We start from the raw sequence: 144,179 nt of genomic DNA, 5'->3' as shown, positions 1-144,179 counted from the left end.
GTTGATCATTTGAATCAGCTGTGTTGGAGCAGGGAGAGATCTAAAATATGCAGCCTCCAGAACAGGTTTGGGAAATGCTGCAGTAGATGATACTTAATGTAATAATAACAGTAATAACAATAACAGCAGCAGGTCTGCAGCAAAGGACTAAGGTTGGGACAAACGCATCAATCCAACACCAGTACATCACCTATTAAAAAAATATCCATGCACAAAGTATGTCAACATAACACACTGTCGCTGTCTTCTCCATAGAAAACTCTACAGTTGCTCACCAGCACATGATCCCCGCAAGCCCTGCAATTGATCTGTGAATCATTCAGCTATCTCAGTATTAATGCAGTGCACAGAAAAAAATACAGCATTATTTAGTGCTATATATCAAGTGTTTTGGTAAGATGCACTTATTCATCCTGTTTGAACACAAATTTAAAATCCAGAGGCCAGTAGAGATGGCTGGGACAGTAAATGGTGCTTGAATTTTAACAAGGATTTTAAAGTCTGTAGAGTTTACTGAGGCACGACAGTCCCCCGCTCACTTGCCAACATTGCACCAGCAAGGGAGCAATTTCCATTTAATGTCTGTACGTGGAACTGGAAGGGAAACAGCGATGCTTGGAAAGGACTGAATGTCACCTTCAGAGCAGGTTCTTCCATTTTATGATCCCACCGCTGCACCTAAAGCATCCAAGCTTAACCGCTGCATAGGTTCGTAGCTGTGCATCCATGAAGTAATATTTTGGCCTTGTAGACTCAAGACTTGCAGCGTGTGTTGACATCTGGTGTTGACAAGCACAGGCCTATTACACCCCTGTGCCACTCCCCTATCCTCAACCCCTCTACCAATCAAAAAGTATGCGCCTGCGAAGAAATTAACAAAGAGCATCGGAGGATTCCTACTGTAGTGAATGTTTTGTGTAGTGAATGTGAATGTTTCAAAATGCTGTAAAATGCATTCCTTTGCTTTAAGAGAAGATCGACAATCCCGCCTGGAAAAAATAAGCAGACCAACAAAAGCACCAGCAGACATGCATCTGCAGTGCCACGGTGGCTTTTGTGACCGGGCCACCGGGGAACAGGAAGCTTCGATTTCTCTCTTTAATTGAAGGTTGTGTTACACAGCACAGCACATGTTGGCCTATTCACTTACTGAATCTAATTATTTCATGAAAGGGCTTGAAATAAAACCTCCTGATGAAGGCAGGCAGACATATAATGGAAAGAAGGTGAAAGGCAGGTGAAACTTGCAAAACAACAGATGTTCTCAGGGAGTGGGCGATTTCCAGGCACTGCTTCCATCCGAGGAGTTAATATGAGTTTACTAAAATTGAGTCCAAAATATCTGCAATCTCTTTGTCCGTGAGGAACAGAGTGGCCCACCATTAGACACAGTCCCTGCTTTTTCAGGTATAACATCCAAAGGTTTGTTGAGTGGCACATAACTTCAGCTCCCTGGTAAGCACTAACCTTAGGACTGAATACCAACCAACACAGGAGCGAGGTCCCCTCACGTGTGTTAATGTAGTTCTGACTGGATGAGGCCAAGACCCCGCCCTGTGATGAGCAGGCTGACCTCCACTCCTCTGAGGCGGAGAGGCAAGGGGGAAGACTCACCATGAGTAGGCGGCGGACGGCCTCACGAAGCTGGAGTCGCAGGGGCGAAGCGTTCTGTTCCTCTCGGCTGGGCCGCAGCCCCCAGTCCCATTCCTGAGCGTTAATTCCAGCAGCTATCTGCGGAGAGCAGAGACACAAAGAAGGCCCTAAGCAAAGGCTGTGCAGGCAGGCCGGCAAACAGCAGGGAGACTGAGGACACGCACCCAGGCCCCTCGCAGCACTGCACGGGGGTCGGAGAGAGGGGGGATGGGAAGAGAACCCTCTGCCAAGGCTGAGCCACAAAAACATCCCATAAAGAGAGTAACTCGGGATAAGCAGGAGCCATCTGTCAAGGTAATTTTCTCTGCTCCCACTCAGTTTTAAGGAATGGTTCTTTTTCTGTGGTACTGCCGTTTTTTTTGTTTTGTTTTGTTTTTCTCCTGACACACCTTGACCCGAACAGTGTTGGATCACGGCCAAGTGTTCCGAACCGGAGGGAGCTGTGGGCCTGGCTTCACCTCTGACTCCCCGAGTACAGTGTTCGGCTGCCCCCCTGAGCATGAAACCCAATCCCCTCCGCCATGGCCACGCCACGCAACGGACGATAACCTAAACACACGGTAGAACAGACCTGGCGGCAAACCAGGTCGAAGGATTTCTTGTAAATGACAGCAGAGTTTGCTTCACTGCAAGAATGTTGATGCATTGCCTGTTTCCCTGGCATACCCCAGGGTGTCTTTGAGGCCCCCTGATCTCATGCTAGACTGGATTACACCATAAGGCTAGACATGTTACACCGTCAACCTGGAGGAATTAAAAAATGTGCAGGAGAGAGAGACAGAAGATAAACCTGTGAGGCCAACATAATGTTCTTAAGAGCAATGAAAGTCATGTTGCGTTGATGACTGGCAGCCAGCTGTATTGTCTTTCATAGGCCCTCATGCCAAAAAGGCTGAAAGCCTATTGTTTTGGCCTTGTTTTCCTCCTCCTTCCTCCTCCCTACTAGTTCTAGTTCCTCACATAACTCTGGACAGCAATGTCACATTTTCCAGTTTGTCAGTCCATAGATATGCGTAACATATGTCCTTTTGCTTTAGGTCCAGGGCCACATAGAAAAAGTGAACAAATGCATTTCACATATTAATGACTTTTTTTTTTACAGCATTGCCTTACTCACCTCACATTTGGCACGCATATCAAACACAGACTGTTAACTTGCATGAACTGCCTGTCTGTGACTGCTCTTAGACCCTGATCATGTACAACCACACCTAATATGGTCACAAAACATGATTTTAGTGTCTTTTCCACATTTAGTGCTCACAGCTCATGGATGTGTTTAAAACATTTGATTGCCATAGGTCAGCAGCCTCCAACCAGGGAAAAAGGCTGCCAAACATGTTTTTCACACATGTGCAGGACTTCTCATAGAATTCACCAATTCCTCTCAATTTTAGCACACATACCAGGGACTGCTTCTGGAACTCTCTTCCTTAGCTCTGTACTTATGTCATGTCCAAGATGGCCATCACTGCACACAAACCTTTACCAGCATTCATGCCTTCATCTCACATTCATCAAATGTCCTTAACAGCACTTAAAGATATACAGTACCGTGGTCTCGACCAGTCCCCCGACATTCAGCCTGAAAACCTTGTGGTCTCCTTACACTCCCTACAAAACTTACCTACTGCAGTTTTGTTTTTGTCTGTAATCTCTCTGGGACGTGTTAGAAGATTTAGCAGCTTATTTAAATTATTATATTGTGCTTTATACTGCAATTTTTTTTCTGAAACATCATACTTAAAATTAGATATGTGTAACACTTGTTTTATACTGGACAAAAGGTGCTACAGCTAAATAACTACTGGATCTTTGTGCAGCCTACCAGGAATGTCCACAAATAGGAGAGAGAGGCATCTCTTCATCTTTTAAAGGAAAAAAAAATCCTTCCAAACGCGCTTAGCTTCTCCCTTGCCCACACAGAAATCATCCCCGAGATTCTGCTCTGAAACACATTCCAGTTAGTCTATGATATCTTAAGCGCGATGCAGCAGAGCAAAGCAATGGCACAAGTACTAACAGTACAAAGAGAAAGCAATAGGGAGGCATGTGAGGAAATCGTGAGTACAGTGAAATGACCCAAAGCTGCACTAAACCAAAGTCCTCCATCTTGTCATCATACAATCTCACCAAAACCCATATGGCAGGATTTACCATTAAGGCTGTACTCCAGAACACACTGAAGTTCAACTTTGCCAGCTCAGTCATCAACATATATTAACAAGAACCCCTGCTATTCCCCACTGGGCATACTGGTGCGAGTAAAATTCACACTCGCCCTGCTCTAGGACAGCCTCTCAACACAGTGTCGAGGAAGTGTGCAAAATAAAAAATTCAGCCCATTCCATCTATAGACTAAGTAGATATCCTACCCCTTATAACCATGCTTATCACAGAAACTGTCTCCTAATGTTTAGGTGCTGTAGCACTTGTTAAATGCTTTGTCCATGCAGAAAAAGATCTTCATAGTTATCAGCACTACAGAGGCCCTGCGTTGAGTTAAAAAAAAAGAGAGATAAAAACACAGTCCCTGAGTTTAACATTGATGATCTGAGGGCCCCTTCTAAGGACACCTGAAGGTGGAAATTCTTCTTGTGGCAATGACAGACATCCCAAAGAAAAAGAATTCATGGTTCTATGAGGGTTTAAAACAAAGCTTTTAAAATGAGGTCCAGACGGTATGCTAACTTGCAGATGTTCCATGGTCCCACAAGACTCCCTCAGTTGGAGGCAAAGAACAATCCACTTGGAAAGAATTCAGTTAATTTATACATTAAATTTTAATTTCCTTTATTTGATTCATAAGAAAATTGCACGGTCGCATATAAATGTTCGACTGTTAACTTTTATTAAATCTTACTGCAGACTGAGCCAGAGGGGGAGGAAAAAGAAAAATTGGAAATAAAAGATGGAACCAAAAGGAAATAAACCTCTAATCAGGAAGTCAAATTAACCAAAGATGGTCTTGCCTGAGGGCGTTTAATCTAAGACACATTCAAATAGCAGTGAAGCTGGGAAAAAAAAATGTTCCCAGGTTAGTTCAGGCCTTGCTAGTTACAAAGAATCCACCTGATTCATTTTGTTGAGCCTCTCATGTCTTTTTGTCCAGGTATCTAAAATCAAGCCTTTATTAGTAGAGATATCAAATGCACACAGAAAAAACAAAAGGTTTTCACTTGTGATTTTTAACCATTTAAACATATACATAAGAGTATTCAACTAAACATTAAACATTTGCTCATATTCATGTTGCTTGGCTTGTAGCTTGGCTATCTTATTAAAATCGTAGAACTTATGCACTACCAAACAAAATCTGTCATCAGAAATCCACATTAATTAAAACAGAACAAAAAAAAGTAGTAGTGAATATTTATACTGAATAAGACAAAGAACAAGACAAATAATAGCAACAAAGCAAAACTGTAACACTGCACTGAATTTAAACAGTGAGGACTAATTTTTTGAAATGAAACACATTCATGCTTACATATAGACCTGTATCAAAATGTGCTGGATCTTTGTGTAGCCAACTGGGAATGTTCACAGAAGAGAGAGACAGCTGTTCATCTTTTAAAGGGTCAAAATCCTTCGAAATATGCTGAGCTTCTTCGTACTTCACCTAGAAATCATACCTGTGATTTTGCACCAAAATGCATTCAAGCCACTAAAATCACATGAAGAGGCACAGATCAAACGAAAGAGGAGAGAATTTTAAATCGGATCACCATAAATAAATTTGTGCCTACAGGCATCTTTTGCAACTTCAAGTGGTTGTTATGTACACCTTTAAGTGATAGAGACAATAATAAACATCTCTATATCCCAAAAGGGTCTCAGAGAGCTGGCCTCGGCGGCGCAGGAGACCTGCAGTTTCCTGTGCAAAGCACTGAGCGGAATCCACTTACTAACGGCCTTATTCTTGGCCCTCACCTCTCCCGCATGCCGAGTCCTTCGAGCTTTGAGACCTCTGATCTGAGGCGGAGGGAATTCGTGCGTGTGGCACACAGAGCAGAGCGGCAGCAAGAGCGAAAGGTGGGAAACGGCGACACCGGCGGGCAGAGGCAGAGCAGGGGACACTAACGCTCACGCGTCTCTGTGCTCAGTGCGCTGCAGGGCCCGCCGTTTTATTGGATGAAAAACAGCACGGTGCAGGACTAGAGTGGCCATGCGCACCGCCAACTGGTGTGGAGAAGAGGTGGCCTCTTCTCTCCGCTGTGTAACCCATTTTCACATTTACTCCCATCCTTGTCGGGGGGGGGGGGGGGGGGGATACGACAGCCTACTACGAGCTTTACCTGCTAGTTGGTACCTCGCCTGGCCAACCTTTGGAACTTTGTCATGCAGTACTTATAATATTGTCAACTCTGTATGGTTTTTCGCTTATGTTGTATTGTACCACACCTGTAAGTTGCTTTGGATAAAAGTGTCTACCAAATGAATAAATGTAAATGTAAATGTAATTGTACTGCACAATGAACGCTGCAGCATCGTGACTACCTCACGCAACCACGCCCTGAACGACATCATGATACTGCGCCGCCCACCAGCCCCCCCCCCCAAACCAGTCACTAGCCTGGCGTGTGGAACACACAAAACCCTGATGATTCAGCACCAATGTACCAGACGAGAAAAGGCCCAGAGTAATTGTGTCGCGGTAATTTCCCACTCACACGTCACAATGACCGGACTCAGCATGAACGATCCACTTGTCCTAATTCAATGAAACAGGCGCTACTCTGAGCGGCGTGGAACTGCTGAGAGAGTTTGTGCTTCTCCACAGGCAGCTCTGCATGCTGACGGGAAGTGGCCCTCTCGGGGGGGGGGGGGGGTGGAGTAAAATATGGGGTCTGTCATAAATGTAAATCTGTACCGAGTCACAGAGAACTGCAAACAAACCTGCCTTTATTTGGCTGCATGAGAGAAAGAGACTGAGAGAAGAGTCAAAGGAAGAGAGAGAGAAAGGGAGAGAGAGAGAGAGTCAGTGAGAAAATGACAGAGGAATCGTGAGTGAGAGAGCATGCCTCTGAACAAAGGAATAACAGGGAGATTGTGTGTCGTGCGACACATCACCGATTGGTGCTCTCCCTCCTCTCACTCATCTTTCCCATTATAGTGTCAAAGTCACTGATATGGTTACCTGGCACAGTTCCAGTAGCAGTGATACTGACATGCGCTGCAAACACAAAAAGACAGGGATACCCTCATAAAAAGCCGTAAGGGAGGACAAATCAAGCAGCACAAAAGCCGTCATCTGAGCGCTCTACAGTCATGTGTGTTGATGGGCCTACAAGCTAGAGGAAAAAAAATATATAAGGGTAAGTTCTTATGCAGCCACAACCAGGTGGTATTAAACCATTCATTTACATGGACAATTAAAAATAGCGGGCAGAAAAAAAAACACACTTCCATTCTAAAGAAGACGCACACGTGGCAGAGCTGGAACAGTAGTACCGGGGTAAGTAGGCCAGTGTCTGGCGAATCCAATAACACGCTGTGCAATACACCGTGGAGGGCTTCGGCACATGCTGCCGGGGATTTTGCCGCTGAACGTAGCTGTAGGTCCTGCTTCGCTATGCAGGGGATTAGGTGAATGCTGCCGCGCGACGCGCCAGGACTTCCACCTTCAAAAGCCGTGAGGTGTTTGTTTTTCCCCTCCCCCACCCCCACCCCCCATCCCATCGACAAGACTCCAGAACAGAACAAGGCCGAAGAGCGTCTTGACTGCCTCCGTGATTGTTAAGGTGTCAACTTCGCTCCCCCTCTCAGTTAAGTGCTTTCCTGGCTTTCTCTTTCTTTTTTTTTTTTAAAAAAAAGAACAAATAAGAGGAAAGAGTGTGCATAGGGACAGCATGCCACTCGTTTTTTAAGATCCGTGTTGACAGCGACTTGGAATCCGTGCTGTTAGAGGTAACAGTTAGGTTTCTCGCTCTTCAGAGAGTCACATGTTTTCATGCTGTCTGGAGCCAAACATAAATGTTGGGGTTAATAAAATTAATCATGACCAAGAAGCGCATTCCTCTCTTCAATTGTGTTAGTTCAGGATTTTCTATTTATCCAACTGGTCTGGCTGTCTTTGTGCACGTCAGCTTTCAAGAGACGGTGAAAATGCCACAAATGCATTTCTTTCATGACTAACGGGGTAAGAATTTACTGTTTAAGATCTGCATAAGCAGCTGACAATGCTGCCTTATGAGTGAGACTTTAAAAAGGAAAGCTTTATTGTAATGCTTTGAGATACAGTTTATATCAAATGTAATGAAGTGAAGCACACTGCATGAAGTAAAGTGACTTGCGGCATGCAATGCTGACATGTATGCGGTTCCATTACAGCTGTCTGAGTGTGAAAATTTCCTGTGTTTTTTCTGATGATCTGATGCAATCTTTTGTCATCAGATGTTGGATAACCTGTGTATTCAGTCTCCATAGTCTCTCTAGCAGTAGGCCTTGCCCTTAATTAGAATCAGGGTCTGGGGTCAGAATAAGCAGCAGCTGTCCTGCCCCTCTTAACCCTTGTCAACTGTTTTCCTCATTAAGGAAGGCTAAAACTGTGTCTTGCGTCGCTCAAATAGTCCTGGCATCACCTTTCTCTATCTCAAGAGTTTGGACACGGGTCGTCCCTCTCTCCGTTTGTGACACTTACATTAAAAAGTATGAAATATGATAAAAGACAAGGTTAGAACACAAGGTTAGAAGAACTGACATTTTAAACATCTAAAGTGGAGAAATTACAAGTACAGTAAAACTGGTAAAAATTAGCAAAGGCTAACATGGAAAAATATACATTACAGTTAGTGTTTACAGCGCGCTGAAGTGTGACCCCCCCAGCTCCGCCACCACAGCAGCTCGTGGAGGCAGGGTCACTGAACAGTCATCAGAACCCTTCCCCATCATCTGCACAGGAATGCCAAAATCACTCACACCCCACATGAGAGAGGCACACATGTTAGCACTCTCCCATCATCCACACAGGAATGCCAAAATCGCTCACACCCCATGAAGCACAAGTGCGAACCCTCCCCATCACCCGCACAGGGACTGACACGTTCCCACTCAGACCTGACACCACTCGGACGGGCTAAGCCACCAGCATGTTCCTTTTTTGATTTCATTTGCCCTGATAGCTTCAGCTGGAGCAAAGTTTCCCCTTCTAAATGAATCTGTGTCCAGTTCTTGTCAGGCTACAGCAGTCAGGCCCATGGTGGCAGCCCTAGTCCTGGTTACAGGCAGGCAGAAAAAGCAAAAGCAAAATTAGGGCATCATTCCCCTTCTCACTGCCCATTCGCTACCCACCTGGGCTGGGAGACAGCGTCCGCGTGAGCGGCTTGATCAGCCTTCCTCTGCAGTCTGCCGGCAGAACCAAAGATGTGGGCAGCGGGGCAGGACAGCTGAGGAGCTGGGATCAGAGACCACTGCAGCCCCAAGAGCTGGAGGGCGCTGGCCTTAACCCCAGCCAGGCCATCAAGTCTGCCAGAGCCAATTTAATCTGCATCTTCCCCAGGAAGGGGGCTTATGCTTTGTTTATCTGTTTGGTTCCGCAATTAACAACCACAGCATTCTCTCTCCCTCTAACAATTCATTCCTGCACCATAATTTTGCATAATTTAAAGTGTCACCCAGTGTGACTTTGCTAATTCATCAACTGACGATGTGCGATGTCAAACACAGACCAACGGCCACTCGGGGGCAGTTATTTATTCAATCTCTTACACACACGCAGTTGCAAATGAGGTCCCATGCTACTATATTGCTTACACACATCTCAAACTGTGTTCTCAGTTATCTCTTATGTATTTATCTAATTCAAAATGGCATGTAGTGTAAGATCTGTTCACAGTTCACAGACTATTTTATCCGTAATAAATGTTTACATCCCATGTCATGCAATGAGGCATTTAAAAATCAAAACTGGTACACCAGTTACAAAGTAAGCTCTTTTTCCACTGAGTGCAGTATTCTACAAGAACTATATTCAACTGACAAGACTCCTAAACCCGAGAGTCTTCTTTCCTTTGAGAACATGTTGGACAAGTGTTAACAGACCCTCGTTATGCTCAAACTCTGGTACTGTTAATCCACACAAAATACATGTGTGTTCAAAATAAAGGACCACCCAGGGAAGATTGGCAGTATGCTCTCACTTCCCAGCAACAGAATAAACTATTACCAACAAGCCAGCTAAAACAGTGTGTACTGTTAACTAAAATTAATGAAAAGGTACTAGACTGTGCTGATCTGCCAGCGCAGACGCAACACCACCTGTCACATGTCAATACTGAAATCACGCAAACAGAGCACATGCTGACAGTAACATAGTAACTGTAGTCTGGATGAGGGTGACCAGCCAACTGCACACAAAAACAATTACTGCTATTCTGCGCACCTCTCATTCACAACATCAAGAGTGGAAAACAGGCCCGTTTCCTCAGTATCTGCACTCGTTTCAGCTATATTCTCCTGAAAATACAGAAAATATTTATGTTCCTGCTTGAAATTTTTCCTGGAACAGAAGTTGCTGAGGTGGCCTGCACTGACAGTTAGCCCAAATGGCTACAGAGCACTCGTTTCATAACCTAACACTCTCATTAATGGTAGCTAGTTAAGGCGCTGGGCTATGCTACTGAAAGCAGGCCGCCATCCTAATAACATTTTGTGAGACATACCATGCACTCCATCCAGTTCGTACAGTAGCCTGACTGCGCGCTGCTAATCCCATTAGTTTAGTGAGGGACATTTAATGCTGCCGCATATCAGCACATGCACTCCACACCTCCTCATGCTGGTGGGTTTTCCCCAAACGTCTGCCCCAGTAAGGGCACAGGTTGCCAGGTCAGGTTAGAGAAGACGTGTGCAGGTGTGCTGGCGGATAGGTGGCTTGCTGGGGGCCTTGTTAGGGTCTTACGTGGTGTGGATCCTTCACGAGTTTACATGAACTCAATCTACAATAACACCGCAAACAGAACACAACTTGTCAGGCAGGACAGGTAGCAATTTCTCCCTCTTTATCAGCTAGTCAAAAACAACCACTGCGCCCTGTCAGCTTTGAATTAATATCTGACAGTGTTTAGCTAAGTGATACCCCAAGCCAAAGGATGCAATAAAAATCCAAGTTTCTGAGATCTATGACCTTGCAGAGATGGTATCATTTAAAAAAACTGCTGTTGGTCATGCAATGGCATGGAAATGCGTTTTAACTAGCACCAGAATGTGCAAGGAGCTCATAAATTGGGGTGAATTTGAGGGTTGGGGGCTAGAGTGAGTAAAGTCGGCCCTGGCAGGAGGAACAGAAAAGCAACTGTTTAAAACTACCCCCCCCAAACACCCCCTACCCCTGCGTACCCTTGTATTAAATCAGCCACACATCATGGTACCCGAAAGGAGAAGGGCAAATCCACAGTGAGCCCCTGAGCAGCGAACGTGGGGCTGTGAGAGGTCAAGGGTGAGAGAGGTCGCTGTGCGTCCATCAAAGAGTGGGGCACACTAAAGAGACCAAGCCGTGGGCTTAGAACTCAGCCACATGGAGATGCAGGAAGTGTGGTGGGAAGAAAGTATGTTTTGAGAAAAGAAATATACCTACATCTGAACAGCTAATACGCTGAGAAAATCTCTGCAGGACATTTCAGCTCAAATCAAATACAGACACTGCATATTATCATACATGGTGAAAACACCCTAACAATCTTCAGTGTTCAGGTCATTGGCAAATAATTACCTATTTTACCTAATAATGATCTATTTATGCTAATGATTCTGGTGTCACTTCAAAAACTATGAATCAAAAGTTTTAGCAACAAGTCAGTCTCTTTCAGAAAAGGATTATTTTGAATAGCCTATGTGCCACGGAAGTGTTCCCACCGTGAATGCCTTACCTGTACATTCAGTCTTTGGTAAACCTGAGAAACTGGAGAGCTATGAAAGAAAAAAGAAAAACTCTTATTCAAGCAAATCCTCTCGCTGGAGCAGAAATCCATTATCCTGGAGGCAACGACGAGCAGGTAGTGGAACGTGTCGCTTCCTGTACATTGCCTGGTTGTGCCTCCCTTATTTGCCAGCTCCGTTGTTAGAAACAGAGGTTACGGAGCAATCATTTTGGCAGCCATCACAGCTGAGCTCGCAGGCGTGAAGACCTGCTGTGCAGCACTTGCTGGATGGAGGCAACACCTTGTTGTTTACCAACACCGTTGTTATTTTATTATGTTTTACTTCCCTCAAAAAATGCTCATCACACCAACTAAATCGCAATCAAGGTCCCACAGACTCCCAGATTACACTACATTACATTATTTGCATTTAGCAGAAACTCCTATCTAGAGTGACTTAGATAGGTTACAATTTTTTACATGTTACCCACTTATATAGCTGGATATTTACTGAGGCACATCTGGGTTAAGTACCTTTCCTAAGGGTACAACAGTGGTGCCCCAGCAGGTTCTCAAACCAGCAACTTTTCAGTAAGTTCTGCTCCTTACGACATCTGCACCCTCCCACTTATAATAGATGTAGGTAGGAATGATGCTACATTTGTGTTGTTTTTGGTCTTTTCTCTACAACATTAGAAGACAAGCAGCACTGTCATCTATAGCAGTAACCAGAAGGGCAACTACAAGCTCAACAGAGTCTGACACACGGTCTCTCATTAGCTGCAAAGGGGATAAAACCAATTACGTCCCTCATTCCACAAGGGGAAACTGATCTTGCGCTCATGAATGCGCAAATGACCTGCACACTTTGGAAAAAAACCCGACTATAAAAAACAGGGCGTTAAATGAATCTTCCCACCAGCTTTGTGCAACTCTCCCACTCACTCCCACCTCAGTTCTTTTCACAAAATGTGATTTACGACCTTGAGGTGTGCTAACCTGATCACTGAAACAGAGAGATGTTTCTCACCAAGACGTATGTTCCAGCTCAGTGCACATTTCTGTTCCATATGCAGAAATATACTGGAAAACAGTATATTTGGAGGCCAAGGTGCAACAACCGGGCCCAAAACAGGTGATCTTAGTACTATGTCTGACATTCACATGCGCATGGAAATAAGACTGAGATAAGACCAAGATATGCCAGACACATCTAATGCAGATTCACCAAAATATGTAACACACTCTGCTCTACATCAGTGGTAGCGTCAACGTAACCGTGTGTGTGTGGGGCAGGGCGCCAGTCAGCACACACAGACACACTCAGATCTGACCTTGACGCTCTGCATCCGCTCCTGGTCAAAGGCTTTACACCTGCCACACACACACGCCTCCACGCCAGCTCTGCGGAGCGTGTCCGGGTCATTAGCACAGACAGACAGGAGAGAGGGGACAGGAGGAGAGAGATGGAGGGAGGCTGCACCCCGCAGCTGCGTGTCCGACCCTGCCCCGCCCCATCAGCTTCTTAAACGGGAACGCTACGCCGGAAATTCCAGAGGGGAGCCCCACGCTCCAACATGTGGTCGCACCACGTAGGATACGTGATTATTTCTGCGCTGATCCACTTTTAATCTGTTTTAGCGAGGGCTGGAGCATTTCACATTTTCCTGGCAGCGGAATGGTTGGTAACGCAGAATCTTGCCAGCAGTTACACATGTCATTGTGGATTTATAGGATTATGGCCGTATGTAATGAAAGAACAGATAAGATTCTGACCGAAACAGATGGAAAGTTTCCTAAAAGCAGGAAATGGAAGAGGAGGAATTAATGTTCAATGGTGTCCTGTTGGGAAAAACGCTCAATAACCATGATTAGACAGCGGCAGAGTCAAGATGAGAACTACAAAGAAAACATGCTTCCTTCTTTATCCCATCATCTATATTTACCTTGCAATGTGGCGCTAGCCGAGTCGTTTAACTGCCTCTGATTTTCACTAGACGGATACGGACCTTCTGGCTCCTTCAGCACGGGACACTTACTAACTATTAGGTGGCTAGAAATTGCAGACGAAAATCAGTGGAGCATATCTGTTCCGTGCGCTCCACATATGTTCAAAGCAACCCTCCAGGCTTCTCTGGGCTAAAGATAGTGGGGGCTGGATGGGAACGATTCCCCCACAATTCAGGATGTCCCTCTGGACACCAATTAAGAGCTCATTAGGCGTGCATTAGCAACGGCCCTCAAGGCCCCCCTTCGCTGTGACAGTGTCGGACTCTGTGACTCACTGACCCTGACCCGAGGTGGAGAGGCTCCTCTTCTGAGAGGCACTCGTGGGGGGGCACTGACATTCATTCAGACTAACATTCATGTAAAGGGGGTATAAAATGTGGGTGAGGGATATCTCCACTGTATGAGGAGATGTGTGATGGGTTATAGAAAATGAACTCCAAGCCACGGCAGCGTCTAGTGAAAAAGATTAGTGCTAATGTAAAAAGATAACTTGACAAACTAAGGACGCAGTTCAAAGAGAGAGAGAGTCGGTTCTGTAAACCACCTGCCCTCCACTGCTGATAAGAGCTTCTAGCGGTAATAGAGAGCATCTCTTTCCTGTCCCTGAGAAGCCCAGAACATGAAGCGTTCCGTCGTTATTCGGGGTTTGGATGTGTATTTTGGGCCAGAGGTTGCAGGGTATTTTTAGACTGAGCTGCACACTGGAACAGCAGGGGCTGAACAAGGACGAAATTCAGAAGCTGGGAAGCAGAGCACCGAAGCACTCACAGCCACTCTGTGCTCTCTGTGACAAAGAGCTGGGCCCAGGCAGGCTGGGGAGGCTGGGACATGTCTCCAGAGCGCCCGCCATAAGCCTCTCTTTCCACCGTTACAGTGTGTGTTCTAATCTCCCCTCCATCATTATTTGATTCTATTTTATCTTGTTTGAATAGTCACGGTGCATTTTTAATTCGCCCTCGCGCTGCAGGTGTAGATTATTTTCCTTCCTTAATCTCTCTGATTTGTCAGAGAGCACTCTGACGCCTACGCCTCTGGTGCCTCCAGAGCTGGATGCGTGAGGCGGCAGTGAGAACGTCTAAAAATGGAGAATAACTCCAAAAGCCGTGCCCGCGTGCCACGCCTGCGTAATCTCAGCACATCCCCCCTCCCCCCCCCCCCCTTTGAGCTCAGCACGTTTGTGACCTTCATGTAAGATGAAACTGTGGGCCAAGTACTTCTGTACCTTGAAATCAGAGGAAGGGGAAGCCAGCATAAAAGACAATTATCCCCAGGCACACTCACAAATTGAACATGGAACAATATGGTAGGAGAGAACACACAGACATAGATGTGGTAGCAAAGGCGTTAAGCATTTGGCTTTTCCTGGGCTTCCACTGGAATAGGTTTCCTCCTCCTATCTCACTAGCGAGCTAACTGCTCTCAGAGGGTGTTTTAGAAGGACTTCAGAACAAATGTCAACTGCTTCCCAAGATCCCAAGTCCAGGGAGCAATTCCAAACACTGATGAAGAGACCTCATTATCACTTTCTGTGTTGCTGCTTTTTTGTACACTATCCCCAAGTGACGAGAGAGCTGCTCCAATCCCTTGTGATTAAAAACAGAGGCTGTGCGGAATCTCAGATAGAATTCTGTGCATTCATCCCACCCCTCTCGTACTGGATCAAGACCAAACACAGATAACCATTGTGTTTAGGGGCTCTATACAGAAGTGTGATGCTTGTACCAAGAGGTCTATGCATGTGCACCATTACTTGGACAAAATTCTTGTGCCATGCTGTCGTGCCCTGCTGTCCCTTAGCTTTACTGTGGCAGGACAGTAACAATGGTAATTCTCCACCATTTCCCTTACATGCAAACCCAGCCAGGCCTCCACCAGAGCCACTTCCAGACAGGATTAAACAGTAACACTCCCAAAGAGAAGCTCTTTGAGCGGCTTCAGATGCCATTACCATAAGGCTAATGCATGCAGGCATGCTTCTGACTTATTTTCATTTTCCAGTGCGTTTGCTCACGTGGGGCTAAGCTTACGGTGTTGGTATATAAGAACAGTGGGTTAGCAAGTGGTGAAAATGTCCTTTCCATGCAACCCGCCCGCCAACCACCACCACCACTACTGCCACTGCAATCTCGTCTCCAAAAAACCCACACCGTTCTCAGCCTCCGAGTGACATTTACATCACAAGAGGCCCATTAAAAAGGACAGACAAAAACACACAGACCAAATCATTATAGCAGTGCACCACTCCCGCTCTCTGCCGCTCTACATTACAGCGATGCCTCAGACTCTTTGACTCTCTTTATTAAAACACGGCATTATCTCTGTCAAAGCCGCGGCGCTCACGAATTGACTGCTTCTCTCCATCTCTCCGGGCCTGCAGTTAATTCATCCTCGGATACTGTAGGGTTGGATCTGCTATGTGCAATTCACTCTGTAGCCTTTTCAGGTTCTGGCACAAAGACCAAAAGCCCTGACACCGTGCAGGCAGCTCCTGCGTACAATATGGCCGCTGACAGCGGTCCTGTCTCTGTCGCTCCTGTCAGAGGAGTAGCGAGTCACACCGCCAGCCGGGATCTGCTCCGTTCGATGACACACACAGCGGTGGTCGGCGGAACACACACGGGTTTGATCCTAATCACAAAGGCGTTGGGCACCTTAGTGCCCGTTAATTTCACTTCCCCAACTAAAGTTGTAGGTATCACAGGCTAGAAGATACTGGCGTCTAATGTTGTCTTCAAATAAGACTGACTTTCAAAAAAAGCTTCAAGTGAAGTTTACATTTTCTCAGATTTGGATTTGATATTTAAGACCTGTGAGTCAGTAAGGTCTTTTAAGTCATTTCAGTGTTTCTGAAGAAATGCACTTTTAAATTAGTTTTTTAATGTGTAGATGTAATACTTGATACACAATTCTGGAAATTCCTTTTATTTTACTGTTCTTTCCTAACTTGTACTTAAGTCTTTTATTTTTAATCTTCTTGTTAATGTGTTATATAGCTTTGTTTAATTTATATTAACTCTCTTGGCTCAGTTATCAAATCGCATGGTTTCTCCTATCACTGCTATGCTGACGACATCCAACTCTTTTTCTCTTTCCCTCCCTCTACCCCCCAGGTCAACGAAAGAATCTCTGCATGCCTGGCTGACATCTCCAAATGGATGACATCCCACCACCTGAAGCTGAACCTCAGTAAAACGGATCTCCTCTTCATCCCAGCCGGCCCTTCCCCCCTGCATGACCTTTCCATCACCTTCGATGGCACCACAATACCATCCTCTCGGACAGCAAAGAGCTTGGGCGTCACCCTCGACAGCAACCTGGACTTCAAGGAGTACATTGCTCGCACGTCACGGACCTGCCGATTCCTCCTCCACAACATCAGGAGGATTCGCCCGTTCCTAACCACATACGCGACGCAGCTCCTTATCCAGGCCACAGTTCTCCCCCGACTGGACTACTGCAACGCTCTCCTTGCAGGCCTCCCAGCATGCACCACCCACCCTCTCCAGCTCATCCAGAATGCAGCTGCCCGACTGATCTTCAACCTCCCCAAATTCTCCCATGTTACTCCCCTGCTGAAATCCCTCCACTGGCTTCCTGTCGCTGCCAGGATCAGATTCAAGACCCTGACCCTCGCCTTTTCTGCAGTCAACAGGACAGCCCCTGCCTACCTCCAAGAACTCATCCAGCCCTACACACCAGCCCGACCCCTACGCTCAGCAGCAACTGGACGCCTTGCTCCCTGCATGGTCAAGGCAGGAGGTGCTCGTTCTGCCAGACATCGGCGTTTCGCCTACATCGCTCCCCAGTGGTGGAACGAACTCCCGGTCTCGCTACGGACAGCTCCTTCTCCCCAGTCCTTCAGACGGGGCCTGAAGACGCACCTCTTCAGACTCTACCTGGACTGACCCAGCACACAATTGCTGCCCCCCCCCCCCCGCCCATCAGTGCTGTAAATTGCTGTGCTTTTTTAAAAATTGCTGTGCTTTTTAAATTGTGCTTTTAAATTTTGTCTCTTGTTGCCGCCTTAACCCTGACGCTCATTGTGCCGTTTGAAGTTGTTGAAGTTTGCCGTTCGAAAGTATATCGTACTAGTTGCCCTTTAGGCTGTAATTGTAAATATCTGATAGTACTGCGTCCTCAAACAGACCTTGCTCTCAGCTGAGAACTGTCTCATTGTGGAACTGTACACATCCTGTCCCCGTACTGTCGCTGTACCTACTGTATGCACTTTTGTAAGTCGCTTTGGATAAAAGCGTCTGCTAAATAAATAAATGTAAATGTAAATGTTTAAGGCAGTGTTTTCAATTTTGTTCAACTTGGGTGTATTTAGAAGTGTATGTGCTGTGCAAATACATTATTAATAATATTATACAACAAAGGTTCATTTAAATATGTTTTCAGCTGAAAATAAGCATTAATTAAAAGGGGAACTGCACAGTGGTCTTCTTTATGGTTGCTATAAGTTTCACTGCCACAGACTTCAGTGCACTACCCACCCGCTGTGGCCTCCTCTGCAGGCTGAGGTCAGAGGTGCTCTTCCCCACTTCCCCCTCCTTACTCATCAGCGGCAGGCGCCTGGCCCTCACTGCCACCTGTCCTCACCATTAAACTTCAGTTCCTGCTATTTCCCATTACTGTCAGCACAGCGTTTAGCGAGATTCCTGAGACTGGTGTTGGTGTAACGTCACCACAATTTATCCCCCTGGCTGGAGCGCGGGGGCCTTTTTTCGGTAGGTTGTGAGTAATCCGTCTGTGTGTCTGCGGTTTGTGCGCCGCGCCAAAGCGGAAAGGAGGAATTTCGTGCAATACTGCTGAGTGCTGGTCTCTGGGAACAGGGCTGCTGGTCCAAAACCATGTTCATCGTCGCAGGAGATCCAGGGAGCGACAGCTTCTCTGCTGCATTCACATTCAGAAAGGCTTCTTTACTCTCAGCTTGACAAGCCATCACCAGGGAGCAGGGTCACATAAAAAAACAAAACACATTCTACTGGATGTCAAGAGGCCATGGGTGCTTACAGTTGATCAAAACATGGACATTCCAGTGCACAGTCCACAGAATACTACAAGAATAGGTCTGGATCTCAAGGTAAAAAGGGGCGGATTTTGGTCTTGCTTAATGTTGGCCCCCCACTGCACATACGTTATATACACTCGTGCATCTCACATAAAGGTATCTCTCTCTTAAAGTCAAAGGGCCAGGCCAACAGCTTAGATCTTAGACAAAGGTGATGGCTTTAATCTCAGACTTGGTGTAAGCTCCATTACTAGCCTGGACAAAATCAGGCCTAAGACTGCCTCTCTACATGAGATGTTGCTCACTATACGTTCTGTTCCACTCAGTACTGTCACAAACCCTAGATGATCCCATAGTGACAAACCTGGTATTGACGAAGATCAGAGCTGATAGAGCAAATTAAGTCATGGCCATCTTTCCCAGCTGTCTATGTGGCTTCTTTTTTAAACTCTTCCAAGACCTTGTGTGTCAGATCTGTTCAGATGTCAGCAGCTCTTTCAATTACAATTCTTCCTGTGGCTAAGGATGTCAACAAAGAAATAAAAGAAACACTACCCTAATTGTGTCTTTCAGGGTCATGTGAGGGGCTTCAACAAATCCCTTTCAGAACCATGCAGATTGTGCCTTTGAATTGACAACGAGTTCAAGGATTATCTAACCCCGTGTTTCCCAACCCTGCTCCTGGAGGCACACTGTCCTGCATATCTTCTATGTATCCTTCCTGCTTGACTAAATCAGGTGTGCTCAGCTAATCAAAAGTGCCACTGATGAGTTCAGTCAGGTAGGTAGAGCAGGGATAGATAGAAGATATGCAGGACGGTGTGCCTTCAGGAGCAGGGTTGGGAAACGCTGATCTAACCCATACGTGTTTGAAAACATTGTTCAAATAAGAAAAGTGCTCTTCAGCTACAGAATACAGACACGGTGAACCTCTAGGCAGGCTGTGCCCACACTACCCCCTCAACAACTAGCCAGGTGTTATAGAAAGGCCTCCCTCTTATGCAAACACAGCAAATGCATTTGGCCTACACTCTGCCTGAAGCCTTTTGGTCTAATTTGCATGTTTCAAAGAGAGATTAAGTTATAATGGGGTATCTAGTATCAAGTTACTAACCAGGCATCATAATCTTGAAAGAATCAGGTATAGCGATAACCATACTCTCTGCATTTCTCTCTCTGGCTGTGTGGCTGCTGTAATAACGGGCTGAGGACCCTCACCCCCCACCACTCCTGCCCTTTTCCTGGTAAACTCTCATTAATTACACAGCATGGTTCCATAGGGTCAACCCAGGGTGGTCAGCTCTACTGCACGACCACCTGTGGGGAGCTTATATATACACATACACACCAGAGAGGGAGGCAATATGAGACCTTTGGCATGCACCTAATTATTCAGCTATTACAAGGAGCCGTACTAAGTGTATAAAACATAATCTTAGAAACCAAGTGATAAAATGTTTACAGCTAGGCAAGTCCCTCACTATCCTCACCATCCAACAAAAAGATTTCATTTCTTTTCATTAATTTATAAAAAAGTCTTTTCAAAAGTCTTTGAATTTTGGTCTGTCGTCTCTCTTAAAATTGAATCAACCAATTGGAGAAAGGAAATACATTTTATTTGCAGAGTGTACCCCTTTCACCTCATTGGATAAATGCATTATTATGGACAGAATTCATGTATTAATAATGTGAAGTGGCTCACGGCTAATCCAATCAACGATTGTCTGGAGCATAAGTTCAATCATTTCCACTCCTTTTCATTCTTGCATGCTTGCTTCATTGATTCAAGTCATCCCCATTTCCTCTCCTGACAAAATGAAGAGTTGAAGGTAGACCTGACTGTGGTGTGAACAGTCCTCACCTTCTGCCAGACTGTGGCCAGGACAGCCAAACATGCTGGGCATCAAGGACAGCCAATCATGCTTGGTTGGATATGGTTAAGAAACACAGTCAGTGATGACTCACGACATGCTCAGTCCTAAGGAACGAACAGGCAAACATGACCGGAGGGCCTCGGCAATGACAGGGGTATTAAAGGGAGGCCGGCGGAGGGCTCCGTGGCCTCAAAGGGTCTGACCCGAGCCCCGGCCCTCACCGCCCCGCCTCTTAGAGCAAGCGCACGAGCTTCTATCACGCCACACCTCCCCTGACAACACTGCGGTGCGCATCACAAAATCTGCCCTCGGGCAACGCAGACACAAACATAGCATAGAGAGAAAAGAGAACATCTGGCAAAAAATGAAAGAAGAAAACAGCTCATTTGATATTCATAGGGCTGCAGTGTAGCTATCTGAAAAAAAGAGAGATCCAGCGCTCTCTTCTTTTTTTTCTCTGCTTGATTTGTAACAGGTGGACAGAATACAGTAAGGGACTGTTTAGCCCTGCTTCTAAGGCAGCACATGGAGCAATTATTTTCCACGTCCCAATTTTGGGCAATAAGCCTGTAAACAGGGCTGCTCAGGGCTATCACATTATGAGAGGGGAGGGTGACCAATCTGACAGTGTATTTTTGCAAGGCCTAGATCTGTTAGCCTAATTCAAAAAGGGATTTGATAGCTTTTAGCTGTAAAACAGACTTCCATTATAGCCAACCTCTGCCTACTGTGTGAGCCTAGACATAGGAGCATCCATCTTGTCTTAAAAGAACACTAAATCAAATATAAAACTACTCAAATTATATTAAGACAATGGAGCAGCTGTCTGTTTTGGCTCATACGAGTCTCAGATAGAGACACAGAGACAAAGGCAACAGATGTGAATGAATAAGAGCTGGCAAAGACTGTCAATAAGGTTGTCTGCTCCATAAAAAGGAAAGAAAAAAGTATCAGTGCGTTGGAGGCAGCAAGTAAAACCTGACCCCTTTCAGCGTAAATTAAAACCTGCTGTGCCAGGGTTAAAGGTCGCGAGTCGCTGTTTTTGTCTTGCAGTCCTTACCACAGAAAGTGAGTCTTCTGTGGCTTCTTGCTCGACACAGCGCAGCACTACAGCACGACCAGTGTGCCGATTAACACACGCGCATTAGGCTGCCATCAGCATCTGGGTAATCGGCTAACGGGCAGCCCAGAGGAGCTGGTGAATGGCAGTCTGACTGGAGACGGTCACTTATCTCTTCCTTCTGCCTCATTAGGAAACATCCAGTTTTCCTTTAAATTTACTGTGGACACACACATGCACACACACACATATGCGGACATGTACATGACTTTGCAGTCTGCTTTTTCTGTGAATGGATGAAGAAGAAACTGATCCAGATTCAAAACTAGGACTGCCTATGCTCGGCAAAACAAACAATGGCGAAACAGCTTTGGCAGTTTAACCCACGTTTCCCCAAGCTGCGTGGCCTCTAAGTTCTTACTGATGTACCTTATCTTCGGTACCTTGTCCTGGGTGTACATGCACTTGTGCACTACAAACAACAAAAACAAGCATACAGCTCTCTCAGTGATTTTAAGAGCCTGAAGATTCAGAAACCAGCCTCAGCTCAAGCAGGGTCCCCTTCCCAACAGCACAACCTCCAATTTTCTACAGGTAAATGTCACAGGTGGCTGATTAGGTTGCTGGAAACAACTCATTCTATTATCAGATGCAACACACAAGGAAGTTCCCAGACCCACAGACTAACTGCGCTCACACACCGGCAGCGACCACGAGCAACAAAGCGACCGGAACTCATTCATTTCCAGTGGTCGCTGGGCTACACTGAGCGACGTGGCGACTGTCGCTCAGTGTCGCCCAGTGACCATTGGAAATGGATGACTTCCGGCCGCTTTGTCGCTCGTGGTCGCTGCCGGTGTGAGCGCAGGGTAACTCAGCTCCTCCCATTTCATACAACCCGGTCATACAAATATGAGTGTAGGTAGGATATTTGCATATGTGAATATACAAATATCCTATCCTTTCAATAGGATCAGGAATGACCATACAGAATGAAGCAACGGCTTTTCCGGTGTGGCCTTCCCGGCTCGGAGCATGTAACGGAAAAACAGCGCTCTGGCCCGCTGTCTGAGCACCGGAGTGAGAGATAGCGTCAGCGACTGCTGGAGTGCTCTGGGCCGGCTTGGGGCAGGCGGCAGCGAGATCCGGCCGTCTGGAAGAATTAAGGCTATAACTGGCAGCCGCGGCAGACATCTGCTGTGCATCGTCCAGGCAATGCGGGGCGGACACATGCAGGGCTAATGGACTGTGAAGAGGAAAGGGGAGACGGCTCCCGGAGCCCGGGAGGAGGCGCGAGAGGTGGAGCCGCGCAGCCAGGGGAAAAGTAGCACTTCTACAGGCATGCCGTCCACTTCTACAAGTAGTCCAAAGCTCAGCCAATCAGAACCTACCTGAAACACACTTGCCCAGAATCTAGTGTATGCCACTGGGCTTCTCCCATTCTTTCCGAGAAGGCCATTCTTCCCCGCAGAAAACAAAAAACAAGTATAAACACAGAACTGTACTTGCACCTGCATAAGAAAAGAATGTTGCAGTTCCTGACCGACATTCAGGTGAACTCTTCACTGTTGACATTGAAATAGCAGGGTTGGTGTCAATTCTAATTTAAATAGTAATTCTTGACGAATTCCCTCACTCAAAGATCTTCAGGCAACAGACGGAATCAGAATGGAATTGTAAAAAGGTTTCATCTTTGGAACTGAATTAGAATTTAAACATTTAAAACTTGAGTCGAATTAGAGCTGTGCTAACTGCATATTTCAGAATTGTTTTTTTCCCCCCAGTCAATTGAATAAATGCTCATTGACCGCAGCATGGTTAACCTGTGCAGAGTTGCTTACTTACATAATGTATACTTGCTTTGCTCACACTCCCCAGCTGGTTGTCCATGATACCTTAAGCTGGCCCATTCAAATACATAAAAAGATGTCTAGAACAGTGTCTCACTGCCACAAATACACTAAAACAGCAGATATGCAAGCAGGACAAATGCTAACAAGAGCCGGCCTAAGATGAGCAAGCTATATTTTCCTGTTCTGGTGAAGTACATAGAATGAGAACTGCTCTTGGCAAAGGTCGCCTATCTTCTGGACAGAACTGAGGACATTGCTACAACCACTCGACTTTAGCCTCCAGCACACAATCCAGGAGCCTGACCACCAAAAATGGCTCTGCTGAAGTTTCAACATTCTTAAGTGGCCATGTGTTCCAGAGGATTCTGATCCGTTGAATTTTTGGAAAGGGCGAGAGTTTCCCCACTTGGCTAAGATAGCTCTCAAGCATACAGCCATACCAGCATCTTCTGCACCTGTTGAGAAACTGGTGTTGCAGGCAGTTTTTAGACATGAGCATTGAAACTTGTCTGACACCACATTTGAAGAACTAATGCTTGTCAGATGTAATGATCTAGGATATTAACACTGTGCCTGTATTGCATGCTGTAGACTTAAGCGTTCCAAGTTGTCTGACATTGGAAACCGGGTCTGGTTATAGTTTGCGGTGAAGGAGGCAAAAAAAAAAATTAAAAAGTGACTTTTTTCCCCATTTATTATTTCTCCACAGCATAACTGATCAAAAACTAAACATTCTACTCACAGAAATAACATAATGGTGAAACTACATAAATCAAATATCCATTTACACTTTTAAATGAGAAGTTGACATGAGATTAAGTACTACATACTGTACACGTTAGTACTTTCCATACAGTAGATTCATTTAGCCCATTTTAGATCAGTTCTGTAAAGTTGAGGGACATAAGGGATTTTAAATTCAAATTTTAAATTCAGGGAACTGCACTGGTCTTCGGAGGGAATTACAGGAGAATACTTAATTGTATTTTCTGAATTTACTGAAAAATTGAATTAAGACAAATTGAACCGACTCTGAGTTCAAAGAACTGCCATGGTATTGAGCATCTTATCCCTCATGTGCATTTTCACATAGACCTTCTTACTGCCTACCTTAAGTCTGTAACTTCATCACAAATAATAGTAACTTTACAATATTTACTGTCATACATTTAGGTATTTATTCATAGGTGTGCTAAGCTTATAGCAACAGTCCTGTGGAATGGGTTAACCCAAAGGTGAAGGTAAGCAATTCTGATTAACTGGGAAGGTAACATTTTCCTGCTAGAGGTCATTTCATAAGCAAAAAAAATAATAAAGTGGTGCCTTTTTATTTGCTTTGATTTTTTCGGAGGTTTTTGGACGTTCTCTAAACTGATTTACCTCCTTTTTGCTCCTGCTACTCTCACTCCTCCTTGTCTGCCAACACATATTCTTTTGCAAAATTGACATAAAACATCTGTACTGCATTTTTTGTGGTTGCATTCTCAGTACCAACAGTACTATTACAAGCACTGGCACTCAGGGGACAAAGTGAAACTAGCAGTCACCATATGTGAAGAAAACAACTGTACCTCAATTAAACCACTTCAAAAACCCAAATGCCAACACACAGCTGTTAAGAATGAAATTAATTGATTGTGTATTGTTCTTTTCAGGCATTTGAACATTTCAGTCATTCTCACTGCAGTCATTATTCCCACAATCCTCATTAGACAGGTCTGTGCTGCGTGAATGAAGCCAACGTATCTGTGTACGGTTCCTCTTTAAGTTCTCATTTGCTTCAGAGTAAAAACAGAAATCACACTTAAAGACTTGCAGTGCAGCAGGAAACTCAAGAGCTCAAAACAGGGACAGGAACAAGGTCAGACAGCCATCAGATCAGTTGGGTCTCTGCTGCCTCCAATATAAGAGAGGACAGGACCTTGTGTCCATGCCACCACTGTGCTCACAGAGAAGGCCTGCTTTACCTCCCCAGTCAACTGGCTCTTACAAGGATCCAGTAATTTAAAAGTCAGGGGACATGTCTGGTTGGACATACCAAACATTCATGAATTAGCCTTGTAAGGGTCATTTGGTATGTTCAATTACACACTTAACCTGGAGTACATTTGCCTGGCGTCAAACTCTTAATGTCCTAAGCCAAAATTTTTTAATGCATTTCAAGCTCCAAATTGGATCTATGCCTTACGTGACAACTGTTCGGGTAAAACGCTGTTCATTCTTTCAGAGAATGTACTCTGGTGTCCTTTACAGGAAAACGGTGTGAGGATCCCTCCTCCCCTTCTGCTGAATGAGCGGCGTGCGTGGGCTTCAGGTGGAATCTGCGTCAGTGACAAATGAAACACCCCACGTCTCCAGACAGCTGGGACAGCAGCAGGTCACTTAGACTGCACTCCGGGCAGCACCACACACGGGGCCCTGTGTCATTTTACCCAGACATGAAATAAACTCACCAATGGCTTCCTCAAACGCCCACAATCAGCACTCACCAAAACCAGCTGGGTCTCCGTCAAGCCCCATAAAGCGAAATTATGCAGTCCGGTCAAAAACAGATGACAAAACTTTTGACTGCACTTCACCTTTGTGTATCAGAGGAGCATACTGATTTACAGTCCCGTATGCATTTCACCGAGACAGAACTGCTGTGCAGGGAGAAAAAAAAAAACGTGATTTCCACAACAAAAAGTGTGCCGCGCTGATAGCCGCATCCCCTTACACCAGCACATCGCTTCCCCATCCTCCAGCCGAACCTTTCCGGCCTCCAGCCTGCTGCTCCTGATTAGGGCGGAATAAAGAGCAAAATCTCCATTACTGCCTGGGGAAAAAAAAAAGGGGATCAGAACATCCTAGCGGAAAACACCTTTATTTCCTCCCGCGGGAAACGTTACGCGTTTTCTCCGCTGATAACATTCAGGGAGGACCGGCTGCGAGCACAGGGGAATCATGGAGCACGCAGCTCTGTGGAACCGATAGGGGGGCTTTCTCCTACCCCTGACGGAGCGGCATTACACGCCAGCATACGCGCTCAGACCTCCAAATACGATGAAACCATCTCCTAAATGAGACGCTTTCACATTCGGGATTTTGGTACCCATTCGAGCCGATTGATATAGTCTGTAACTAATGCTGTGACCATTCAAGTTCAAGTGACGAGATACACATGGTACTACGGGGACCAAAGAAATAAAACATGAGATGCGCAACAAACAGCCGAGCCAAATATCAGCAGGGTGTATCCCTGTGTGGCCCCTGAGAGGGGGAAACCTTTCTACCCCTTCAATTAAGCCTTAAATAAACTGCAGTGGCTGGATGGCATCAACAAGTAATTAAAGCTTGCCCATAAGAGTGTTAAAAAATGAAATGTAATCACACACTCCTCCACTTTTTGGCCGTGCCCTTCCCCCCCCGCTGCCCCTCGCCCGCTGAATTATGCCTGGCGGGTACAGTGGAAAAAAATGGGCACGCTCACTCCCACACTCCCAAAGGGAAGAGATAAGGGCTGAGAGACAACAATGTGAGCGGCTGGCTGCAGGGACCGCAGGAGAACGCGTTAATGACGGGAAAGCATGAGATCTCGTACGCTCAGGATGCATGCCTCTTTAAAAGCAGGGCAGAGATGGAGAGATAAAAAGATTAGGATCCGGGCTGCTGCGGCGCACAGTGGCAGACCCGCCTCGTAAATAAGTAAAGGCTGGATTCATAAATAAGGCAAATGAATAACTCTTACTTTCAGACACTGGCCAGGGGCTTGATTTCACCTCAAGGATGAACAGTCTGAGATTTATCGATCCGCCTCAAAATAAACCGCCGCTGCCATGGCAACAGAGGATGCCTTCCCAATAGGACAGGAAATGGTTGTCCTTCAATCCAGAGCAACCATTTGTGCAACCTGAGCTGTGTGTGTGTGTGTGTGTGTGTGCTGGGCTAAGGTGTTCAGAGGTGGATGTGACATTGTAGTTTTTGGAAAAGAAAATCAAGCAATTGTAAAAACAAAAACATCAACTAAACTGCCGACAAACGCATAGTACAGAATTATCCTTTCAGATTCACCAGCCTAAATAATTTATTTCAAATCAAGCTACATTTTAAGTGGATCATATGAGGCACACATCATTATCTAAAAGCTGGTCAGCAAAGTAACATTACAGCTAAAGCTGACAGCTACATGTCTGCAACTACTACTAGCTCGCTACTACTAGCTTTGTTTGCCTGGCAAACATTACCTAAGAACTCGCTTGCAAAGTCACTCAAAACTGAAGAGGGGTCTCTCTCTTTTTTCAAACACTATGTACCATTTGAAACATGGTCTTCATTTGACCGCCATCTGTTCACTTAGGGAAGAGTAGTTAGTGTCTTCACATTTTTTTAAACTGAGTGCTGCATCCATACCTAACTTCAGAGATATATCCCTTAACGGTCCATTCAGGAGAGAGAGCGCAATTCCCACAGTGTTCTCCGCAGGCTGCCTGGGAAATGCGAGGACGCACGAGAGAGACACAGCAAGAAAGAGAGACTGTATTAATGCAGCTTTACTCAGGGGCATTACATTTAATTGCCCCTCAGCACTTGCGCGGTGGCAGTTTTCCCTAAGATGCGAAAGGTGGAGCACAGGATTTACAACAGGGGAGTGTCTCCGCAGCTCCGTCGCCACATGCCACTGCTCCGAGTGCGCGGCGGCAAGGCTGTGCACTGAAAATATCCTGTGTCTCATACGGGTGGCCTGAAGCTACACGGCCAGGAGTTAATGATCCCCCCTGACCACAACCACCGTGGCAACGTGGGAACCCTGGGAAACGTGTGGTAAAACTGGGCTTACTGTGCATCAACCAGGGACATTGTCGCACATGAAGTCTAAGCCTGCTCCCCTTTATGTCAGAGGGAGACTAGATGGCTGGAGGGGAAAAGCAGAATGATGAGGACTCGCAGGAGGGGAGACGGTTATTCAGAGGGATGCAAACACTTTACTGTAAGGCCCGCTGCACTTGTCCACTGCTGCTTTTTTCTTCGATTCGCTTCCCCTATAACAGGTGCCGGTGCCTGAGATTCATTCCAGCAGACACCAGAGGGCCCTCTGTAATCATACACTGGAGGACCTATTCCAGAACAGCGTACAGAATAATAACTATTCCATCAACTATTTCAAAATAACAGCAAAACTAAAAACCAGTTTTCGTTAACTTTGAGATGCTGAGAGCATAACACCCTGTTTATGGAGTTTAGCACTGATGGAAACAAGGTGCTGCAGACGTTACAAACTAACACCAAAAACATGACTTCCAAACATCACATGAACATCCATGTAGTGCAGGGACAGCTGGGTGAGACCAGCATCGGGGGCGGGGGTGTCTATGCCCCACCCACATCAAAGGCACTCTATTCTTCTAAAACACCGCAGACTACAGCGGAAAACTCGCAGAAACAATGAAGGCCCTCCAATGAGTCTTGGGTCCTACAAGAACCAGGCAGAGAGCCTCAAAGTCATTTGGCAAAACCCCCCTGAGGGCCTATTCATCAAAAGGATCCGTGCAATCCCAGCCAGGCTGTAAATCAATTGGGTAAGCTTAATTACGATTACATTATTTCCGCAGCAGATGCCCTAATCCAGGATGAATTGCTTTGCGTCGGCATTGCTTCAGTCCATACATCTGGGGCAGCTTCAGGGACGTGTGTTGCTCAAGAACACAAGTCAGACCACACATTTCATTCCACAAATCCCTTTACCCTCCTGCTTGTCACACAACACAGACATAAAAGTCACACAAAAATTAAATGCCACTCATAAATCTGTCTTCTGTTTTTTTTTCCTTTTTTGTCTTTTGCTGTTTATTTGTTTGGTTTACACACACAATCCAGATGTTACATGCAATTCCACTCAAGACCTCTCACCACTTCTCCACGATAAAAAAGAATTTTTCCACAAAAAAATTATACATACAAATATATATATATATCGATAGCCACTACAAAATAATCCAAACGTAAACAAATGTAATTGTCATAAGGCCTTAAGGTCAGTTTGTTTCTGCACTGATGTCATGCAACCCAAATGCGTTCCTGGATTCTGGCCAACCTTCAGCCATGTCCTTAATTCTCACTTGTAGCAGGCAGAATTGCGTGTCCTTAGCGCAGTCAATACTGTAATTACACAGGGAAACCGCTTAAATTCCGACGCATATTCCAACGCACATTCACTCTTATCCGTAATTTATCTAGATAGCTGGGACAGTTGGGCATAACCCCCCCCCCCCCCCCCAACAAAAAAAAAAAATTCCACCACGTGCCATGATCCGTCCGTTTAGCACAGGTGTGAAAAGTGACCCTCCTTAGTTAAAATTACAGCGCGTCCGCTGCCACTGGAACGGCGGGTGCATCTTGCTGAGCTTCATTGTTTTCTTACACCAATGCGGTCCACTCCCTGTCCCCTCCCGTACATCTCACCTAGCTACGCCCCTCTGTCACCTGGTACAGGACGCAGTGGCTTCCCACTTTATGTTTGCAGTACTGTTCAGGAATTCATGTTAAATAGTCTCCCTGTTTCACAGCAATTAAGGAAAAGATACAAACTCAAAAAACTTGACCTAGACTAGACTAGCTAGATTAGTTAGCAACGTTGTACTAGTTACAAGTCCGGACGCAAGCCAACAAAGCTGGCGTTGTTTTCCCCCATTCCGGCATAACACTCGTGTATTTTCAGAAAACAAATGGGTTCTTTGCTCAAACAAACAGATCGTATAATTTTGCAGCTACCTAGCTACACCAACGAATCTACCTGGCTGTATTGTTCAACAGACTGGCTAATCAGCTGCCCATGGTACCTAGCATGCCTATAGGTTTGCACTCCTGAATGAATCAACACGCATCGTAAACACACAGCAAGCTAGCAATGGTCTTACAGCTGGAAGGATGACAAAGAAAAGCAATACAGGAGTAGATAAATATCGATTTTAAAACTAGCTCGCGAGAATGACACCAATGGCGAGTTTACAGCTAGCCCGATTAACGTCAGCTCAAAAGCCACCAGGTTGCTAACTAGCTGGCCATGTCACAGTTAGCAAGCTAGCTTGCTCGGTGTTGGCTAAGACATAATGCATCCATTGGCTAGATGCAAGACAAGCACTTATCTAGTTAATACAAACGAACGTGCACCTTCGAAGACAATGCTGTAAAACAGTTACCTAGCTACCCAGGTAGACTGCATTTCAAGGCGCGTCATACGTATCTGCGAAGCCGACGGCCAGGATAGCTGCTAGAATGACAACCTGCCTGGATGTTCTGCCAGAGATAATTGCCTAGCTAGCTAGCTAGATCATTGATACCATGCACTCCCATACGGCTGCAACACACAGCGGCTGAGACAAAGCATTTAAAATGGCACGCTGTGGCTGGTAAAATTAAAGCAATTAGCAGGCATTATCATCAGTCCAGAAGAAAAACGTTTGTCCTGCAACAATTTACTTGATAGCTTCTACACTGCTAACGTTAAGGACCTACCTTGCGCTCCCTCGCGTTTCCTTGTCCGGTTTGCAACGCAACAGCGCGGTTGCCCTCTATCCAGCGCAGCCGGACTTGAACGTTGTAGTCAGCAGCTCAATAACCCCAGCAGATAGTACTGTGATCTCTTTCTTTTATGCCCGTTGCACTTAGCCCAAACGTATCGGTACGAAGTAAGCAGAGAGGCAATAAAGATGAAAGGGTTCGTCAAAGGTTAGGGGAGCTTCTTAACGCTTTGCAGTGCAGAAAAACGGCCCCAGAGCTCCTCTGTGTGTGTGGAGGACGGGGGATCGATTCTTAAGCCCACTCATCTGCTGGAGCGACACGGCAGCGCAGCAAGACGACGCTTTTGGTGTAGTTGTCTTGCGGAGCCAAGAAGCCGTGCGCGGTAGGGAGAGAGACTGAATTATTCATAAGTGGGAGGGTGCCCGATCCAGATCTGTTTGTAATTATTCGAGCGAGGAGCAAGGTCGATGGCAATCAAGACGTTATTATTTCGCCTCTAGAAAGACCCCGTCGAAAACGTGTGTGGCGGAATTTTGTGGGGTGAAAACTATCTAAGACAGAAATATGTGCGCCACTTGGAAAGCTGATTTCAACATGTCGTCATTCCTCTACCACTCGGCATTATCAAGCTGAGAGGAACTCTGAATTATTAATTAGTTCACTAATTACAGGTATGTTAAACCGGATACCTGTTTTGCGTAGTAAATTCCTGCGTACCAAATCATGTTAATGGGACAAATCTTTAAAAAAACGGTAGATGTGATTTAAAGTTATCACACAGGCAGCCATGTTCGCTAAAATGTCACCCATGCAGACTTCGGTTACATCATTCACAACATTGTGGGGAGTTTAATTTTTTTGTTTACATTCCTAACTTGTATTGAAGGGGGTACCTGGTTCTCCCAAAACATCCGATTGTCTCCTGAGAGATCTGTTTAGTCTCCTATACAGCAGTATGAAACTTATGAACTGATGTCTGTTCAGTACTTGTCCTTGCTTGCTCGAGGTACTTTCCTTTCAGGTAATGATTTTTGTTTTTGAACCTTTTCGAACTGTGCTTTCGTACGGCCTCATTATTCCTTCAATAAAATTCTTTAAAATCCATTCGCTCACATATTACGATCTTGCTGAATTCTTTCGGGGGAAAAAAAAAAACTTACATGGAGTAAGAGAGGGTACACTTTTGTAACTTCAGTAAAGGGCGTATTATTTCAGTGTGTGAATGAATCCAATGTTATACTGATTTCTAGGTCTTCTTTATGTTCATCATCTCCATAAATCAAGGCAAACGACCAAGTTTCACTTGAAGTATCTCAGCATCAAAATGTTTCCATGTTTTTTGCATTTTAAGTAATTGTTTTTTCAGATTTTTCTCCTTTGAAAATGCTGTCAGTGTCACTAAGCATAGGTACCATAGCGTTTTCTGTTCTTACTGCTGTAAAAGGACCTTAGGGCCGAAAACATGCAAAAGAGGACGCCTAAAATATTTATCTACAAGAGGATGTAAACAACTGCCGTGATGTGACAGTGTCTGTTTCTGAAAGGCACACCTGGAGGATGGATATGGGGCCCTCATCAACCCTCACACACCTGCCCTCACTTCCTGTGATAAAGCAGACAATCTTTTGTTTGTCACCCCTTGATTTACTTCATTCACTTGATTTGCTTTTTAGAGAGAAACGGAGGCATTCACCCTGGGACTGCTAATGCCTAAAATCTTACATTACTAGTCAAAGGTTTAGACGTAGCTACTCATAGAAGGGTTTTTCTTTATTTTTACTATATTCCACATCTTAGAATGATAGTGAAGAGATCAAAACTATGAAATAACACAAATGGAATTATGCAGTGACCGAAAAGTGTTAAAGAAATCAAAACTATCTTATATTTTAGATTTTTCAAAGTAGCCAAAATAATTTTTTTAAAGAAAGAATTTCATACATACATCAACATCAGCATCAATACAGTATTTGTATTTGTCTAAGAAACAAATTTCATGCATTGAAGTATGAGTCTTAAGATCAAAATGTCCTTGAATGCATGTTTTCCATTATCTTAATCAGGTGTGTCCAGACTTTTGACTGGTACTGTATGTTATTTAGAATTAGCAAGTGTTATTCAGTGGGGAGTTAATCCCAAATTAAATCAGTTTTGTCATTGTGTAAATGTTGCACTGGTTATCCCTTATCGAGTACTACTCTAGATGGTCCCATCTTATGTTAGCATCTGAGGATGTCCATGTATTCCTGAAATGAAAAAAATGTTGCTTTTGATATATATACATAACAAAAAAAAGAAAAAAATCAATATACCATTATATCTATAAATTCAGAGTAAACTTATGTAATGCATCGCATACCATATTGTTTGGATCTAAGAACATTGCAGAAACATACATACATTTCATGGACGTATTCACTGGACCAGTTTTTCACAGTTGGCCATGACTTCATCAGTTCTATGTAAATGAGATTGATCACATGACGCCTCTAGTAAGCATCCACACGTGCACACCATCTGTGACATGTTCCTGTGTGTACATGGGCGATCTGAGGAAAGCATGTCGTTTGAAATACAGCAAGGCAAGATGACAGTTTGGTAAAAAAAAAAAAAATGTCTTGAGTCCATGCAGCAGATGCGGTACAGAGCACAAAATCCCACATGGAAATTGATTAGATTCCCAGTTGTTTGCTGCCAGTGCCTAATTAAATACAAGGCTAACAGCACTGATTGATAACTCGTTTGGATGCATTTGCTGGCAGAGGATTAGCAACAGCACTTACAGGAAACAGTGCAGCCTGTCAGCAAATGGATGGGATTATAATGTACTTGCACACATTGTGGGGGAAAAGGTTTGGTACTTCTCTGTAATGGTGTAATGTTTAGACAATAAACTTAGGGCAGAGAATGAATTTTCTTCATCTTCAGTATTTCATTTTCAGTGAAATGCACGTTTTCAATGAAAATGTATAAACATAATCATTTCGTTTAGGAAATATTTTACATAAAAATGTCTGATACCATTTGCTTAATGACTACAAATAATATGTCATATATGAAACAGATATGTGCATAAACAGTAGGCCTGCTGCGTGAAGAACCCCCCCCCCCCCCCACCCCCACTTGAATCATAACATATTTATTGGGTCAAGTCAATAAACCCTGACATGAGAATTCAAAACTGATGTGTCTTATGTACATATGTTAACACTGTACATGCAACGTACGCTAAATGTTTGGATGTACAAGACAGTATTTACAAAAGACACACAAAACACTGATTTTTAAAAATATTCAAGTCACACCCACAAATGAATGATCAAATGAAAAATACCTTTTCAGGTTCCTAAAACATAGTTACTTTTAGAAATTGATATTTTAACAGCATGAAAAAACTCATTGATACAGATGTATTATAATTTCCCAAGCCTTCTCAGTCACTTTGCACCTTGACAATGCTGTGGGAAGATCCATTCATAAAACATCAAAAAAGAGCTGGTTCACTCACTTTTGGGGAAAGTGTTTGCATGTTCCCATCTTCGTGAGGTCTGCTTGAGCTGTTTGTAAGATCGGTCTCTGAAGTCTGGAGACAGCTGAGTGTGTTTTATTTCTTTTTCCTTTTTTCTTTCTTTTTTTATCTCTTTTTCATTTAGATGGGCATTCAAATTGTTTTTGTTGTCTTTATAAATCAATCTAAATAAGTTCCCCTTTATGTCATATTCTAACTTATTAGATTGTTCCAGGGGACCTTAAGAATATTTTAAGCTCTTGCTGATTGCTGATATTGAAAAGAAAAAAAAGAAAGTGATCCAGTAAGAATTTTCCAAGAAATACCATTGGTCCATATTAAGTATTCTGTAGACGGGAAATGGGAAGAGAGGGATTTTTTCTTTTTTCTTTTGTTTTTGAAAATTGTAGTAACAAGAAGTAAATCTTAACTTCCCCTCCCTGTACCATGTGTAAAACGTAGCCTTAATGCACAATGGACTGCAGACTACATCTAAATTAGGGCTTGTCTTTGAGGCATTGTGTAAGTGGCAATATTGCAATGCATATCTTCATTTCTTGGATGCAGAGCATATGTTATTCCAGTTCATTATTCAAGTGTTCTAATACATACCAGAAGTTTCAAGACCCCTTCTTACAAGTTTAATTTTGAACTAGATTTGTTTTCTTTTATAGCTGCTAAAGACTAATTTACTTGTTTAACGCCACCGGATCACCAGGCTAGTTCCCATATCTATCAGTTGGTGTGAGTCAATAATTGTACATTACTGAGTATACTGGAAGGTGCAGAAAACAGTACTTTGTTAAACTATTGTCGTTATGCAACCCATAAACCATGTAAATCATCATTATCCAGGCTATACGGGTATTTGCTTAATTTTTTTGATTGATGTTGTTGTTTATTATGATGATGAATGATGATTGTTGCCTTGCTGTTGTCATTGGCATCCTTTTTTGGTTTAACATTGAATTTGTTACCACCTCTGAGAAATGTCTCATCCATCAGAGAGTATCTGTTGGAACGCATTAAATAACAGCTCCATCACTGTCTGGAGTTCCAGTCTGACCTTTGCCCTGATAGAATTGAATAGAAAGCCATGCGGTCTACATTCCAGTTCAAAACGGGCATACAGTATCATACGGTGGTGACACTGCAGCATATAAACCAAATAATTAGGTATGAGATACAATGTAGAGAACACTGTAAGAAACCTTTAACCAGTAACAACTGCAAGCAGATTTCACACCAGATCATGTCTCATGTTTATACAGGATATGATAGTCTAATGATATACAGTATTCAGTGATAAATTGATATAAAGTCATACATAAAACATTCTGACAAACAGTAGCCTGGATCATTATAGGGCTTCAGTCTCCAGGTGCTGACTCCAGGAGTAAATGGCCTGTTTTAATCATGGCTGAAATCCCTTGGTCTCAGCACTCACGCCGCTGCCTCAGTCTGCAGAGGGGAGCTTTCCATGAGCGACCCCCCCGGCAGAGGGCTTGAAAGAGCTGATCAAATTAAAGAAAGGTCAGGCTCATCAGAGGTGAGGAGAGGCAGAGGTGGGCTGGGGAGACGGGACGAAGCGCCACCGTTTGAAGTGGGAATCTCGCGGTGCGTTGCTTGCCCATACCAATTAGACCAACGACAGTACACCTCTGTGGTGGCTTCGCACAGCCGTCCATCACAGCGCCTCGCCATGAATATCTCACACTCCCGAGACACTCGGACCGCTGGAAATGTCTGCCATGCCTTAGCTTCAGTCCACTACACTGGCATAAATTTTTGTCCCTTTGATTATGGAACTGATTATTCGTATTATGCCAAATTCCAGAATGCTCATGCCAAGCTTGAACAAATTATTAGTGTGGTAATCTAAACTGGATTTCCTCTTGAAGTCTCTCTCTTTCAACTTTGTTTTTGCTGAAAGAGATGAATTGTGGCGTGTGTCTCACTGTCTCCTGCCTTCAAGACCCTTTTCTTGCAGCAGCAGAACATTGCTTCTAAGGACATGGTTCCTGCCTTCCCACTGCACCCTCTCCTTGCTCAGCGTTCCCCGGACCTCCTGCACCCTCAGCTGCAGCCAGACCGTAACCGCAGCCAACTCACCGCAGCATACCTAGCCAGCCAAGCAAATCAGACCCTGGTGAGAGTAAGTACAAGAGGAAACGTACACCCATAAAGGATAGCAGCTGGTCAAAAGTTCAAAGTGCCCGGTCCTTGGTGTCAACTAAGGACTAGGACTGACTGAGAGCCTGTCACATTGCCCCGTTGAGGCACGGCATCAATCAAGAGGGTGTGGCTGCATTTGCAACAGAGATATGAGCAGGTTTGGACAAAGCTGGGAAGAGGGGAGAGATTTAAGGGGTCAGGGATGATCAGAAGCAATCTGTCAGAGTCACGCAGCCACAGCGAGGCAGCAGCCCCCAGTCCTCTGTTAAGCCACTGTGACTTCAATTCCTGTGGCACTGCCACGTTACCACACCTTCAGCCTGTGCCCTTAATCTCCTGATATGCTCTCAGAAGGAGTGGGGATTGGCAGAGCATGGCACCGGGCAGACATGGAGACAGAAGAGGGGCTGTGGGAATACACTCTTTTTCAGATACCGCTTTGTCATGCAGGCACATCTCCTGAAGTCTCTGCTGAAGCTTCCCTGTTTGGCTATAGGGTGTACAGCGGGAAGCAGAGGTGGGAAGGTGGAATCTCTGGGGTTTGGCAGAACCCAGCTTTCCTTATCAGTGTGGTCCTTTAATTTTTGCATGTGTCTATAATGACCCCAGCTCTGTTGAACTGGGAGTGATTGTGCTTTATGGTTGTCTGAGATAGGAGGATAATTTCTGGCAAGCTCCAGGAAGCTCCTCTGATTGGCTTGCTACAGCTGGCAGAAGCCAATACAAGTCTGTCAGTGCTCTCTCTGAGCAGGGGACCACAATCCATGCACACAGTGCTGATAAGAAGCAAGCACACCATAGATTACCAGGCAGGAGAATCTTTTTAAAAGACTGTAAAACCAACCAAGGTGAAAACAATAAAGAAGTCAAGGGAGGGAACAATTACCAACAATTTTCAATTTGTAAGGTCTAATTTCAGAAGAGGGCATCTGTCCACGTTCCAACAGGAGCATTCTTCAGGATAAACAGTGCAGCAGTGCCCCTGGTAAAGCAGACATAATGGGTAACGCAGCTCTGAAGAGCACAGGAAGCTCTGAATGGTCAGGTCAGGTCAGCGGATGCATTGATCAATGGAATCCATGTGCTGTGACCCTGTGCCACCTGTCAGTGGCTCTCAGCAATTAGTCTTTTTATTCATGCTGCTGAGAGGGCAGGATAAAAGGGCAAGGATTCTTTGACATGACAATCTGGCTTTGTGGGGGTGGGGAACGAGGGGTAGGGGTGGCTGGTAATTAGCAATAATTCTCACATGCTGCTACATGGCAACAGCAACTGGTTGCTAGGGGCAAGACAGCAGCGAGTCCCCACAGAGCCGTCATGCTTATTTGGCAATCGCAATCGGGCCGTTGAAGGAATTCCCCAGTGAGAGGTTATCGCATGCCGCCGCCTGGTTTCCATGGTGACCACACAGCCGTGACGGAACTGGGAGCGAAGGGCAGTGGATGTGCAGGGGCAGCATGGCATGCATCTCTCTGCGAGGTGGGAAGCCTGCAGGCACCGCGTGGTTGCAGGGGTGCAGCCCCATCACTGTATTGAGGGAGAGCTACACCGGTCAGGGAGCCCAGCCAGCTGGACCTGTTTGCAGGAATCTGAGGATTCGCAAGGGCTGTCAGCTCAAGTTCCAAGTGCCAGGTTTGCACAGTACTGTCTGCCGATGCTGTCTGCCAGGGGAGTAGGAATGAGATGCTGAACTGCAGGTCAATAAAAGACAACTATATACTGTTGACAGCAGGTGGAAATCAGTGGAGCCTGTGAGAGCTAGTACAGTTAGTACAGATAGTACAATTTCTGTACTTTAAGGCCACTTGTGGTTGCAGGTGTAAAGTAACGTCTGGTCAAAAGTTTTTAAACCCAGGACAATAGATCTCAAAACCCAGGAGTGGACAGTACTGTTGTACGTAAAATATATCCCGTTTAAGGTAACAGCACAATTTTGCTGACCTCTAGTGGTCACAGGAGAAATTAAAACGTGTGGTGCTAAAGGACTGGATCAATACGTTTCAGAACTTTGCAACCATGTATGTGTTTCGTTGGTATTTACTTGCTTAGCAGACAGACATTCAACCACCACTTGCCCATGCTGCCATATTTATTACAAGTAATATTTATAACTGAGTTCCATATGTACCTGCTGGGAAGAAAACCAAATATAATGTCATTTAATCCCAGAAATGTATGCCAGAACATGTTCAAGAACTAGATGACATTCTAAATTTACAAAGAAATGGTATTGTTAAACCAAGAGAAACATTGTTTAAAGGTTATCTGTAAAAGAAAGAATGTTGTTTTTGGACATTTTCGAAGTGCAATATTTCAATGACTGGCAGACTGATGACGGTGTTAGAGAAATGGCTAAAAATAAAGACAAACCAGTACTAAACATAGGATCAGACCAGTGAATTGGCCAGGAAAAGATACTGAAAACGGTATGTCTACATTCATTCTCTGTCTGAGACACCTCAGCCCGCAGGATAGCAAAGGGTCAATCTGAGGTTTTAAGCAAGAATTTTACAGCTGCACAGATGGCCTCTGAAATACAGCAAGCACGGCTCTCTGACTATCTTGGGAGAGAGAATGCATGCAGATGAAAATAGGTGCCACTCAACACAAACCAGAACATTCCTGTGCTAAGAATAGAAAACCACATCTAACCGAGAATATGAGAGGGAGGAAGGCAATTGTAATCCATATTCAGGCATGTAGTGTACGATATGGAACAGAATGGTTTGGAATATTTTCAGCAACATGTTTTAGTAGGTTTTGGCAACCAGCTGTAGCATTGCTGTAACAGTTCATTGGTCTGGTGGAATTTAATGGAAATTCAATTACCCCTTCAGCAATTTTGCCCTATTTCTTGACTCTTGATGTTTTTCCTCATCGGTGATGTTTTAACCAGTTTTATTTCATGATGAATGATGGATGTTGAACATGGCATTAAACGAATACTGCCTGCTGCACGTCCCCGAGAAAAAAAACCTCAGTTTCATAGTTTCCATGGAGACGGAGTCGAATGAAAAAAGCGAACATGAGCGTAAAACGTTCACAAACAACCTTCTAAGGATCTTTTCTGCAGCTGTCAAAACCGGGCTACCTCCTATGAGCACTCGCTGACACGCTTTCGTTTCCCCTAGCAACTGCTCTCAATCTCCATGGAGACCGTGGGACGCCCTGACAGGGAAGGCGCTTGGAAAGGTGGGTGGAGCTGGTGCTGGGGGAGTGTGGTACACATTATTCATGTAGCCAGCATGTTGTGTCCACATCAGGAACGCACTGGCAATTGCACAGAGTAACACAGAGTAACAACAGCCTCATGACGACTGCCCTGTGGGGATGCTTTCTTAACTACATATTTATAGCTGAAATTAGTCTTGAGATTTCCAAAATATTCAAATTGCTTGCATGGTAATTTGTCAGCCACAGTTATTGATTTTAACTGGCATATTCACAAAACTTGCTAATTGTTTTCATACCTGGGGTATTTTAAAGGTTGTGTTATTCATACATAACACAAATGATCTTGCAGCAGATAAATACCCTAATTAACATTTTATTAATTTTGTCTGTGGCTATGCAAATTCCAAGGATGCACTCTATTAGTAAATTCATTCCCACTAAGCAGAGGTTGTAAATTACATTATGAGATATGTTCAAGCTGAGCGTGCAGGTAGAATTTGTTTATGAATGTGTTGATTTAATTAGAAAAAGATTCTCCTCTGTGGCCAAAAATGCTTTGTCAGTGCATTATAGTATTGTTATTGCTTTGTATTAGAATCTCTTAATTCGCATGTGAGAGGTCAGCCAAAGAATTGACTGCAGTGTCAGTCCATGTTAATGTAGATAAAAGGCCACCCCGGCTCACAGTATATTTTTGTGCTAGGTCTGTCCAAAAAGGAACCAAGGCTATTTATGAAAAGTACAGCATTGCTGATGGGGTATTTACAGCAGATTCAGAAAAAAATACATAAATCTACCATAAGTCTGACCATCTCGGAGCTTTTTGAACAGGGTATGACACCCTGAGGCTATGGCTGAATTATATTCAATCTACCCGCAAAGACTTCTATGGAAATATGTTACCAATGGCAACAGAACAAATGAAGCTGTGATTGTGATTGACTGACAGTGAGGTGCGGATGTGCAGACCTAATCTCCCAGAGGCGTTGTTTCTATCTATGTTGCATAATGAGATAAACTGAGAATTGATCAGCTGTGGGCATCCTGAATAATAACAGCCATAATCAGCCACAGGCATACTGAATAATAACATTCACACAACTGTGGTGTTGCTGAATGTCAGCTAGAGTGGCAATTCAAATGTAAGAGAATGGAGTGTGTGTACAAATTCAGTTGCAGGGATACTGAGATGGGTGGTGACATATCCAGGGTGAGGATGTTTTCCATTTAGCAGCTGTGCAGATCAGAGTGGGCAGCCAGTGGACCCATTCTGTGACTGTATAGAAAAGTGTTTCCCCTCTCTTTTTGGTCTGTGGCAATCTGAGGTAATGTCCTGCCTTGTACTGAAAACCCACCTTTTCAAACTGACCCTTGGTTCCCTGAAAAAAAGACTCTTCGTCCCTAATATTTTAAATAGACTACCAATTACCGATTTAAATTTAGCTGGATAAGCCCCTTATGACATGCACTTAATGCTCGTCAATTTGTAAGTCACTCCTAATAAGAGTGCTTTCCAGGAAATGAAGAATATTTCTTAGGTGTAATCAGTCTAAATTTCTCAAAAGAAAAATATTTTCATTGCTGGTACAACTGTGTTTGATTCCTTTAATGTTGGGCAATGCAGTGCAGTGCTAACAATGGACTAATATCCTGGATGACAATGGAGGTAATTTACCAAAATTCCTCCAATTACAAGTCAACTGCATAAATGGGTTTCCAAATTAATGAACTGAAAAGTTTCCATCACTGTAATTCACTTAAGTAAATATATACAAATCTAAAGTCAGCTTCTGGGGAAATATACGTAGGTGGTACACAAGTATAAGTATAATACGATAAATGTTTCAGCTAATTTGTCAGCTATATAAATAAAAAATAAAGTTTGATTATGATACAGTTTTAATGGGTACTTTTTAAAACACAAGGCTGGGACTGTGGAACTGACTTTCTGTGCTCTGCAAAAGCAGAAAAGTTCCGGCCGTTGAATATGTTGCTATGGTGTATGATCTCTGTACCCCATGTGTAAGCATGGGGTGTTTTAAGCACTTAAAACTTTGTTTTCATGGATGCTCATGATTCAAAATTTTAACTGCTGTCTACCAGCCTACAGGCTTGTTTAAAGATGAGTAGGTAACATAAAGCTGAAACTGCTGCTGTTGACAAAGTGGCATGCCGGTGGAAAATCATCGCTAAAACCACAGATGGAGAGGGATTGCTGTACACTCACCATGGAGGCTACAGACTTGAAAGGCGGGCCTATCATTTATTTCCATTTGGTTGGGCTGCTGTGATTTTCGGTCTGAAACTACAGTTTAAAAGTACTAAAAGAAATAAGATGTGACTCAGCAGTTTTATGGGTAATGCTTTCGTCTCGCAATCTGTCAGTCAAAGCACAATTTTCAACTCGGTTAACTGTAACATACACCTGTATGGCAATCTATTTCTGTGTATGCAGCTTCGTTTATTTGTATTGCGAATTTCATACCATTAGTCTATGCACAGAATGTACAGCAGGCATATATACAGAAGAGGGCGCTATCGTTCTGCTGATTGTTTGGCTGTGAAACGCATGTGGAAGAGAGAGTGGCTTCAGTTTTCCTCTTGCAGGTGTTGCATTAACCAGTGTGTGAGTTCTGGAGAAAAAAATGAAACATTAAAATTGAAATAGTAAATTACTGGTTAACTAGTTACAATTGAAATGTCCAATTAGTGAGTAGCTTGCTAGCCAAATAGTGTGACATTAGAAATGCCTGTTGTTTTCAGTGGTCAGGGACCTATTTCAGGGATTCTGGAGTGGATGTATGAAAATAGGACACGGTGTCTGCTCACGTGGAGGAAGCCAGAGGAACAGTGAAAGCTGATACTCAAAGAGGTGAAGAAGTTTCCTTGGTTGGCGGTCTGACCCCATTTTCTGTATACCATATACCTTATTCCTGGTCTGCCATGGAACTGTTTGTAGATATCCCCACAGGGCTGAGGTAAAGAATAAACAAAGAGATTTTCAGATGGACAAAAAAGTTCATTCACAAAAGTTCATTCACAATGAGTTCATTCACGCTGTCAGTTATCCTAGGCCCTTTCATGAAGCCTAGAACCCATTCATATAAACTTTGCCCACAACAAGCATTCCACTCAGCACAATCCACTCACGAGCACCCGGGCGCAGACCCTAGCTAACTCCAGTAAGCTGTCTCCTGGCCCTGGAAGATTTCCTGAAAAGATCTTGATACCCGCAGAAACAAACAGAAACAAACCCCTGCCATAAGCTGTATGACATATGACATGGTGGTTGTGAACACAAAAATAGTTGTATTTGATATAATCAACAATTGACGAGTTGCTTATTCAACAGTCAGTCATATCTTTATCTTTACAAATTTTGTCATATACTGAATAAAAGGAAACCATTAGTCATACAGTATTAACAGTAGGGTGCTGACTGGCAGGGAGCCAGACAAATTTCAAGGCCCAGTACAACAAATGCTTAAAGCACTTCTGTGCTTAAGACTCATTTTTGGAACAAAAGATTTAGTATGGATTGTTAATTGTTATTGCTCACTTCAGTCAGTATGTTGTGTTGGAAGGCTAAGGAATTTTTATTCTAATCAATGGTTGAATAATAAAAAATGTAAATGCTTATGTGGAGTTTTATGGTTTTTTGCTTGTGTTGTACTCTGCCTCACTTGTAAGTCGCTTTGGATAAAAGCGTCTGCCAAATGTAGCAATGTAAATGTAAATGAGTTTTGTCTTTATTAATTGTTATTAATTCAATATTAAGGCTCCTTCACCAACATAAAAGTGCATTATAATAAATCATAGCGCAGCCCTTCCTCCCTCTCACAATAGAGCTTTTACATTTTCCTAAATACAACCACAGTCACCCTGCATATTATTTCCTTAATATTGTAATTTTACAAAATGCCTTACAAGAAGCGACACATAGGGTGGTTGACGCACCTGATATGAGCTGAAGTCCATATTGAATGCTTTATTTGAATCAGATCAGTTCTAATACATTGATGAAAGCAGGCATCCTAATCATGACGTAGGACTTCAGGCGCTCCTTTCTAATAGCATCCACATGCCTTCTGCAATACTCCCTAATGTCCCATAATTACTTTAATTAAGCCCTCATCTTCAAATGGCATATATGGAATACTCCAGATCTGAGTGAAATCTGATGTGGTATTTTTGGTATTACATTACTGATGTAATACTTTAAAGCAATGAGTTACTTCCTTAAAAATTAGCTGTGCCTGTAAACTTAGTCTGTTCAATGAGCTCCAGCACTTCAAAAGTACCCTTGTAATAAGTGTTTGTGCTTCTTATACCTTTTTGTACATTGGTAGGGTCTGCAGAAATTTGGTACTGTAATTTGAAGTGCGGGACAGTTGTGAGAATACGGAGCATGTCTTCACTGGCTGTGTGAGATAGATGACAGGGCGCTTTGACGAAGAGGAGGAGCATTGCCAGAATTCCCGATAAAGGTCATCGGCACCATCGATTGGTGGAGTGCACCGACTGAAGGTGGCCTTTCCGCGGTCGCTCATTTTGTGAATGTCAAATTCTTCCTTACGAGGCATCACAGAGCTGTCCTAGCACATAAGTAACTGCACGTAGGGTTCCTGTCAAGCATGATAATAACTGCATCCCTCCGAGTGAGGAGAACTCCAATTCCAGAGAGGTGAATTGGAAATTTGTAAAAAAAAATCAGGAAACTAGAAGACGTGGTTTAATTTTTTGTGAACTCTGTGCTTACTCTTTATAAACTCCTGAGTGGGAACAAAAGCGCACACAAACAGGCATTTGGCCTTCACAGTCACAGTGGATGGAGAGAGAATTCTGTGAGAATTCTATGCATGACATCAGTTCCCAAAGCAGCAGGGGCTACTCAGCCTTGGTCCTGGAGCACCACATGATCAGCAGGTTTTTGCTGCAGCCAGACACTTAACCACCTGAGTCTAATCATTGTCCCGACAGAAACGATTTGGCTTTCCTCCATAGATCAGAACGCATTAGTGGTTTATAGAGGACTCGTAAACCGTCTGAACTGTGGTCCAAACAGGACTGGAGTTCAGTAGCCCTTCTGTAAAGTGGTTCACACGTGCAATGTAGCACACAGTGCATATTGGGGAGCAGGGTTTTGCAGGTGTAATTAGAAGGTCTGTCCTGTTCTTCTTTCCCAGAGTTCCACAGGCTGGAGGAGTGGAGTGGTGCTCTGTTAGAAGTGGTGTGGAGCCTGGGAGTCCAAAGCTTTTTGTGGGATTTGGTAGGGAAGGTGTGTTTTTTATACTTTAAAATCAATATGAAATTTAAATTTATATGTTGTCACTTGACAGATGCTGTTATCCAGGTCAATTTCAAAGCTAAGAGCTAAAATGCATATAGTAAGGCCACATGAATGGCAGTGCATACAGATAACAAACCATATGAACATGTATCAATCCAACACACAGTGTTGTAATAAAAAGTATATTCCATAAAGAAGCGCTACAATAAAAAAAAAAAAACAGCGTCAATAGTAGCCTACAGTAATATAAAAGGAAAGGAAAGACTTAAGTGAATTCTTAAATTGTGTAAAAGTAAATTCAACCAGGTGCATTCTTCCAGTGTGTTTATAAGTAAGTGCAATTACAGTATGTTTTACTTTAATTTCAACAATTTACAGAGGCCTAATCGGGTAAAAAAAATCTTCTCTGTTTTGCAACAAAAGTATTTTCTGCATGACTACGAGTACCAAAGAGTGTTCTATGCCAGAGGCGTGTGGACATTTAGTTATTAAAGTTATTTCCTGGAAAGGAGCTGGAGGGAGAGCAAGACTGAGCAGTTGGGCCATAACAGCTTTAAGAAGTCACATCCTGCTTGCAGCCATTAATGAAATGTCTTGGCTCAGTTACTTTTGTCGCTGTATAAAACCATCTTTCATACAAATGATTTATTGTAAGATCACATCTCTGTGTCTTGACACCTTGTTGCTTTGTGTCAGATCTGATGTTAGCTGCGGTGGGAATTGCTTCAGCCTGAAGGTTCACAACAGTTCATAGATGGGGTCTATAAAACTGGACTGATTGTCTGAATTTGTCTGCTTCCAGCAAAGCTACTGTTGGGAACTGGTCACAAAAGCAAGTTATTCCCACTGTTGATATTCATTGCTGTGAATTTGTACACTGTTTACAGTAAAGACCCAATTGTTGTGTGGCCTGGCCTGTTCAGCCTACGATAACAATGGTGGTCTGTAAATGGCCTGACATTTTTCCATTGCCATGCATGTATAAACAATTTTCAGCATATTTGCTTGAGGATATGGTTCCAGTTTATCCCCACTAGGTGGCAAAATCATGTTACTTGTAATCTGGCTCTCATCAGCAGAAAACACTACTCATTAACCAGAGTAACCATGTTAAACTATGTTTAAAATGTGATTAAAATCAAAGTAAATGCTCACCCATATTGCTTAACTTTAATAATGATGCATAATACAAAATGCAATATATATGCATAATACAGCAAATCATATACAAATTTTCTCACTTTAATCTCTTTGAACATCATGAACTCTTGGACTCTATATACAGAAAAGGCTCTGTTGTATTGGTTTTATTAAAAATGCAATGCAATGTTTGATGCTTTTGTAACACTTGGAACTGGTCTACTGTAAATGAGTATATAATAAAAATATTTTTAAAAAATACATATTTTATATATCAAAAGGTTCAGATGTTTTCAGAAACATCAGTTTTTGCATCCTGTTTGAAAAAAAAAACCCCATTGTGCTTCTCTTCCCCTAATGTTTATGTCCCTGTACTCTGAAAATGTCTGAGTTTATTTTCCTGGTCTGAGACGCCCAACCTCCCAGACTAAGCCAGAGCGAAAAGAACAACATGTATCATATTGCCACTTCTAGGCCAGCAGAGACTTAAAATATGGCTGTGCCAGTACGTGGAATTGTGGAAACAGTATGATTAGAAAGTCATCGATTTGACCTAGTTGCTGGCTGTTTACTGATGGGTTTTTTTCTTCTTTTTTTGAAAGATGACTCGGCACAAGTTGTCATCGAGCCTTGATGATTGGCGCAGGGGACGTCTGCTGGGGGCCTGCCGCTGCTGCAGAAGCAATGTGTTCTTGCTGATAACCCCCCCCCCAATGACAGGTGGGGCCAGCACGTGCCCCTGTCGATAGCAGCACTCTATCAGGCTGTGAGACCCAAGCCGACACGCCACCACGACTCTCTTGGGAAAAAAAATATTTCCCTTGATGTTCCGTGTTTATGATATAAGTCTAACCTCTGTGTTTTTTTTTTTTTTTTCATTATCATGGACATGGGGTGAAGATCGTCACAGGCAATATGGGACTTATTGCAAAAGAACTCTTTGTCAGGAGTGTATTATCTTTGTTGTTTTATAATGAGTGTAATTAAGTGAATTGGTAGAAATGCAGTTCTGCACCTTTTCCTGAACGCCTCAAAGTGGGAAATTATTTTCATAGGACATACTCTATAACAAAATAGGACATCAGTTGACCTTATGCTGTACCGAGATCATTGTACTGTGTTGTATGGATGTGTGCAAGTCGGCAGAGCCTTCAGTTTCCTTATGGGAGCTTTCTTTGTTGGATCCATGGCATATGTATAGAGCACAGGAGCAAAGATGTTGCAGATGTGTAGGATAGGAGACGCATCTGTCATTGCAGAAATGGGGACAGCTAGTAATGCCCTGTATGGCCCCTTCACCAGTCAGACTTTGCATTAATGCATCAACCCTACCTTTCTGTGCAATATGAAGAGAGCTCAAGGATAGATTGTAGCATGCCTGTCTCCTGCAAGTTAGCTCAGTTCCTTCCTACCTGGTGCTTTTGGGGGTAGGTTGCAGACCACTGGCCAGCAGAAAGCACATTGGGGCTTCCCTAATGAGACGCAAATAATGGCACCTTTGTTAAGGGTAGAGGTCCAGTGTATGCAGCCTCACATGTACCTGATCGCTTTTGTATTGTTACGCCTGATAAAAATGCACCTAGCTGGATAATTGTTATAATAGATATTTTTATTTCTTTATGCTTCTTCCCATGTTTGGAGGCAGTAATTGTATATGCTCGTCTGACTACCACAATCCCTGCAGTCACGCAGGAGCGCTGAAGTGAGATATATGCAATCCTCCGATGTCCGCACACACACAAATAACAGGTATTTTTCACACTACAAGTCCCACAGTGCACTGCACTGAAGTGGGTGCAAATTGTCATCTGAGCAACTTGCAGGTGCCTGGCGAATTGCAGGGTGCCTGAGAGCGATGAGAGGAGAAATCCAAACAAAAATTTGTTCTGCTGCATTGGTCTCTGGGTCATCGACAGCTGGCCAGGATGGAACCCTGGCTGCAGGGCTCAGCTTGCATTTAAGAGGAGCTCCCAAGCTCCTTGCTGACTGAGCCACTCGGGAGCACTGCTTGTAATGGCAGTCAACATTAATATCTGTTCAAGCACATTCCTGACTTAACTCATTCGTCCTAAGATAAGAAAAAGGTGCATGGAACACAAAGTGTCTCTGTCTCTATCTCTGTCATTTTTAGGGGCAGATTACTAAATATAGTGTGTCTTGTCACAAAATAATATAAGAAACACATGCATTATCTTTTTAGGGAGAAAGGGAGTCATGCTTAGTTGTGATTGTCATATATCAGTCCTATATTAAGACACTGACTAAAGAAATCAGGTGTGCACATTTGTCATACCGCAAAAGGGGTGCATATTCAGAAACATGGTTAGCAGCTTGCATTTACTCATAAGTATCGTAACTTGTGATTCAGATTTACTGGTATCGGCTATTTAGACATATACAGATATTGAAATGCTATCTGCATATCCTCTTAAAACCAATGTGCTTTGTCATTTTCACTCGCACAAAGACATTAAGAGACAGAAACATCGAAAACCCTATTATGGGTCACCTCTAAGTAACGTTGCTTCTGCATTTCAGACCGTACAATTAGAAAGGTGTTCCAGGAGGAGGAGCCGCGCGAGCGTGCACCCGGTGCATGATTCGTCTGCACAGTGTAGATACCGAGCACAACGTCAATACCCTTCGAGAACACAGCAGACTGTACGGTTTACGAGTACATGGATTGAATATACATCGTTTTTCCCACTGTCGGAGCAGGAAAGTGTTTCTGGATGTTTACAAGTATTTATTTTATATGTGCCGAGTACGACCTTCAAAAGATCCGTTCCGTGAGCGTACAGGTCAGCCAGTCGTTATTTATTTATCTACATTAATTTTTAAACTTCTGTTTGTTACATCGATGTGTTAGTGCCTTTTCAAAGTAAATAATTTCAAATGAAAAATTAATACAGTTTACGTTATTCGTATTTTTTCTCTCCGCTATAATTAATATAATCATTTTATAACGACTCACAAGAAATTTATTTTGCCACGACAATTGTATATTTTATAAGAAAAGGAAGTTTATTTTATACTTTACTTTTTGTATCGCTAATCATTTTGTACAAGATTACTCATTTGTAAGTGAGAACCGTCAGACACGCGTGATGTTCTCGTATGGGACCATTTCTTCTCTCGCGTTTTAGATAAACTCGGAGTTAAATTAAAAAGGAAAACAAACCATTTCAGCCCTAAAGAAGAATCGGGTAATACCCATCTTCACCATGTCTCAGGCTGAAATTGACCTTGCTGGACGTAGCTTTCCCAAACTACCTGCAGGTTTGGACGACGATTCTTGCTTGTCTGGAAGGCTGCCACCGCGGCGACGGAGGCACTCGGCAAACTCGAGAAGAAACTCTTACAGATTAAACAAATTAAACACCATGGAGCTCGAGTCCCAGGTTTACGATGGGACTCTTTCAAAGACACTGTCTTGGTCCGCTGATAACATTTTATCGGAGTCCAGCACCGATGACAAAAAGACCGACTACACATCGACTGCATCCCCCGTGTCTAGCCCGGGTCCAAGCAACAAAGAGCCTCCTGGTACCCAAAATTCAGACCCCATTCCTTCGATAAGTAATTGGGGTGCCAGGGAGCGGAGCCAAAATACACTGGATGCCAGTTCCGACTCTTCCGACGAAGTCACTCACAAAAAGGTTACTTTGTCACGCACCCCGTTTGAAAACAAATGGGATCAAGAAGAAAAGGATGAAATCGAAACCAAAGCCGTGGCGACCTCACCTGACGGCAGGTTCCTCAAATTCAACATTGAAATCGGGAGAGGGTCCTTCAAGACGGTGTATAAAGGCCTGGATACAGAGACCACTGTGGAGGTGGCATGGTGCGAACTCCAGGTAAAGACAACAACGCCCATATAGTCATGCAAATGAAAAATCTCCAAGTGATTTATACAAACAGTATAATACGTTAACTTGGAAATCAGATAATTGATAGACATTTGCCCACCTTCTCTTTAAGCATTCGCAAACTCTGTTCTAGAATCTTTGAAGTCGGATATAAAACTTTAAGGATGGAAATTATTTTATTTGGTTTACAAACTTCATAAAATGTTAGAATAATAACGTTGCTATTTGTATATTCGAACTTTTTCATTTTACTTTTCTCAGTGCAAGATGAATGCATTTTTATAAACGTCGCCAGATGTCTGTTGACATCAACAGGTCATTGTAGCTTATCAGCTGATGTGAACCACTCTGGCAACTTGCGGTATTAAGTACACAAACAAAGATATTTGCCAACTGCAAAGAGTTCAGTTGATCAAACCCAAACACAATGTGGGCCATTTAACTGAATTGTGGTGTAATCTGATTAAGACCCAAAATGTTTTGCAACACAGACTGCTCTGGATCTACATTTGTTCAGGCAAGGATGGGGCAAAAATTTGTGTGTTTTTAACAAGCAAAATGCAGATAAGTGAACATTTGTCTGGATTCTGTATATGGGGAAAACTGTCATCTTACAGGAGTTACAGTGAGGTCTGTGATCTACCCTAGCTGAAGAGATTTACAAAGAATTTTCATAAGAGGGTGTAATTAATGGAAACAATATAATTAAGTGGGAGGTGTCCAAGGGGAAAAGAATGCACATCTGGGTGTTCAACTCCAACACAAACTATCTGAGGCTTGTATAATGACCAGTGCTCACCCCCCTTCCTCTTTTTGGTTTCATTGAAAACCTATTCATCTATCTATCTTTTAACCCCAGTGGTTTCAATTGCAGGAGCGAGTGTGTGAATATGGATTTAGGGGAGGGGAAAATTCCTACATAATGTTGCTGATTTTTCCAAGGTAATTGTCTGCATCACCACGGCAACTAGTCTCATTGCAGCTGCACCTGGTGAAAAGGACAGTGGTCTGCAGGGTCTGCAACAGCACCGAAGGATGGGAGGAAAACAAAAAATAAAGCTCACACCTCACAGAGGTGCTGCCATCATGTCCGCTCTCCCAGGAGCCGGCCCGGCTACGCTGTGTGTGTTATCTGCTGGAGTTCTCGTCAGCTTTATCTCAGCACTATACCTTGGGTGTCAAGTGATGTGTGAGCAACTATATGCAAGATAAATGGAGTTCACTCATTGTCTGTCTCAGTAACCCAATATTGTGTGAGTGTCTTTGAAGATTCCTCCTCAGTTTCAGCGAGGTGCAGATTGCACTTTGCCTGATAAAGTCTGTGCAGAGTGCTGGTAAAGTGATTTCGTTGCTGTGTATCCTGCAAATACCGGCCACATCGCTGGCTTTGTGTCTGGGGCCTCCAGAGTGGTAGTCATCTCGGTTGGCCGTGGACTGCTGACCTTGACATGGGCAGTTTTAGGCTCCCGTGCCAGGACCTGGCTCCCGGGTGCTGCATGCAGGCTGTCTGCTTGGCCTTATCCCCTCTAATCTCTGCTTTCATGAACAACCAGCAGCTCCAGCCCTCAGCTGTACTTTTAACCCCAGTCTGCCCTCAAGTGCAGCATTGAAACTTTGGGGGTTGGTTCAAGTAACTTTCAGCTTTTTTAAATCATGTTTTAAGAGTCCATTGAAATTTGCCTTTCTCATCTTGACACGGAGAACAAACCATATTCAAGTGAAGTGAGATATTTAAAGAGACGTCAGAGGGGACCAAACTGTGGGAAAATGAACATGCTGTTTATTTTCATGTAACTCACCTGAAGATTTCAGGTGACAGGTGTCAGTGGGGGGAGCGGAAACACAGGGGAGCGTGTGGCACATGGAGTGAAGTGGCTTTTCCTTGGTCTCCTCCTCTCTTCTTTTCCCAAGAGCCTCAGCTGACAGCTTGCAGAGGGTACGGTCAATTATAGCTGTGGGCGACAAGCCAGCAGCGTAACTGGAGACTCCTTTGACTCTTGCAGGGCAGCTGGTCAGTGGAGAAGAAGCAGGGCCGAGGAGGCATTTTTCTAAAACCTTGCTCCGTGATGTAGCACCAGGGCAACAAAGATGAAGCTGGGTTCTGTGGGAACTGAATTTTTTTCAGAACCTGCCCTTGCTTCTGATTATGTCACTTACCACATAGCTTCCCAGCCTGCAAAGTTATTTTCTTAACTGGTGAGAGAAAGGGAGCTGGGAGGCTCTTCCCTAAATCATCCAGGCTGGTGTGCTCAATCTTTACCATGGTGGGAGAAGCTGTAGTGCTGGTTTAAGAGTTTTAAGCTGGATGGCTTTGTGTGGGATACCACATTAACATCTACAGGTGTCTACCCCAATCAGGTGCCACCGTGTCAGTGTGCGGTCAAACAAATGGCAATGGCCCTTGACTTCTGTTCCATGACACTGCTTGATAACGCTGCTGCTCAGAGAGCCAGCATGTGAAAATTTATTAGTCTGCATTATTTTCTTTTTTCATTTCATGCCCGTGACAAAAATTCTTCAGCACCGCTAGCTGGAACCTGTTTTTTCCATCAGCCTTTTCCATTTCATATTTGCTTTACCGCCTGTGGAGTGCGACTGAGCTAATCCGCACACAGGCTTTTCTTTCTCCTGTTTTACCCACAATACCCAGTTTAATTAGCCCGATAAATCACCAGCACGCCCGATGGGGCTGCCATGACAACGGTGGTGTGTGACGCTGTAGAAGGTTTCCCCTCTGTGTGAGTGAGACCTCCGCTGCTCGGGGCCCTAATCACAGCTAATGAGATTGAGGTAGGCTGCCGCTGCTGCTTGGCAGACTGACGTCGGAGAGATCTCAGCGAAGACTGACTCAGCCTTAGCAGAACTCTGGACACTCAACGTCTCTGCTCCCATTCATCTCCAGCTGATATCCATTCCTGCTGAGCTTTCGCACTGTTCATTTCTATAGGGGAGCGCACAGTCACTGTTCTCCCAGGATAGAAAAGAGTTTGCCCTTATCAGTCTCACAAACTAATTATAAAACAAGTGACCACTGCAAATCAAGAATACAAAGCATTTTCACAGAGGCTTTTTTTCCACATGTGATTGAGATTCTCTTCTATATGCAAGGGCCTCTCTGATGCCCTGGCTGACTTCCCTGTCTGACTCTAGAGAATGTATAACTGCAGCATTGGACAGGCAATCAAAGCATGACGCAGAGCCACTGTTCCACCAAAACAGGAGAGATGTCGTAGGGGGCACCATCTGACCTGGTTTAGAGGGCCACATCCTCTCATTAATGTTAACACAGAAAATGGTGGGGGAGGATCAGGGAGCACTCACTGAGCTGGACTTCCGCAACAAGTGCGCGTGTGGAGATAGCATTCGCTGGGTACAATGCAAAACGTCATCCGAATGCACGATAAATAGAGACTGAGATACAGAGCCCTTTGTGCTAATGTGGCAGCTCCTGACATGGGTGAAGGAGGCTCTATAATTATTGTTTCGCAACTGCTGTTTTCATTTTTGTGCTGCAGGTTTCAAGAGGGCTCAGTTGTTGTGTTCTTTGGATCTTAGAAGTGCGGCTTAATGATATGCTATATAATTCTGTGAGCATTTGAGAGCACAGAATTCCCTCTTTACAGGTGTAGCAGCAGACATGAAGGGGAGGGGATTTCAAAAATCCCTTCACCGGTGAGAACCCAGGTGAACTCTCACACTTGACTGGAAAGTTACAGGGTCTGGCTGATCATTAGCGATCTGCATGCCCCCCTTTGTTATCTGCATGCCATCTTTGTTGAGGTCCTCGTGTGACTTTAGCTTGCTGTAGACTTCCCTCTATGCTCAACTCATTTATACAATCACTCATACCATGTTTTCCCCATTCATTCCAGTATTTCTTTTTATGATAACCTTTTTGCCCTTTTACCGTCAAAGATCCTGATAATGCTCTATTACAGTCGACATCCTGTTCTTTGTTACAGCCTACTGGAGGACAGAAATCCTCATTTGCTACAATGACTGAGAAGTCATTTACTGTAAGCATGTAAGCACCTCTCAGTAAAAACAGAAATGAAGTTTTTGGAACTGAGGGTAATGTTCAGGATGTTGTCTACTAGCAACATTGGGCTTTGTGCTGCTGCTGTAATTTCTAGGTAAACATGAATAGACCTCGGCTTTATGTCAGCTTAAACTCATGAAGCAAACATCACTTTCCTTGAGGCAGCTTCTCCTTTTGTAATAGATATATGATTCATTCAGCTATCCATTATGGAGAATAAAAGCAGTGGCATTTAAATTAAACTCTTGTCCCACTTCTATTTTTTGTCTGTACAACAAAAAGCATATACATCTGTGTGTACTAATTGACATTTGCTGGCAGAAATTAACTGCAAAAAAGTACAAGCACAATGAATAAGTTGACTATAATAAATAATTTATTATAACAAACGAGTCACAACTGATGCCCACTGTTTGTGATGTGGTCTTTTCTCAAATACATACAGTGCATACTAGATAATTTTAATGAAAGGCATCCATTTGTCTAATTACCTGTACTTATTTGTCTAACTGCCCTGTGTAGAAAATGCATTTCTGAAAAAAAGTGAAGATCTGTGGACAGTGTAGTCTGCTACAGCACACCAGCAACATCTTTTTATAGAAAGAGACAGGAGTATAGACCAGGGTATGTTTCCAATGACATACTGAAACTCAAGGTTGGAACCAAAATGAGCACAAACTCATCAATCACTGTGCCGCGGCTCTCAGGTTCAAAGTGTGTATACTGTATCAGATGAATAATAAAGTTTATGAGGACTGTAAATTGTCATATTTACCCCAGAGGCTGCCAGCTGTCTATCCCTGGTGCTTACAAGTGGAAAAGCACTCATTTGTGTTACATTGAAATGGAAAACCATTTGTTTCTAAATGTCCAAGGGTGCTGCTCTTGGTGGTCAACAAAAATTGCTTTGGTGCTGGGTGGTTAGGAACTCTACATTTCCCAGAGACCAAAATTAGATGCTGACAATTGCGTACTCCTATACAGCCTTGTATATAAAATAGAAAAATTACTTTTATAGCTGCTGGGCATGCTTGCTTTTAGCAAGAGATGTCATGCTGCTCCTCCTGGATAAACTATTTTAAGGCCTGGCATGGACAGGGCTAATTGATATGTCCAGAAAGGGGAACAAGGTTACTGGGGCTCTTGTTGGTCAAGTATGCTTGTGACACTAAACTAGATGTACTAAATCTCCAACCCCCTCCACCCACACTGCACCCTCAACTGTCTACTCATTAGCATTTGTTGTAAAGATTAATACTCTCTCAGCTGACTGTTGTGTGTGTGTGTGTGTGTTTAGGAGATAATGGATAGGGGCTTTCAGCAGTATAGGCCTCTGTCAGACTCACACCAAGTATAAATAGTTGCTTCTTTATATTTGTAAGGTGGCAGAATCACTACAAATCAAAGATGTCATCTGGGAATATTATTTCTTGTTAAAATGAATTTAAAAACTTGACTTGTCTTGGAACTGGAATGAAAATGTTCATTGTAGACCCGCCTTTTTTAAACCCTGACTGGGTGTAATCTCAGTCTTAGTGCAATGTCCTACAGCCTTAGTGACCAGGGTCTGTATGTTGCTGTTGCCAGTATCAACAGGTCTTTGCCCTGGATGACACACTAAAGGACCACACTCGGCTTATCACCGACGACATCATCTCAGTGTTTTCTTACAGTGCTGTGTGTGTATGTGTGATGCACAGAGTGGTCCAGAGACAGATCGCTGTTGTTGACATGACGTCAGCTGGTGCCAGCACTCCAGGGGGAGAGAGCCGTTTCTTATCAGGCCTTTTAGTATCTCCTTGAAGTCGTGTGCGTTGCGAAGACCCTGCGATAGGCTTAGCGATAGCGCTGCCAGAGGCGAAGACTTCACCATCACGGTTGTAGCGGTGCATCAAGATAGACAGACACACCGTGACCTCCTCTCTTTGCTGTCTTAAGAGAGGGTGGCTCTCTACACTGTTTTGTCATACGGATATCCTGAGCGTTCTGTTTTGCCAGAGCCAGCACGAGTCTATTAATACATTAAACTGGAAGACTGAGCATGTATGACACAGAGTGTCATGGATCACATCAGTGGGATTTGTCACTGGTCTGGAGAGCTATGTATTCGTAAGCTCTAAATAAGTTGTTTATGTCATATATTAAGAATAGAAGCGAGAAGCCCTTTCCTCCTTTGCCCCGGGTTGGCTCATTACTATTGCAAATATGAATCTATGGTTTGCTCTAGTTTGTTATGCAAGTGATGGCACCTGTTTCCACCTTAAACAAACACTGCCTGCTAATATTAACGTTACCTCACCGGCTGAGAAGCCTATGAGGAAACTGTAGGAAATATAGTATACCACCGTCAAGGCATTCTTGTCCTTTCCAGCAACTTTTATGTACAGGGTACCTTTTGTCTACCTTGACAAACCCTCTTTAAACATAGTCCAACCAGAAATGTAGATGTTTAGTGAGGATTATTTTAGTTTTTGTGGTATGATTACCTCAACCTATCTTCTGCACGGCTGGCTAATGCACTACATAGAAAAAAAAAAATAATTGTGTAATGTATTTTTTATAAACTGCAACACAAAACCAGAACTGGCCTTTCAGAGAAAACCAGATGCTCAGCCCAGTTCTCCAGCCACACTCCTCTATTTAACATGCTTCCATTCAGCCAGGTGAGGCTCATTAATGCATGGCTTGTCTTTTCGGACACATTTCAAACACGTACAATAACAATTACAATTACCCATTTAGCTGAACTTGATGGAACAAAGCTGATAGGGCAAATAAAAATGAGAATCCTTAGATTCCCTAGACAACATTTATACATACTGTCACTCACCATAAAAATGTTACAGACAGCTTTTAAACAAGTTGGTATAGTGTGTATTTCTCTTCCACATTTTGAGATGATTGTCAGCATTACAACATGGAAATATGCTCAAGTTGTGTCCATTCCCTCCTTTTAAAAGTACGATCTCTGCTCTGTTTCTAATTTGAAACTCCAGGAATCACCTGTATGTCCAATCAGTGCTCTCGCTGTCATAGGTGCCCACAAAGATGGCTTAAATAAACAATTTCAAGTATAGCCCACGTAATAAACTGTTATGACATCCATATGATTGAATAAATCTATGGTGTCCATTATTAGAAAGACTCAAGCTCCAGTTCTTTACACCCTATAATTTCATGCTGTGGGTGTGTCGTTTGCCTCCTATCACTGTGAAAGACTAAAGGAGGAATTAGATTCTTTATTTTATGCCAGTGTTGTTCTTCTGCTGGATCCTCAGTGTGATAAGACTCTGAACTACTGGCCACAGGTCACATGTCCTATCTCCCAAGTACATGCTGTGTGGGACACTGCTCCATGCCTGTTCGTCTGTGTACCTGGTGACTGCTCATTACTGCAGTCGTCAGGAAAGCAAATGTTGTTGTTTCGACAAACTTTCAGGTCTTTCATTCACACACATAGAGAGAGAGGTAGGCTCTTAGCCACCTGGCGCTGTCATTTCAATGTCCGTAGGAGTCCAGATGGATGTATTTCTAAAGGTGCGGTCGACCGGAATGAATAGAATATGGACTATGAAAGCCATCGCCAAGTGCAAATGACACCAGGTTCAAAGAGTTCTCGAGTCATTTTTCACTAGGCCTATTTATTTCAGCGGGTCAGTAAATAGTACGTCTGTCATTTTCAAACGGTTAAGAAACTTCATATTAGCTTGGTATTTTCTTACTCCTGGTTCTGGCAGCCTATTGTATCCCATTATTCGTTCCAGCTGAGCTCAAATTATTTTTGGCTGAGCTTTTAATTCATTAGGGGTCTGGAGTTAACATTACTTGACAGTTATCTCTTGTGTTTTCTCAAAAAGAGGCATGTAGACTTTGCTGGATTTCATGTTCCACATTTGTGCTTGTAAAGAATAAAGGCAATAAATAAAGGGCCTATGAAAGCACAATGTTTCACTGGATCAGCATAAACTCACAATCAAAAACACATTTTCCAATTGCACAGACGACCTGCAGCAGATCATAAACACCAAATTATAAATAATCATTGGAAGCAAACTGTAGATAATTAATGGAGATAACCTGTACCTTTACTAATAGTGTTGTGAAGCAAGGTAAATGTGTTATGTTTAAATAAGGTTCAGTAAACTAAATGCTATTTGAACAAGACGAAGGGAAAAACTGCTTTATGAGACATCTGCTATTGGACCAGCTGTGCAAGATAATTACAACGACCCTAACTGAGGCTCCTGCTGCAATGGCACCCTGCAGTAGTTGTGTTCAGCTGTCAAAATATAAGCATTCATCTGCTGTTGCGAAGCTTTTTGTATATTTTAACATTAAAATATATATTTTTGTGTGAACAGTATTGTGCCATTGAGGAAGCACACCACTATGAGCACTGTTAGAGAGTGATACTGTGATGTGCTACGATGTGTTTTCAACACACTAACTGTGTTTGAACGTCCTATGCTTGATCTGATCTGGAAACCTCTCAGCAGGAATGAAGGAAGTCTTCATTCTCAGAATGAAAGAGTCATGAGAGTCAACCCCAGTGCCTATAATGAGGACCAGTTACCAATAGATGAAACAGACCTTTCAAACCACTTAATTTCACAGGTAAAATTGTCAGCCTCAGTGCATAGTTGTTATTAAGTGCTAAACCCGTCATTGAGGGGAGCACTGGGTGTTGGTGGGCTGAGCAGCAATGCTTTGAGTGACATTGTGGAAAGGGTTTATTATTGGTTTGATATACTGTCAGTGCCTGCAAAGGGGCAGGAGGGGCAGCTGAGTTCCTGTGAAAGGCTCATTAAAGCTTGTGATTTTTTTTTCTCTGCTACAAATTACACTGAAATGTAATAGGACCTTATTTTGTGTCTGCGGGCGATTAATTCATAAAGTGTTTGGATTCAGCGTTTCAGCCCCCAGAGACTTAGAAAATATTTTTATATACTTTGCTGTGGGTTGTACACGTCATTGAATCAAGCTCATTAAAGTTCAATTTAATAGCAGCAAGCTGCGTCAACCGCACTTTTCGCTGAGGTTACGGCAGTTCATTTTAGTCTGCTTGACACTAAGTGCAGTATATATTCTTTTATTAGGATCCCGCCCACATCTTCCTGCTCTGGAAGCCTTCTGTTTCAAATACAGATTCACAATATGACACAGCAGCTACAAACCACAGAGCTCCAGCATTCCAGTCATTACAGCAGTTGTAGTTCCCTTCTGCCTGTGCATATCCTGGGCCTCTGTCACCCGTCCTCACCGTGCCTTGTAAATAATGAATTATCGGTTCATTCTTTCATCTTCACATTACATGTACGCGTCATCTCTGATAACAACCTGTAGCCCTTTGCTGCTGGGGCACCATATTCAGCGCAGTTTGAAGAGTTTGTTGAAAAGTTTTTCAGCAGTGTCACCATGCCCTAAATCAGGCAGTGTTTCCATTCATCAGCAGAGCTGGCAGCAGACAGCAGAGGCAGGCTGAATTATGCCCTTAATTAGTGTATGATGAAAGAGCAGATACTTGTACTCATGGTACAAGTTTGATGAGTTTCCCACCTGGAGTAATGCCACATGTTGGAGAGCCCCATGGCCAGCGAGGTGACTGATGCATCTGAAGCCCTATGGAGGACAGTAGGTCCTTCACCCCACATCCTTATGTTATTCTAAACTCCCTGTCTTTTACTCATTACGTCATGCATTTGCTTTCCTCTTACCCAGAGTGATGTAACAGCGATATACAGCGAGATATTTGCTGAAGAAGTTTGGGTTAAGTACCTTCCTGAAAGGTACAACAGCTATGCTCAGCCCCTTAACACTACCCCACTCTGATGTCAGATGTTCTCGTCAGACAGGATAGGACATGGGGGAATGGGTGCAATTAAAAAAGCAATCAAGCGCAGCTACAAAACAAAACGTCCAGGTAACATTTAACCACCCTGCTAGACAATCACGGCGTAATTAGCAAGTAGAGAGTGGGCAACACAATAAGGGAGTTCTTTATGAACTTTTCCCTTTCCATATGAACTTCCCTCTGGGAGCAATAAAACACTTCTGATGCTTTCTTTTGGAACTCAAACTCTTTTGGTACTTGCCTCTTCAACGTTCAAATTACAGCATTCTTTATTTCAGAGTATACCTTATACATATACATAGAGAAACTTCTCATAAGGGACAAAACACAAACATATAGTGTACAGGGTACAGAGCTTATTGGGAAATCATTAAATGGTGCAATTACTCTAAAACTTACAGTAACGAAATAAATGTCTGCCATTGCCAATGGGCACCAATAGCCAGATATTGAAAAAGTCATATCATTCCATGAGCTAACACCAAATGAGCTTATTCTAATGTGGACTCGTGGATATGTTGTTTTGCTGAAAAACAGATAACAGCTAACAGGCGTGCTTTCACTTTTATACTTCTGAATGAAGAGAACAAAAATGCAGATCGTCAGTGAAAGCGTATTAAGGCTAATCGCTGTGCGTCCCGCGTATTAGGTTGTCGGCAGGTCTGGCCAGGCCGCTCTGCTGGATCTGAGCGAGACTCAGCACACTTTCCTGCGCTGTAAGCCCTGTCACACACCGGGCCAGCGCGGTGGCCTGTAAGCTGTATTAAAGACGCCCGCGCATGCCGCCAGCCACAGTGACGAGGCGTAAAAGGAGCACTTGGCAGACGGCTCGCAAAGCATGTGACGGATCGCTCTGTCCACCGTGAGCCAACAACATTTTTCCGGTGTCGGAACATAAAGCCGCAACATGCATATAGCATGCCCACTCCATCTCCTCTTGTATCGAGTTCGAGGGGTGGAAAGGGGCGTTGTCTACCATGGGGGATACTTTGCAAGTGAATGTACGTCTGGAGGGGTATTTAAGGGAGAGGAAAGGCTGCAGTTAGCTGGAAGTGCGGAATACATTCAGGGGATTTTCTGGGCATAAAACACACTGTAAAAGATGTCTTTGACATGGGCAACAAGCATAATCTGAAACATTTGGCAGTAAGAGACAACTGTAAGTTTATTGGGAAATGGCGGGGATTCTTTGTTGTATCATCTAATATACTTAAAACAGCTAGTAACAGCAGTGTTCCTGCAAAGCTGTGTAACATTACACTTGTAAAATAACCACAAGCCAACAATGGATGTTTGACAGTGCTGAACATCCTACTTTTTTCTTTTTGACTGTTCTGTGCTGACTGGGTCAGCACCTTGTTTGTATGGATAACACTAGATAAACCGGTTCAGATATGCAGAGCACCGTATCCCTACAATAGTCTTTTAATGATAATGTAGCTGTGTGGGTAGTGAAAACGCTAAATTATACCCTACCTCCGTACTGTTCCTACTTTTCTTAGTTCCACAGTTCTCCTTCATCATTTGAATGTATATTTACGAAGTGTTGGTTCCCTATTTAAATAAATCAACTTATTGGTATAAATCAATTGATAAATGAGATGGAATATAGCATAAGGGTTGGAACAGGAACCCAGACTGCTTCCACCACAGGATTTGCCCATTTGGATCTTGCTGTTTATGTATGGGAAAGAAGATGTGAGGACAAGAGGGCACCAAACTGCTTCCAGATGATTTTAGAGTAAAAGTAAAGTTTAATGGATCTGTCAGAAGAAATTTAAATCCAATATTTGCATGCTGGCCTTCATTTAGGGGCTATATGGTCTGATGTGGGGCAGAAAAAAGACAGAAGTAATGGGCAGTAATAGTATGCCTTGAAAATATAGAGTAGTAGAAGTCAGTAGATGGAAAGTTCAATAAGTTACCTATACTAACCTTGTATGCAAAATGTTTATCTTATCTTTTCATCAGTCAGGGTGCACAGCCAATTGACAAGGGTATTGGGAGTGTAAGTCATGACTTTCTGGGAGGACTCTGCTGCTGTTGCTAGTAGCAGGTGCTGTGCTTTGAGTGCCGGATCATGGTCCAGTATTGGAGTGTGAAGCTGTAGTGAAAAGGACCTTAGACTTCAGATTTAATTATGTCTTTGTCTGCCAGATCTGGAGGCTATTTCAGCCTGAGATTATTTATCTGATATGTTTGTGCTTTATGAGACTGCACAGGAATACACTTGCAATACCATTTTTATTGGTGGTTTCACAAAGGTTAAGAACTTTGTCATCCTGCTTTTTAGTAGTGGGGCGGGGGAAAAAAGCTGGATTCTGTTGAAATCAGGGGTCGACTAATGCAAAGAAGTTGTGAGGAGAAAGAAGTGTCAGATGGCAGTGACATTACCTGTCTAAACCCACTGCGGTGTCATTCGCTCACTGAATCGGCTGACTGAGTAAATCTCTGAGTCATCCGCTTTCTGCTATGCTGACGGCCCCGTCTCTAAGTTCTCTGCAGCAGTCAGCTGGTTGGCAATGGAGACTTGACCGGCGAAGGTCCACAGGCCACCCGGCTAAGTGTTGCCATAAAGCCTATTCATCTGCATTCCCTCAGGACACGGTCGCACTGCAGGTGTGGTGTCGTGCTGTGGTTACCCTTCCAATGTTTGTTTTACATGGACCACATCCTTCAACTCTAGTCAGGTTGTTCTGTCTAATTTTTGCATGTGTACTGAGAGAGAAGTGAAAGAGAAAGCGCCACAGGCTGCTCATACACACCAGGTCACCGGGTCGCATGAAAACCTCCCCCTCATCCATCAGCACTTTGTGTTCGTACTTGTTTGGCTCTTCTGTGTTTTGAGGACAGCTATAGGAAGCTATGAGTTACTCTGGGAAGTTCGCCACTCGCGAGTTCACGGCCCCTGGACCATAAACACAGAGGAGGCAGAGCAAGTGAAGAGTTTGAGGTCTGTGGACATGCCAGAGAGCGCCAAACTCACTGGCTGTGTTTTCACTGCTCCAATGGCATGTGAATGCTCACAAATGCTCTCACTTTCGGCATGTCCACCCCCAGCTTCCCACTGTAACAGAAGAGCAGCTGAAATGGAGCTGAATGTAAATACGAACTACACCTGTTTCCCTTCAGCTTGTCATGCTCCCTTTTGTTGCACACAAACTTTCAAGCACCAGCTCTAGCACCTCTGATGTTACCATAGTCATTTCCCCCTCTCTGACCTGGCTGGGATCTCATCTTCCCGGTGATGCTTCCCTGTAGCATATAGACAAACTGATCTGGGGTCAGTCAGGTTGTCTCGCGTGCCACTGTGGTCATCATCAACAAGGTTTCAGATGCCTGGGAGATCAGACGAGTGATGAAGTGAGTCAGGAGTAAAGGAGAGATAAGGGGCTAGGATTACTGCCATAACAGCACAGCCACTTCCCTGTTCCTGCACACATTGTATCCGTACTACTGTGGACTGTCGTTATTTGCTCTGAAGAGCAGGAGAGAGGGGCTATCTGCTGCACTCACACTGCAGCCCCCTCTGCTTCCAGGAAGGCCGCTAATTAAACATTTACTAGGGAACAGCTGTGCAAGGGAGACAAGAGGGGAGAAGCTTTATGAGACAGGGAGCAGTTTAGAAAGACATTCTCCACCGTTTTTACAGGGACAACGGTGCACCCTGTACACACGGCATAATCCAGAACTGTCTGCTGTAGATCCACAGGTTGCTGGACATATTTACAGTTCAGGTTTTGATTGCCTGGTGTGAGCTGAACTTCAGTTGTCTGGTGTTCTATGTGTCAGTGAGATGCTGGATGAAAGGCATCTTTAGAATCCTCGGGACCCTGGCCTGTCCCTGACCAGGAATGGTCACCAGTAAAGTGGTGAGGCAGAATCATTACCTGTACAGGGCTTCATTGTCACTGTTGTTGTTAGCATCCTTAAATTTGACAGAATCATGAATTGCCTTGCTTTATATCTCTGAATGGATGTCTGTCCCACTACGAAAGGGACTCTGTACGAAGTGAATGGATCTACGAGCTTTGAGCACCGGTTAGACTACTTAGCTTGCTTTTGTATTGCTTTGTACCCATGAGTTCGATTGATAAGCAAATGAGTGAATTAATAATTCATCTGTATTTTCTTCCTTGTTTCATTGTTCTGCCTTTTTGGATGGAACATGATCAATGTCGTGGCTTTTCAGCTTGTCTTTCATCTTACCTCTGGCAGTGAGCTGCAAGTCCATTGTCCTTGCTACATTTAGTCTAAGGCTGTTGATAGGGGTCTGATGTACCCCACAAACACAACGTTCACGACACATTTCTGTGTTGTTGTTGCTATGTTTCACTTGCCTTCGACATCACTACACTACACATCGCCTGAAAAAAGAGACTGTGATTGAGTATCAGTGGATCTTACAGGTGATCACACAGCCAGTAGATGTACAGTGTCAGTGTAAAACAGGCCTGAAATTCCCCTCCACATTAGCTTCTGATAGAAGAGACAGCACAGAAACTCTTGTGATGCATTCAGACACATTCCAGCCCAATGATTCCTGGTTTTAGTCTATTGTACAGCAGAGCAATAAAGTAGAAGAGCCACTTCCCTCCCATTCCCCTTCCCCTTCCACAACTGTTTACTTAACTGCAAACAGAACCATGTGTCCACAGGCAGTAGACAGGGTAGGGATGATGGATCTGTCTTCCCCTGAGGTAAAGAGAACATCCAGAGGCTCTCTTATTCCTCAGGCTTTTCCTACTGGACATATTCATGGGAAGCACTCAGTCCGTCGCCAAGGAAAGGGGCCTGCTAGGTGGCAAAGACTCCAAGGTCGATGAGGAGATAAGGGCTGGCAGTTTTCCTACTAAATCAACTATCACCTGCTTTTTTCCACTCCATCGGTCAACAGAGACGTCAGACTCGCCTTGAAGTACACGGGACGGTGCTCTGAGCTTGTGGGCCTCCCTCCAGTGCGTGTGTTTACAGTGTTGTCTGCACTGGCACTCAGGGATCAGCGCAGGGCTGGCAGGCATTGGCTCCTGGGCATTTCAGCCTCTCCTCTCTGCAAGAGGTTACGGCCTCCTTCACTGCAAGCCTTCGCAGTGCCTGTCAGGACAGGCCAGACAGCTTTGCAATTTTAGTGTGTCAGCTGAACTGAAAGTGAACTTCTGTAGCTCCCACCTGCTTTTCAGGTCAGCTGTTCACCCCCTGCCCTATGTGTCTCAGAGGCCTCACTTAAAGCGGTCATATTTTCCTGTGTACCGTGAAAGCAGTGCTTCTTCCCTCAGGTTGTCAACCTCTTTGTTGAAGAAGCACAGTCTGTCTGACAGCCGGTTTCTCTGGTGGACCCTCAGAGACCCACCTTGCACCCAACGAGGGACAGCCAAGCGGTGTGTGCTGGCCACTATCTTCTGTTAATTTTCCTGAGTGCTGGTGATCACTGCGGTGAAACAGTACACTTTCATTAGGGTGACAACTTAAGATCTAGTTCAGCTGCAGCAGCACAATGCTGCAATGTCTAATAACCCAGCAAGTCTTGTGTGGGCTAACAGAGCAGATTGTGTTCATCAAGCACGGTCAAACTTGTGGAGCCCCTCAAAAAGCTGTTATCGCGTACTTATAAAGACGGCTAAGTGTGACGCAAACACCAGCATTCACACTGGTTTTACGGGGTGATAGCACAATGTTCCAGACCGACTGCGCAGATCCCATGATGGGGTCCTGCAGTGAACACATCCACTGCTGCAGACTCAGGACATTGCACATCCCACAGCCCTGAATGCTTAATACCATGCAGGTGCTGCCCAGAGCTAGCATGCAGCATTAACAGAACAGTGTGGTTCAAGAGTCAGCACAGCCTGAGCACCGAGTCTCTCACATGTGCTGCATACACTTACCTAATTACTGTTAGAACCAGAACCCTTTTACGATGCCACTACAAATCATTCTATTAAAACATGACTCATGCAGTGGTCAGTAATTTAGAAGTTCAGTGAACAGCAGGTGTCAAGCCTTTTCATTTTTTATGCATTCTTAAACATCTTTCAGCAAATAAAAGGTGCTTGTGTGTTTTTATCAAAATTGGTTGGAAATTGCGTTAGGCATTATCCGTCCACAATGCACGTCCGGCACAGCTGGTTCCAGCTGACAATTCAGACGGAGTAACAACAGTGTATCTTATCGATCCTATTGATAGCAGCATTCTGCAGCATTTGGTCTGTGTAAAGACAGCAGTGGGAAGTGCAGGTCTGTTGTGCGTGACATAACCGTTCCTGTCACCGAACCATAACCATCCGGTCACTGAGAACTCCCCTTGAACATAAGCTAACGTGGCCAACGGTGGCATGTTTCAACATGCCGAGGAGGATGGGATCGCTTGGGGTCCGTGGACTCCCCGCGAGGTGATCCATGTTTTCACCACCGGTGCTAACACTGGCTCCCCTGGGCCTGCTTGCTTGCAGGCCTATGAAATACCATTGCCCCTCCAGCTGGGCAGGCTGCTGTCACCAGCAGTGCATTGTGCAGGGCCTTTACCATCAGCGAGGCTTATGTAACCGTGGCATGCGGCTTCTGGGCCAAATATTTCCAGTGCTGCTCTGCGGCCTCGCTGTAAGCCCATACGCCGCTCGCGGGGGCTAAGAATACATCCTGCAGGAACAGAAAAAGTGTAATGAAGATCTCCGTATTTCTGGAGGTGCATGTGACATGAGGACATTTGCCTGGGCTAATTTTAAACTCGCGCTGGTCAGTTACCCGGGAATAGATGAGCAATAGCATTCTTTGCCTGTTGGGAATGTGAGGTATAGCAGTTTCTCCATTGTGATTAATATGCTCTGTGGCTGCAGCTATTTTGCATCAGATTATGTGGAGGGAGACAGTGGATCTGTGTTATTATCTTATAGAGGTGTTTTACAGTTACAGTTCAGTTCTGTTTTTCCCACACTCATGCAAGTCGACCTCTCCTTGAGTTGTAGTAAAGGGGGCCTTACTATTGTAAAGAAGCTAGCAAGATTGGTACATACAAAGCCTGCAGTTACTGAGAACTGATAAATATATAAATAATTTGGTACACATTAAAAAAATAATTTGGACAAAGCGAATGTAATGTGGGGATGGGTGCATGATGCAGAGGGCTCTGCGGCGGTACGCCGTCGATTCGACGCAGATTCAGGCTTTACACTTACGTCTCTCATAGTCGTGCCTCACGCAGTTGTGTCTCACAGGTGTGCTTCTCATAGCTGTGCTCGCTGCGGGAACCTGCTTTTTTCTTCACTTCATCCCTGAAGGCTTATCTGTCAGGCTGTCATTTATCTTGAGCCCTGCCTACAGATGGGCACGAACATCAAGTACAACAATGGACCAGACCAAAACACAACAGTGTGGACTCTTTATATGGGGCGGGAGGACTCTTCAGGGCATGGTGCCAAAGCACAATGGGTGTTGTCTTTGAAAGCCTGTATTCATATGAAGGCCAAATAATGGTTGCTTGATGAAGATGAATAGCATAGTTTACACATAAACAAACATGTAGAGCTACAGTGCAAATCTGTGTTTACTTACTTACTGATTGGTCTACTTTTTTAAAGTCAGGTAGGGCTGTAGTACATGGAGAAGACTACCTGATGTTTTGCATTCGGTGATGGAGATATTTGCAGAAAATTATCTGTGCTCTGGATAGCAGCTCATAGCAAGGGGGAGTAGTAGGATTGTATCCTCTCGCTATTTGTTCTGTCACTTATCTTTCCCAGCAAATACTGGAGGCAGCTCAAGGTTGCTTGTCTCTCAGGTCAACATCAAAATATTTTTGTCACATAAGCTATAATTGTACGCAATGTCTTCCTGAATGAAGAACAGTTTGTGGCTTTGAACCTTGCTGCAAAGGGATTTTTAGCAATTATGCTGCATTGAGAATTTGTTGCATTTCGTATTTAGTTACAAATAAGGCTAGAGTAGGAAGTGTCACATAGTTATTTCATCTTTTGTAAAAGTACACTGGGAGCATGCAGAAAAACGGTCCGTGATAAACAGCCTCCTCTCCACTCCACCATATCTCCTCATTTAGAAATGGCAAATCTCATTAAAACATTCTTTCATTGGTGCACCTTCTGGCCTTTGCTTCAGAACCCCCTGGAATAGGTACATCAGTATTCAAGGATAGATTTGCAGTGTTTCTTATGCTTCTGGGCTCTCAGAGAGGAATGTCTACATCTGAGCCCCTTTCAAAGACCTCTTCAGATTTTCCAAAACCCGCTGCTGTTTTCACGGGAGCGGGGGGGCAGGGGGGGTGGCCTGTGCAGTTTGTAATCTGTGCCATTTTATGAGCTCTGAAGCGCAGCTGCTACGAGCTGTGAGCCATGCAGCCCAGGACACCATGGAATTGTCTGTTGTGATTTAAGCACCCCACTGAGGTCCCAACCCATGGGGCATGTTGGTCACCAGAATGGGCGCCTTAGGAAGGGCTAAGTGCAGCCAGTTTCCTCCAGCTGTCTCAAAACCCCGCCTCCTGAAATTCGCTTGCATACTCATCCTTCACACATTTTTTACCTGTCCTGCGTAAAGCTGCAGAGATCTCGTATTCTGTCTCCGCAGAGATTTTCTTTTCAGTTCTCTGCCTCATAAAGAGGACTTTGTCCGGGGCAAATCAGCTGAGAGCTTTAGTATAAAAATATGCCGATGAAAAAGTAATAAAATGAAAGTGCACCTGATTCAATCCATGGATTGGCCGCCAAGACCGCAAGCCATTCCTCCTGAAGAACAATGAAGCTCAGTTTCCCATCGAATAACTCATATGCAGGCCCTCTGAATCAGCTCAGTATTGAGTGCACCTCTACTAAGCAGATTAACTGAAATCATTTCCCTTGCATTTGCAATGAATCTGTACAGAATTCTGTACACCATTCCTGTTTCTGCAGTGTAAGTCAAGCTTCTCCAAGTGATTACTATGAAGCAAGCACACTCTTTATCCTGTCCAGGAGAGTATTGATATATGAAAATGAGATAAATTGTCTTTTACAGAAAATACCAAAAATGCCCCAAAGAATTGATGGTGGCTTACTCTGTATGACTTCCATGTGGTCTGTTGATCTTTGTTTATGAGTGACTGATATTATTCGGATCACAGACAATTTTTTCAAACCGTTTGTTTGATGTAATAAACCCAGGAAAGGAGGGGTTCTAAAAAAAGCTATTTGCAGTGAATATCAGAGCGCTCTTTTTCCCATCCTTGCATCACTTTAAAGAAAGGGCCACACATCAAAGATCTGGAGGAAATCAAAGTCTGTGCTTTTCATAAAATCGGTTTTGAAAGAGGCGATGGGCTGAAGAGGCTTTTTACCTCTGACTGCTCCCTCATAAATAATTTCGCTGGCCTCTGTTTGATCACCGATTCCTATCTGGGGAAGGGAGACAGAGGAGCTCCTCACAGTCGCTTTTCAAACGGCTCATTTTCTTGGAAGCAGCCCCTGAAAATAGTCATGGTGGATCGCTGACCCCCCCCCACCCACCCACCCACCAGGGCTGCAGCACCAGTATGTGTGTTTACATAATGCGGTGTCTTCATTTGACACTCTCTGCCTCCAGTGTCATGAGGACCTTGTGGTTTGCTCTGAAACACTGAGCGCTGTGAATGAGGTGCTGCAGAACAAGAGTCCTAATTGACATTGGCACTTTGCTCTGGCCAATCGTAAAGGGACTCATTCATGCTACTCGCCTAACAAAAACGATCAGGGCTGTACTGTAGGACTGATGCTGTTAGTGCCATTTCTCAGAATCCTCTTGACACACCTTCCAAAAACACCTCTGCGGGTTCTTCGTGCTCATTTTCCACCGGGGAGCCGTTATGCAACAGTTATCTCATTGGATAAATCCCTGCCTTAAGGATGCCTTGTGAGAGGAAAGGAAGTGTGGGGGTTTCGCAGGGGCCTTCAGTTTGGTTGCTTTCCTCATTAGACTGAAAGCACCCCTGTCCCATGAGCTCTGGGCTGTGATTGTTGCTCTGAGTGATGCTGCTTCATGTTGACCTACGCCGTGCCGTAATCCACCCCCCCACCCCCCTGTCCAGACGCGGAGGCTGACGAAGGTGGAGCGGCAGCGTTTCAGCGAGGAGGTGGAGATGCTCAAGTGCCTGCAGCACCCCAACATCGTGCGCTTCTACGACTCCTGGAAGTCCACCCTCAAGGGCCACAAGTGCATCATCCTGGTCACGGAGCTCATGACCTCGGGGACCCTCAAGACGTGAGTCCACCCTCCCGCCGCTGTGAGAAAAGCAGAGACACAGTGTGCTGTGCCTGGCTAATATGCGGTGTTGTGCGATTAAGATTTCATGAACCACTTACTGTGTGGGGGTGGGCATACTCTTGGGAAGTTGCTCATGGATATGAATCAATGTGTTTCACTTTGTTCAAATAAGTATGATTGACAGGTGATGGGAGCTTCGCCCTTAAAGCGATTTGTAGAGATTAATTTGCCTGTCATTAATGACGTATACATTTCGTTTATTTACACCTGCACAAAGACGAGGCATGTCCTCCGTGACAGTGTTAAGGCTTCTGAATACCAGCAATGACTTTCAGGAGATGATGCAGAGTACTCATTTCGCAGCTTCTTTGGTGACTCACTAAGTGTCAAACAAGGTCTTACAAACAGAAAGAACCAGTTCAAAACTTGGTGTAATTGGACATGAATGTGCTGGTAAGATACCGCATTTGTGGAAGATAGTTTAACACAGCATAAATTTTCAGTGGATAATCCCCAAGGCATCTCAGGGCGTATTTTGCATTATCTGTCCAACCCGAACCAAGAGAATGTTTCACATTATATGAATTCTAAGATTTAAAGAGCAGCGTGAGGTCTGCTCAACCAGGTTAAATAATGCCTGATGTACACAGCTGCGTAGCGGTAGAGGTTTGACTTCCCTTGTCCCCTCTTTGTGTCCGCCTCGGTGCCTCGCAGGTACCTTAAGAGGTTCAAGGAGATGAAGCTGAAGCTGCTGCAACGCTGGAGTCACCAGATCCTGAAGGGCCTGCACTTCCTGCACACGCGCACCCCTCCCATCATCCACCGCGACCTCAAGTGCGACAACATCTTCATCACCGGCCCCACGGGCTCCGTCAAGATCGGGGACCTGGGGCTGGCCACCCTCAAGAGCGCCTCCTTCGCCAAGAGTGTCATCGGTGAGCTCCTCGCCCAACTCCACCACCACTACCATTTGAGCTGTATTTCATAATCAGTTCCTTTGTAATCGTCCTTAAAACCGCAGTCCTGTGCTACTTACGTGGCTGACATGGTGCGTATTACACCTGAATGCCTTGTCCATCTTTGATGGTGCTACCACACGTTATCTCGTCTTGAAATGTCAGCATGCGTTCACATCTTATGGTTGGAACCTGCACAGGATCACAGACATGTTCCCTGCATTTTTGCACTGCACCATGTCATTGCAACATGCCTGATGCACACTGTTAAATGCACAGAGCACTCCTGCCTTTTGGTGTTAATGCTGAATATTAAATTGTCAGTGTGCCCATCAATATTAAAAAAGTGGGGTGTATTTGGTGTATTTATGTGCTTGTTTATTCATTCATGCCACCAGCGTGTGCCATCAGAGACCTGGTGCCCGACACATGCCATCTCTGCCACATCTCTGCATGATGTGAGTGCATCAGCCTATAACTGAGGTTGCCCCCCCCTTAGGTACGCCCGAGTTCATGGCCCCGGAGATGTACGAGGAGAAGTACGACGAGGCGGTGGACGTCTACGCCTTCGGCATGTGCATCCTGGAGATGACCACGTCCGAGTACCCCTACTCCGAGTGCCAGAACGCCGCCCAGATCTACCGCAAAGTCACCAGTGTGAGTGGCCACTCTCTGGAGCTCAAGCCCGCTCCATGGCAACCACCGAGCCACTTTAGCAATTCACTGGCACATGCTCTACCCGCCCTCTCAATGAACACTCATTTCAGTGATAGCAATGGCACACTTGTATTTCATCCATTCAGGGGCAGAGAAAGACATCTAGGTACATATCTCCACATGGAGTGTGTTCAGCTACTTTCTATTTATTACTCTGTCATCAGCTCTTTGATTCTTGTAAAATCGATATTTCTGTGTGTTAGCAAAGGTATGCTATTCTATAGCCTTAGCTCTTCAAACGTAAGTTAAGATAATGGGTGATTGTTGGTTATCACAAAAGTTTGTTTTCCCCTCAGATTGCTTCCCCTTGCTTCCATCACAACTCTCACATACATTATGTCATACATGTATACAATGACAATGTTGCTAGCTATGGCATTATGTGATGGACTGATGTTAATATGTGGTCTGTTGTGTTTTGTATGCGCTGTTGTTCCTGTGACTATTAGATATTTTACTGGTAATATACTGGTACTGAAAACAGTTGAACTGAAATATGATAGCTGCTTTAGAGGTGCACATCATGTCCTGCCCATCATTCAGTTAGTTGCTTCAGTGTAATTACCCACAGTGTTGTCACGCCTTCATACTTATTGAACCTTTTTCCCATTTGCCAGAAAGAGAGATAAATATTTTTTATGCTGTTTTTGGCCACAGACATTAGCCTTAAACAAAACTCAGTCCTATTTTTCAGTTTCATTAAGACTACGACAGTGGGCCCAAGGTCTTCTAAATGTCAACCCCTTCAGTTTATACACTCGTTAAAACAAACTGCTAAAGGTTTCCACCATTGTTGCAATCAGGCAGGAAGTGTACTATAACAGCAGACTATGGATGGCATTGTGTCCTGAGATGAGCTGTGTTTGCAGCATGAAAAGTAGGCTGACATCACCAAGCCTTAGCTCAACTCCTTTACAAATCATCTTTCTCCTGTAGCTTTACTAATGTGATGCAAATTGCACCGTCTCAGAGCTCCCTGTAAAGTATTGTGTAGGTTTTATCTCTTGTGAAGACACCCACAGGCGCACATCTCTTCCAGACCCTCGCCACCCATGCAAAGATCATTTTACTCTCACAGACTTTTTTATGAGGCTGTTAAATTGCAAACCACCAACTCTACAGATGTCAGAGACATGTCTTCTTACAGGAGAGGAAAAATAAATACATCATAGTTGCTGTGAGAAACATTTAAAAAGTGGTCCTCACAAATTCTCCTCTGTTGGTGCGATAATCTGTGATTACACTGTGAGAAACTATATCCAAGTCCTGTTTGTACCATTACAGTGAACATTACAGAGCTGTGACTTAATTACTCATTACCAGATTGCATTTTGTATAAATTTGTGCTTAATGTGACACATGTTTGGAATGCAGGGTTTCCCAGAAAGCCTGAGCAGAACTACATTTACATTACATTTATTCATTTGGCAGACGCTTTTATCCAAAGTGACTTACAAGTGAGGTAGAGTACAATACAAGCAAAAAACCATAAGGAGTCAACAATATTAGAAGCGCTGCATGACCAGGTTTCAATGGTTGGCCGGGCAAGGTACAAGCTAGCTGGTAGAGCTAATGAGTGTGTTAAACCATTAAATTACATTTTATTTTATAGTTTAGTAGGAAACAGTTTGAGAAATGAGAAATTCCTTTAGGGGGTAGTGTTTCAGGTGCTCAGGTGAGAGCAGAAGAGCTGTGTCTTCAGCTGTTTCTTGGAGTGTGGAAGTTCATTCCACCATTGGGGGACAATGGCGGAGAAAGTCCTGGATAGTGATACTAAATGTTTCCGTAGCATTATCATGTCAGTAAATAGTCTGATCATATTTGTCTAAGGTCAATGAATCCGTGAATCTGTATATTTATTTAAAAAGCAGAGAACATCCGTTCTGTAAGACCCAGCAACTGTGTGTTTGTGCTTTGGGCCTGATTTATCATCACAGCATATTCATCCACAATGTTGTATTGTGGCTGGGTGTGAGTTTCAGAAAAATCCAAGTGATTATCACGTAGAATTTTAGAAGACACTACCTGTTATTCTTATGTTTATTGTCCTCTTGGGACAAGGCAACTGGAGTGTTTCCCCCAGCACCGAACAGCATGTAGCATTACAAGGTGTGATGTACAAGGTGGGAGTCCACAGCTCGTATTCATTTCTGCAGAGTGTTCTTTCATTTGTGTTTCTGGGGCGCCACATTATCATCTCAGTGGGTCGTGAAATGGAAATCTAACACCCCAGGAGCCGAGTGAACGCCCCCCCCCCCCTCCCTCCCCCGTCATCTTCACTGTCTGCTATCCTGGCTTCAGGCTGTCTGTGGGCCAGAGCTCTAAGTGCATCCTGGGAATGTCAGAAAGCTCAGTTTTAATGGCACATAGGGTAGCTGCTGGAAAATAAAAGTCCAGTTTGGTTCAATGTACCAAGGTCTCATAGACGAACTTTGTTGGATTGTTCCTGGACTTGGTTAGTGCTTAATACTGTACATCCAACGAAACTCCTCTCAACCAGTTCATCTACATAGGAAGTTCCAATTAGACGTAAGCTTAATGATGATAATAGTAATGATTATCTATAATGACTATTACAGATTCAGTTTGTGGAGCCCTTATTAGAAAATGTGCAAAGAAAGCACATACTTGGACCACTTACAGCTATATGAGGGACCTTGTAGGCCTAGTACATTTTTGGTTGAATAAGTGGCTTTTATATTGCTGTAAGGAACACTGCTGTATTACTAGAAGGATTAAAGAGATTCCTCAGAAAAATGTTTGTATATTAGTCACTAACTTCATTCACATGTTTTTCATAGCTTCTTTTCAATGAACTAGGATGAATATCCACTGAATGTCACCGGTTAAACTTTAAGGGCTTTTTGTCCTGCACGTAATGAATATTCCTGCCCCCAGAGTGTTTTATATAGCCATGTAAAACTGTAGAGGCTCTGCAGGGTGCCTCTGTGTTGCTCCTCTAGCTGCTTCTCACAGGCAAGTGAAAAAGCAAAGTCTGAATACTCGGAAGTTCACTTAGCGCTCTTTTTGAAATCAGTCCCAAAGGTTTTCCAGCACTCCGCTTTTCAAGGGCAGGTCTTTGTAGCTTATATTTCTGAAACATTTGTTTGAGAAAGTTTCTTCCCGTCTCGCAATGCTCTTAAGGTTCTCAGAAGGGAAGTTCTTGGTATGACTTTGTATGGTTTCCATATCAGCTAGCTGGCTTATCTTCTGCTCAGCCAATTCGTTAGAGAAGATTTTCCAGACTTGTATTGTTCATATTTATTACACTTGGAATTACAAGAGAGGTAGATGCCTGGTGCAGGAAAGGTTACCATCTTTGGTCTGGATCCTGAGGAGGGGTTTACAGCAGGCCTTTATGGCACGGTTGTTGACACCTCGTCAAACAGAGATGATGGAAACAGTGGGCTGGAGAGGGTGTGAGATTTTTGTACTCGTAAATCGTGGTTTAACCAGGTTAAGGTCATTTCATGATGACTTTCCACAAACTCCTCAACTGAGCCTTCAGTTAATAGTCTAAGAATGATCCAGTGACTGCTTTTAATGAACTTAAAGAAATAGTGACATTCTGCCAGATGTTTCCTCTGTATCGTTTTCTATCCAACATCACAGTACTGTGAAGTTGCTGCTGACAAAAAATGTGATGCAGTCCATACTGAATTTAAAGTGTGGATTTTGTACACTTCCAGAAAGGTAGCCAAGTGAGGTCAGCCTTGGAATGTATTGGATTGCCATTGGAGGGGCAAGGTGTTGCTCAGATTGCTTTGATTCCCGGCCCCTCAGGAGTCGTTAAGGTGAAACGGTACGCTGATAAATCAAGAACATATCCTGGCTGCTGTAGCCCACAACCATATATGGCTCTTCCGCTCTGTGTTGGTGAATGGGCCTCATGACCCAGCCTGTGTTTTACTGTGTGGACAGGTGCATGCTGGGATGTGGGGAGCGTGGGGTTGTTGATCTCCTGACCCCGATGTGCCTGGCAGCGGAGAGCTCGTGTAACAGTCCTGCCTCAGCAGGCCCGCCCAGAGAAGGTCTATAATTAGCAACTGGAGACACTGTGGAGAAGACTCCGCCCCTTCACCCCTCAACCACCTCCCCCCTCACCTCCTACCCCCCACACTGTGAGCACTGAAGTGTTGTTGAACAGCAAAATGGATTTACTGTGATAGTGACACTCTCTTCTGTATTGTGTCTTAACTGTAATTGTATTTTTTGTTGGAAGGGTCTACAGCAAAATTAAAACCAGAAGAGGAAGAAGTTATTTACATGCATTGTGCAGATATAATTCAGGCAGCAAATGCACCATAAGTGTAAAAGAGTGAGAGCCCTGGCATTCAGGGAGAATGGAGAAATGAGTGTTGGGCAGAGAAGGATGAATGCATCGGGCCCTCTGGAAAGTGTGAGTGGCGTGCGGCCTTGAGCCACCCATAGTTTAATAGTGTGGTAGGGATACAGTTGAAAGATTTTCCTTCTGTAAACATTATCTCGTCTTTGGGATGACTTGTTGCCAATAGCAGACAGATTGTCTTAATGCTTTTCCTTTTCCATGTCCTTTAAGCCATTATGCCCACACTTTTCCACATCAGTCGCTTTATAAAAGCTCCATTTGTGCAAAGGATTTGTCCTAAACAGGTTGCCAAGTTTCTGGTCAAAAAGTAAGCCCATTGTGTCTCATTCATTATCAAATGCTTTCAGTGTGTTTGCTAGGAATTACACGTACTCCAATTTGCTTAATGAATCCAAGTCTGTTGGGAGCAAAAAAAGCATTTATGCTGTCAAACCTAATTTGCTTGTTCATACAAAATGTTCATGTTTTAGTACTCTATTACGTTCTGCTTAAAAAAGCTGTTGGGGCCCCAGTTACAGAAATCCAGAAAAGAAGTGGAAAAAAAAAACTGATTTTCTCCTGTTCTAATGGGGGTTGTTAATGGTGGAGCCCTCATATCGAGAGCAGTGCTGCAATCATTGAGACAGTTATTTGTTAGGGCAATAAGACCAGCGTCTCTCCATCTGTCTCTGTCAAATGTATGCTGTCACATGGGCAGGGCTATAGTTAACATGTCTATCATCCTGCTTGGCTCCCACAAGCCCTCATGCTTCAGTATTTCCCTTCCCAAACTATGGGACCACATTATCCCAAAAGACAACAGAGCATAAAGAGACCTCTGTTTGCACCCTGTTGCCAAGGTCATGTGTGTCCTTTTCCTTCTCCGATACCCTCTGTCAGGGAGTCAGGGCACTGACGTGACCATGTGCCATAATCTTCATACAGTTCTGCACACAGTTGGGCCTGTTTACCTCCAACCAAGCCTTTGTTTTCTTTTAGAAGGCATGATAAGAATATTTCATATCTTGTGTATCCCAAATTCTTAGAGTTGCTCTGTATTGTGTAGTCTGAGTTCCTACTGCTACGTTTGCCTTCCCCTTCCTCTTGTGTGGTTTCAGTGTGACCGTTATTTGCTTTGGTAATGCTGAAATATGTAGTGAAGTCAGTCTTTCCGTGAACAAAGTCTGCATTATCATGTAAACTGCTTTTCAAGGACATGCAGAACACTCCAGGGCACTGTTACACTCACAATAAGCCGTACTCGACCGACCTGCGAGTCAGTCGCAATATGTGCATGAGGAACAATCTTTTTCCCCTTTCCAAATACTACTTTTTCCAAATACTCTATGTTTTACAGTGCTAGACAGGGCATGTTAAGTTCTGATATAAACAGATATTCTGTTTCTTGTCTGTTTTTCACTCTGATCCTTTTTTCAGTCAAAGTAAGAGAAATGTACATCACTCATACCTGGGGCAAGTGCAGGCTAAAGCCGTCAATCCACCAGCACCTGCTAAATCAGCTCCCTCTTCATTTGCTTTGGAGCAAGCATTTCGGGACCACTGTGGAAACCCAGCAAACTTGGATTGACGTCATCTTTAGTTTTGTTATCTCTCCATTCCTCTCCTGCAGATTTCACAAAGAGGTGTTAGTTCACCTTTCTAAACACCGGTACATTTTTTTTTCAGTCAGAAGTTGTCAGCAAGTGAAAATGGGACACCCTGTGTATCAGTCTGTCTATTCTCAAAAACCGAACACTCTATCTCAGACAGGACTGACTGAATTTCTCTCTTGCTGGGTGAATGGCACCATATTCTTCCTGCCTGACATTTGGAGTATTTCCTTCTCCCTTGTCTCACTCCCCTCTCTCTCTCCATCTCCATGTTGAAGACCTTTGTCACAGAGAATTTGCCCATCTCTACATGCACTGCAGATGCACTCAGTGGTGGGAGGGGACTGTTTTTGGTGTCAGTACAGCAGCAGCAGTGGGGAAGGCTAGAGTAGCAGGACCCAGGCACAGAAGCCCGGGCTTGAAATGAGTGGTTTAAAAAAAGTATATAAATATAAAATGAACCCCAGGTAGGGCATTGGATGTAGCTGGATGTTGGATGTACCCAGTACACATCAAGGCAATGTCCCCATTAGATACAGTTTGTTTTTATAAGATCTGATCACAGTAGGTGACCCGCAGTGATGTCATCACCACATGTGCTGTGTGCTGTTTGTATGGATGCATCCCCGTGCTTCACTTCCCCTCCCAGCATGTAGCTGCTGCTGTCATGATTGATGCCTCTGACATTTAAATGCCTCCTGTGTTTTCCCTGACTCCGCCTTGCAGGGAATGAAGCCGGACAGCTTTTTCAAAGTAAAAGTCCCGGAGCTGAAAGAGATCATCGAGGGATGCATCCGCATGAATAAACACGAAAGGTAATTACGAGCCCTGCCTTATCACACGGTCTCTCTCCATTGCACGGTATCAGTTCATGGTGGGACTCTTGCCTGAAGGTGTGTGTCTGTTGCCTGGCTCATTGGTGTGAGTAGTCCCTGGGTATTCTTCAGCGAAGTAGGTGTTGCACCAGTCAGGCTTGTTTTTCTAGCTGGCACAGAATAGCAACAATAATGCCATCGTTCATACAAGGGAACTGACAAAAGATGTCACAAAAGCCCTTTCAGTGTGCAGGCCTATGGTATTTCACATTGGTTCTTAAGACATAAGCCGTGAAAAAAATAAATAAATAGCTGTTATGTCTGTCAGAGGTGTGTCAGAGCTCAGATGTAATCAAGAGGTCAGTAGTGTGAGAAACAACCGCAGACAAATGCCTGTAATCAATGTTACCATTCTTAGTGGGGCTTGATAATCACATTGTATAGCTTTCTACCAGAATATCGGCTTTCCCATGACATCACTGCAGTGACCCCCATTGACCAAGCTCTATACGTCATCATCTAGAACTGTTACTCCCTCCAAACAGGCACTTCTCTCTTCCCCTATCCCATGCTCCACCTCATGTTCTCCCCCCTCGCACCTTGTCCATACGCCCTCACCCACCCCTCACCCAAAACAGGCCCTCTGCTCTCAGCCAGTCCTATATGTGAAAAACTCCCACGCATGGCTGTCCCCCTCACGCTGCCTGATGTATCTCCCCCAGATACACCATCCAGGACCTGCTGGAGCATGCCTTCTTCCAGGAAAACAACGGGGTGCACGTGGAGCTGGCCGAGGAGGACGACATGGTGAAGTCGGGGCTCAAGCTGTGGCTCCGCATGGACGACACCAAGAAGCTGCACGGGAAGTACAAGGACAACAACGCCATTGAGTTTCTGTTCGAGCTCTACAAGGACGTGCCCGAGGAGGTGGCTCAGGAGATGGTATGCATCACTCCAACCCCAGCTCCGACTCCCCTTATCAGGGTTCATAACAGAAGGGCTGCCCTGCTCTGCTCTCTTTGTCCAATTCAGTGGAACAGCTGGCTCAGTTAAACCAGAGGTGTCCCTAGTTTAGCTTCTATTCAGTCTAATCCTAATGCACTTGACTTCCCACACTTTCTAGCTCTAACAAGTGATGTTTTATTACAGCAACCGTAGAACTTGCTGAGGACAAAACAGAGTTGAAATGAGTTTTGGATTAGACCTCCAACTTAGTGACTTAAACAGCTGGCAGATCATTCTGGGGGGCCCCAAACCTGGATAAATACAGCCATATATGGTTTTAAAAAATATTTTGAAATGATATAACGTACAGTGATATTCTACAGTCATATTCATACCCCCAAATTGGCTCTTGTTTATGACAGATGACAGCACAATCATTTGAAGCATGAGCATAGTTATTGCTTGGGTAGAATTCAATTTAAAAGATTTACTGCGAGAAACGTAAGCACTACAAATGAATTGTGGTTAGTAGAGCTCACTTCCTTCATTGGCAAGGGAGTGGCTTTATGAGTTGCTGTAAAGTTGAGGTTATGCCACAAAATGGTGGATCCCACGGGGTGGAATAAATTGTCCCCGGCATGGCTAACCACAGAGAACGCTGAGAAGAGAAGTGGCGGAATGAGAAGCCGGATGCCACTTTTGTCAGCACTGTTTGACTTACTCATGAGATGGGTCATTTCAGGCTCATAAGCTTGTCAACCTAAATCACCCTCCATCATATATGTGTTCACAACAGCGAAATGTCCTTGTGGGACTCATGTCGTGTTTATACATTCTAGAATCATCCATTTGATATGCGACAAAGCAGCATTATTAGAAACTCTATGAAAGATATCAAGGGAGTCTTGGCCAAAATGAATTATACTTGGAAGTGTAATTCCAGTAACAGTGGATCTGCTATGTTGTAACTTGACTGTTTGAGGCGTGAGGTGGCCAAAGTGTCATACATTGGTTCAACACATATAATTAGACAGTGATCTGAAGCGAAGTGGCTCGGACACTGTGTCAAGGTTCATTTTAACATTCGGTCATCGCCGGGGAAACCTGAGAGTGAAGCTCTGGGCCCTGGAAGAGAAGGGGATCTTGGCTTTGATAGTATGTCAGCTGATCACACAGCCAAGGTCAGTTTTAATGAGAAAAATTCCATGAAGTTTCATCTCTTGCTCCCCCTTTTAAAAAACTCGAGAACAAACTGAATACCTGGCACTTGACACTGTGTAGACAGAGGACCTTGAGGAAAAAAAACCTTCATGCCTTAATCATCGCTTAAAATGAAGCGGTAAACAGTGGATACACAATGACTGGATTTGCCTTTATGCACGTGCATCAAACCGGGATAGACAGAAGTGCCACTTGTTCATGCAGTAGAGAGGCTGGACTCTATGTACATAAGCTGGAGGTATCTTAACCTCTCTGTGCTCCCTCACAGGTGGTGCTGGGCTTTGTGTGTGAGGCCGACTACAAGCTGGTGGCTAAGGCCATCCGCGACCGCGTGACCACCATCAAGCGCCGGCGAGAGAAGCACCGTCGAATGATGGAGGAGCTCAGGAAGAGGAAGGAGAAAGAGGTGATCGAGGAGGAGCCGGAGCCCGCGCCTGAACCCGAGCCTCCTGCCCCCAGGCCCAGCAGCCAGGCCTCCGAGAGCCCCGCCCCAGCCCTGACCCCACCCGTGCTCACTGTCTCCGGCCCCACGCCCCCGCCGGTCAACGGCCCCACCCCGTCGCCGGTCAACGGCTCGGTGGACTCTGGCATAAACGGCAGCCTCCCGGCGGAGCCCGAGGAGCCGGAGGTCGACCAGCACCAGCACTTCCACATCCGCCACACCAGCTGCTCCTCCGCCACCTGTAAGCATGAGGAGCGAACCGCAACACAGACCTCACCTGCCACAATACGCACTTTGCTCAGGACCCGCTCACAGCCACCTAATCAGTGCAACCAATTCGAATTATTAACCTGCTCTTTTGTTTCAGTTCAGAACAAGACGTCACACTACCTGCTACCAACATAAACAATGGCCGATCCAGTCGTTAGACCCCATGTGTTGTAGTAAACATTCACAGAGGGAACTCATGTCTCTTCCTGCTGACTGCTTGGCTGCCTTGCTGGTTAATGTAGTCATGAGCAAACTGTGGGGTTTGGTTATAGTTAGTTATAGTCTTTGTTTTTTGTTTTGCAGTGAAGGGGTAGACTTATAAAATAGTACTAATTTACCCTGCTGTGTGAGTGGGTGTTCACACTGCCATAAATAGTGAAAAACCTTCTCTGGAAATAAAGTGTTACAGATGTAAAACATCTTTTAGAGACTGGAGCACGGAGGTGTGTTTCTTTAAGTGTCTAATCTGCTAGTTGGCTTGCCTTCAACATCTGAACTGCATAGTTGTTGAACATGAAGTTGAAGAACTTGTTGAAGGTTGTTAAAACCGTGTGGTTCAGCACAGAATCCACCTACCAGCTTGGATTCAGTCCTCAGCTACACTGAGACTGGAGTAATTTTTTGAATGCTTGTCATTGTCAAATGAGGTCTTTGGATATGTGAGTGGCCAGTGTGAACTTTAAAGCAGTGCAGATAAACTGAATTATTCAGTCTAAGTAACAGGGTTCGCTAAATGCAAGGTGCAGCTGTTTGTGCCTTGTCTTCGGTGAACGGTGATGTCATTATTGGGTTTCGGAAAATGTGAGCAGTGCAGGTTTTGTCGCTGAGACGTTTTGCACAGCCTAACGGCCCTGTGTTGGTGCAGCCGTTAATGTGGGCTAACCCCACTGAGCTCTGTTTAGCAGCCCATTTGTTGTGGTTACCCTTTAGCCCTGCTAATCCCCGCAGAGGGCCCCGCTCTGAGCTCGTCTGTCTGTCGTCTTTGCCTGTCCCCCGAGGGCGCGTGTTCATGGCGTCTGTCTCTGTGTCTCCTCTGTGTGCGCTCCACTGACAGCTGACTGTGAGACGGACGGGTATCTGAGCTCCTCCGGGTTCCAGGATGCCTTAGAGGGGCCCCTCCCATTGGCTCAGCCTGTCGGCTCCACCTCAGCTCCGACCACTGAGGCCCCGCCCTCAGAGACGGCACCCACAGAGGCCACACCCACAGCGGCCCCACCAATCCCAGCTCTCCGATTCCCCTCGGTGGGTAGTCTTGAGAGAGGAGTGCCAGAAGAAAGAAACAGATGTGCACACCATACCTGAGATCAGAGTTCTGATGAAATTGCCCTTGCTACCATGACGGATGTCATTAATATTACTACCCTGATGTGTGGTGTTTTATTTATTGATTGACTCTCCCCTTGTTGTATTTTCCATACTTTCCAGAGTATTGCGGTGTCAAACAATACTGAGCGTGCTCAGTCTGGGTCGGCCAGTGGCTTCTCCTCTCCTGTTGATAGGTAACCCTCAAGCCTTCTTTCACATATTTGTACGGTGTGGCCACCTGCAAAAAAAATTTGTGGCTAAATGGTTAATAAAGTGCCATGCTAATTTAAAGGCTGAATGTTTCTATTTAATATTTATTTGATATTTTAATAATATATATTTTGTGTTCTGAGGCATATGAAAACAATTCACAGCTTAGAGGTCCCTGCACCACCCGTTTTTTTTTTTTTTGTGTTTTTGTAACAAAAAGAAATGAACTGTGGTGATTTTCTCTGGAGACCTTTTGCTAACTGCCAATCAGTGGGCTTGCCGAGTTAGCTTTTTTGGCCACATATTTTCTGCATTTGCAAGGGCAAAAATAGGAAAAATGAAAATGACAAATGTCAAAGCAGAATGGTGCAGTTTTTCATGAGAGTAACAGCACAAAACACCTCTGTGAGTTAATGCACCGGTCGACACATTTGCGCATTTTCCTCGCATTTCAATTAACGGAGGTCTGGGGCAAATGGAATCGTACGGGCCGTCTTGTTCCCCGGAATGACAACATTGACGTCAGCGCTGATTTAGACAAATGGCTGCTGTGGCTATAGCTGTGTCACCTGACAAACCAACACAATTTAATGTCCACCAAGCAAAACAGGACTCTGGCTCAACTGAGGGGTCTTTCTAGCCATTCAGCATGGCTCATAGCCATTCCCCAGTCCTGTACATTATTACTGTGGATAGAGAGATAAACAGAATTCGGCTGAGTTACATCTTCGTTCAGGAGCCTGTAAATGTTAATGGCTCTCTCTGGGGTGGGGGCAGGGAGAAACATTGGCTATTGCACTAAAAGGCCCTTAAGACTAAATAGTCAGCATGTTTAATTTAAAGAGAGACCTGCACTTAGAGCCTGTGTAACCACGCTGTCTCTCAGCCTTGTGTGTGTGTGGATACTAGCTGATGGTGATTTGTCCAAATAGACAGTTCAAATCCTTCTATACACATCTAAAGTGATGAATAGTATTCTGGTATGCTGTGCAACCTGTCTGTCTTTTAATTTTCATTTGGTCTTAAGATTCTGCATATTGTAGACATTATTATGTTTTTGAATCTTCCCCGCCTTTTAGGCTACACGTGATTTAAGCTTAATGTTAACTGCAAATTCAGAAATGAACAAGCTGTTCTGTACCTTTACTGTAGTATGTATCCGTATTGTAAAACCCTTCATTTGTATGAACAAAATAGCTCAGAAAGCATCTTGTCATTTCATAACCTACTTTAGACTGGCCAACGCTTTGCTCAGCCTCTCCCTCTCTCTGCGGATTGTGGAAAATTGCATTTGCAAATGGTGTTGTTATTCATTGTACACCTGTATAAGCTTTGAAGGCTCATATGGAGATTGCATGGAGTTATAAATCAAGTGGCCATTCATCACTCATGCATTAGAGTGGGAGAATGCCACGCTCTGACGCCAGAGCATGAAAAACATGTGGAAGGAAATGGAAATTGGTCCGTTGCTTTTGGGTATCCATGCCTATTTAACTGTGAGGTGAAGAACCATAAGGTATTAAACTGTAGTTTTTCAAGTACATTACAGCGCTGTCTTTTGTTAACATTATTACATTACATTACGTCTTTTACCAGACACTCTTACCCAGAGCAACTTCCAAATAAGTGCATCACTATACTAAGAGTAGTTATCAAGAAGTATTACTAGAGGTCAGTAAGATACTGAGTTAAGTGCTAAACTAGTGTAATGCTAATTGCCCTACGACTTTTAGAATTTTCTGAAGAAATGAAATTCAAATCTTTAGTTTGTAAAGAGTAATGTCCGTGGCTGATTGATCATGTGATCAATGTCTCCACGCAGCTACGCCTCTGACGTTACGTCTGGACTGAGTGACGGGAACGAGGGCCTGTCAGAGAAGAGCGGCAAAGGTTCCACCAAACGCAACACCAGCAAACTGTTCAGGAGGAGGGCCCGCTCCCGGCTGCGCATCACTGGGGTAGGGAACCGATTCAGCCAGCTCCTCAGCGCCTTACCAATGTCGTTTTCCAGCCACACACGATGAGTTTTCAGTCAACCCAATGGGCAAAGAGCTCCCCCCAGTGGTGCTGTTTAGTTGAGCCATATCTGTGTTCATTTGTTGGAGTGGCAGTGGAAGTACATGCAGGCACGTACCCACACGCACGCACGCACGCACGCACGCACACACACACACAGTTCTCTCTTTGCTCTTATTCTGTTGTAGTTTTTTCCAGCCTGAAAGCAAACAGCCTGTTCTTGTCTGCCTCCAGCTCTCTGACAAAGTCGACCGGGTGGTGGAGTGCCAGCTACAGACGCACAACAACAAGATGGTGACATTCAAGTTTGACCTGGATGGAGACAATCCAGAGGACATTGCTGCAGTCATGGTGAGTCCCCCTCGCCATATGTCACCCCTCTGCACACAGCTCGGTCACTCTGGGATAATACAAATAAAGGCAAAGGGTTAGACATTGTAGAGATGGGTTTGTCAATTCTAAGAACTCTTTGAACTCAAAATTCTCAAAACTTTGTCAAAAGTATCCACAAGCTGCTACGCTTCTGTTGACAGCAGACTTGGCACTTTGTACACGCCCACAGGAAAACAGGACAGTGCAGAGATAACGTCCTATCAAGCCCAGCACCGCAGATGTTTGCGTCTTGTTTCTGGAGAACTAGTCCTTCACGTTACGTGAGAGCTAAGAGTTCTGTAGGCGTAGATAAGCAATTTGCATCCACGTATCACTGCTCACTGGAATAGTATAGTAGTTACTCTCACGTAACTTGTGACTTGATTTAAAGGCAGATTGGAAGAATTGGGATCCCCTGTATGGATTTAAGGAATTTTGGCAGCTATGTGCCTTCATTGTTCTACGTCACAGGCATTGCTGCACTGTGTGTAGAAAGAAGTACAGCACCCCTTGGTTTATTGGGACGGGAAAATTGTTGAAAAAATTCAACTGCATCTTCCCCATGTTATTTATTGCATGAACTGAGTAAGAACATGCTGACAGAGGTGATGAAATCCACTAGTGTCTATTCTATGTGTGCAAATTAACATACAAAAATGACCTTGACCTCTGGAAAATGACCCTGGCAGATACATGTATAATAATACGTGTAATGCTCCCTTTTGTCTTTCTCTTCTTTTTGTTTCTGTTCCTGTGTGTGCCCCTCTGTGTCTGTACATACCTGCGGCTTTGAATATGTGTGTGTTGCCTGTTTGTGTCTGTGTATCTGCCCTGTCTGCGTGGTTCTACACATCTGCATTCATTTTACATGGCGTGCATGTGTGCATCTGCGGACATCTACTTGTGTCTTTGTCTGCATGTGCCTGTGCACACCTCTGTTTGACCGCGCGCGTTTGTGTCTGCGTGCGGCTCCCAGGTGCACAATGAGTTCATCCTGCCCTCTGAGCAGGAGGGTTTCATCCACCGCATGCGTGACATCATCAAGCGGGCAGAGGCCCTGATGAAGAAGGAGCCCCTGGGGCAGGCCCACGCGCCGGACGGCTCCCGCCTCCCCTTCTTGAGCGGGACTGGCGCGCTTTCCGCCTCGCAGGTCAGTCCCGGAACCGCAAACCTCCGCCCCCACAATGCAACACTTCAGCTTCAGATCGGTTTCAGGAAAATCACCTGGAGACGGTTTTCATTCTAGCTGCGATGAATGCTTGAGTTCTGTAACCCTCCTCTCAATGCGGGAAGTCTTCCACACACTATATCTTCAGTATTCAGAAAGGCATTTCGTAGGCTGCCGAGTTACTTTGGTCGGCCCTGAAATCAACCTGTGAAAAAGAGCCCGTGAGAAATAGTTCTGATTAATCCAGCAGGTGGAGGAATTACAGCTCTCAGGAGACCCATTAGCTCAAACAGCAGATTTACCAGCTCCAGGCATTACTCCAGCTAAGCGAGGGCTCAGATTTACCGGCTCTCTATTTGCTACATTTCCCATTGTACAACATATGCTTCCCAGCTTATTCCAGTAAAATGTGGAGCACATCTTATGCGCTAGTATCACAGAGCAGGAGGGCAGTCTGCTTTACAGGACATCTCAGAGGGATCTTAGGGGGCAGCAGAACATCACCACAAACTGACACAGGGCTGTCCCTTTACACACTATTGACAGTAAAAAAGGTGCTGTTATGGCCTGTGATCGGGTCTCCAGTGCTGTTGCACCCTGGGCCGTGGACCTTTATCCTGTTGTTGCCGTATCTTTGTGACCAGATTACTGCACGTTTTAAAGAGCTGCAGAAACAGAGCAATGCTACAAGTCGGATATTGCAGGTGATTGAGGGGGATTAAACAGTTACTTATTACTGAAGATTACAGGTCTGAGCAGGAAGTGGATTAAAGGACAGGAGTGTGAGTTCAGTGGCCAGAGCTAACCCTGATTTCACTCTTATGGGGATGGTGGAATGTTTGGTATACAGAGATGATGGAGGATTGTATACTGTGTTACGAAACATTGTTTAGGTACAAGCTCTGCCCAACAGCTTTTTGAGTAAGCAGAAATGTGTGAAGAATACAGTATCAGTAATGAGGTTGGGCCAATAAAATAAAGCTTAAAAAAGACCAGTAAAAGACCAATAAAATATGGGCTCACATGCTATCTCAAGCAATTATAGGCTCACCTGTTGAATAACAATGTCTTGAGGCAAAATGTCAGAAGATGAAACGTGAAAGATGAATCTGAGCAGGTCCATAGGGATGGCTGGTTAAGAATGGCCCCCTGTAACCCCCTTCTCATTTACGATGTCTTGTCTTTCAGCCCAATCTGCACACGCACGGCCTGCCTCGGACCCATTCCTCCTCATCCCTGCCAGGTAGGAAACACACCTGCTGTGTATGAGAATGGAGTGGGAATGGAAATACACTCCCACTGTGTAACCATGAGCTGCTCCGGGTCTCGCCAGGGCAGGGGAACGGGTGCAGGGAACCCGCACCTGCACTGTACACAGATGTACAGTGTACTGATGTACGTTGTACATCAGTACATTCAGTGTTAAGAGTCTGAAACGGATCAAAGTGCAAGGTACTGGTAGTGCTGTTCCTATTCCTGCTGCCGTCCTTATCGTGTCTCCGCCTGGCCCTGTGCGGGCACTGACGGGGTGTCACCACCTGTCTGTTCCTGCAGATTTCGGCAGCGGCGCCCAGGTGACACGGGGCTCCTCTCCCGGGCTGGTGGGGAGCTTCTACATCGACCCCGACGGGTCCCCGTCCGTCCGGCCGCTCCGCTCCCAGTCCTTCAACACACCCTCAGGTACGGCACGGGCGTGGCCCAGCGCCCGTTTCCCATGCAGACATGCCGCTCCACTCGGGCTCCTGCCAGGACCCGCCTCAGAGTTAACACAAAGGCAGTGCTGTGCCGCACTGGGCAGGCTGCTGAAGGCCTAGCCCGTCGTTTCAAGTTTTTAGCCTGACAATCTTCTCAGACAACCTCAGGGTCAGTGTGTGCGTCTGCCCCGCTTAAGGGCCTCCTTGGTGCGCTGCCCAGCCCAAACGGTGCTGCGGGACCTGAACGCCGCGGCGGCGGTGAAACAACGCTTTTTCCCGGTGCCGTGGCACATGACAGCAGGCATGACTGCCAAGGCTCCAGCTGCCCTTATTCAGCAGGCCTCTTGAGAGAGCCTCCTCCAAAGCTGCACTGGAAACACAGAGGGAATTTTACCAGGAACCCTGTGAACAATGCTTAGTAGGTGATACTGAAACTACATTTCCGTCCTACGTTCAAGTGAAAGTCACCTCATAACTCTTTTAGTAGGTGTTACGGTTTTTATGTTGCTTTTTTAAATGTTAAGTCTGAATGTGCAAACTTTTACCTCAAAGAAAAGTGGAGGATAGCATTAAAGGGTTTTAGAAAACCTTAAAACCTTAAACCCTTTAGAAATATGAGTTGTGAGTGGGTGCATTTTCACTTCTAATTTTTAATTCTTCAAATCTGCTCTCATTTCAAGGTTTCATTTCCATGTAGTTCCTGCCATGTCTTGTAGTCTTGTAGTCCTTAATTATGCAGTGGCATCATCACTGGGTACCTTTTTCCATGGAAACCATTACAGTATTACAGTGCTCAAGAGGGAAATGTGTTGTTACTGGACAGAAGGTGGAACAAGATGATCCTAAGTCTCATATCTGTAGCAGAGAAAAGTAGAGGTTGTAAAGGTATTTATCTGTTGTTTAACAGAAGTGTCTTTAGGCTCATTGCTCAGCGCAGGCACGAAACAGGAGTAGTGTTCCCAGGTCACATGGTGTGACAGCTGTGTTGGATTTTGTGGGAATTTTCCCTCCTTCCCCATCAGCAATTTTCCCTCCTTCCCCATCAGCAATTTTCATGTGATGTGTTCATTGTTCAGCAGTGTACTGTCAAAAACGTTTGGGAAGCCCCCCTCAGGAATTGTGGAGCATATTGACACAAAACTGTCAGGAGACTGTCCTTTCAACTCCATGAAACGTATGTGAAGTTGCTCAGTGGAACAGCGAACAGTCTTTTATCTGTCATTGAATGTTTCAGCTGTGGACGTGTAGCTTTCGTGATGGCAGAGTGCTTTTTTCTGAAGCGTCTCCTGAAACAGAAATGGGCTGTGTTCCAAACCGCACACTTTCCCTCAGGGGGCCACTTCGCTTGGCATTTTCCTGACATTACTGAGCACAATCAGTTGGACAAGAGCTCAGGAAGGAATGTATAGAGAGAAAGCGCTCTTGTGGGAAACTCTTCAGCAGCTATATTATTTACTAAAGCTGCCTTGCAACTGCACCTCACTACGAATGACCAGTTTTTCAAATGAAAAAAAAAATCTGGCTCTTACTCATTTTTACATTTCATTTAACTGTATGATGCTTGTGTGTAAATTTGAATATCCAAGTCTAAGACAGCATAATAAGCATTTTAAAAACAATGGTTCATGCACTCACGCGGACTAGGTATTGCAGGTATGGTATTGCAAACTTGGCATCAAGTGTCTGTTTGTTAACCCATGAAGGTTGAGTGGGCAAAAGGGATGCATCCGTAGGTCTAAGTATGCAAGACAGTTGTGCTTGAAGCAAAATGGCCACCATGGATAGATTTTCCACTTCCTAATGCAATATTTTGTTAAATCCCCTGAAACATGGTACTTATTATCTTTGAAATCTCTTCTGTAAAAGATATCATACCACAAACTTACAAGTGAATCAAAATGAACATGATCAATTCAGACTTAGATTCTTAGTTTTAACCTGTTTACTGTTTAACCTGTTTATGTCAGAGTAAATGTATTACGAAATGTATTAGCACTGGAAGTCTTTACACAGCTGTACCCAGTGCTATTTAAAGGCCACATATGACCTTTTGGATTGCAGGCACGCTCAATTTTTTGGCCTGGCTTGATCTGTTTGGCCTCCTGTTAGTTGGTTACTTATGTTTTCTGTCATTATAACTAATTTTTTCCAGTGGCTTGAATGTGTTAAAGTATACAAGAAGTCAACCACATACAAGAAGCCTCAACAAATGTATGTTCTGTCTCTTCCAGGTTCTACCCAATCTTACCCCCCTCCTGCTTCCCAGTACCCACCAGTGTCCACCGCTGACCCTGTGCCAATGGTGCCACTCACCCAGATTCCGCACCTGTCACAGTACCCCACACCCCCCTACATGCCAAACAGCCAGTTCCCTTTCCCCTACTCCCCAACTGTGAAACAGACTCTTACCCGCGTCCCCAGCAGCCCCAACTTCTCCTCCCCCTCCTCCTCCGGCTCCCCCCACCAGGGGGACGCGTTGAGCCCAGGTGGGGATGGCACCCCCATGTCCCCCCCTGGCCAGCAGCCCCAGCTCCCTGGCATGTGGCCTGCCCACACCCAGTCCCTGTTCTCCCTGGCCAATGTGCTCTCGCTAGCCATGAGCGTGGCGCAGTCCTTCATGCCCCCCACCTCCATGCCCAGCCCCCTGGCCCAGGGCATATCCTCGCTGGCCAGCTTCCACCCTCAGATGCCCCCTCACATGGCCTCTCAGCCAGGCTTCCACTCCATGTTCGCTCAGCAGCCCCAGGTGATCTCCGGGGATTCCCCCTACCGCACCGGCGGGGTGCCGGGCCCTTACGACATGTACCAGTACTCGGACGCCCAGTCCCAGGGGCAAACGGGACAGCCAGGGTCCCCGCAGGTGGCTCCGCCCCCCGGGAGGGGCCCATCTAGGGCTCCGCAGCAGGAGGCGGGGCAGCCCGCCCCCACCCCCACCCCCGCGAGCGCCAGCCCCTCTCCCCTGTCCCAGCTCGGCTCCCGGCCGGACCTGTCCCCATCCTTCACGGTGCAGTCCCAGGACCGGGTGGACAGCTCCAGCTCGCTCTCCACCACGTCACCCTCCTCCTCTGCTCCGGTCAGCCCACAGAGCACGGTGAGCGACAGGCGCTGGAGCGTGTCAATCTGGCTAGCAGAGCTACGCCCGTCAGGGTCCCGCAGGGCTCTGTCAGCATGTTCACATCCTCCCACGTAGCAGCACGCTCAGCTCCACTTGATGGGGGCGCACCAGACTTGTTCATATTTAACACACTTTTTGCACCTTTTGTTCTTTCCACCTGAAGAATCCTCACTTCTCTGAAATTCCAAACCTCTTTTTGACCTTTATTATCTGGGTAGAACTTGCGCAACAAGTGCATGCATAGTGTGGTTCATACTGTCTAAGCATGAATCCTCAGACTGGAATATAACTTAAGATGTTGTTTTTGCTTGAAGGTGTCCTCCCCCAGCCCGAGAACGCTGTCTCCACCCGCGGTGTCTGAAGCCACTGTTAGCACCTCCAAGGACAGATTATCTCCCATCTCTGAGGGTAGGTCTGGGTCTCGCTACTCTGTAGTCTGACACTGCAGGAAGCACCCCAGAAACTCCTTGCTTTGATTACTTGTCATCACGAGCCCATTCATATGTACGGTTAATATCTGCGAAACAGAGAGTCCAAAAAATTGCTTCCTTTGACAAAAGCAGCCGTAGAGACATCACTTGTGCCTTTGGTGTTATATCCATGTGTTCAACATTGTTGTCATTGTAACACATTGTAACACATTGATCGGTCACACCGGTTTCTCATGAGGGGATGGCTCCAGGCCAACAATATACTGTAGCTAATGAATTTACTGCACAGCACCTCTGCTTTCATTTATGTGTACAGCATGGAAGTGGGCTGCTTCACTGCTGTGAGCACTCGGAGGAAGGTCATCAGTGGAAGCATAAATAGACAGAGGTCCTTTTCTGTATGATGTCATTCTCTTTTTTCAGCTCTATTGATTTTGTTTGTGTTTTGTTTTTCACCCTCCACGTGTTTAAGGTTTTTTTTTAAATCCTGCACACTTTGGCTGCTCTGTTGGCTTAGTTGAGTCATGAGGTTTACACTGTGACAGTGTGCTGTTGTGGCAATGATGAGGGCACCGGAGTTCATGATGATTACCTTTTGTTTGTATGTCTTGCGCGCACTGGTTTGGCCTGCACAGGGCCTTTTGAAAGCTTAGTCTGCCACCTTTTGCAAAAAACTGGTACTGCAATTCCAGTCAGGTGCCACACGGTTTTTGTTTGCTGCTTATGAACCTGAGCACTGAGTGCATAGAATTGGAGCTTTTCAGTAATGGCTTTCTGCAAATCAAAAAACTAACTAGCTTTATTGAGCTTAGATGCACCCTTCAAGAAGTACAACACTACAGAAATTCTATATAAAGAAAAATAAACGCTTGTTTCTCTCGGCTTATTCCCTTTTCTCCACAGAGAAAAAGCCAACTGTCACCGTTGGCCGTTTCCAGGTCACGCCCAGCAAGGAGATCCCAGCAGCCCCTGCCAGCTCCGCCCCGGCTCCAGACCCAGCCACACCCATTCCCAATGGCTCCCCTCCCAGGGACAGCGACACAGGCAGCAGCACGGAGGATCAGGGGGAGTCAGAGGCCAGCCTCAGCACCATCACCGTGTCTCCCCCTCAGCAGCCCCCCGGTGGTCTGCTGCAGGACCTGGGGAGCACGCCTCCTCATCGCGAGGGCATCAAGGAGCCGGAGAAGGAGGAGGAGGAGAAGGAGGAGCAGCAAGGGCTGAGGGACTGCAGCGTCAACCAACTGGGCGGCCCGGCGGACAGCTACCTGCCAGGGGCGGCCACGGAGGGCCGGTTGTGGGACGGCAGCACGGGGAGCCCCCAGATCAGCGCCCCCCTGCACCAGGCGTGGGTCAGCTACTCCCGCAGCACCTCCTACCTGAGCAGTGACGAGACCGAGAGCGAAGACGAGGAGATGTGGGAGGAGCTGCATGAGCTCAGAGAGAGGTGGGTGCACCGTGCCTGGAGCTCCTCTCTGGTACAATGGCACAGATGATGTGCAGTAATGCGTTCATTCAGATTAAAAAGCGAAACCCCCCTCACTTTTCTCACGCTCCTCTTCCCTCTTCCTCCTCTCTCCGGTTCAGACACCTGTCAGAGGTGCAGGCCCTGCAGGCCACTCAGAAGCGGGAGATTGAGGAGCTCTATGAGAGGATGGGGAAGGTGCCCCCGCCGGGCATCGTGTCCCCCGCCGCTATGCTGTCCAATCGGCAGAGACGCCTGTCGAAAGGAGGGGGCTACCCCCCGTCCCGCAGAAACAGCCTACAGAGACTGGACATCCTGCCACCCGCAGGTAACCAAGCAACCTTAGCCCCATCCTCCTCCCCGCTTCATATAACACGCAGCATACTACAGAGCTTCAGTTGAATTGTGTCTTTTATTCCCTGCACAGTACAACTTAGGTATAGACTCCTGCTGAAGTAAGACAGTATTGTGCCTGACAGGAACCGTGTGAGGACGCTGCATGTCACGTGGCAATTTTTGTTGCCTCTAACGGCAGTTTGCTCCACACAGGGATCATGCGCAAGAACTCTGTCAGTGGTAGCAGCAGTGGCTCCCAGGAACGGCCAAGTAAAGGGGTGACCTTTGCTACTGACTACAGCAGAATAGTAAGACTCTTGTCTTTCACCTCCATTCCTCTCCCCACACACACACACTCATACATACATACAACATACAACGACGAAAAATTTCTCAAGAAATAAATTCTCATTACAACATTGTTAATCTTAAGATAAGGCTGTATTTTTCTGAAGTGTTGTGATATTACAAAAAATAACCCTCATGTAACTTGTAACTGTAACATGTAACTGAACATGAGATTTTTCTCCTCATTAGGATATTTCTTCTTGAAAAAAAGACAATCTTGAGTGAGAAAATTTTGAGTCAGGTAGGAAGAACACATTCGAGAAAACTGTCGTTATCATCATAAAATGTGTGTGATGAATTATCAGTTATGTTCTGAGAAAACAAGGAAGATGATATTTTGCAGTGTGGCCTCATTCAGTGACATATTTGGTATGAATACTTTCAGTACAAACACACTGCTAATCACATTTTACTGTACTCTGAAACATGACATGAAAGATCTCAGACACAATCAATACAAAATCCATGTAGGTTTTCATGAAGTATGCTACAAATTCAGCTTCACCATCATTTGAACAGTGTTTTTATGAGTATGAACTGTGTTGGATGCTTGGTAATATACTATACGTTGCATAGATGGTGCACTCGTAGTATCTAAAGACGGATTGCCTGATCCCTGTCCCTGTCCTCTCCCCAGTGAGATGTTACAGCGGTGCATCTCTCTGGACTGCCTCATCTGAACAGGGACAGGCCGGGCCCTCCCGGCCCTGGAGGAAATGACACCATCAGCAGCCTCTTCTGCAGCAGCCCAGCAAGGGGCCCCTCACTCTGGCATGCGTGTCTTTATCAAACTCAAAAGCCTTGAGCTGAGGGACGAGGGAGACACACAACTGCCGGCCGCAGAGGAGATCCAGAAAACAACACAGCCAAGCCACGGAAGTTCAGTGGTGCACAGAGCCTTCTCTTGGCTAGACATCGCCACCGGTGCTGTGGCGAAACCTGCTGATAAGACCCGTGACAGCATTGATTATAAAGTAGATCTCTCTGGAGCACACAGGCAAGCAGTGAGCTCACTTGCGTAGCGTTCTGTCCCTTTCAAGCGCTGTGCTTGTGACACGCAGTGTTTGTTCCTCAGCTCCTCACCACCGCTGGGAAAGTTATTTCCTCCTTCTAGAGTATTTCTACTGCTTCTGTCTAAGTACCGCAAACTGAGATCAAGCCATTGGACTCGAGCCCTATCTGCTGTTCTGTGTTAGTCTCTCAGATCTTAATTCCTTTGCACTTTAGTCTGTCTACTTGTTGCAGCCACGGCGCCACCTGGCTGTAGGGTGGTGTGCTGCGCTTCTCAGACGAGACCACTGAATAAAGCTGTTGTCTGTGCAGCTCTGCCTGCTACCTACTATAGTGGCATTGCAGTGGAATCAAACATGCTTTTGGTTTAATCCAGAAACAGCGGTGTTCCATTTAACCAGGAAACTGGGCAACATGTCTTATGTTGCTGTTACCTAAAATGGCAAATCAGCAATATGCATATTGTAATTTAAAATTAGATATTGTAAGTAAAATCTATTCTCATCTATTTTAAGCGTTCAAGCAGGTATTTAAAGCACCTTATGCCCACTGGCATGTTGTGGGTTCTAACGATGTTATCAAATGCTGCCAAAACCTGGGACATTACAAAACACAGTAATTACTTGGACACACCTTCACATCTTCATACAGCACGTGTACATACTATTTATCTTGTGAAACACAAATACACAAACTTGTTCAGTGATTGAACAAACTGAATGTCATTTGTCTTGTACATTTGCACTGTCACGATGCAGTTTGACCGTTTCACTTTGCTTTACTGTTATGGTATACCAAGCAAGATCTCAGCTGTAGAAAGGTCAGAACTTTGAGGGAGGCATTGGGGTCATACTGATGGCTTTCATACACCAACAGTTGCTCTGTTTTCAGATACAATCACAACCTAATTGAAGGACGCTAATAATCCAAATGTTCTGTTCATTTTGTGCCTTTCTACCCCCGTTTTCACACCAATTTTGGAATTGCCAGTTGTACTCATTACATCTCAACTGCAACATTCTAGCGCAGGACTGCTGAAGCACGATGCATGTGGGAAGGTGAATACTGAACACATTATAGGTGCAGCCCCCTGCCGATGTCATCTGAGCAACCCATAGGCACCTGACGAATCACTAGAGAGTGCTATTGAGCAGTGCAAGGGTATCCTTAGGCAATATAACCCTTCTTGCCCTGGTAGGACAGAGCCAATTACGCTCCACTGTTGCAAACTCTCTGTCCTTGTCTTGTAATGACTAATGATTCAAACTTAGCATCTTGCTCAACTAAGCCATTCGGGAACCCCTGAAATCATTCTGAGCCTTGCTGGTCAAACTGCTTTTGGCACTGGAAATTTTTGCACATCATCCTAATACGTACATTCTCTGGAAAATTAAACTTTTTACTCTGCACTTTAAGGTGTGACTGCAGTTTCTCAGTCAACAAAGCTGGTGACAGGTACTTGCTTCAGAGGCCGTGTTGAGTATTAGACCACAGGTTAACACCGGCAATGGAGAGAATCCAAAGCTTTGGAGTACACGCTCCAACACTGAGGATACTCCCATGTTGCCTTCTGCCATTCTCCATTCACTCCGAGTCAGTCAAAACTGCCACTTGAAATGTTACATGTATTCATCTGTGTTTTGATTAAATGGAAACAATGATGCAGTATAATGTACGAGACCCGCTTTGTGCTTGATCAGTGTATGCTGACTCATTCTTCATTCACAATTTTTTGCCTAGGGTAAAGCGCCTATGAAAGCATGTCTGCTAAATTATTTAAGGTTGTGCAATCCTTGTGTGCTGCTCCTTAAAGATTGTCAGCTGAATTTTTCCCTCTTAATTTTAAAGTGTTTCCCTGTCAGCTGAAGCATTGCACTTTTTCTACAGGATTGTCTGCGTACAGGAGCCAGGGAGCTTTTGTATATGGCTACAGCTGGGAAGATGGTGGGATACACAGTACCCACCTTGAGCAGTTATTCAGTGTGCCTATGCATTAAAGCTAATGAATAAGTTCATTGAAAACAAACGCGATGGAAGCTGTGAATTACGAACTGTTGCCTTACAGTATGTACATTGAGAAAGAATGCAGTACAAATGGAAAATCAGTTTCCAGAAACACACCGCAAATACATAATATATAGCTATATGAATTGTGATGACTCTAGTTTTGTGTATGATTGTCATCTGCTGTGTTGCTAGGAAACACAAATGATGTTGTACTGCCATGCTGATTCTGTGCCTTTCGATGTCTTTTTTACTCACTAAAATTTGATTGTATTTTCATCTCCTGAATCAGATTTGTAAATACAGCTAAAATTAAATGTGTAAATTACAGTGCCTCTTCTTCACTGCCAGTCTTCTTTTCACACACTAAGGATTTACCATTTTTGCCTAAAATGGCCCTTTTGGCAATTACCTAGGTTCCATATTAATGGTTAATAAACAAGGCAAAAAAACCTGCCTACTACAGTATAGGCTACACATGCTAAAATTAGAATATGCATACTTGTCATAATCTACTCTAACATCCAACACATCCATAGTCCCAATACAGTGTATATGTGACATTTTAAAATAAAATCACCATAAGACAAGAGGCAAACAGGAAAAGCCAACTTCATATAATTTATTGTGTTAGGAGAGCTTTACAGCTGATAATTTATAAGACAGTAATAGTAATGACAAGATTTTCTTTTACAAAATAAATGCATCAAAGACATGACTTTCCATGTAAAGCCACTGCAGAGGCCTTAAGGGAATGCCATCTCAATACCTTTACGGCAGCTCACCTGCCACTGCTTGCTGCCCTTCCTAAATGATTACAGTCCAATAATAATTTTCTTATGAGGCCAAACATGGGTGAAGGCTTTGCCGAGGCACATCATTACCTGCGGATAAGGATTAGAACAAGTTTGCAGTTGAGGGGTCACCTTTGAAGAAGTCCTAGTCCAGCCAGTATGGGGCAGAAGACAGGGATCTGACTTACCAGTGTCATTCTAAAGAAATGCATCCTTGGACATAGCAGCCCTACAGACAGGCAAAGAATGACACCCAACATCCATTCTGTCTGCCTAGTCAGAGCAGTGTAGAGTGATATTCAGTCCAGAGGTACTATAGTCTCAGTTGGCACCTGTCCTGGGACCCCTCGCTATGGCAATTCTGGCCTCCTCATCCAGCTCATCCAAAATCCTCTCCTGTGACACCGAATAAATAGTGTAGCCAACTGCGGGGAGGAAATGGTTAAGGAAATATCGAGATGTACAATGAGACACTGGGAATTTCCCTTATAGACAACATCCACATGTGACAAGGATATCGGGAAATCACAGCATTCAAAGTCCAATTGGAAAACTTTACTGTACCAGATTACAGTGGGCAATTACTCATACAGTCACACATATAAAAACAATCCAATTTAGTTTCATTGAAAAGGATGTTGACTAAACATAACACCACCATCTAAACAAAACAACACCATCAGTCCCCCGAATTCCTCTCTTGTTATAGTCCTCTCCATGGGAGAAACGTGTTAATTATGTTACTTGTTAGTCTAATTATATTGCACGCATTTTACAAAGAAAAATCCAATTAAATATTATAAGTGATGCTCCAAAACCGGTAACTTTGTTCACCGTTTACCGTAGGCTACACGCTTTCATTTTAAAATTATTTATACTGCATTAATTCCTCACATTACAGGAAGATAAATATCTTGCCAGTTAGCTAAAGACAACTTGTCGGCTGGCTATAACGCCCATTTACGCAGAAGCACATGGCTCGATTCGTGTAGGACTTGAAAAGGATACAAACGCCCATCACAAAAGCCCCAATGACTAGGCCGGTTACAACGTTACGATTACGGAGTTTCTGTGCGTTGTTCTTCCACTGTTCGAGCTCCATCCTCCGTATATATTGTCTCTGTGCTGTAGACAGAGGCTTCTGAGGCTCACTTGATTCTTTCTGAGAAGCCCCCTCTGACTTAACCTCTTTGCCGGCCATGTTTCGTTTGACTGAAGGAACTGACGTTACAACCTGACGTCACCCAACCAATCATCGCGCAGGATACGGACTGCGGATTACGTGCGCTTTCCTCACCGTTTCCCAACAGAGCACTGTCAGTGCAGACTCACAGCCAGGAGCATTATACCTAACAAGGTGTAGTTTGCATCTTTAAAAAGTACAACGATGATCTCAAGAATACACTGAAGGAAAAATCACCATTAACCATCAAGAATTTACTCATTCAATCAACAGAAATTCATCAGATGCAGGTTTTTTTTATTCGGTGTGCCCTCTTCTAGAATAGCAGTGATCCAAACTGTTGGAGCAATCGGCTGTACAACCCTGAACCCAAACAACTGGCCAGTTGTAATGGTCTGCTCTTAAAGATATCCGTTGGCCAGTAGCGTATACCTGGTGTCAGGTTATGAGCACAAAAAAAATAGCAAATGGCATTAAGAGAGATGAAAGAGTAGAAGTATTTTTCGCACACTTGTTTAAACACCACCCTGGCACTCACCTGCGTCTGCTTATGACCCAATTAGAGGAAGGAAAAAGACAGAAGGGTATTTTCCCAAGAGGAGCAATCACTAGAGCAACACAGTGCGTAATGCTTGGTTTACTTCGTGGGTCTCTACAATGGTTCGACTAACCAGCAGCTTTAATGTGGCCGTTTATGTCGTGTGTGTGTTATCAGAACCAGCAGGTGGCCTCGTAGCTACACAGAACTTTGAAAATATCCTTCTGCTGGTGTCAAAATTGATAGCAGGCCTTATTTTAAAAAATGTCATGAGGTTTTTTTGAATTTATTGATTTCATCTCCAGTTTTCAATAGGATATTAATATGTTTAAGGTAGGTCTATGTAATGCTCCTCATTTTAATTTGGAAAATTAAAGATCGCTGGAAAAATCGTGGTAATAAAAATGCAGGATGAAAGAACATATTTTCATAATACTTTTGAGGATTTTTTGTAATTAGTGATAATGTGTAATATCAAACCTCTGAAACCTATTTTTCACTTTTACTATTCTTCCTTTTTTGCTGATTGCAGCACTCTTTTACAGTCAGTAGCAGATGCAAAGATAGGAGGAGCAGGCAGACTTCCCACGATGCCTTCCTCATGTGTGTGTATTTACTTGCGGGTTGGAGACCTACCAATCAGACCATAAAGTGTCAGAGCAGAACAGGTCCAGCAAGCAATTTACTGTGCTTGCATAAACTGGATTAGGCATGTCAGGATTTATGAGCCAGGGGAAGGGAGGGAGGGAGTGTGCTGTGATGTAAAAATGGAACACCTCAGACTGTCCTGTTCTATCTTTGGAAAAGTTGTTAAACAGGAATAATAATTAGTATTTGAGGTAATGGAACCTTGATGATCCTCTGATTTACTCGTCCTTGTTAAACCAGAATAGTGTCTTTGGTTCCTGTGCATATACTTTAAATGGTTTGGTTGTCAATAGATTTTAAACGGTCTTATTCTTCTGGTCTGAAATGACGTTAATATACAGCGACCAGCTTTTTGATCAGTTAAACCGCTATTGTGCATCACTGTGAAAAAAAATTCAGTGATAAACTCTTCATATTATATGTGACTCAGCACGGATTTGGAACACTTTACTGTCTAGAGTTGGGAGACCAAATATGTGGCTTTTCAGAGCTGAAAACTTTGTCAGTCTTTCTAAGAAAGCCATTGAGGATTTCCCCTGCCCATCATGAAGAAGTTGTTTTGACAGCAGAGTTGACAACTGGAAGCCTATCCATCTTGATAACAGAGCAACCATTTGCAGTGGGAAGGAACGAGTGTGCAGTGGTTGGATAAGAGGGCTTAGGATGGTGTAGTTTCATTCAGCATGGTGTTTAATACTACATCACATCCATTCTCTCAAAGCTGATCCAGTAATCGCTCTCTCATCTCAATCATGAGAGCCAACCTTTGAGCTACTTTGGGATGGGAGACCCGCTCTCTGGTGTACATGGCACAGCACAGCATGCTTAAATGCTTAGAATTCAATCTTCAGTGTAATAACTTCAGTGTTTATTGTGTCAATTCATATCCCTTTGCGGAAATATTTCTAATTCACGCTGATGAGTGTGAAGAGACAGGCACTGTGTTTTACTTTAGCTGCAAGCAGTCTTTAATGGATGGAACACATATCCAGAGCTATTTTAAATGAAAATCTCTGGTGCAACATTGGTACAAATTAAGTTATTTTTATTAAAAGAACATTTATATGGTATGTACAAAATCCACTAGTTCTTTTTTCAAATAAAACCTCTGTTTCAACACATTGGTCTCATCCTCCTTCTATATAGCATTAATGCTAACAAAAGTAGACTGTACAACCACAAGCTGTTTTCCCTAATATTTAACATTTAATGCTTGGAATTTATAAAAATATGTATAATCGTCTAAATGCATTGTCATCTCAGTACAAAGTAGCTGTATTACTGTATTTTACCACCTCCAGCTTTTTAGGAACATTGTACAATAACCATGAAGCAAGTAATCTTCCCTTTAACATTAAGGCTATGGCAGTGGCAATTATAGAATGTCCCATTATACATCACAGTAACAAACATTTCAGGACATTTTAGACAGTGAAGGAAAAAAAATTAAATCTATTCTTTATATGGCAACTCTGTGGTAGAAATCCAGATTTCACAAATGGTTCAATACAGTCGACAATCAATCCCTCTGAAAACCAGAAAATGTCATTCATTGGAATAACAGATTTATACCAAAAATATTGTTGTAATTCTAACAACATCAAAAGAGTAGGTTACCCAAGGCGTCATTGTACATCAAACAACATCAAAATAGTAGGTTACCACAGGCTTGTTATGTGGATCATCAAAAAAGATGTCACTTTCCTCTGCTTCAGGGCTGGCCAATAAACTGCTTTCCCCTTGTCTTCTCACAGGTATTGAGAAGACAAGGAGTACCAATACAGATGGATGGGGAATTATAATGGGAGCCCTGTGCCACAGTCAAACAGGACTGAAACTGGGGAGCCCTAAATACAAAACATGCATGTTTAGAAATGGAAGAAGTCACCAGGCCCAGCTACTTGGCCCTAATCAATCTTGCTCCAACCCTGTTGATGCAGCAGCCCATGCTCCCATTGTCCTTCCCAGCAGCCTGTGTCCACTGTCCAAGGCTGGAGTTTCAGTCCGGACGGAAGATCTTATCATACTCGTTGAGAATGAGCTCCACAATCTGGTTCTGGAAGACCATGTGCATGGTGATGTTGGCAGATTCCGTCTCGGGCCTTAGCAGGGTGGGGCCAAAGACAATGGCTACGCTCTGAACAGACATGCGGTTCACCTCTCCAAACTCGATCACCCTGCAGGAGGGGAGAGGCACATCAGAGGCACTCAGAAGCCACTCCCTAACAGGAGTGAACAAGGTGAAACGAAGCTGACACACTAGGCCTTTGGAGTACGTCCAAAATGGCTGTCAACCAGCATTGAACAAAAGGCTTTGTAGCTATCTACACACTAAAGAAGGCTATCAGTCTTTTTTGCTGTCTGTCTTGTAAAAAATGTGACTTGTGAAAGCTTATCTTTCCATTTTGAGTGCAGGCTGTTTTAAAGGCAGACACTTTGTTCATTCACTTTTGTTGTTCTACAGTCATTTCAGTATGATGTCCCCTTCTCTTGCTGATGACCCCATGGGTTGTTTTCTGATAATACAGGTGAAAAATTATGTTCATATTCTTCATGAATATGAATGGACGGCAGGATAGCATAGTGGTAAGGAACACAGCTTGTAACCAAAATGTTGCTGATTCAATTTCCTGCTGAGGCACTGCTGCTGTACCCTTTGGTGAGGTACTTAACCCAGAGCTGCCTCAGTAAATATCCAGTTGGATAAATGGATAACATGTAAAAACTGTAACCTATGTAAATCGTTCTGGATAAGAGCATCTGCTAAATGCTGATAATGTAATGTATTGCATTCTAGGGAGAACAATAAAGGTCCCTTTAGCTTTCTCATGCATTATTCCTACCTCCAGTGCTAATTACTCAGTATGCAAGTTAAACATCTTCAGTGCATAGAGCCATAAAAGAAAGGCAGGAGTTTTGGACAGGCAGGAGGGACTCACTTGCGCAGGTGTCTGAAGAGAAGCTCCATGGTGTCATGATTGGGCAAAGGGAGAGTCTTAACCAGGTCGTGCATGTAAGACACCCTCTGGCTATAATCACCGAGTTCTACAAGGAAGAAAAAACATACAATTGACGACCAAAATTCACATTCTGTCAATTAACTTCACTATCCAAACCACCAAAGATTGACTCCAGTTTAATGGCAAAATAGAGCATGGGCCAGACCAATGGCCAGACCAGCTCTGCATGTGCAATCTGTCTGTCAGAGCTGTTTGTCATAGAGGAGGTGGAAGCTGGGTCCCACTCACTGATGGCCGCGATGAAGCCGTCAAAGTGGCTAAAGGGGAAGAGTGGCTCGGAGAGCTCTCGGAAGAAGAGCTTCAGCGCCCCCGTGATGACGTGGATCTCCTCCCACTGCCCATCCTCCAGGTCCAGGTTCTCCTCTGGAGATACAGAGGGACAGAGGGACACAGTGACCGAGCCTGACAACATGCACTCTCATTTTGCAAATCATTTCAAAGATGTCACAGGCCAACTCAAAAGAATTTTAAAAAAGAGAAACATTTAAAAGATGTAACCAAAACTAAACCCGAGTAGTTATGTCAAGAAGAGCTGGAAATCAATTAACAGATTGGTAAACTCAGTACTGAGCAAAGACTGGTGTCTCAGGCCCAGGACTGGAATTTGTAAGAATTTTTTTTTAGCTTTTTCCAGCCAATTTGGCATCATCAGTTGTTCTGTAGTAACCTTGTCTCTTTGCTTCATGCCTTCTATGCTCATGCAGAAGTGCCAAAGATGAATACATTCCTCTCAATGCACTCAGATGAAGTCAGTAGCAATTTTTTGCCCTACAAGTCCAACAGTGCACCCTAGCAGGGCTGAGAGCGATTGTGCTTCCCCACTCACTTCACCATGGAAGTTTGCAGTTGCCTCATATACCACTAGAGGGAGCCACTGAGGAGAAATGAGGAAACCCTGGCAGATCTACCCACATCCATTCCTTGGCAGAACAAACGACTGAAATGTCTGAACCGAGCAATAGCCCATCTGGCCTGTATGTGGTAATACCTGACTGACTCTCTGGTAAACCACATATCACATTCTTTTGATAGGCTCTCCGCATTTAGATAGACAGGCCCAGAGGCGTTTACCATGGTCCGCTTTGTGCCGCAGTTTCTGGATGACAGCCAGGTTCCCGCTGACCCGATAGATCCCGTCAATATTCAGACCTGTTTGTTCCATTCATAACAGAATTAAATTAGTCGCTCCTTTTTCAAACTGCTGAGATGACTGTGCAAAACAAGGACATCAAGAGTACATTCAAAATTTTCAATGGTCAAGAGATTCTTACACTTGACATCTCTCACCCTTGAAATTAAATAATCCATGAACAATGGAGCACTTGTTACAATGCACATGGTGAAAATAATGAAAATCAAAAAAGACATATTTTCTTTAGATCTGTGGCAGCTCGTATGTGCAAATGATCCTCAACCAAACCGTAACAATGCATGAACGCCTTAGCAGGAACTCCGGCATGTAGAAATATACAGAATAAGCTCACCTCGCTTTTCCACAGACTTGATGCACTTCTCAACAAAGCTGGGGATGGTGGTGTTCTCCCGCATACACAGAGTGTCTAAATGGCAGCCAAACACGCTGTCTGGAGAATAATCAGACAGTACTAATGATGCACCAACTCACCACACAAGGACTCCACTTACAGCTTGATGATTGAGCCATTTAAATGATTCAAGCCCTAAAGTCATCAGCTACTATCACAGACCATATGGCACTGGTAATATACACATGAAGTACTGTGGCATTTCTATATTGCTGATTGCATTTCAATCTGTGGCAGATCAAGTCGCAGAGAGCCCCCACCCCGAATGTAGCCCTTCTCCTTGACAGACTGCAGCGTTGGCCTCCTCTGCAGGAACTTGCGGAGTTTGGTGCGCACCCTCCCCTGCTCTGAATCCGCACTGGGACCTGACACGCTCTGCCTGGTGGCTGTGGGACAGAGGGACACAATCATCACCCACCCGTAGTGACATGTGCAGGGTTGTCCCAAAGAGCAATGTGCCTCAGAAAAGGGACAGAGCAGCGCACTGTTCTGGTCTCATTTCCAGACCCATGTGAGGACACCAACACTGTGACTCCACTGACACTTTGTGGTGACACATGATTTCGTTAACCTGTATGAAATAAATAATGTGTGAGAAACCAGAAGCCTAGGATATACACTCTACCAGTATTCAGACAGTACTGTCAGTATAGAACAAAGCTTCGTTTGTGCTTCTGGATAATGATCATGTCACAGACAGGGATCCCGAACTCACAGAGGGAAAACTGCCGAGGTGAAGAAAACATGAAATCTCATTCCACCCAGTTCTACGTACAGTTTTTCTTCTTGTCCTTGTCGTCCTTTTCTGCAGCCGCCGGGGACTTCTCGCTGCCCTCGTCGTCCTCCTCTTCAGAGTGGTGGTCCATATCCTGGGGAGAAACAGGTGGATGGGGCCTGTCAACATTCCGCCATTCGGGCAGGCAAGAACACCAGCCAGGTGTTCATCCACCAGCGTTACATGAGGTGCAAGAAGAGCAGGCGGCCGGAAATTCAAAGAGCCAAAAGGGCACCAGTTCAGAGGTGGCAAGAGCAGGATGTGGGGGCGGACACAGCCAGGGAGAGGGGGGCAACGTGCCAGGCCACACCCCTGCCTTCCACTCACCAGCTGCCGGATGCTGTCGGTGATCACTCTGAGCCAGTCGCTGATGATGCTCTCTGTGTCATACTGCATCAGGTACTCGGACCCGTGCCGCGTCTTCAGCTGGCCAAAGAAATGGAGAGGGACACCAAGACACCGCAGTCAAGCTGACACATCACGCAGTCAACAGAGATCCAATCAAACAGCAAGACGCACTAGTATGCATTCGCCAAATATAGGCATGTTATTCCGTCATTAATTGACCTTTTTCACTGGAGATTTATTTGCCTGAAATATCAGGTGGAGCAAGTCCCAGGTTGCATTCAATGAGACTTGTCCTTAACATTATCCTGCACATTATGCGGTCCTCGTACCTCCAAAACGTGCTTCTTGCTGGATTTGTCCTTGGAGGCCCAGTTAATTGTCGCCCCGCGTAGCTCCACCGTGTATTCTGGGACGATCTGATTGGTTTTGTTCTAGAGACATAACACCAGTGTTCAATGACACTGCCGTTGTGTAATCAGTGACCAGCTCATGACCCCAATGAGTGCTTCTTTTGCAACATCACAGAAACATTCCACAAAAACACTGGTATATTCATAACAGCAGCAGCAAATTCAACTCACAAATTAAATAAATTCACAAGAAGCAAAACTCAACGCATACCAGATTAGGAAAAACAACACATTGATTTGTGCTTGACTGATTTATTTTTGTTTTACTTCTGTTGGCTATAGATGCGTACATGGGACTTAGATCGGACTACGAGTTTTTGAAAAATCCTATGCGATCAGACATGACTGTGTGTGTTTACAAAGGCTGTTTCTCTGTAGCGTGGCCCTACACAGCAGTCAGGAATGCTTTCATGAATCAGGAATGTATCCTCAATTGCATCTGGCTCCTTGGCTGTGAATCGTACCGTGGTTCCGGTCGGCGTAGACTTTGGGTCTTTATGAAAGGTTAGAATTCCGCCATGGAGCACCGTCCAGGACGGCGCCCAGTTCTTCCTACCAGAGTGACATGCAATTTACAAGCAGGGTTACAGACCAAATAGTACACGACTGACTTTGATTGGTTATGCAAAACCACTAAGAATATTATGAATCCTCCTTTAACATTGTATAAAATAACACAAACCACATAAATGAAAGTGTTCTGTTTGGAACAGAAGTCCCATTATTTTCTTTCAACACAATGTATACATTTACAACTAAATGGCGCTATGATAATATGTCACTATCCAAAATATGTGACCAGACTGTCATGTTTAAAGTACTTAACAGCAGCTAGCTACCCAGCTAAAACTGAAGCCCTGGGACACATTTCGCTGTTAGAGTTTTAGAGGCATTACAGCTACTGTTGAGGTCACAGTCCTGATGTGGTTCTGTTCATGTGAACCACGGACAAGTGGATACAGCTGGGATTTACCTTAGCCTTTTCCCATTCTCAGCAATTTTGGTTTTGTTGACAATTCCAGCTTTTTCCAAAATCTGGGCCTGACAAGGAGGGATGAAAGATAACATCTTAAAGAATGACCTCAATGCATTTGATCAAATACTACACAGCAAGCATTGGAGAGGACCATGAGAAGCTGACTGCATTAGGAGGTCTACGTTAACACTCACAACTGCTCTTAACATTTTAAACAATTTACAACAATAACTACATTCACTAAGGTGATTGACTGGCAATTTTATCATCTCAAATGGTATAATATTTACATTGTTTATTTACATGTTTTTACATTACATGTACATGTTCGTTTAAGAAGTGTCTTCAAAACTGTAAAAATGTACACTGGTGTGATTTAACACACCACAAGGGGGCAGAATAGCATGTTATGTTTCTGCATCAAAGCGGTAACCCTGGATATTGTTGGAAGCAACAGCTGAGACAAACATTTCAGGCTCAAAACACAGATCCTCCTCAGTTTAAATGGGTGACTAACCAATTCCCAGGCACTGTCCAGTTTAAACATAGAACAAGTTTGTGAAACATGCATGTGTCCTGTGAACATGCATGCAGCCAAAATGCGTAAATGCTCAATCTACATTGTTTCCAAAAAAAATCAATAAATAAATAAATGAAATAAATGGAGAGATGGTGGATTTATAGCCCAAGGTGGCCACAGGTTTTGCAGATAACCTTATTTTCATAAATAAATTGAATTTTTTTTTTCATAATCAACAACAGTGTAATGGTTGATGGGACTATATTTAATGTTGTACTAATCTCTAAGAATCTCAGGTTTAAGCTGTAGCAAGACAAAGGCCACCTCAGAAACTGACAGCAGAGTGAAAGCAAAGAGTATTCACCAAGTATGAACAACCTGCATTTGTTCGAAACAGAAAAAGTGAAAAGTTCCATGAAGAAAAGCACATTGAGACCTCCACAGTGTGTTTCCAGAGTATTTTGGTTGGGTTAGTATACATGCAAGCCTCCTATGTTGTCATCCCAGTTACTACAAACTACAGTTAAAGCCCCCGCGTCCCCCGTACACCTAGTGTCAAGAAGGAGGCATTATAACCCACATGTTGCTGCTGGGAGTCTGAGCTCTGATTGGAGGGATTCCTCCGATGTTTGAACCTATCAGCCTTCAGGAAAGAGACAAAACACTGTTGGAAGGTGGAAGAGGTGGACTGTAATTTCAGCAACACCAGCGGTCAGACGCTGGTCCATGGCTAACTTTTCACACATAGCTTATTTTTGTATCTACATTTGAAGCAGGTGGCATTCCAACAGCAAATGGACTTACATGGTGAGATAACTCTGGAGAGTTGCCTGAGCTAGATGCGTCACTGGCGTAGTCAGAGACGTTTCTCCTGTGATTTGGGAAGAATTTCTGCCCAGGCGGAGGGGAGAGAGAGTCAGAAACGGTCAGCTCTCTGTAAAGATGCTACTGAGCTGGACGGGGACTGCAAACTGTTGCACGCACAGCCTTGTCCCCTCTACGTGACAGTGCTGATGCGGCCATTTAGCACACGTGACCCTGTTACAATAAGCAAATGCTCCAGGTGTACTCTCTTGCTACTTAGGGACTCAGATCAGTGCTAGTGAGAGGCTGTGTGGAGCAGGTGCTTCGCAGAATCACTTATGCTGCACTGAGCTTTCCCACTAACACCCACAGCCCAGCAGAGAGGAAACTTTAACAGTCTTCCTGTCAGCCCACGGCAGAACCAGGAGGGGTTCTGCCTGAACTCTCACAGAGTGTTCACTGTCACCAGCCTCACTCTTCTTTATAGCCCAGGGTCTCCTACCATTTAGCCTGCGCAAGTTGGAATGAGTCCACGTTTTAGAGGCCAGCCCTGCTTGCGTGTACCGCGGCGACTCACCACATCGTCCTTGTTGGGGCTGGGGCTCATGGTGTGCCTCCAGTTCTTCAAAACGCCCACACCCTCTGGGTCAACTCCGTTCCCCACCTTCAGCTGGCCGGGCGCACCCGAAAGCTGGAAGATCAGACAAAAAGCAGGCTGGGTGTTGCAGTAAGGGAACACGTCTCATATAAATATCCAAAATCCAACACAGAATGGGGACAGGCATTAATTTTGGAAGAGAAGCCCTTTGACACTGGAAGTAGGTTTAATAAAGGAGTTATTTACACTTAAGTACAGGTAGCTGGCAGCACTGACAGTGACTCTGCCAAAACAGTTCTCTCTGACTACAATGAACACTACAATTTTATCATTCATATTCCAACAAATTAATATCTACACAATCACTAAACAACTAGACATAACTAAATAATTAATTTTCGGTACATCAAAAACAAAAGCCATTCAACAACAAGCATAAGCGGTGAACACCTGCGGTCTTGCTTTCCCACTCTCACACCCCACTCTACCTCTGGCAAGTTCCACTGGGACCTGGATCCATCTCGCAGGTAGTAGTACGTCTGTCCTCTCTCATCCACTGACATTATCCACTGCCAGACACAGAGGGCTCAAAGTTAAACACCGTAAGTGTAATATTGCTGGAGAAGCTTTTTCTTTACTATAAATGGCATCATTGTTGCTGTATTTTGGAGGACAGGTATGAATGAAAGGCACAGAGGGAAAATGTACTTTTTAAAGGAGACTTGGAACAAGGTGAGCTTTGTAATCTCTGCCATACAAATTGAGCCCTGTACATCTATACCACATTCAGGGATCTGGTTCCTTTAAAAAGCAAAGCTTGGTTGAGCCAACTAGGCTGAAAGCCTTTCCCATGGGAATATCCACAAAAAACAAAGTACAAAAATACTAAACATGATTATTAGAGCTAGTTTCTTGGTGTGAACGATAAAACAGGTATTAAACATGTGAAACAAAGAACACCAATGGTTTGTGGGTAAGAGTGCCATTCGCAACAAACCATAGCAAAAGACGTGCCAAACAGCCCAGAGCAAACAGCCTAATGCTTTTTCCACTGAGCCACAGTGTGATGCACTGCCACCAGTCAAAGGTAAGGGGAACTGCCATTGTGCCCTTTACATTTTCTTGACCTGCACTGCTTCAATAAATATCCAGCTGTATATGCCATGTAAAAATGAAAACTATGTTAGCTGCCAGGAATATAAATATTCAGGCGTCTGCTTCCTCTGTGAATTTGTAAAGTAATCCACACTCAGCACATTGTATCTCCCTGAAACAGCTGATTTAATATTCCAAAATAGAAGTACTATACAGACGTACAGTGATCTGATACATTGTTCCTGTGTCTCCTACACACTCTGATCACAGTAAACAAGAGAGGCCAACATTTCAAAATGAAAACCCTGGTGCATTTAGGCGGGCAGCCGTAGTGGGTCGAGCACAATAGGGGAAGGATCATGGGCACATTCGACACACGTATACTTGTTTGTAACGTCTGTATAAATTCTTTATATACCACAGTCAATTTAATCACATTTCCCCTACATGGTTCTAACATTCATGAATCAATGCTTGGACTGTTACTGATACAGACTATGTCAAAAATATATTTATCATGATTATTCAATTTCAGTGTTTTTCCACTTGATCTGCTGGAGCCTTGTGCTTTTTCATCAAATATGATAAACAACCAACCACGTATGACCATTTCAGTGTATACTGTTCTCTTTGCAAAATGCAGTAAAGCACCAAGAATAATAGTTAATTAACTAACAACAGCTCATTGTTTGGTGGGATTTTTATGAAATATTATGCCTTATGATAAGCGTGCTCTGCAATGAGATTAAACTGAATTAAAGTTTAATCTTACTTGTCTGTGCTGGGATAAATAAGTGAACACATTCTTAGGCAAAACTCATATTTCTGAGGACACAAATTCAATGAAAATTGAGTAAATGCTCATCAAAAAAACTAAACTAATTAAATAAAGGCGTTCTGAATAAATTCTCCCTGAGTACTTTAATTTCATTTGTGCCAACAAGACAAATGTCAACTGAGTGACTAACTGTTCTACCCAAATGAATTATAAATAATTGCTTTGCATTTCAGAATATTTTATTGAATTAAGGCACACATTCTCAGTAATGATTCACTCAACTCCTCAGTCTTCATTTGAGAGGGTTGTGATGTAAAAGCTTATTTGTGAGGAGAACTAAGGACTGAAATTTGTAAAAGTAGATTACTGAGTACATAGCTAACAGTCAGGAATGCAGTGGGTGTTAAATCTGACCCTTTGAGAAAGAAACAACCTGTTTATAAGACTTATAACTAACTTGTATATTGGATCAGGAAAAGTGTGATATGATAAAGTGCATCCAGTACACACCGGCTCGTGCCGTAAAACACATTTGAGGAAGTTTTTGGTAAGGCCAAGTACATTCCAAAACAACCTGTCACCCTGCACATGCACATTGTTCTCCTAATTTCTCCCATATTTTCTCTAAAGAAATTACAAATCATGACTGTGATGCCAGTTTTAATATTACCAAATATATCCACTACAGGCATTACATGGGTGCTAGAAGTCAAGTTTGCTTTAGCTACCTGTTGATACCTATTCCATCAGTGAATAAAAAAAAAAGTCATGCTACATCTAAACCTACAAAAGCTGCCATTGAACAGAACAGCGGCATAAATTGCATGAACCATCCATGCATTTACTAAACTTAACATAAACCATAATAAAATACAACTGCTTGAAAAGAAATCCCTGTGGATTGCTGAGGGCTGGACTATAACACAAATTCAGAATCAATATGTGTTAGCTGGCAGCCCGTCACCTAACGCCACTCTAACGGCATAATTTAATACGGCCCTGCAGTCCTGCCCAGAGGGATGGCATCTCTGTGGTCATGTGATGCGAGTGATCCAACATCCCTGTACCTGCTCCAGGGTGCGATCGCTGGTGAACACGGTCTTCCCCTCTGGATCCAGCGAGCGCGTCCAGCCCACCGGGGGGTTGGTGTCCACGCTGGCCCGTGGGATCACCGCCCGCTTTATCTGGGGCAAGTCTTTGGGGAAGGTCAGGGGAGGCCTGGGCTCCTCGTGGTCATCCAAGGGGTAATCTTCCTCGGGGAGGGGAGGCTGGGGAATAGAAAACAGCAGACAATCAGCAATGGGGGGACTCAAATGTAAACCACTGGAGATGCACAACTGCCCAAGGGTGGCACTGATGCTGCCAGGAAAGCTTGGGGGAGCCTTTTGTCTGCTGTGCTCATGAATAGCTGTCCTATAGCGGCTGTACCTGCTTTCTGACTGGGAACATTTTCCATTGGTTGGATGAGTACAGTACAAGCCATATATGCTGCAAAATATGCTGTAATCTCATCCAAAGGATTTTAACTGATATCATATTAATATCATATTAACTGATATCATATGTCTGATATGACATACACAAGCTTTCTGCAGATGAAATGACTACAGATATTCAGCACAGCGTGCCTCGCATTTGATGTTCTGTCTCTGTCATTGCTGAAGCTACAGATGTTCTAATTTCTTGGCTCGTTATGGACAAATTGTTGAAGGGTGTGTGGTCTACAACATTAAATTCAAAGCTACCAACGGAATCCAGACAGCACTGGAACCTCCTGTTACTAAATCTACTGAGATAAGGAAGTGTGCAGGACAGATGTACGGCTGGAGCTGAATATCTGGTCAGAACAAACAGAGCGTCTGCGCAATGACAGGGTTGGCTTTTTACCGGGCCATTGTCCCGGGGCTTCTGCAGGCCCTGAGGCTCCATGACCGGGGAGGAAGGGGAGGCCAGCTCCGGAGGCACCCAGGACGTCTCCCTGGACACGTGGTTGTAGAAGTAGTGCCGGCCGCTGGCCTCATCCAGGAGCCGCTCCCAGTCGGAGCCCCCCGAGCTGGGGACTGATGGGGACGGGCTGGGGGAGTGGACCGGTGAGGGGGAGGACCGCGCCTCCAGGGGCGACTCGGGGTCTGCGAGGGGACTGCGAGGGTTGTCCCAGGTGCTCTGTCCTGTAGCAGGGTGGTAGTAGTACTCCTGGCCGCTCTCCTGGTCAGTGTGTACCTCCCATCCCTCCGAATCCAGAGACAGGCGGCATGATGCTCCCGAGGCGGAGGAGACAGATGGGGTGGATTGTGGAATCTTTTTCAAGTCTGATATGTTGACATACACCGCAGTGCTGGGTTTTGTCTTCTCAGTCTGCAGACAGACAGAAGTGAAGGGTCAATTGTTTAAAAACATTGCAGTGGTTAGGTATACTACAACTACGTAAAGGCTAGTATTTGTGGCATTTGGTTTGGTCATTTACTTTTTAGACCGTCAGACACAAGATCATACTTAATTTGGTGGTCAACGTGGTATATTATGTTTGGGGTGAACCGAGGTGTTCAGAGTCACGCATGTAACATGAAAATGGCAAGATAAGGCATGTATATTGATATGGATTCATTTAAGAAATAGGATAGCATAAATGTTTATAAATTCCATTATTACCTCCGGTTTAACAGATATCCCACCAGGGATTCAAATCCACCAACTGTCGCTGTGAAATTTTGAGCCCCCACCATCTCTGAGTCACTCTCCCACTTTCACAGGAAAAGTTCTGCACTATAACTTGATGCCTGGGTAATACTCCACCCCCATCCCCATGCATACACTACACAGACGGCTCCACAACCCGCAAGGTTTATGGGAATCACAGCGAGACAAAAGTCAGGGAGAGTATCACTGCACAACACCTCCCCTGGCCCAAGAGCAACAAAAGACAGGGGTGTCAGGTTCCCTCCTCCGAATCGGAATGGAGCGGCTTCAATAGCCAACACTGACACAACATCACACTTGGAGGCAAAAACATTCCAGAATCTTTCCAGGGTGCGGGGGGCCCCCCACACAACCAGTAACAACAACAGATGGACCACTGTGTCACTTGCTCCTGTACAGAGCAGCTTTCCATGACATATCCTGTTAGGCAGAAGTAGGTTAAAGTGTACTGAAGATGACATGCTTGAAAGAAAAAAAAAAAAACAAGGTTGAAACTAGACCCCTCCACAAACAGTTTCTCTCCACCCACTATCAGGGACAATAATGGAGGTCCAGGAGGAAAGGTCAGATTCCATGTTTTTTTCTCTCTCTGTCCTAGCAAGGCAGGTCCGCCTATGGAATGTCCTTGGCTATGCTAGCACCGCTGCATACAGAGAGAGTGATTGAGCCAATCGGGAGCAGAGAAAACCATGAAACACACTCCACAACCCTGGTGGGTATTTGCGTATGTGGAAAGGAGCTTAGAAGTGCCTGCGAGTCCACCAAGGAAAGTCAAGACAAGTGCTCAGCTTGTTCTTAGGGCAAGAAACATACATTTTCAACACAATGAGGCAATCAGATCTGAGAGTTGAGCTGTGCGGTTCTGAGCGCTGCAAGTTTTATCCCGGGTGGGACTGTACAGCTTACAAACATCATTAAGAAAAACACTTTGAATTTGTAAAGTGCCTAAAAACAACATTTTGCTTCATATCACCAGCTTTAACTGTATGTTATATTGTCATATTATCACAACTCTTGCTGTTGTTAACAGAATTACAAGCAAAAGACAAGGATAGACAAGATGTTGTTGTTACTCACATGGAGAATACAGAAGTCCATCATTTTCAGTGATGACCTACTCCACTTACACATACACTCAAAAAAGCCATAATCTCGTATGTATGCATTGAGGGCAGGTCAGCTCAGAATAACCAGTATTTTTCCGCCCAGTTTCGGCCCATGACCTTACAGGAGTGTTCTGTTCTACAGTTGATTATATGTAGTACTGCATAAATGCAGAATACCTTATGATTGAGTAGAACATGTTATGCAGTGTTATTCAATCATAAACAGTGTCTGAACACAGTAATTGATTTTTACACAGTTCCAATAACAACAGCACTGGCTTGTGCATGTTAAGGTCTTCCGGGTACTAAAAACCAAACAGCCTCCCCTACATCCTGCCTATTCACGTATTTACAAAGGCATATTTGCAAGGTGTGGTCTCATTCTGACCAGCCAATTCAGACACCATGATGACAGAGCACAGAGATCTGTGTCACAAGGAAAGTTTCCTCTGCTAAATTTACAAATCCAGACAGATGGTTATAAAAAATTCACCCCACACTCAGATACAGAGAAAGGTCTCACCTGCCACCTGGTAACGCATTCATGAGGGCTTTACCATTACAATGGTAATGAAAACTCCACCCCATAGACCCAGACACAAAGACTCTTGGAAATGTAGTCAAAAGCACCTGTGGAACTTGCAAGACCAGGCCCTTACTGGAAATGCCAGAGGTAGAGTCCTGGAGACCCTCCTCTGGGTCTAGCCTGACAACATCACTCCTCTATAGGATTCCTCTATCTGTGGAGCTGGCATCTGGAGCTTGTTTCAGTGAGAGCAGAATCACAGATGACAGCTTGAAGCTGTGGTGAGGAGAGGAGACCGGCGCTCTGTGTAAAGTCTTAGCAAGGAAGACAGGAAGAGCTCTGAGAGCATTCTACATAACCGCTTATAATGGGGACACATCAAGCAGTGGTCAGCTATAGTCATTCACAGAGAGAGTAAATGAATCACTTCTATATGAGAGATGAGTGCCATATGAGGCTGTGAACAAAGATGAGAGTGTTTATGGTCATCTGCTCGTAACAGACTGAGCCAACGGAGCGAACAAGCCAGTATGCAACCTGTTAAAAGAATTGGATGTTCACTTTTATTTCATCATTCACTCTCAGCTAATGAAGCCTTGATTAGTTGCGTTTGGTTTCTATTTGAGCTGTGCACATGGCTAGTTAAAAAAAAAAAAAGAACCAATAAAGGCTAATAAAAGGGTGGCATCATACCCCATTGTCCTGCCATAGGAGCAACATCACTGTCCAGTACAAATATACATACACTCTCTGGCTGGAGTAATCTTCACTGCCAGCAGTATTGTTCAACCCATTTCTACCCCTCAGTGACTTTTTGTGTGAGAATGTAGCCTCACAGACCGTCTCCGACAACCTCGACCTCTCACACACAAACACACACACAGCTCTAATGCAGCGTTTACTGTAAGACAGCACCACCCCACAACGCACCGCGCTGCTTCCCGAGCCCCCGTCATAGTCAGGAGGCCTTCGTGGACGTCATTTTGGAAACGGCTGACCACCCGCGGCCAGCAAAGGAAAAGTGCAGCAGCACTGTTTGCCTCTTTGCTACCGGCCCACATCTCAGGGGAAAGGGAGTGAACCGCGAAATGCAGAGCCGCATTTCCACACAAAGGGAAGAACTCAAAAGAAACCATTCGACTGAACCCACAGGCACCTGTGGCCACCTTCCACTAACATAGCCACGCCAAACCGTTCTGTGCCGTGCCGGACCTGGATGAGAAGGCTTGCAAGGCTTTCTATCGCAGTGCCTGGGCTGTCATATAATACACTACTTTCAGTTGCAGTGTTTCTTTCAACAATAATCATGGACACTCCAACAGAAGAAAAAAAGTGTTCTCAATTTTTTGTTAGCTAGATGATGTCTTGAATATGGGTAGCTGTATTTTGCATTTATCCTTGATAGAGGGATGCAACTTGTAAGGATACTGCTACCAATACTTTCTCTGATAAATACTAAGTTTGTATAGCTATTGACAGCTATAGCTGTCTCATGGCTTGGACAAGTACATTTCAACAGCTAAATTACTAGTTACTCCACAGAGAGTACTCCCAGAGAGTTGACAGACGCCTCCTGTAATGATATGTTTCCAAACTGTGGAAGCTAACTGACGCAATACAGGTTGCTACAGCTGTCCCTGGCCGGAATTTAACTAGACTGTGACAAGCAGCATGGGTCCTGAATTTTAAAGCTGGGTGTCTCTCGTTAAAAACTGGAAAAATTAGCGAGCTTGACAAATGTGCAACATGGAAAAAATGCATAAAACACTTATACAGAATACATGCACACCAAATGAAGAACTGATGCAGAGCCAAAATGTCAGGCTGAATAAGTTATATACAGTACCAGTCAAAAGTTTGGACACATGTGTTTTTCTATTTATTTTCCACACTTAAAATGTTAATAAAGACATCAAAACTATGAAATAATACAAATGGAATTTTGCAGTGACCAAAAAAGTGCCAAACAAATCATAAAACTATCTTATATTTTATATTCTTCAAAGCCGAAAGATATTCTTTTGGCTTATTCAAATTATTTCTTTGGAAAAAATAAATAGTAAATATCATAAATAATCAATCATAAATAGTAAAGTTGATGCCTAAGAACCAAATTTCAAGCATTCAAGCACAAGTCTTTAGATCATAATGTCTTTGAATGCATGTTTCCCATTATCTTAATCAGGTGTGTCCAAACTTTTGACTGGTACTGTACACAAACTTCACATTGTAATCCCAAAAGACACTAGGGTACCATCACTCCATCAAACCCTGAAAAGTTATCCACAGCACTCAGTCGAGTGAAATCAACCTAGTCTGTCAGTTGTGTCAGAGATGCACCACGGGACCCTGAGAGAGAGATCTTGTCCTACCTGGGAGGTAAGTGGAAGAGTCATGGCTCTAGACCTGAAGCTCTGGCAAGCTTTGCTGTTTACGTCAACCATAGTTGGTCTGGCTGACGTGACCAAGCAGCTCTGCAGGGGACCAGTTCTGCTGTCACCAAGTGCCGTGCAGACCGAGCAGGAAGACTGCGACCAGCAACACCAACAGAGACCGCTTCGCGCAAACAGAGCGTGTGTGTGCGAGTGTGTGAGAGAGAGGGAGAGGGAGAGGGAGAGAATGGTTCATGGCATTTTAAACCACTTCCTGACAGCTGAAAAGGAAACGTCGGCATGGAAACAAATACGTTTAAGGGTATACACCACCAAGCCCAGACCTCCGGAGGCAAATAAGTGGACGTGAAAGGTTTTACAAAAAAAATTCAAATAAAGCACACTTCTGAAATCCACCTCGTCATACCTCTAACTTCACTGTACAGACTGGGAAGGTAGGAAGGTGATCTGGTATCTCACAGGCCATTAGTTTAGCTAGCATCAGGATGCCAGCGTGTTCCTGGCAGCAAAACAGGAGCAGGGTGGACACAGCAAACTCCCATTAGGAGGAGAGTCATAACAGCAGGAATCATCAAACAACCAGGCCAGTGTGAAGCTTGCTTGAGGATCACAGGACAACAGGAGCTTGTACAAAGAGAGACACGGTCGAGCATGCAAATGCAGGCGTGTGCACGTGCAGACACACATGTGCGGCAGGGGAATCGATCCTTTCGCACAACACCACCGCCCACAGAATGCTCCAGAGTTCCCCTTTCAACAGGTCTGGACAGCTGTGACGGGATCCCACTTCTGTATGAAAGTGAGGGGAGAGTGACCTTCAGTTATGTTTCGCTTTGCATTCTTCACACACGACTTCAGCATCACTTTTTCACTCACTGAGCTTCAGCAACAGATTGCACTTGTGTATTTGAACGTTGCACCAAACTGTATGCTCCAACATGATTGTTAAATTTCAAACAGCCTCTTCTTTTTTCCCCTACTGTCCCTAGGGGTAGAGGGCAAGACCTGCAGACAGAAAATACCTATGGGAAGGAAGGGTAGCTGGAGGTGTTGGTGTGGGAGGGACGAGAAGGTGAAGAAACTACCAATCGACCGGAAAGGAACTATTAACACTGTATTTATGCTAGTGGAACTTTCTCCATCCATTGTTGCACACTGGAAATGAGTACAAGCTGGGCAGCTGGCTGGTTTCCTGAAGTGAGGCTCTCTGAACAGAGCTTCCAAAAGAGGAGGATTGGAATTGAAATGAAGCCTGCAGCAGTGACACTAACGCTCATCCCGTTATGGTGACAGATCACTATCTGATCTGACTAATGTTCTTCGCTAATATAGCAGCTGCTTATCACCGCAAGCTCAACAAAACAGTACATCTCCTGCCGTGTATTGCAGAAATATAAACAGAGTCACTATAAACACTTGCACACCTTACACTGGGCCTTATTTTAGTCAAGCTCATGAAAGCCACAGCACAGCTAGTGAGTGCCTCTCGGTGCGCACACTTGTAGTTATTCTCATCTGCGGTGGTTAATGTACAACACATACGTCGTACAAAAAGCTCATAATGAAACCGCATTGGTAAAAATAGGGAAGGTAACTTGCAGGTTTCAGTCTACACCATCAGAAAATACCAATTAACTTCTGCTTAAAGTCTGCCATTTGAGAAATACAAGAAATAATGACACATTCAAAAAAAGAAAGGGATACACTCAGTAAAGTCTTCATTTACTTGTAAACAGGCAAATGCAACCAAACCGGACAAAGGGAGGGTGCAGAGAAAACACAAGCCCTTCTAGCATGCAGCTTTGTTGCCAAGTGCAGCTTTATCATGATTGTTATTATATTCTATTGTATTCTTTTTCCAATTCTGTTTCTACTATATTATATTCTGTTAACTACTGGCCAACCAAACAAAAGATAGAGCTGATCTGAGGCTGTGCTGTGGAGCAGACAGTGAAGATTTGCATGGCTCCCCCTTGGCTCCACCTCCTGTTACATCACACTTCATGACTCTGAATTACCTGGACTACCGCACAGAGTGCAAAGAGTCAAACACATGGACTGGTTGATCAACTCTGCCTTCAAATGCAGGAGTGGTGTGGGGCATGGTCTGACAGGCATTAGGTGAAGGCGGTTCTTGCATGATTTACATGTCTTCAGGCCTCCAGCTTTCTTAGTGGAGGTATTTCTTTTATTCCTCATTTCCTCCCTACTTAAGCAATGGTACTTATCTCTCTGTATTATCTTTGTCAAAACAATGACATCTAATATCAGTGTGACCCGTTATTATACAGAACCACTGGAACACTTTGCAGTCTGATTTTAAGTGGCTTTGACTGTTTATTCAAAAACTGGTAGACTGTATTGTATAAGTAGAAGCAGCCACAATTTCCTGTGCAGATTATATTTCTGCAAGCAGAGAAGCCAGTCACAGCGGGCCATCTACCTTTACCTGTAACATTTTGTCTGTGATTGAAATTCTCTAAAGATAGTTATATCCTTTGGTGTAATCCACACTTATATTGACCATATATAAAACTGTCAGTTAAAAACAGCACAAATGTAAGTATATGAAAAGCTGTCTGCAGCAGGAACTACTAATAAACTACAGCATCTTAATATATTACCATATATACTGACATAGCATATGTATACACACACAAATATATAATAAACTAGGAGATACAACTGACAGTGAGTGAGTGGCAGCGAGTTTAGGCTGCTCTGACATGTCATAGCTTGACTGCATACTTTCAGCCTCTAATACACATACAATGTACTGACAGCACTACACCAAGGCACAGGAAAAATGCTGCATTTCAACTCTGGAACCACATCAGACCGGAGCTCCAAATTACCATATCCTCATTCATATCAGCCATATCCACTGGGGCTTTCACACTCAGAATCTAACATGGATGACTTAACAATATGCCTATCGATTACATAGGTCCAGCTATACTTCATGGTGAGTACAGTTAGCTCAGCTGGCTGAAGTAAGCAGCGCTTTTCTCTGGCTGTGGCTGGAGGAAACAGCCTTAGGGAAGATCATGTCACTTGCCCGCTCACTGAGGGAGCCCCACCCACAGCAACAACAGCAGTAATAGCTACTATCAGCGTGCAAAAAGGCCAGGAAGGCACAGTGCCTGCTCAAGTCATGTTTCCTAATCACACCGTGGTTTCACAATCTGCTGCTGTGTTTTCTGGCATATTATTGGACATTAAGTAAAGCGGTGTGCATTTGAATTTTTTGTTCTGAGTTTTGGCTGCTTAGTTCTTCACTTCTTGAACATCTTTTGTAGTCAGGCTGCAAAGGAAAAACAAATCCGAAAATTCATCTGGCTGGAGTCCATCAAGTCCTTCAGTTAGCTGCTTGACCTCCATAAACACTACGGAAGGCAAAAGATTGTTAAAAAGCTACCTGTATTAAGCTAATCAAACAACAGAATAAGTAACCATTTTCTCCAAAGGTCACCAACCCTCACCTGGCTTACTATGCACAGTCTGAAAAGTTCATCAAAAGAAAAGGACTACTCGGTGCAAATATTCTAGAATAATAATACTAATCACTACATGAGCACAAGACACCGACCACCACCGATTCTGACAGAGTTAAATGGTATGAGCTGGTGGTAACAGCTAGACGTCTGACAGTGCCATTCAAAGGAAACAAACGATTGCCTTACCAGTCTTTCTGTGCCAGCGGTTCTTAGATTGTTCTCAACAGTACAAACACCGAGTACCTGTGTCTGTGGCCTAATGGCTTCATGGTGTTTTTGCTACACAGAGCGGCTGTCGAGGCTCACCCCGGCGGCTTCCCGGTCAATTTCACGGGGACTCCTCTTCAGTGACACTCAACCGCAACGGAAGAGGGCTGCTTGTTTTCAGCGCCCAGCGATACAAGACAACACCCCTCTTTAAACAGAGGGCCAAAGCTTCCACAGATTTTAGCTGATGACACAGCTGAGAGGCTCATGCATGCAACTAATTTAAAATGATGTAAAAAAAAATTATCCGAATTCTTCAGCTGAAAAAGGTAAACAAGCACATCCAAGTGTATGAAGCATTTTCCAAAGCAGAAGAAAAACAAAGTAAGAGAAATACATTTCCTACTGTTAGATAATAAAGAGTGCTCTGTAAAGCAAAATTCATATCAGAAGCACATGGTAGAATCCTCCAATAAGAATTCCTTTCAGAGGAAACTAATTGAATAAAAAGCAAATAGCTGGCACACACTACATAATAAACAGCAAAAGGCCCCCACCAATGAGGCCAGTCATCCAGAGCAACATCTGTGATGAATGCGTGCATCACGCAGTTGCTCACTGAGAACTGCCAGTAATCCAAAACTACTGTGAGAAATTCACCTGGGCTGTGCTCAGGGCTCTTGAAAACGTTACTAAGCACAGATTGACCTTCCCATTGGAGCGTGTGGGGGTCACCAGCATGACATACCACTGTGCTTGAGAGCACGGTTCCTTTTCCCTATATCACCATAGAAACCTATTTCTGTCCAAATTCACAATTTCTGAAATACCGTTCAGACCCCAGACCAAATCTCCTGCCCATTAGGACCTTGCTTTTCTCTAAAGATTCATTAATTGTGACAAATATTCTGGTCGAGGGTGAATTAAAATTGCATCTTTAGATGCACATAAAATACGCAATCTGCTACTAGCTTCAGGACTCCATCCCGACGAATACTACCGAGCATGTTTCCATAATAACCTTTCCAGAATGTCTTCAGACGGATTGATGAGTGATCTAGACACGCTAAGGTGGCTAAATTTCGTATTTAAAAGGGGGAAATATTGTAACTGCAAATCAGGTGGATAACTGATATGTAGGGTTGCAAATCCATAAATGCACATTCATTGTTAGAATTTCTTTTCTATCCCTTCAAAAACAACACAGTGGGTTCCTTGACACACTAACGCAAGACGCAACGAAGAGGTTTGTACCTGCAAACTCGATTTGGGATCATAAAAACCTCTGGGAGCAAAAATAAAAAAGAACTGCTTCTGTAATTGTTGTTGGTAAATCTAAAAGAAAATAACGAGTTTGAGCCAAGTAGGCAAGGCATATGCAACATAACATTTACGATGAACACTAAATTGTGTGAATCTGAACAGGATGTTGAGTTCGAAACGTCCTCAAAGTAACAACCAAATCAAGCACGGAGGTGCCGTATTTACCGTCTCCACCCACAGGTAAGTTCTTCCGTGCCTGGACTTAAGCAGTTTACGAGGTGTTGTCGAGTCACCCTACCTTTGCTACGCAGGTACATAGGCCTCTTTCCAAAAGCTGGAAATGATCTTCGAGAAACTAATTCGGGTCAAATCAACGGCACTGGCAACAAAAAATTACATTCCATTTTTTTTTAATACTAACCGCGGGGTGCGCCACAGTCACACAGGTTTTCCGTGCGCCGGGTAGCCAGGTAGTCGCTCGAAACCAACCTTTTGGGAGTGGTTGTGGGATTTAATTTCGCGTTAACTCCTTCCTGACCGATTGGGAAGAGGGAAAGATGAGCTACACAAATGCAAACAAATTTGGTTCGATGACAACATCCACACCATTTTACATGTACATCTGTTTTGCGTAACCCGCTTCAAGCTTGACTTCGAGACGGTCACAACAGGAGTGGAGCTGTATAGCGCATTACAGAAAAAGCGGTGCCTCACGTTAAAAGAAAATCGCAGCGTTTCCCGTTTTACTAAAATCTGGTCACTGAAAACTCTTTTCAAAGTTTAGTTTGTATCATTGATATTATTGCGGGGCAGAGCGAATCACCTCGTCGGTAGTGCTGTAGAACACATGGATGAGGTGCAACATTAAGTAATGAATGTATGTTGCATGTTTATTTATTATTATTATTTTTACTCTTCTGAAAATGTCTTCTCCTTCTCAGTTGTGAGAATATCTGCAACTAAATCGACAGTGGAGTTGCAATATAATCCTTAATCTCTTCTGTCGCTAGCTCTTCAGAAGCCGCTGCTTTACCAACGTGTCATGTAGAAGGCAATCTTATTTTCCCTTACGTTTATGGGCATCTTTTCAATGACTTGACAGATTCCTAAACGTTGATGCACAATTATCAGTGTACATGGCGAAAAGTCACTGCTTGGCAACACTCCCGAGCTGTCTGCGTGTGGGCAAAAGCTTGTTTAGGATTAAAGCAATGGAGAGAAGTTTGGAGCCCTGCAGGAAGCAGCTCCTCCTCTGATTTGTAAACACGGAGCAGGAAGGAAGGGGGGCCCCAATACAAAAAAAAAAAAAAAAAAGTCCAGATCCACCTCCTATACAAGAAAAGCCACATAAAAACTTGAACACATTGACAGACTGTAATACGGAACACACAGCAGGCCATTTCTGGGGACCCCAGGTTGTGTTTAGCCACTGAAGGAAATGGCCTGTGGCTTTCTGTGCTTGCAAGCTCTCAAAAATAGTGTAGAAGTAGCATCACAGGATGTGACTTCAACATGCATCCCACAGCACCTCAAGGTTTGACACCCTGAAGACTAAAGTTCATTTCATCGCACCAGTCTGGTTATATCTTTAGCGCTGTTTTTTGCAGGGCTAAGCTACCTCTTGAGTACCTCTGTTTTTCCAATATATTCACACACCTGAGCAATGCTCTGCAATGCGGATTTGCCAGAAAACACACAGAATATATGTAGACGATTGTAGAAAGGCCCATACAAATGAGAGTTTGAGGATAGCAAGTTCTCCCCAGAACCCACATTAGCTCAAGGGCAAAATCCAACACCATTGAGGGAAGAATGTTTTGGTTCATTTTCAAGCAGTTCTCAGGTGACAGTTAATGCCTGACTGCTTTTTTAACAGCATTTAGCTCTGCAGGTGGGAGCTTCATATGACAGTTGTGAAAGCTGCATTACATATGTTATGTGAGAAGCAAACAGACTTCCGTGGAGGTCTTGTTAGTCTAATTACATTGGCTTCATTAAGTCTTAAAAAGGTCTGAGACGGAAAACTTAAAAAAGAGTGTGCACTCACGACAAAACACGTTTCGATGTGATGAACATGACGGCACGGTTGCTCTGCAATATAACATTGAGAAAACAACAGCACAACCACACTGCAACCACCGATCTCTCTAATGCACATCGCTACTGCAGGTTTGCTCTGCCTATCCTTTGAATACATTCAAACTTAATCACTCTGTAACATGGGTGCCAAGCCCAGGCCCTACAGAATCAGTCTCCTATACAGAATATAGGAGAGGGGTGATTCAGTCAAAGGTCCTAGTGGTTTGGCCTTAGCTTTTACCACCACTATAGCTTTTTAGGTCGCCAATAAATCACGCTTAGTGATAAGTTTAGTTCAGCTTGAAAAACAGGAAATGTTATGGAAACTATGAAGAAGTAACACAGCTTAATTTTTTTAATGAAAGTTAAAAACCAAAGTCTTTGAGATTTGGTGGAATTGCCCTATCAGTGACCTGAGAGGCACCAAAATATGAATTTATTCACACATTTGCATATATTGCGATAAGTAAGGGATTATATACATACTTTCAGATCAACCTGCCCAAGTAAAACCACCTAATCTAAGACATGCACAACATGGTCTCAAGACTTACCCTGGATCAATCATTCACATGGACTATGACTCCAGCCAAATGCTTTATGATCCAAACATCACAGGAATGTTTGCTTATGGAAGAAGCCACTCACCATTCACTGAAATCTGTCAGCTTCAATACAAGGCTCCCAGGAAGAAATCTGGATATTGAAACATTATGTGTAACACAATGCCTCTGAATCATCTTATATATTGGACCCTTCCCCATGCCAAACCTGCCAGTAAATACTTTAATTGAGTGGTTCCTTCCTCTCTTTAAAGGACTTATCTCTCCAGATCTGTTCCCATGATACGGATCCCGTTGAGATTTCAACTGCGTGTAACAAAACGCACCACAAATTGGAACATACGGCAGATTCAATCACGGAGGAGTTGTAATTAATGGTATTGAAACATGGTTCTAAAATGTAACAAAAAAACAAGCAATTGTGTCAAGTATCTTGTACTGAACTAGCGAAGCACCACAAAATGTTTTTTTCCCATGGGGAGGACATAGGTCTAGACATTGTTCAATATGTTCCACAAACTCAAGCTCTGGCCCCAAGTCCCACCATTCCCTTACAGAGATGGTTTTGACACTGTTTTCCTGAACAGGCAGATACCGGCTCAGACCTGCTGAATTGGAGAGAAGGCATGAAAACAGTACATTATGTGAATCTCCCTAGCATCTGCACTGCATTGAAAAAAACAAGCAAAAAACAAGAGCAAATAAGAGGCTAATCAGTTTGACCAACCTATCAAAATGTATATAGCCAGTTATCTATATTATTTACTACTGTAGCCATCTATGAATACAGTATAAGTTGTGCCAAAGTTCAAAAGTTCAACCCTGCTGAGTATAGATTGGCTAATCAGCCTCTGGATAGCACCAGGCCGCACTGAGAACAATATCCTTTGCTGACTCTTGTCTTTAGCCTAAGCAAAGCAAGAGAGTTTGTTTACTTTCATTAAGGGTAATTGGACTGGTTTTATGTATTAACACTTGAGGATGTAAAAAATCACATTCAATATAGCTTCCACTCAGGTCAGAATTACTGACATATCCTCATACTACACAAAACTCCAAGTGTCTCATTTGCCATATCTAGTCCTCTGCAGTTTAGCTCAACATTTCCTGTTGTAGCTGTCCTGAAAGTTGTAATTTCCCCCCATTGACGTCATTTTTCTCAGCACAACTGGCCCTCTTCTCTTTTGTTCTGAATTATTTCTGCTGGAAGTGGAATTTGTTTCCCCTCCTGTGACCACAGTGCTGGGTTTCACAATAACTTTATTAGTAACAAAAACGTGGGAAGTTTAATGTTTTTCTAGACTTTAGCTTCTCAGAGAGCATGGGATTCCTGTTCAGTGGCGGTTCCTATTCATCACTGTCGCATGTCCAAGCCCTTCTGTGTACTGTAAATACATTCCTTGCTAGCTTAGGTATTTCTTGGTTTGATCACAAACCCATGACTTTTCTAGTGCAAAATTTTATGTTGATGGCAGTCACAGGGGGGGAAATGTTTTGTTGCTGGCCATGAGCACAGTATGTTTTTCAAAGAGGTGTGCTGTTGAACGTGATGTAAGAAGTAAAGAATTTTCTCTTGCTATCTTTCTGATATTGACTCATCCTGAACATGTGTGAAATTATTTATCTGAGGAATTCCAACAGCAGTGATATGTGGGGAAACTAACGCTTCCTTTGTGGTACTGTCCTTTGAATGACCACAGCTTAAGTAGAAAATATGGCAGATATGCTTCCACAGCTAATTATGTGTAATCTGTAGATCTCTTTTGTAATTTAGATTTCTGCATTATAACCTTACTGTGTTCTTCCAACTGTTTCAGCCATCGTCTTTCATCTTTCTTCTGTTTCATCTATATCCAGCTGTATATATGGATGAGATTGTTACCCACGTAAGTCGCTCTGGATAAGAACATTTTCTAAATAACAATAATGTGATGTATTTCACTGTTCAGCTAATTCACATCTTCACTGTTCAGCTATTTCATTGTCAATATTGTGTCACAAAAACCCTATGGAGTCAATTTTAAATGATCAATTAAAGTTTAGAGTTAGAGTTTTCTTGTTACATCTTGTTATCACCCCGTATTAATCAGATTTATACCGCTTATGAATATATCGCATTGTGAACGTTTTACTAATTTAGCCTGACTAATAGCGCCATCTTGTGGTTCTCCTGGATAACTATGGAACACAATACAGCTGATACCAAGGTTATCTTTTTTTATTTACTCTTTCCTCTTCGTTTTTAAATCCAGTGTATAATCACACATTTTGTTGGTGATTAAAGTGTGTATTATCTAATTTGTTAGTGAAGTTAGTGAAGACAAGAACTCTTATAAAAAATACCATATGGGGCATATCCCCAGGGGCAGGCTCCATGAATGCTACAAAATTTATTCTCTGTAAGATATTTTTATACAGAGCTTAATCAATATACATAGTTGACTTTTACCCCACAGCACTAAAACATTTCCACCACACTGCTTACAAATATACACAGTATGTCAGCTTACTGTTGACTGTTGTAAATAGGCCGTTAATTTAAGGCTGAATCTACTGCAGTGTGTTGCCTTACCTGTGATGGAGCAGGAGGTGGTGGAGGTTGTGCTGGAGCCAGGACCGGCGCTGGAGTAGCAGCTGGAGCTGGTGTAAGAGGTGGAGCTGTTTCTCTCACAGGTGATTCCGTTAGCCTCAAGTCCTGTATGTCTGCTATAGATTCATAAATATTCTCTGAGTCCTGTGATAGGTCAGAATCCGGACCCGGTGGATCTTCAAATCCAGCAGGCGGTTTTGGCGTTTCCAGTGGCTCTTGAACCTCAATGTCCTTGATAACGGGTGGCTCAACCGGCTTTGCCTGGATTGGTCTGATTACCGGGTCAGCCGGGCTGAAGCTGGGGACTCTGGACTTCAGGGCTAATTGCTGCAGGTCGTCCGGAAGTGGGCGGGAGCCAGAGGACGCACTGGGAGCCGTATTGAACCTCTTTCCATCTTTGGTGCAGGCCGAGGGTGTGGTGCTCTCGCAAGAGTGGGGCTGGAGCACCCCCACCGAATCCGCATGCCCACCGCGTTTCAAAACGGGATCGTGGAGGTCCAGCGGGACACCGAACGTCGACATCCGATTCTCCGCCTTCTTGTAGTTGCCCTGTGGCCGGACCCGAATGGTCACTTCGCCCGGTCTCTCCTCCACCATCTCTATGGGCTTTTTGGAGCTCGCATTCTCTGGGACCTTGGGCATGCTCGGGCATATGAAGTCCAGCGGAGAGGGGAAATCGGACGGCAGCTCCTTCACGTACTTGGCCGGGATGTAAAACGGCTTGGTGCGCTCGTCCTTGCGGACGTGCCACCAGTGGTCGTTGGTTTTGGCGAGGAGGATGTACCGTTCGTTGGGCTTGATGGACACCAGGCCGCCATCTCTGCCGGTGTACTCGTACTCGAACTCGACGAGCACCAGCTCCTTGTTGGGTACGGCTGTCATCTCGACTGGCCTGCCTGGGTGAAGGCAATCTTCACAAGCGGCAATCAGGGCTCAAGAGCTGCCGTGACGGAGCTGAAAAGCAAAGAAAACACACTTCTTGGCATTACAGTTTACACAAAAACCTTGGTCAGTGACAGTAGCTGGCTGAGAGCAGCACCATTCTTGTCACCACACCTTAAGCATATTTTTCTTTTACACGCTACTGGTCTGATGATTGCCATGGCCCACGCCCATTGTCTGCAGGTAATGTTTAACTTCAGAGAGCTGTAAACACGGGAGTCTCTCTGTAGAATTGACCTTTCCATGTCAGAGTCTTCCACCTAGTCTAAATCTACAGTCATAGGGTAAATAGGGTATTCTAGGGCTTAGCAAATTCTCCCTAAAAAATAAAAGTAATCCTGTAAAATGTTTGAATAACTGTCCAACAGCCTGTGTGTGGTGCGATGGATTAATATCTTCACAAAGTACCACTGCATTTCCATCACCTCCCTGACGCCAGGCCTAACCTTGGTTCCCATACACTGGATCGTGCTTCTCACCTAGTATCCGATCACTTCAAACCCTGCAGTAAATCTGATGTAGTGTTATTCTGGTCGCACAGATCATTGTTGGGCACCCTAAGATGCTGATGTTGCTGTTGTTACTTGGCATCATGTAAACACTGTATTATTAGTTCATGTTGCTGACTCATCTTTATTAGGCTTGCCTGTTTTAATGTTGTCCTTTATAATAATTGCCATGCATTATGGGCACAGTAAAACAATTGATGCTGTTTTGTTTTTAGCTTGACGTTTAAATTCTGTAGCTGGTTTTTATGTGTACCTGTGGTATGTCCTTCCTGTTTTTGGTGCTCCTGCAATAAGCATTTAATGCAGCTTATTGAGATAGGTATGCTAAATCAAAATAAATAAACACATACATTTAAAGGATACAAACTAATTGAAATACAGCATCTCCTGAGATATTTAAACAAACAGCCCACCTTTTTATCTGTAGGTTTGTTTCAGTAATGCATCCATGTGATCTATGTGTTAGTGTTTCATATTTCAATCGCTTGACGTGTGATTGACAGCTGTCTTTCTCTCACAAAGTTTCAGTGCTGGAGAGGATAGCATGTGGAAGTCATAGCGGTGTTCTCGAGGCACACATGGAAGCAGGACCCAGAAAACACTGGAGACTCTTGAATAAGGCAAACCACAAAACAGGAAGTCTCTGTCATCCCCCTCTGTAAAAAACATCACCACGGTGACACAAGATGACCTCACTTCCTAGTATATGACTCTTTGAGAGTGACTTATACATGGCAAATCTCAGTATTGCAGCAGATTGAATACAGGGTTTTCTCGGAGCACCCTGCGTGAATCAGTCTGAAGAAGCAAGAAACAGTGATCACTAGGGAACCTGATATTTTTTTTAGTCTCTGACCACAATTCTAAAAGCATACAGTTGCTATGACACAGAAAGTAATAATACAACACAGTAATGTTTTTTAGTATGTGCTTATTTCTATGACTAAACTGTCGTTATATGTTTAAGAGCTTCCCAAGACTCCTTACACCATCAGAGCTGTACAGCGTCACACCTGTTATTCAGGTATTACTGGAAATTTGATCAGGAGTACAACGTAATCAAACTTCGGTAGACAAGAGAAGCAGAAACAGAGACAGGGAAAAACAGACTCAGACAGAGAACATTCATTCAATTCATCTAAGTGATGTTACAAAAGGCAGAAAACAATAAAAAATATTTATTCCCTCAATCCTTTGTATGTGTTGTATATGGAATATTGCACGAAGGAAATCTGAACAATTGCTGTTAATTTATCTTAAGACTGCCACTTCAGTATGCCTCATGGAGGCCCCCTGTATTTCCCGGATGATATTCCTTGAAAAATAAGGGTGGCATAAAAGAAATGTATGGAGCAACAGAGTGCAAACTTTTGCTAAACCTGTCTGACTTTCACCTGGGGCGCTGCGCCGTTCTCAGCTGCAGTCGCACAGCGGGTTAAGGTAATCACGGTATGTATCTGGTGCTCTGCTCCAACTTGTCTGAGTCCTCTGCAGCACCACTCCCTGCCTGAGCGGGGGGGTAAGGGGGAGGGGGGGGGAGTTGACTGAGTGGAACAGCCGCTCTATGGTTTGCTAAAGGAACATAAATGAACACGAGCCACCTTCGAATTCCGACTCAGTGAAGAACCACATGCGGCAGGTCTCTGTAGTGATTTTTCTGAGCAAACCATGTCAGTATGTACACTGCTGTGCATCTCTACAGTTTGCTTTGTCTGAACTGAACTTCCCAGACTATTTATCAGCCCCAGAATTTTGGTTCCACCACCACCTCAATATAAGATGTTGAACAATGTTGTTGTCAAATGTGGATGAGGGAACAGCTTATTCTACATGAGGGGGTTGTGGAAACGGTGGACCAAGCCCTGGTCGTGTCTCTGCAAGTCAGAAAAAAGTCCCTGGGTGTCTGTGCATTGGAAAGGAACACCCCCCCTCAGCCGAAAATGGAGCAAACTGAAGAACAATTGGAGGAGGCCGTACCCATTCAGGCAGTGTTTAAATACGGAAATATCTCTTTTTCCTCTGTTTGAATCCCTTTAACCTTACTGTCTGTGGCCCCGGCAGGATGTCCATTTTGGAAAAGGGCTGCGTTTGCACTCTTACCCTGCAAATACTGGCTCGGTCTGAACTAATGCCCTGAGCTTCTACCAACACTGTTTCCAAATTTAACACAGTGAAGCTGTTTTTAATCCCATAACATTAGACCTACACCAACTCAGCACAGTAGAGTAGGTTACTTAGATTTCTTCCATTGGCCAGACCAAATTCAGTTTTTAGCTGAAAGGAAAGCGACCGAAGGGATATAATACAAATGGGTCCTTGGTGCCTTTTGGCTCACTTAAAAATAATGCAAAACCGGTATTCCTGAAGGAGAAGCGCGTAGTGATCTGCGTTTCTCTGAGCATGTCTGAAACCTGCTGGAATGTGTGCAGTGTGCGTGACGGGGCTGGAGGCTCCCTCCACACCCTGGCCCCGCCTCTGCATGGCAGCCTCAGGAATGCTGGGTCTTCGTACCTCTGTAACCTCAAAGCGTGTTGTTTTGAAAAAGACGGCTCAGGTAGGATGGGCCCGCTATGCGACACAGGGCGACACAGAATGTTTAAGCACCACCGTATTGAACGTATTGAAAGGCAGAGGTGGGAAGGCTGGGGGCTGGACAAGGCTGATATATAACTAAGACCCACTCATAAGAGCTCCCTGATACAGGCCTGGCACCTCCCCACAAAGTCTGTTGTTGGTGTGTGGCGCTGTGTATCTGATGACCGCAGAACAATAAACAGTGGCAAGATTTACCAACATTTGCCTAAGCTGATGCTGTGTATTCACACGCCATGATAAAAGCAGCGGCAGGACACTTGCATTTCTGCTAGGGTTCTGTGGAGTGTAAAGAAGGACCGCTCTTTGTCATGAGTTTTCCGGAAAATCGCAACTTGCTCTCATGTAACCCTTTCAAGCAACATTCTGTGGGAAGGTCTCTCCACCCAGAAAGTAATCAAAGCACAGGAAAGAAGAGAACTTCTTATCAAATCCTGAGTGAAAGACTTCAGAAGCACACAAGCACTACTACAATGTCCCAAAGCACAGTTTAAAGCAGCTACTCCTCACAGAGCAAACTTGTTTTAAGGCAGAGCGACCAGAGCGCTTTTACCTGAGAGGTGGTAGCTAAAAAAAAAAAGAAAGGCATGAGGAGCAGTTACCTTGAGAGAGAGGACCATGAGATCATCTTGCTTTCTTTTCCCGTGGGCCGTTTGTAAGAAGAAATCCTGGAGCTCAGCAATGGGTCATTCCATCTCCTTTATTCCCTCTCTCTGCGCTCCCTCCTCTCTGAGCAGTTTCCCTCTGTGTCTCTCTACCTGAGGCTCAGACTCCCAGCTCTGGTTCTGAGAAGCCCTGAGCTGGTTGGTGTGTGTGTCTGTGTATGTGTATGCGTGTGTGCGCGAGTGCGTGTGTGCGCGTCTTGCGTGCGCACCGGTTTCAACTTGCCTCTGGTCTCATTTCCTGTTCCAGTGTGCACAGCTTCAGAGAAGTTAAGAGGCAGAGGGACAGGAAGACAGGCGGGGCAAAGGAGAAGGAGAGGGAGCCTACAGGGCTCCCGCCCCAGGTTTTATGTACCTATTTCATGCAACGGGACGTTTCCTCTCAGCTCCATTTCTCAACACAGATTCAATTCAAAGGGAATGATCTTTTTTTCAGTGAATGACCAGCGAGTTAGTCAGACCAAAGGATGTACCTGGTACCTACACAATGAACAAACGAATACACACACTTTGATGTCTCTAACACTCACGCACACGCACATGCACACACACACACACACTCACAAACTAGTGCTCACAAACATGTTTGTGTTGAGGTTTAAAGCCTTGATCCAAGCTTCTAAATGTAGTGTGCTTGTGAAAGATTAGTCACATCGACAAGAAATTCCCAGGAAGACTTTATAAACCAAGCCAACATTGCTCTCTTCTATACAACGAAAAAAGCCCACATGGAGACATTACCCTCCGTGTTTATTCAACCAACAAAATTCATTATTTCCATCGCCTACCATGTGACTTCAGCATTCTTGTTTCTTTTGCTACTGTGACCCGTTTTGTCTGTGTGTGTGTTTGTGTGGGGGGTCTTCAACAGCACACAAAATGCTTGGACATTCAACACATAATAAACACTCCGGCATTAGTTTGCCCATTACTGAAGAAGGCAATCTTTACCACTCGCACACAGAACAAAATATTACCAGTTGCCAGGGGTGATGATCCAGCTGCTATTAATAACCCCGGTGACTGATTCCCACCCTTTTGAACACCACTTTTTCCTCAGTTTTGCAGAGTGACTCCACGTCAGCTGATAGCACACCCAAGGAAACACTGAGAAAGACAGAGAAAGGGAATGCCTCATCAGAGCACCGTGTCCTGCCAAGGCAAGAGTGGGTGGTTCACTTTAAGGTTAGTTTACACCTACACCTGGTCCCTGAACTGTGAAATACAGATTCACTCCTCTGCTGTGACGTGACTAAAGAATGTCTCTCCGAACACCTACTTTGAAGATGGCAGTGCACGTGGGATGGATTTCTGTGTCGGTCTGACACTTTTATCAAATTGAGCTGTAACTAAAAATTTGGTAGGTCACTCTTTTAAATGACTCGTAGACCACAGACAATACGGAGGAGGGGAGGTTTGCTGCAGATGTCAACAAAGCACACAGTGGTGCGTAAAAAAACGAAGGGTATTAACATTCCCAAGTCAGTCATTTAACCCCACCCAGTTTTACTAGCGTCCAAATAGCTGTGCAGGGCTGAGAAACTGAAAAAGCACCTGAAGTAAGGTCAAAAAATTTTCCTTAATGGTTTTGTAAGTGTTCAGATTTAAATTCCAGTGAACTCTACATTTCCTCTGGTTTGGAGATCCCCTGAAAGTCACAGATTGTAATATTTCAGTGGTCTGAAAAATGGAAACCAAGACAACTACTAGATGCCAGGTGCAGAGCAGAGAGCTGGAACCTCAGTACAGAGAAGAGGAAGCATTGTGTCAACTGAATAATTCTGACAGAATTACTGGAAGCCGCAGAATGGTTCCCACATAAGACTCCTTCTGGTCACACATTTATTTTGAGAGATTATCAACATAGTGCAGCAGTACCTCTCATTGCTATTTTTAACTCATTGCCTCTCTTGAGAAAGCTCAAGATTATTTCCACCATGACCAGGCAAGAACAGCAATCGAACATTTAAACCTCTCTTCCTAGACACTCAACAGAGTTCAGCAACAGGGTATATGGTTTGTGAAATATGCAAACGTGAAAAAATAAAGACTTACCAAGCAAAAGTTTGAACTAACCCCAAGGGACTATCAACAACAACAACAACAATTTGTCACAAAAGCCAGAGATTAACAGCGAGAAACGAGAATTTTTGATGATCATTCATGAGACAGTCTCAACTGTCTGTCAGTGACAGATTCACCAACAAATAAAAATGACAAATGTCTTGCCTTATACTCATTGACTGATATGGTGAATACGGTTTGGAGTGGTTTTGGTTGCACCACAAAAAAGTCTGGTGGTGGTGCTTTAGTTTCATGTTGTAGAGTGACAAGCTGGAAAAAAAATTATTCGTTTTAAAGGTGACAATAAAAGCCAGAAAACGTAGTTCTAGGAAACAGGATTCATCGCAGCATTGCCATCTCTTATATCGCCCATCTCCTGGTCTGTTATTACTTTTCACTGGCCTTTTGGCACATTACAGCAAAGGAGCCTCTGATATAGAGAACACATTTGTCTAACTATAGAATATAGTTATATGTATAGTAGTTTATATGTATAGTAGCTATCCAAATCCAAATCCAATTCCAAATCCATTAATCATGAAGGAAATCTAAGAAAAACAAACTTAAAAATGTACACTTACCCTTTTAATGAAAGCAAATTCAAATTCAAACATTTCAATTTTTTAGAATTCATGCATTCAGGGGTGGGACCTTTCTTGCTATATCATCCTGAGACAAGAAACCTTGATGTGAATTATGCATTCTTGACCAGATATTTCTGCAAAAATATGAGTATAAATACTCTGATGCAAGCTGAAATGTCCCTGTGCCCATTTAATTTTTTTCCCCTTAAATTAACATGAATTGATCTCAAATTAGTTAGTGTCCTTCTGTGCTTCCATGAGTCGGTCAATAATGGGGCTTCCTGCTCAGTGTGTTGCAGGAGTGTAGTGCCTTCCTTTTTACCAATACGTTGTGATTTCAAATCCCCGGAGGGCACTGCCATATTATACTTAAGCAAGGAACCACAACTGTTACATAAACGGGTAAGTCATCCTGATAATGGCACCTACAGTGTAAATAAATAACATGTCAAATTATAATATGAACTCTAATATGAAATCTGGAGGAATGCGCGTCTGGACCTGCTCAGTGCAACACAATCATGTGATGTCATATGGCTTGATTTTTTTTCCCTAATGGAAGTTAGTGTATAGTATTGATCCTCAGGGCGTTCTGTTCATTGACAATGTCCAAAGTGGAGCTTTGTCTGGCGATGTCATTCAGCAGGCCCAGAGCTCTCTGTCTCTCTTGCGAAGGAAACAGTCCCTTTCCTCTGAACTCGGGCAGCTGCAGCTGCAGCTGCTCTTCCTGTGCTCTGACTATCTCATTTCCCGGCCGGGGGGAGGAATCACACATCCTTGCCGGCCTGGGTTTCCCATGAAGAGAAAAACGGAGGGACAGAAACGCACCGCCCACGTTCCTGTTTGTGACGGAGTGCCGTCACTACGGTTGAGTATGTGCTCTGACTGCCATACCAACGAGCCTGGCTCTTTGGCGTCGCATGGTTGGTACCCTGTCGACCTGGGTTCAAGGCCAGGTAGGGTGAGTGCTCTTGCCCTTCGCTCTGAATAGTGTCAGAAGTGGGATGGCTTGCTGCGAGGCCATCGGAGGTGTGCCCTGTGTGTGAGCCGTATGAGGGGACCCCCAGGTTCAGTTGACCCTCGTGTGTGATGGACCCCAGAGATGGGTGAAGCATGGCGTGAGGGACCCCAGAGATGAGTGAAGCACTGGTGAGTGGGGCAGCCTGGGATGGGAGAAGTACAGCAAGAGAATGTGTGAGGGATGCCATGGTGCGTGAAGTGCATGGGCGTGCTTCCCGAAGGGGAGGGCAGTGTGGTGGAGTGCTGTCACTACGGTTGAGTATGCGCTCTGACTGCCATACCAACAAGCCTGGCTCTTTAGTGTCCCGGTTGGTACCCCATAGACCTGGGTTTGAGGCCAGGTGGGGTGACTGCTCTCGCCCTTTGCTACGCTGTTAAACCTGAGCCGGCTGGATGGGCGCACAAAGTCGAGTGGGTGACTATTCGCGGGAGCCTCCTGCACCTGCATCTCCACCTGAGGGGCACAAATTGGCACATTGCTAAATGGAGCCTCTGGCAACCTTTTCTGAGCCACATTTTGAAAGCAACACTGAGGCTGATGGTGTTTTCAATATGTGGCCTCCTGTTCTGGCCAGCCTAGGTCCAGTATGGCACGTGTGTTACCCTCTCCACAGTTCTCCACAGAGTTAATATACTGAGATTTATGGCATGAATTTATGACATTTCTACTATGTTTCCTCTTTCCCACAACAAGCCTAGTATAGTAAGCCAGCAGTATAACAACTGATGAACAGAGCTTTAGCGATAATGTTAGAATTGAGGCTAATTCTTTAAGATGGAAGTTGGATATTAAGCATGGCTTTGAATTTCGAATACAAGACGGGGATGGGAGGGAGGAAAGAAAGAGAAAAAGAGCTTCCGGACCCCGCTCTGGCCACATCAGCCTGCAGCCTGAAATTCTCAAGTGTGCATTTGCATGTACACACATGTTTCTTAGCCTGTGTGAGTGAATGCGCACCTCTGTGTGTAACTGTATGTGCCAACCTCTACATGTCATGTATGTATCTAGGAAATGTGCAGCTGTGGTGGATGTTACCGTGCAATTTAAAAAGAAATAATTCACACAGCTACAGTTTGATCACTTTTTCATATTAATGTGCATCTGAGTCTACTGGGGACATGACACTGTTTTTTTAGCATTTCCATTATTTTGTAAGTAGGGCTATCTAATAAGAATCTGAATCTTACATTCCTACATCAGCTATTGAATTACTTAATTTATGCACAACATACAGTAACTACTGTATACAGACTATGTGTAATATTGAATCATTTAAGGAAAAAAAATCAAACCATAGACAAAGCAGATAACTAATATTGCACCTCAGATTGTATGATATAAAGTATGTGCTACAATCAAAGTGTGTTCTTTACTGGGAATGAAAAGTCAGATGGAATTCTGGGGAAGTGAAAGCCCGGTGGCGCCTCACCCTTCACAACTGCATTGTGTCAGTAACATCCTGACACCACAAGAGGGAGGGTTTGACACGGTCCTGAAAAATAGGTTAAACAACCTTTGATTCATTTGCAAAGGTTCAGCTATGGGTTGTGCTGTCTTAAGCAAACACACAGAAATAATGAAAGAAATAAATATCAGATTTTCAGGCTGCAATGATAAAAATATAATGAATTCAATTGATTTGATATAATAATAATAATAATAATAATAATAATAATAATAATAAATAGAACACAGATTCTGTTATACTTAAAATATCATTAAAGGCTATGCTACATAATACCCATCAGAGCATGTACAATATATTATGTGCATTGCTTACTGTGAATCACAATACTTCCAATGTCAAGGAAATTCATTAAAGACCACCAGTAAAGCGATAATCCACCTGACTTCATAAAGGCTTCCATTCCGTACATGCTCTGATACAAGCACTGGAAACTGCACACACTTGGCTCAGGTTGATCTGTGGTGTTCTTTGGAGTGTTGCAGCTCCCAAGGCATGTGTGGGGATGGGATGCGGTGGCTTTCCTCTTGTGTTCTGCAGCTTGCTCGAAACTGCTAAGCAGAGGACACATTTCTGCCACAATAGGCGGTTTTGCTCTCTGCTATTGAGGGCTTGCCTCCTAGAATCTGTCTGTTGCTTTTACCTCTGTCAGTCCTTGATTCCGCAGCAGATATCTCTGTCAGAGGCTCTGCGCCAATGCTCTTCCTTGCATGTGTTAATAAGAGCTCGAATCAGCGATATCTTCAGTGCCACATGTAGTAGCTGCTGCTGGCCTGTTAATTGGATCCTCTGTGTTTGTTCAAACCCCTTTTAACATTCATGTGGTCTTGCCAGCCTACAGTAATACCTGGTACATTGCTGAGAATATACTGTATACCACACAGGAAATGTTGCATGTTATGCATGATTTAATATCGATTAAATCATGCATAACATGATTTTAGTGACAGCGATTTTAGTGCATACGCACCGTTGATACATGTGGCCCAGCATTTCCCATTTGTGTTCTCCTTAAACTCTTCATATCTTTACTGTTCTCTGGATTACCCTTTGCAGACACAAAAATCATAATTTTCTCTTTCAGTAATAACACTCTCGCTGTCCAGCTGCTCATCAAAACCAAATTCAATCTAGTATCTCAAATTTTCTCACATACGCTATTCCTATCTTCTTAACTCCACACATTGTATCAGATTGACTGTCTCTGGTGTATGGGCTGGATATAAATGATAATGTGCACAAAACTTTCCCAGGAGACACTGCAAACTGGCTGCGGTACAACCTACTGAAACCAACTAGGCTGGGCTGGGAGCTTTCACATCCAGTCCTGAGGGGAATGCGCTTTCGGGACACATAACCTCAACTGCAGGTTTGGTTTAACTGTGGAGTGATTCACCGGGGTCGCGCTGCACGGTTATATCAAAGGGTAACTTAAAGGTCAACTGAGTAGGCCTAACTCAAAATGTAGACTTGACAGATCAGCTTTCGTTGACTTTGTTATTGGTGTAAAATTCATGTTTATGTGTAGAAATTGTTGAGTTTTCATTTCTGTTTTCCATCTTTAAAAAAGGATGACGTAGATGATATATTCGGATACAATCAGTTTATTCTTTTACATGCAGCACCGGTAAACCATCACTCGCAATTTTTGTTTCTTAGGTCGAGCACACAGGGATTGTGGGATACATGACGTCAGTTAAAACCAGAACGTATTTCATACAATACATGCGTACAACAAACTTGGTCGTAAACCATCCAATATGAGAACATATAGTTCTAGCAAATTATATCTTATACCTGACAAATATAACAAATGGTATAACAGATGAGAGCACATAACTTAACAGAAATTATAAAAAAATAACTAAGTTTGTGAAAAGATATGGATTATTCACATCTTTTTAAAAATGGCATTTATCTTTACATTGTTTAATGCATTTAAACTACCACATTTTCACAAAAATGTAAAACACTGAGGTCAGTTTAAGAAGTGATGAATACAGTTAAGTAGCACACGTGAGAGTTTTCATATTTTTCAAGTAATAGTTTTTATATTTTAATACTTCACATTCAGTTTTTGTAAGTCTCAATATTAATAGAGTCAAGCTCACATTAAAAAACAATATGAATTAGTAAGTAAACAAAATAATAAATAAATAAATAAATAAATAACAGTCTGAATAAGTATTTCATCCGACGCATAAATTAACCGTAAAGACTGAGAAAAATCACATCAGAAAACAATATGAATACGTTAGTCAGCTAACAAAAATGATCATAAATAACATAATTAAATACATGTATTCAGGAAAATCTAGCTCAGGATATACATAAATTAACAATGAAAACACAACTAATACAAATATATTTTTTAAAAAACAAGTGGAGGTAAAGCTATGAACAGCAACATTAACGTGCTTTTGTCTCTTCACATATTAAGCACAAAGAATTTCCGTCAGCTTACTGAATATTCATAAATGATGAACAGTAGTTGTTTTTAATCATTGTTGCTCCATTTTCTCACCAAAATTGTCCATCTGCCCTGTTCTCTGTTACAGAAATACAGTGTCCTTTCTTTGCATCAGACGTACACCTCCCCAGTAAAACTAGTTGCTGTTGTGTGTCTTACTGCTACCCAGTAAATCCAGTCTTCGCAGGTGATCCAGGACTACAGTTCTGACATCTTCCCAGTCATCTCTGCTGTACTTCTGCAAGCATATGTGTTTGTAAGAAAAACACATCTAGTGATGGATTACGATACTTTTCTCATTACCAAAAAGCAAACAGGCTGATTGAAAATATGGCAATATCCCTGGGAAACAGTACTAAAACATAACTGGGTTTGATTTCAATGCTGACTTACTTGTTTTTTCAGATGATTGTGTAGATCCTTGAAGTACTGTCTCATCTTCATTGTCAGTCTCCTGGTCGAATGGGAGGCCTCAGATTTCTGATTCTGTATCTGTGCAAGGAGGAGACAGAGAAGAGAAGCCACAGTCAATCTTACCTTTCTATAATTCTTCAAAGCACAGGTTTTTACAATGTTAGGTAGCAGTACTGGTTGGTGTGTCCTCGAGTTGTAAAAGACAATTTATGGAAAAAAAACAAACAAACAAACAACAAAAAAAATCATATTGTCTTACGCATTGGTGGAGCTCAGATGCCTGACGGTCGAGGTCAAGCTGGAAGGTCTCGAGCTTTATCTGGTCCCAGGAGATGGCATCATATTTGCCAGTGATGAACAGCTTTTTGATGTCATTGATGGTTTCATAGATGAAGACAGTACGTTCCTCTCTCTATACAATGAGAAACATTCATTCTGGTTAATTCAGGCTAATATTCTGGCAGATTGTTTTTCTATGTGATACCGGGCCCTGAGAATCACATTAAAAATGAGAACTAATGGCAGCCTTAAACTGACACATTAAATGTAAAGTTAATTCATATTTAGATTTCAATTTAGATAATATAGAGGACAGCTTTGATAGATATTCATAGGTAGTAATTTGCTGACAATACCTGCAACTGCGCGGCCTGTTTATACAGCTTGTGTGGGAACGGAGCGTCCGTTTTGCCTCGTGTGACTTCATCACCCTTTAAAAAAATGAGTATGATTTTTAAAAAAAAAAAAAAAAAGCCACAGGACGATGCACATAAATCCATGAATTAATTTACAAATGACAATGCAAAATGTCTATGGAAACCTTTAAGGTAATGGCACTGAACAGTGAGGGACACACACGTTAAACATGCCAAAGAAAAGTTCATCTTGTGGAGAGTACAATTATTTTTTTTGCAACATCTTATTGTACGAAGTTAATCAAAGTGGTTTGTTTTGTTGTTTCTTACCAATACTTACCATGTCTTGAAGCATATAGATGGAATGATTGCTGATCACTTTGAAATTGCTCCGAGAGCCTTTATGTCCAGTCTTCATCCAGGTGCATTCCTTCGCAAAGCTCCAGCTGCAGAGCGCTAGAAGGCAGTGTATCCAAAAGGTCTTCATGGTAATTGTAGGACGCTTGCTTTTGGTGATCAAGGGTGGCGCTGTGCTCTATGCAGTTACTTCGTAGCCGATATAATAAGATATCCAAATGTATTCGAACAAAATAATATTTTAGGAGATTGGTGTCTCGCTTTCTTCGTCTCTCGAACCGTCTTTTATCTTCTGTCGAAGTCACAGATGGCTTTTGCTTATAAAGCGACTCCATGTTTCGTTCAAAAACTGAAAAGCAGGTGGAACTTCCCTGGATCACACTTTCGGAACACCTTGCTTTCGTTTTCAAATTGTGGTCGCAAAAGTCAATTCTAGTAGCTGCGAAACAATATTAATAAAATAATCGCATAACCGCATCCTTGCAAAATAATAAAATTTTTGGTTTCGATCATTTCATTAATAAAGACTTGGATACTTGCCAAATAATAACGATGATAATCAAAGAAATCTAATTGGTGTAACAGGCTGACAAAGGGTTTGGACCTATCATCAATGAAATATTTCAATAAAATATTTGTTATTATATGTCCAAGGTGTTGAGTTAGCCTACTTGCTGTTTCTGAATAAGAGAATTCATGTGCATTGTAAATAACTCTATTACGTGCATTTTCCTGTGGCAACATTTCCATAATGATTTCACACTTTCTCTTGAAGGATGAAGCGGTCACACAGGGCAAAGATGATCGACTACCTTTTCTTCACATTGTGTACAAAAAGGCTGCACAGCTGAAGGTATTGCACCCATCACTCCAAGGCTATCACCAGTCGCAATTTGCTTTGATAAAGGATTCTTAGGGGCTGTTGTCAATTTTAAAAACAATCCTCTTGAATATCTGACTTAAATAAATGACTATGCTAAATATTTTACAGGCAGAAGAATGCATCGTCTTCATCTATGAAACCATCGATGACATCAAAAAACTGATCATCAGTGGGACATGGGAGCAGAAAAAGCTAGAGACTTTCCTGCTCGTCCTCGACCGTCAGGCCTCTGAGCTCCACCAATGCGCAAGACAATGTATTTTGTCCATAAATTCGCTTTCAGAACCAGAGGGTACAACAACCAGCACTGTTGCCTAACAGGGCAAATAATGTGTGCTTGAAATTATTATTATAGAAAGGTAAGATTGACTGTGGCTTCTCTTCTCTGTCTCCTCCCTGCACAGATACAGAATCAGAAATCCGAGGCATCCCATTTTAACAGGACACTGACAATGAAGATGAGATAGTACTTCCAAAGATTACATAAGCACCTGGAAAGCCAGGTAAATAGGCAATGAAATCAACTTAAATGAGTACTCACTTTACTCAAAATTCGTCAGGTAATGTTTCCCAGGGAAATTGTCACATTTTCAATTTTCTTGATTATGTTTTGGTGAACGAGGAAGATATCAGCATCAATCACTAGATGTTTTAGTCTTACTAACCTGTTTTTATGTTTGCAGAAATACAACAGCACTGAGAGCTGGGAAGCTGTCAGGACTGTAGTCCTGGATCACCTGCGAAGACTGGATTTACAGGCTAGCAGTAACACCCACAACAGCAACTTTTCCTAATGGATAAACATGGGACTGGAAGAAGCCCTACTACATTTGGATGTCAGAGAGAGACACAGATAGACAATTTTGGCGAAAGAGTGGAGCAATCAAGATAAAGACCTACTATCCATCTAAGACAAGTGTCACTGCAAGGACATCAAAGACACGCTTTGCAGTGAATGTACACAGGCAGACACAATTTCATTTTTCACATATGATTATATGATCATGTGACTGTTAAATGTTCTCATTGTTTACCTCCATGTCCTTGGGTCATTTATGCACATCACAAGCCATGTTCCGTCAAGATTCATTTATCACAATTACTTTTTGTAATACTGTTTCTTTTTAAGATGCTTATTTATTATTAATAATACACATGTGAGCTGATTATTTAACAATGGATATCACAGGAATACAATGTGATGTATTATTATGTTAAAAGAAAACTGTCACCCACCAAAAAACCCATGAAATATGTAAATGCAATTAAATAAAATGAAATTGTCACCTCAAAAATCACCCATATTGTTTTCTGATTTCTGTTTCATCATGTTGTGAATTGAGTGTAGTGAAGCAGATTATATTAAAGCTGAAGAGCTCAGGTGAATGAGTTCAATATTTTGGTGTCCAGGATCTCGTCCAGACAACTCCAGATAACTGTCACCCACCAAAAAATCCATGAAATATGTAAATGCAATTAAATGAGTTCAACATTATGGTGTCCAAATCTGTATACTTCAAATTTATACAGACTTAGGTTATGAAGGTAACAGTAACAGATGGAGACTCAGCTGTTCCCTTCCTTTTACCTGGTTTGATATAAAATTCATGAGAATTCATTTTCATTTTTGACAGTAGGTATTTCAATACATGCCATATACTGTAGGACAACAAGAATGTATTATTATTATTCATACTGCTACTACTACTAACATTAATCTCTTCATGAAAACGTACAAGGAATTCATGTTACCTCTGTAACCT

The 144,179-nt window shown here is 43.9% G+C and overlaps 4 protein-coding genes across 7 annotated transcripts in view; 1 reads left to right on the top strand and 3 right to left on the bottom strand.

Annotated features, from left to right (window-relative positions):
* LOC118794865 (protein TANC2-like) overlaps positions 1-1,708 on the bottom strand; it is a 134,567-nt gene extending 132,859 nt beyond the window's left edge. For all 3 annotated transcript variants that reach the window (XM_036553148.1, XM_036553149.1, XM_036553150.1), the window contains exon 1: positions 1,615-1,708. The gene's annotated coding sequence lies outside the window, so the exon portion shown is untranslated. The remainder of the gene's footprint in view (positions 1-1,614) is intronic.
* A 47,047-nt stretch (positions 1,709-48,755) lies between these two features.
* On the top strand, positions 48,756-97,094 carry LOC118794866 (serine/threonine-protein kinase WNK4-like). Of its 2 annotated transcripts, XM_036553155.1 has the most exons (21): positions 48,756-49,965; positions 69,916-70,088; positions 70,806-71,026; positions 71,547-71,704; positions 78,428-78,516; positions 79,239-79,458; positions 80,951-81,365; positions 82,449-82,636; positions 82,820-82,893; positions 84,732-84,867; positions 85,160-85,276; positions 86,274-86,447; positions 87,654-87,708; positions 88,020-88,145; positions 90,391-91,250; positions 91,589-91,682; positions 92,609-93,149; positions 93,290-93,495; positions 93,717-93,811; positions 94,041-94,092; positions 94,489-97,094. In XM_036553155.1, the coding sequence occupies exons 1-20, from the start codon at positions 49,333-49,335 to the stop codon at positions 94,053-94,055; spliced, it is 4,590 nt and encodes a 1,529-aa protein (XP_036409048.1). In that variant the 5' UTR covers positions 48,756-49,332; the 3' UTR covers positions 94,056-94,092; positions 94,489-97,094. The 2 variants fall into 2 exon arrangements, with proteins under 2 accessions (XP_036409048.1, XP_036409049.1); XM_036553156.1 differs by lacking the exon at positions 94,041-94,092.
* Positions 97,095-97,501: 407 nt separating this feature from the next.
* On the bottom strand, positions 97,502-98,862 carry LOC118794868 (cytochrome c oxidase assembly factor 3 homolog, mitochondrial). Its single transcript, XM_036553157.1, has 2 exons — positions 98,669-98,862; positions 97,502-98,085 (listed from the first exon to the last, which is right to left on the bottom strand). Exons 1-2 carry the CDS (start codon positions 98,859-98,861, stop codon positions 97,982-97,984), a joined length of 297 nt encoding a protein of 98 aa, XP_036409050.1. The 5' UTR covers position 98,862; the 3' UTR covers positions 97,502-97,981.
* Positions 98,863-101,159: 2,297 nt separating this feature from the next.
* Positions 101,160-132,749, bottom strand: LOC118794412 (rho GTPase-activating protein 27-like). Its single transcript, XM_036552662.1, has 19 exons — positions 132,464-132,749; positions 127,801-128,772; positions 112,785-113,252; positions 111,965-112,165; positions 109,513-109,593; positions 109,004-109,117; positions 108,427-108,513; positions 108,203-108,265; positions 107,100-107,167; positions 106,591-106,678; positions 106,046-106,147; positions 105,696-105,794; positions 105,369-105,462; positions 104,854-104,979; positions 104,534-104,632; positions 104,121-104,198; positions 103,278-103,412; positions 102,969-103,074; positions 101,160-102,206 (listed from the first exon to the last, which is right to left on the bottom strand). The coding sequence occupies exons 2-19, from the start codon at positions 128,698-128,700 to the stop codon at positions 102,029-102,031; spliced, it is 3,087 nt and encodes a 1,028-aa protein (XP_036408555.1). The 5' UTR covers positions 128,701-128,772; positions 132,464-132,749; the 3' UTR covers positions 101,160-102,028.
* Between the last annotated feature and the right edge of the window lie 11,430 nt (positions 132,750-144,179).

This window comes from Megalops cyprinoides, chromosome 19, assembly GCF_013368585.1.
Source record: "Megalops cyprinoides isolate fMegCyp1 chromosome 19, fMegCyp1.pri, whole genome shotgun sequence".
NCBI lineage: Eukaryota > Metazoa > Chordata > Actinopteri > Elopiformes > Megalopidae > Megalops > Megalops cyprinoides.
This window is presented reverse-complemented; position numbering and strand designations above follow the sequence as displayed.

Bases quoted from the DNA above. Each gene is read 5' to 3' on its own strand.
- LOC118794866 (XM_036553155.1), top strand. From the start codon at position 49,333: ATGTCTCAGGCTGAAATTGACCTTGCTGGACGTAGCTTTCCCAAACTA. The intron at 71,705-78,427 runs GTGAGTGGCCAC...TCCGCCTTGCAG, and splicing joins TCTACCGCAAAGTCACCAGT to GGAATGAAGCCGGACAGCTT. The intron at 93,150-93,289 runs GTGGGTGCACCG...TCTCCGGTTCAG, and splicing joins CTGCATGAGCTCAGAGAGAG to ACACCTGTCAGAGGTGCAGG.
- LOC118794412 (XM_036552662.1), bottom strand. From the start codon at position 128,700: ATGACAGCCGTACCCAACAAGGAGCTGGTGCTCGTCGAGTTCGAGTAC. The intron at 104,980-105,368 runs GTACGTAGAACT...TCTGTCCCACAG, and splicing joins CAAGGACAAGAAGAAAAACT to CCACCAGGCAGAGCGTGTCA. The intron at 103,075-103,277 runs GTGAGTGGGACC...TCTTCCTTGTAG, and splicing joins CGGCTTCATCGCGGCCATCA to AACTCGGTGATTATAGCCAG.
- LOC118794868 (XM_036553157.1), bottom strand. From the start codon at position 98,861: ATGGCCGGCAAAGAGGTTAAGTCAGAGGGGGCTTCTCAGAAAGAATCA. The intron at 98,086-98,668 runs GTATCCTTTTCA...TCCTCCCCGCAG, and splicing joins GGCTTTTGTGATGGGCGTTT to TTGGCTACACTATTTATTCG.